This window comes from Camelus ferus, chromosome 6, assembly GCF_009834535.1.
Source record: "Camelus ferus isolate YT-003-E chromosome 6, BCGSAC_Cfer_1.0, whole genome shotgun sequence".
NCBI classification, from domain to species: Eukaryota; Metazoa; Chordata; class Mammalia; order Artiodactyla; family Camelidae; genus Camelus; species Camelus ferus.
This window is the reverse complement of record NC_045701.1, coordinates 91,805,914-91,945,100: the sequence shown is the minus strand read 5'-3', so window position 1 is coordinate 91,945,100 and position 139,187 is coordinate 91,805,914. Positions and strand designations below refer to the sequence as shown.

General features: G+C 52.0%; 3 protein-coding genes across 10 annotated transcripts; 1 reads left to right on the top strand and 2 right to left on the bottom strand.

The window, feature by feature from the left end:
- Nucleotides 1-4,558: 4,558 nt before the first annotated feature.
- Nucleotides 4,559-12,756, bottom strand: LBHD2 (LBH domain containing 2). Of its 3 annotated transcripts, none has more exons than XM_032482929.1 (4): nt 12,679-12,756; nt 8,202-8,288; nt 6,441-6,597; nt 4,559-4,878 (listed from the first exon to the last, which is right to left on the bottom strand). In XM_032482929.1, the coding sequence occupies exons 2-4, from the start codon at nt 8,268-8,270 to the stop codon at nt 4,796-4,798; spliced, it is 309 nt and encodes a 102-aa protein (XP_032338820.1). In that variant the 5' UTR covers nt 8,271-8,288; nt 12,679-12,756; the 3' UTR covers nt 4,559-4,795. The 3 variants fall into 3 exon arrangements, with proteins under 3 accessions (XP_032338820.1, XP_032338819.1, XP_032338821.1); XM_032482928.1 differs by lacking the exon at nt 12,679-12,756 and adding an exon at nt 9,925-10,060; XM_032482930.1 differs by lacking the exon at nt 12,679-12,756 and adding an exon at nt 9,705-9,824.
- Nucleotides 12,757-30,755: 17,999 nt separating this feature from the next.
- CDC42BPB (CDC42 binding protein kinase beta) lies at nt 30,756-123,092 on the top strand. Of its 3 annotated transcripts, none has more exons than XR_004320954.1 (37): nt 30,767-31,270; nt 67,197-67,288; nt 72,966-73,049; nt 76,309-76,404; nt 78,240-78,388; nt 84,462-84,555; nt 86,305-86,505; nt 88,375-88,623; nt 89,983-90,062; nt 91,536-91,702; nt 91,785-91,904; nt 92,733-92,866; nt 94,174-94,416; nt 95,881-95,991; nt 96,647-96,891; nt 96,964-97,069; nt 97,455-97,579; nt 97,938-98,043; nt 99,918-100,066; nt 101,355-101,449; nt 103,211-103,290; nt 106,647-106,736; nt 107,062-107,139; nt 108,395-108,500; nt 109,270-109,406; nt 110,005-110,144; nt 111,358-111,439; nt 112,477-112,693; nt 112,840-112,902; nt 113,944-114,540; nt 117,217-117,314; nt 117,397-117,481; nt 117,596-117,713; nt 117,803-117,920; nt 118,321-118,426; nt 118,528-118,688; nt 121,692-121,824. XR_004320954.1 is itself a non-coding variant. In XM_032482725.1 (37 exons), exons 1-37 carry the CDS (start codon nt 31,096-31,098, stop codon nt 121,821-121,823), a joined length of 5,139 nt encoding a protein of 1,712 aa, XP_032338616.1. In that variant the 5' UTR covers nt 30,772-31,095; the 3' UTR covers nt 121,824-123,092. The 3 variants fall into 3 exon arrangements, 1 of the variants encoding a protein (XP_032338616.1); XM_032482725.1 differs by having other exon boundaries at nt 30,772-31,270; nt 118,528-118,598; nt 121,692-123,092; XR_004320955.1 differs by lacking the exons at nt 117,803-117,920; nt 118,321-118,426; nt 118,528-118,688; nt 121,692-121,824 and having other exon boundaries at nt 30,756-31,270; nt 113,944-114,356.
- A 2,109-nt stretch (nt 123,093-125,201) lies between these two features.
- AMN (amnion associated transmembrane protein) lies at nt 125,202-133,361 on the bottom strand. 4 transcript variants are annotated; one of them, XM_032482727.1, is made up of 12 exons: nt 133,272-133,361; nt 132,291-132,409; nt 132,154-132,198; nt 127,476-127,563; nt 127,110-127,327; nt 126,808-126,945; nt 126,497-126,605; nt 126,302-126,384; nt 125,914-126,091; nt 125,657-125,831; nt 125,491-125,581; nt 125,202-125,412 (listed from the first exon to the last, which is right to left on the bottom strand). In XM_032482727.1, the coding sequence occupies exons 1-12, from the start codon at nt 133,312-133,314 to the stop codon at nt 125,326-125,328; spliced, it is 1,374 nt and encodes a 457-aa protein (XP_032338618.1). In that variant the 5' UTR covers nt 133,315-133,361; the 3' UTR covers nt 125,202-125,325. The 4 variants fall into 4 exon arrangements, with proteins under 4 accessions (XP_032338618.1, XP_032338617.1, XP_032338620.1 ...); XM_032482726.1 differs by having other exon boundaries at nt 125,202-125,581; XM_032482729.1 differs by lacking the exon at nt 126,302-126,384.
- Between the last annotated feature and the right edge of the window lie 5,826 nt (nt 133,362-139,187).

The following is a 139,187-nucleotide window of genomic DNA, read 5'->3' as shown; positions in this document are numbered from 1 at the left end:
TCCAGGGGCTGCACGGTCCCAGATCCGGGGGCTGGCGGGGCTGGTTTCTCCTGAAGCCTCTCTCCTTGGCTTGTGGATGGCCGTCTTCTCCCTGTGTCCTCTCACGGCTGTCCCTCTGCAGGTCTGTGTCCTGATCTCCCCTTCCTATGAGGCTATACGGGATTAGAACCCACCAAAATGGGCTCGTTTTAACGTGATCACTCTCTAAAGTCCCCCATCTCCAGATATAGTCACATGCTGAGGTACTGGGACCTAGGACTCCAACGTAAGAGTTTTCTGAGGACACAATCCAACCCGTAACGGGTTGGGAGGCACTGAGGCGTGCAGCGCCTTGCTGACACCTGCAGATGGACAGGCTGTACCCGGCGACGCCAGCACCTGCTCCAGGGGGGCCCTGTGGTTTATCACTTGAATCACTAGCCCCTGGAGCCCTGGGTTCCCCTCTGAGAAGTGGGACCATAAGAGCCCCAGCTCAAGCCTGTGAGGCACCCAGGTGGCTGGGTGGGCCTTCCCCCGACTCAGGCTGCCCTGCCCACTGGCCTTCTGTCCTGTGTGTCTCTAACAGTCAGAGACTAAGAGATGAGGGGGGCAGGCACAGCTCAAGAGACAGAAGGGGGTCCCCGAGGCGACTGCCCAGGGCTCTTCCATGGGAGTCCTGACGCAACCCGGGAGCACCGGGGCCCCGAGGGGTAGATGGTCCCACTCTTGTTGCACTGGGACACCAGCTCAGAGAGGTGCAGGAACCTGCTCATGGTCACACAGCTGGCAAGAAAGAGGCCAGGATTCCAGCCTAGGTGTCTGCTTCTGAGGACTGGGTCCTCCCTTGGGTCAGGCCCTGGTGGGCAGAGGGGGCTCCTTAGTCTGACCCTCCTGTTCTCCTGCTTACAGGGCACATCTGGGTCCTGGGTCTTCCCACTGTGGGTCACCTGCATTCAAGAGACACGTCCCTGAAAAGCTGGTGGGGCTCAGGTCGGGGGGGGGCGTTGCTCCCAGACCTCTTCCCAGCTCCCAGCTCCATCCCACACCTGCCCAAGCCTGTGCCCACTTTTCAGCATGAGGCTGTGATGTTTCTTTTATTCTACTTCCATTGTTGTTTTTCCCCAACATTCTCAGTAAGATCCCTTTGGAACAGTCCCAGCCTTGTCTCCAAGGAGCCTTGGATACAGGGCTGGCCTGGCCCAGGTCAGGAGAAGGCAGAGCAGAGGGGGCCATTTAGAAGGGTTGGCACAGCTGGGGACCCAAGAAGAGAGCAATTCCAGCTGCCCCATGTTGGACTGCCCAACCGTAGGAGAGGCATTTCTGACTCTGTGCCTCAGTTTACTCCTCCAAAGAATGGGGTTGTTGTTGGAATCAAATGGGTTCAGCTCAGCAGAGCACCTGGCTCCCAGGTCAGGAAGGGCAAGGAGAAGGACCACACCACCAGATGCTTGCCTGTCCTAGAGTTTCCTGGGAAGCCAGGCTCTCCCACCCTGAATGTAGAGGCCAAAAGCAGCAAATTCTACCTACATGGCTGCTGGGTCCAGGGCAGAGACCAGCCTAAGAACAGGACACCAAGGCTCCAGCCTCTGCCCCTAACCGGCTGTGGGCCTGAGCAGGGGACAGCGCCATTCTTGGAGCTTCCATCTCTCCGTGGCTGATGTTGCAAAATTTACGTGGTCCAGCTCCTGCGTGCTGGGGTCGGGGCTTTGGGAGACAAGGGCGGGGCTGCCAGCAGACGGGGCATGTCTGTGGCACAGCCCCCTTCAGTTACTGCGCAAGCTCGCATTCCCACAGCTGTGTGTGTGTGTGTGTGTGTGTTTGTGTGATTTTACTAAGCCTGCTAGGCTTCAAGGGTGAGGGTCCTGTGGGTTGGGGGCCCACCAGTGCTCACAGACCCGCTGTGTGTGTGTGTGTGTGTGTGTGTTTACTAAGCCTGCTAGGCTTCAAGGGTGAGGGTCCTGTGGGTTGGGGGCCCACCAGTGCTCACAGACCCGCAGGGTCGAGCAGTTCTGCCCCTTCCCCACTGGCCTGCCTCCCTGGCCCTGACTTTCTGCCCCCATTCCTCCATTCTCACGGGACAAGACAGGGTCCTGGGACCTCCAGTATGGGTGGCCTCCACCCAAGACCTGCCCTGTTAGGTGGTGCACTCCAGAGTGGCCTTGTGGGCACTGCTCACGCTTCAGTCTCAGGTGCACCTGGGATTCTGTCCCAACCCAGCTCTTTGTCAGCTGTGGGACTCTGGGAAAGCTGTGTTTAAATGGCTGTAAGACTCTGCCTGGGAAGGGAGAAGATGAAGTCTCCGTAAATGGTACTATTGCTCCCTGCCTCCCACATTCCACTCCAGGAACCCGGAAATGACACCTGCTTGCTCAGGCCCTCAACTTAAATCCCACGTGTCAGCGAGTCCTGGCAAGGCTTCCCGTGAAATGTCTGCCCTCTGCCCCCTTGTGGAGTGGACAGGAAGGGCCAGAGGAGGACAGGAAGGACCTTGAAGGGCAGCCCAACTCCCCACTAAGCTTCAGACCAGGGGAGTACCCACGGAGACATCCTGAGCCTGTGTACTGGCCATGGGCCTAAGGAAAGCAGGCTGCTAGGCAAACTTCTGCACCTCCACCCCCACCTCTCCTGCATTTGGAGGGTTGGCTATTTTTAGAAGGAAGGCTGGTTGGGGAAAGTGCCTTATTCATCCTGGAGGTAGCAAGGTCTCCAGGAAAGAACAGAGGGGCCTGTGTCTCCTGCCTCCTCCTCGCTCACCTGTGGCCTTGTACCACCCCACCCGGGCCTGTGGACTCTGTTGAGCTAAATTTATGCAGGGCTCCCCATTGCCGGGCCCTGAGTTTCCTCAGGCCTGGGTCAGGCTGGCCAAGGGCAAGGGGCCATGTTGGGATAATGGGAGGCGGGGTGGTACACCTGGGGTGTGGGCCCAGGCGGTGATCAGCTTTCTGCCCTTAGTGCCAACCCCGACCTGCCAGCAGGGCTCCCCTCCTGCAGTGGGTCAGAGCCAAGAAATGATGTTGCTGGACGCCGTGGAGGGACAGGACCCTCCCGTGGCTCAGGAAGAAGTGCTACCCAACCTCCCACGAGGACGCTATGGCTGGCTGGGTGGGATCCTGTCATAGCCAGAGCCAGCACTAGCCCTGGGCAGCTCTCTTTGAGACAGGAGGGAAGAGGGCAGGGCACAGCCATTAAAGGAATGACACAGCAATTGAAGATTTGACTTCCAGTGACCTTGAGCTTCATTACACGCTCATTATACTGTATTGCTATGGCAAGTGACACACCCACCGGGGCCATGACTGTTCCCAGGCTGACCAGGAAAGTTGAAAAGTAGGCGGCGGCCCAAGTCCTGACAATCCCCGCCCCTTCCCCAAAGTAGCCAGAATAACCCTCCCACTTGTCAGCATAGGAAATTACAGCCCATAAACACTAAGCCCACGCCTGGCGCCTATCCTGCTTTCCTAGGTGACCCCGGGCTCTGCGGCCGCCTCTGGCCTCTCGAGATGGCCTGTGTTCTGCCTATAGAACGTGTCTCTCCCAAGCCTCTTCTCTCTCGCCTTTGGAGATGGCCTGCACTCGATCTGCAGAGTGTGTAGCTTTTACTCTAAACACCTCCCTCTCCCACGCCTCGTGGCCTCTCTGGCCTTCTGAGACGGCCCACACTCTGCCTATGGAGTGTGTATCTCTTAAATAAATTTACTTTTACTCAATTGTGGCCTGGTCTTGAATTCTTTCCTGTGCGAAGCCAAGGACCCTCTCCTGGCGGGTGCATCCCAGTGAGACAGGAAGGAAGGGGGCAGGGCACGGCCATTCAAGGAATGACACAGCAATTAACACCAAGATGGTGGAAAATCTAACTCCTGGTAGGCCTTGAAGCCCAAGATGGCAGGAGATTAGACTTCTAGGAGACCTTGAACTTCACTATGCACTAATACATTAGCCTGGCTAATGGCACCATGACACTTCTGAGGCTGACCGTAAAAGGTCAAAAAGTGGGCAGTGGCCCAATTTCTGGGAATCTCAGCTCCTTTTCCTGTATCATCAGGGGCTCAACAGAGACCTGGGACTCACCCCATTTTCCTGTATTAACTTCTCACCTCAGTTTCCTCATCTATACAATGGGACTTACGCAGGAATTTAATGAGATTCAGGCTGGAATAGTCACTCCACCCACATACCATCCCTCCCACATCCTGGGTGGGTAACAGGCGACAGAAAGGAGTCTTGCCCTCCGGATGCAGCCAGGCCTGGAGGCCCCAGGGAGAGGTGGGGAGGCTGCACTGGAGGCAGCTGGTCTTGCCTGGGGCAGCCTTGGCTGAGGAAGAGCGGAGCAGAGGACCCCAGGCAGGGCGCCAGAGGAGCACATAAACAGTCCCACCAGCTGCCCCCACCCTCACGGTGGACCACCCAAAGGGGTCACGCACTTGGCATTCTGGTCGGGTCAGCCTGGGCTCTGAGCAGAGGCCCTTGCTTGGAAGACAACTGGCAGAACCAAAATTGTCCTTAGCCCCTGGAGTCCCCACCAAGTGTGCCCACTGACCACCAGGAGGAGCCTTTATTTCTGCTTCAAACCAGAGAACAAGGAGGGTCGTGATCCAGACCCTGGGCCATGGATGGGGGCAGGCAGGGGCCGTGGTGCTGGCCAGACCTGGCGAGGCAAGAGGTGGTGGCTCGGCTCCACAAACCGTGACAGGCCCAGCCCTCTCGAAGCATCAGCCTGGCCACTTGGGCTCTCTCTGTCAGGCGCTTTCAGTTGCTGGAGACGGGGCAAGGCCTGCAGGGCCCAGGGAGAGCAGAACCTGGCCACGTCCTCCTCCTGTCACTGGAGGCAAGAGGTCTGGTCCTCGGGGCCGGCGTCACCCGGAGCCTCCCCCGGTGCTCCTGGCAGGCTCCGTGAAGAGGCTGCAGAAACACAGAGGCCTCCATGTCAGCGGGGCTGCACTTTGGAGAGGTGTGCAAGGAAGCCGGAGGGGGTGGGCTGCGGCCTCGGGAGGCCAGCCATGGGCTCCCGCCTGGCTGAAGGAGGAGGTGCTGGGTGCGAGGTTCCAGGCAAGGGAGGGAAGGAGGATGCGGCACCCTCTCTGGCACACCTACCAGAGGAGGGGAGTAGCTGACAGGACAGGAGTGCGGAAGCTTCTGAGTGACCGGGATCTCCCAGCATCCAGATCTCAGTGGTTACCCAAGGGCTGATCTGGGTCCTGGACAGAACCTGACAAAGGTTGAAGGGACTCTGGGGAGGGGAGGGGGTTACTTCTGGGCCCTCACTGCAGGGAGGGCTGACCCATATGGGCTGAGGGGCAGGGGCAGTGGAGGGGATCCGGGCAGGGGTGCAGAGCCAACATCTGAGGAAGAGAAGGGGCAGGCAGCTGCTAAGCAGCTCCAGCTGGGGCCAGATTCACTTCCCCCCCAGGGGGGACAGACTCCCGTGGGGTCTTCAGAGCACAAAGCTGCCCAGGGCCCAGCTCACACACCCCCACGCACCCCCCCCCCCCACAGAGGCCCCCATTGCCCAGCCTGCTGTTTCTCCTGTGCCTCAGCCCTGGCTGCTGGCTGACCCCTCTCCTACCCACACGTCCTCCACCCAGAAGCTTTCCTGGCTCTGTCCGCAGCCGCTCCCCCCCCCCCGCCTTTAACCAGGGCACCTAGGCCAGGACAGCAGCCTGCCACCAGGCTGGCCCGTCTCCCCATCTTGTGGGTGCCTGGGCTGCTCAACACCCACACCCTCACCCCTTCCAGGCCCTAGTGGACAAGGCGCACTTGCTCCAAAGGGCATGGATACTCAGGGTGTGAAGGAAAAGCTGGGCTGGTCTAACAAGGTAACTCACAAATCTAAGTATTGGAATACTGATCTGAGTTCTGCTGGACTAACTTGTAAATCTAAGTTAATTAGTGTTGGTTTGCTGTTTATGTTTTTTGCTAGCCAGCTGGATTTTCAAAGATACATATCTGGCTTTGGAATGTTGGTTTGCTGCCTCCCTGCCTCCACTTTTGTGATGATAATGCTGCTAAAGCTGTTCCATGCCTATTGGCCAAATACCCCAAGCTTGTACTTTACCCTATAAAACCTCATGTGCACATCTTGAAGGTGCTCAGAGCTTTGGAGCAGAAGCCCCTCTGAGCCCGCCGGCGTAATACATCTGAGTACTCCAACCCTCCGAATGGTGCTTGTTTCTTGACTGGCCTGTCGTTTCCGTAGCAAGGGAGAGGAGAGGGGAGGTGGGGCTGGAAAGTGGTGGTGGGAACAAATGCATACTGTATGCCAAGCCTGGGGCCACAACAGGGGATGATGGGACCGGGACCATGTGCAGGTGGGAGGGGGGATGGTGACAGGCAACACGGAGAGGGTCAGGCCAAGCAGTAGCTCAGAGGGCTGGCACACTGGTGAGGAGTGAGCAGACTGGTGGGGTGGAGGACCCTGCTTCTGACTCCTCTCTCGGGACCCCTGCAGGTAGCCCCTCACTCACCAGCAGCAGCCTGGCTCTGGATGGACCCCCTCTGGGTGCCCTCCGGGGGCCAGCGCAGCTCCCCACTCTCCATGGCACCCACCTCACTGGGCTCTACCACGATTGAAGGCAGCCGCTGGCCCAGCCGAGGGCCCTTCTCCCAGGCACCCATCATAGCCTGCAGGGAGGGTGGACAGCAGTCAGGGCAGCGCCAGGCCTGGGCTCCCGACTCCCTCCCACGCCTATCCTGCACCCCGTCTACTGGGAGAGTCTGGGGCCTATCCTGCCCAGTCTCCAGGGCCAGGGTGAGCAGATGAGCGTGTGTGTGTGTGTGTGTGTGTGTGTGTGTGTGTGTGTGTGTATACATCCCCCAAGGGGTCCCAGCTCCTCTCTTATCCCACCAGCTGGGAAACTCCACACCTACGGTTGCAGCTGGGGCAACATAGGACCCATTTCACAGACAGGAGCATGAGGCTGGAAAGGCCAAGGTCACAGAGTGAGTGAGCTCAGGGCTTCTGTGCATTCCCAGCTGCCTCCCGTACCCACACAGCCCCTTTCTGGGGTCTTTCCTACTGGGCCCTTGGAGGTGCTGGGAAGCTGTTGCCAAGGCAACCTGGGCAGCTTGCTCTGGCTCATTGTTCAGTGCCCATAAGAGCCACGTGGGGGCCGCCTCCCCAAGCCCTGCTGGTGCCCTCAGTACTTCTGCCTCCCATTCAAGGCCTCCCAAAGATGAGGCCTGAGCTGCCAGTGCTACCATACAGACCTCTGGCCCCATGCCACAGCAGCCCTGACCCCTGCACCATCCCGCCTCCGTGCCTTCGCTCTGGCTGGTTCCCTTCCTGGTGCTCCCCAGCCCCATCTCTTTTACCTAGAAGGATAGTTGCTTGGTGCATGTCTGCCTTCCCCCCAAATGTGCCTCGAGGAAGGGAAGGTGTACATCTGGCAAGACTTTGCTAATTGGCCCTTGAACCCCGGAGGCAGAACCCTCTGGACATGTGCATAAATGCAGTATCTGGGTGGGGGCCCAGGAATCAACATTTTAACAAAGCACCACTGGTGACCCATAAGTGTGAAAACAGGTGTCACCAGGCTGGGATGTCTGTGGAATCAGTGACAACGGAGCAGGGACCCTGGCATGTCCCAATGACTGGACCTTCCTGAGGCCCCCTGCTGGCCTTGCTGGTTCAGGGGCTCCTTCCCCTTCTTGGAACCCCTCCCCCCCCCACCCTGCCATCCTCCTTTCTGCCCTCCTCCAGAAGCCAGGGGCGCTCCTCTGCCCAGAGTGTGCCACTAGAGAGTGAGATCCAGGCCAGTAGATCTTGGAGTTCCAAGGCCTGTGGTTCACCGTCCCCATCCGCCCTGCTAGGAAGGCTGTGTCTGCAACCCTGGGCTCCAGACTGGTCCTTGAGTGACTCTAAACTTGTCCCCTGTCTGGCCCCGCTGCCTCCAACCATGAGAAGAGCCCAGCTCCAGAGCTCAGCATATCAGGACTGCACCCCTTGTGTAGGGACCTCACTTTTCAAAAAGCAGAGCTGAGGGCAGGGAAACCTGGCATTGCCTTACCCAAAAGAGGGCAGACCGCTTTGGGGCGCAAGCTCTGGGGTTCCCAGGGCCTGGAAGGGCGCCAAGTAAGCCAGGGAGCTGGGCTTTCCACTGCTTCGTGCCTCAGGCTTCTGCAGTGGAGCCACCACCCCCACCCAGATCTGTAAACTGAGGCATGGGCCAAGTCACAGGCCAGGGCTTGAGGCTGACTCCACGGACCCCAGGGCCCCAACTACATACTTTTCCTGTTGGGCCTCCAGCTTCCTCGGCTGGGCTCTGCTCTGGCATGGCAGGCTGAGGGCCACTCATGTAGCCGCCACTGTCGCGCTGCAGGAAGGAGCAGAGATGAGGCATCTGCTACGGGCCAGATGCTGGGTCCCATCCTTCTCCCGGAAGCTCAGCTGACTCCAGCCCACGGCCACTGCACCCCAGGCCCAGGCCCAGGCCGACCACGCTAGCTGGACCTCTTTTGCCCCTGCTCCCTGCCTGAGCCCATCAGAGGGGGCGCTGGACAGGCACCTCGTGGGGTGCCCAGGCTGCAGAGGGGCAGCAGCAGGAGGAGGAGAGGCTGGCCCGGCCTGAAGACCCATGGAGGCTTCAGAGAGGAGGCCTGAGGGATGGCAGGGAGCAGCCAGGCCAGCAGGGAGGGGACAGCTTCTGAGGCAGGGAGCAGCAAGGGGAGGGTGCAGAGTGCTGGGGAACCCAAGTGGGTTTCTGAGACAGGGGGCTGGGAGCAGCGCCGACTGACTGACTTCCAGTCGGCCAGAGGCAGAGGTACACAGTTCCTCCCTGAGAACAGACACTGCACACACACCCACGGCCAGACCCTCCACACCTATAGCAGAAGGGAAACTGACCTCCCTCGTGCATTTGGCCACGCCTGCTCAGGCCGGGCTCAAGGGCGAGGGAGCCCCACCAGAGACCACACAGCAAGGGCTCTGGGAAGAGCGGCCCTGACACCAGCCTCAGACTCTCCACCTGCACGAGGCAGAGGCAGAAACAGCGGTGGTGTCTGGCAGGCAGACACCTAACTTGGGCACTGGTAGGAGGCAGCAGGAGGCCACGGGCAAGGGGCTGGGAGGGGACTGGCAGGGGGACAGCACTGACCAGCAGGATGGAATGCTTATGACGCCCTGCTGGTTGTGGGGAAGGGGGTCCTGTGCACACCTGGTAAAGGAGGAGGCTGCCCTGGGAAATGAGGTTTCTTTCACCAGAGAACAGCTCTCAACAGCTCAGGTCAGCTCAAGTCCCACTGGGACCCAGAGAAGGCTGGGAGGGGGCCACGCACGGCAGTGGGCATCCCAGGGCAGTGGGCAGCCGGGTTGTATCCACCCAGGCCTCCACCCAATCCCAGAGCAGCTGAAAGCCCCTCCTCCTAGGCCTGTTGCTCCCAGGTCAGTCTCTCCCATAGGAACCCTTCATGGGATCCCACCCTGGGACCCCGGAACCTCGGCTAGAGCCCAGGGCGGCCAGGATAGAAGCCAGCAGAGCAGACCTACATCCAGACAGAGGAGAGAAAAAGCCAGGAAAAACCTGCTGGCCACAGAGACACGGCAGAGATGACCGAAGTGGAGAAAGATGCAGAGAGGACAGAGGCGAGAGGAGTGGTGATAGAGACAGAGGACAGAGCCAAGGGGACGGGCAGGAGGTCAGAGAGCGAGAGCCTGAGGCCTCCCAGGAGCTCTGAGCGAGGGTCCAGGGCCAAGCGGCGCGCTCGCACATCCCAGGCCCCGCCACGCGCACCTTCGCCGCTTCCCAGGTGTGCAGGGCCAGGTGTCGCTGTGGGCAGCCCCCAGAGGCACTGCTCTTCCCAAAGCCCGGCGGCGCCCAGCGGCCAAGGGCTGACCTTGGTCCCCACTCCCTCCCCTTCTCCTGGGAGCTCCGACTCAAGCCCCGCCCCCACGCGCCCCTTCCTCCTGTCCTGCCCGCGCCGCGCCGCGCCGCGCCGGGCGCCCGGGCTCACCCTGGGGCTCAGGTCGGGACGCGGCTGGCAGGGGGCGCCCGCTGTGCCTCACTCGCAGTCACCGGCCCGCGCTGGGTGCTCCCGCCAGGGCTGCCACGCTCGGCGCGGGGCTGCTCGCCCTGGTGCGCCCTCCCCGGCTCGCTCCCTTCCTTCCTCCCCCGCGCTCTCCGCCCACAGGCGCTCCCTCGCCCTGCGCCTCATTCACACTCGCGCCTCTCGGCTCCCCGCCTCGCAGCTCTCCTTCCCAGGTCGCAAGCACCCCGGCCTCATCCACCCTTTGACAAAACCACTTCTCCCAGAATGTGATCCTGGTCACTTGAGACCCAGCCTCAAGTTTGAGGTTTAGGAATTCAGGGGGGCAGATACATAGAAAGAGGACACCCTCCACCTGAGGGATCATTGAAGAGGACAAGGACAACACCCAAGTGTGAGGGCCAATGCGCGTGAGGGGGTGGCGACACCACAATGCTCCTCTTTAGTCTTCAACCCCGATTCCATTCCCAAAAAGGAACAAAAGAGCCTTGGGACAGTCTCATTCAGCCTGGTGTCTACACCTGAGGCCAAGGTGAATAACCTCTGACCCGCACAACTGCCCATCCTTCCACCATCCAGCATCTAACATCCACCATCAGTTATCCAACATCTAAGACCATCCACCCAACATCCACAACCCACCATTCAGCGTCCAGGTACCCAGTCACCACCATCTAGCATGCATCTTCCTTTCATGGCTCTCCCACCATTGAATCACCGTCCAACCACCACCCAACGTCAGCCGTCCACCATCCATCCACCATCAATAAACCAACACCTGCCCCATCCACAATCCACCACCTAACTTCCACCATCTAATTACCATCCATTCAGTCTCCATCATTCAACCACCATCCATCCATCACGCAGCCATCCATTCACCACCCACACCCCCCATTTTACCAAGCATCAATACACCATAAAATTACCCATTAGTCCAATACTGATTCACCATCCATCCATCCACCACCTATGCATCCATCATTCACTATCTAACAGCTTTCTATCAATATTTAACAACTATTTATCCATCTACCGATCATTTATCCGTTCACCACATATCTGGTTGTCAATCACCAAACTACTATCTACTGTCCATGTATTTGAATTTATCCACCACCCACCCATTAGTCTCCAGCCAGCCAACCACAATTCCTCCATCTACAATTCAGTCACCAGCCATTCCCCATACCTAATCCATTCTTGTTTCTATGAACCATAACCCACCATTCATCCACCTCTTATTCCTATCCACCATGTATTTATCCATTCATCGCCCATCTCACAATATACTCTTTCCATCCACCCATCATCTGGCCATAATTCATTATTCATCCAAAAACCATTCAGATATCATCTACCATCCATCCATATTCATCTATTCCAGAAAAATTTATTGAGTGCCTTGCTGTGTACCAATGCTTGTTTTAGGTGCTGGGGATAGAGTAGAGAGACAGCAGTGAGCGTTCATCCACCACAATCCATCTGCCATTACAACCCATCTACCATTAGAACCCATCCATTCATTATCTGTGCATCATCCGTCATCCATTTTTTACCATCCATTCAATACCCATCTTCATTCATCATCCATTCCCCATCCACTTGCCATCTATCCGTCTTCCTCCATTTATACATTAAACCATCCATTTGCAATACACATTCACTACCTACCATCCATCCACCATCTTCCCATCCACCATTTATCTTTTATGCAACCATATTCCAAGATGTAGCCATTTATCATTTAGCCATCAACCATTCATCACCTAATCACCATCTATCCATCCAGAACCCATCTATTCATTATCTATCCTCCATCCACCTTCCATCTACATTTCCCCAGTACATAAAACATTACCCACTGACCTAGCAATCACCCATTTATTTGCCATTTGTGCACCATCCAGCCACCATGTACTTGTCCACCATTCATGATCCATCCATCGATCATATATCTGTTCACATTTATCTACTGTCTAGCCATCCGTTCTTTATGGACATATTCTTCACAAGCATCTACTTACTATTTGCCCACCATCCCTCCATACTTCCATGATTCATTCACCCAGTATGCATCCACCATCTACCACCTATTACCTGCAATGCACCCAGTATCTACAGATTATTTCAGTATCCATCAATCTTTCAATTTAGTGTCCACATCCACCTAACCTTTATCTATCAATCTACAGTCTGTTTATCTGTTTATCATCACTTAATCAACTACCATTACATAGATGCATTCACCATCCACCATCTTCCATTCGTCCACCATGTAGCACCACCGTCTACCACGCTTCCAGTACCTGTTTACCATTATCTATACACCATCCATCCACACACACATCCTGCCATTGCATCCATCATTCATCCATTAATCCACCTCCTGATCCATTCATCTCCCACCAACCATCTGTCCACTTAGTAATTTACCCATCCATCATTCTGCATTCCTCATTCATCATGCATTCATCTTATATTATATTTTCATGTTATCCACATACATAAACATCAAGTAATCATTCTCACTTCTTTTCCATTACCCATCTCCCTCAGTCACCCATCCACCTATCTTATCACAATTCTTCCACTCGTTCATTCATAAACTAAGCATTTCTTTATCAATAAATATCAATATTATACACAAATAATAACCATGTATTACTCAGTGTGAGTGCTGGGTTCTGAGGTCATTGGTGAATAAGAGTCCATACTCACTGTCTGATGGATTCACAGTCAGATGGTTCGAAAACCAGACAGAGACATATCAGCGTAAACATGTATATTGTGTCTAAACCCCAGCGCCCCATCCTCTGGCCATGGGGTGGCTCTAGCTCTTAGCACAAGTTTCTGAGGAGGACCGGGGAGGAGGCATCCGTCAGGATCAGCAGAGGCCTGATCTGAGCAGGGCAGCTGCAGCGTGGGAGACCTGATGACGTGGGTGAAAAGAGAGGTGAGAGTGGACAAGGAGGTCGGCAGGGATCACACAAGGCTGGGGACACCCAGCTAAGGGATGGGTCCCTGATGACAAACAGGGAGTTCTGGGAGGGTTTTAGGTAGGCAAGCACCCCAGTCAGCTAAGTTCAGAGAAAGGAGACCCCGCCCACCCGTCCATACACATACACTTCTTCACAGGAGCGTACCTGAACCAGAAGGACAGAGGCCTGCCTTAAGTTCACACAGCAAGGCGAGGGTGGTCACGGTGGCTGCAACTGCACCAGCTCAGCACTTAGGCACCCTTGTGTCAGGAAAGCATGTGCCACCTCCCACCATCCCATCCCCCCAAAGGCCATCCCACCTCCTTTGCGCTTGGTCAGGATTTTCTCTCTTTACTTGCTAATGACGGTGCTAGCTGTCACCTAAGGTGCTGCCTTTTAGCCAAGGTGTTAGCTACAAGGGCCTCACCTCTCCTGCGGATGGCCCCTAAGAGGGCTCTCAGGCAGTGCTCAAGGCCCTGGAGCAGCAGGCTGGGGACAGGGAGTATCTTTAAGCACAGGCCTGGAGGCCCATATCTGAGCCCACAGAGTTCCTCTCAGGGCCCATCTTTGCCTCCAGCCTTCGATTCTGCTTCTAGCCCTCCCTTCTGCCCTCCACCATGGACCCTTCTCCACAAGAGACAGACAGATCTGGAGGCAGGAGCTGTGTGTCCCGGCCATGCCCAGTGTTTGCTGTGTGTCCTTGGGAGGCCCTGCACCTCTCTGGTGTTCCTGCCAATGCAGTAAGAGAATGGAGTACCAAATGAAGAGGAAGGACCAACCATCTCTGATGTTCCCTGGCCTTAGTGAGGCTGGAGTTATCCCCTTCCCTTCTCAGCCGCCTCAGGTACACGGGCCCTCCAAAGCTTGAATGGACGAGGGTAACGGCTGGAAGTCCTCAGGGTGGGTGGACTCCTGGCTCTGGGCCAGGAAGGTTTGCTTTTGGCGCCCTCTTGTGGCTATCTCGGAGGCAAACACGCCGGACTTCCGCGGTGGCCACAGCAGGGCATCCCGCATAAATTTTTTAAATGTAATTTTTTAAATAGATGAATAGTCGGCTTACAATGTTGTATTAATTTCTGCTGTAAAGCATAGTGACTCAGTTATACACATATATGTTCCTTTTCATTATAGGCTATTAAAAGGTATTCAATACAGTTCTCTGTTCTATACAGTAGGACCTTGCTGTTTATCTATTTTATATACAGTGGTTAGTATCTGCAAATCTCGAACTCCCAACTCTGCCCCGCCCACCGACCACCCGCCTTTCTTCCGTGTCTATTTGAATGTGAGCACCTTGGTCCTATAACTTTGTCCTCAAGTGTTGATCCTCTGTGAGAGGCAGGTGCAGGACAGGGTCCCTCTGCCCTCGGTGGGCCAGTGGGTCCGAGGTAAATGGCCCTAGGGGAGGAGCGGACGGGCCCAGGGGATGGATTGAAAGCCAGGGAAGAGGGAGGTCCGGGTGCAGAAAATACCCCATTACCGGCTAGAATGAAAGGCCCCGAGACAGAGATTTTCAGCAGTCTTGTTCCAGCACTAAATTCCCAGCCCTTAAAGATGGTTGACTGAACATTTCTCTTTAATGTAAATAGTCAGATTTCGGAGTTTTTAAAATAAGAGAATCACACCAACAGCTGTAGCCCCAGGGAGCGTGGGCGACTGAGCAGGCGGGCAGGGCGCCCTTCACAGGGTCTGCAGGACCCAATGGCCGCCGGCGCTGCCATCAGCCTCCACCACAGCATCCCTTGAGGCCTGCGATGTGCTCCGCCTATGCTGAGCGCCGGAACAACTAGGGGGAGGGCAGGTCCCAGGGGTCGGGGGAGAGTGTCCTCCCAGTGAGGCTGGAGTGGGACGAAGAGGACACAGGCTTGCCCCCAGCCCCGAACCGCCCTCCCTTGACCTGCACTGCCGCTGCCCTGAGCCTGACTGAGGGGACCGGGTTGAATGCGGTTCTGAGACAAGGCGTCAACTGGGGTGGGCAGGTCGCGGAGCTCCAGGAGTCCCGCCAGGACGTTCAGGGTGGGGCGCGGAGCTTCTCTCGAGCGCCCCCTCCCGGCGCGCGCGACAAACGCCGGCTCACCTTCCCTAGGACCCCGGCGCGGGAGGGCGAGGGGGGCGGCCCCGCGCAGGTGGAGAGCTGGGGAAGCTGGGGCGCCCGCGTCCTCCGCCCCGCTCCTCCCGCCCACGAACCCCGACCAAGGAAAGGCAGATCGCGGGCAGCGGGCCTGGGGCCTGGGGCCTCGCCCCTCCTCCGACGGGGGCGGGCGGTGAAGGCAGCGCCGAGCGCTGCCCGAGCGACACCCGCCCTCCCCTTGGCCGCGGGTGGCTCGGAGTCTGTCTCTTGGTCTGTTTCCCTGAGTCTCCGGACCTCCCTCCTTCTCCCCTCGGGGGCGGGTAGGGATTCCGGTCGCACCAGCCGGCGAGGGAGGGTGCGGTTGACCTTCCTTCCTCGCTCGGTGCCGCTGCCCTCACCCTCTACCCCTGGCACAGCCGGGGAAACTGAGGCATGGAGAAAGAGTCGGCCCGAGAATCGGAGGCGAAGCTGGACAGGATCCAGGGCCCAGGACATCCTGCTCTCCAGGGGAGGAAGGGGCTCGCTCCCTATTCCAGAGGCTCGGAGCGCTCGCTTGGCGCCTCCGCGCGCAGGGAGCTCAACTCGGGCGGAGAAGGGAGGATGCGGGTCTGGCTCAGCCGGGATGGCCTAGGGGACTCGGGGGGCCCATCAGAAGACTGTAGCCAGGGGTCCGGGAGGAGGAAGCGGTGCTTGATACCCGGCTTGGAGGACAGGGACAGGTGGGGACGGAAGCGGGAGAGGCATCCAGATGTGGGGACGACGGCGCGGGCAAGCGAGCTTGGGGCTGCTGCTGGGATCCGAGGCTGGTCCCACCGCGGAGTTGACCGAAGCTGCAGGAGAGGAAGGGAGCCGTCCAAGGCCACGCCCACGGAGGCCATCCGGCCATCCGGGCCATCCTGGCCAGAGTGCTCTGCCTACCATAGGGGACAGTGTTGTCGCCTATCCTTCCCTCTGCCTCACCCCAGTCCTTCCGCTGGGTGCAGGGAGGGCAGGGCAGGGTTCATGGTCCTGGGTTTAATCTCCAGAGCCTCCTGAGGACTCGCCCACTGCCAGGACCTCGCTGGCCAATCTTGGGGATACCCCAGGTCTTGGCTACATGTGGCCACTCCACCCTCACTCCCCTGAGCTGCAGCTCCTATTCACAGACGTGGGGACAAATCGTGCTCCAGGATGTGCTGGTAAATTAGCAATGACTAAAGTTTAAAATATGTGCCCTTTTATGCCTACTTACCTTTGTATAGCATTGAATGTTCTGGAAGTACAGCAGAATTCTAGCAGAGACTGCATCACACTTCCCACGTACACGGCACTGGCTGGTGCTTTGCCTAGCTCATTTAATCACGGAACCCCTGTGAGGACGGTATATTGTCATTTCATTCTATGGAGGAGACCAGGCACAGAGAGGCTAAGGAAACTGCCCAGGGTCACAGAGCTGAGAGACAGGGCTCGGATTTGAGTGGGCCCAAGAGAATTGCTGCTAACCACTGGGCCGGGCTGCATCTCTGGGGTAAGGGGCACAAAGGGGTCGGGAGACACACCCCTCACTGCACCTTCATTTAACACTGTCCAGCCACACCCCAGCTGGGGCTCAGCCAATCTGGTGGGTCCTCCAGACTTCACAGTAGCTCTGGAGACTGGGGTTAACCTCTGTTCCTGGGTACAGGCTCAGACACAGGCTCAGAGAGGGAAGTGGCTCCCCGGGCTCATAGCACAGAACTGAAGCTGGGATTCAGTCTTCTGAGCCCCTCCTGCCCCCCAAGACCAGCTGCCTACAGGGGAGTCTGGAATCAGCCCTCCTCTGCAGCCACCGGCCCCAGGGGCGTCGAGTCCCTGCAGACAGACAGGATGGGTGTTAGGCCCGCGGACAGATGGCGCAGAAACTGCGCACTCCCCGCACCCTCCTGCTTGATTCTTGGGGGCTGGGCTCCAGAAGCCCCCACTTCAACCTCCTGCGTGCCTGGTGGCAGAGGCCTGATGTGAGCAAAACTGGTGAGGGAAGGCAGTCCTCAGGGAAGGAGGGTAGGCAGGAGTCCTCCCCACCCAGCTGGGCCTGTGGGTGGGGGCTGGGCTGGGTTCCAGGCCTGGAGGCTTAGTGGATGGTGGCTCCACCAAGAGGTGGGGCCTGGCACCCCTGGTCCTGCCCGGCCTGTGTGCCTGGGAACAGCCAGCAGAACGCACGCCCCCCCCCACCCTACCCCATCCCAGCAGCCCCAGTCTTCCTCTGCCCCAGTCCCCACCTCTGGCTGGTCATTCAGCCTCTCATCCACCGTTTCCTCCTGCGTCCATTCACCAAGCGTGCAGTGCGACATCTGCTGTGCCAGGTGCACCTCACGAGTGGGGACAACACCGCAAACGCCCGCGCCCCAAGGCCATGCACTGTGGGCCCCTCCCTAGTTGGGTGGGATGGTGGGGAAAGGCCGGAAGAGCTGCTGAGAGGGGCGACTCGGGCAGCAGGCCCTGCGGGTCCTGAAGGTCAATTTAGGGAGATTATCCTGAGCTCTGTGAGGGGCCAGTTAGACCCATGATGATAATAGCGATTCTAACGGTGCTGAAGACAGGGTCCGAGTGCCCTCTGTGCCTGCCGGCCCACGGCCACTTTGTCGGAGGTGGGGATCCGTATTCTCGCTTAGCAGATGAAGGGTAATTTGCTGACAGGTGTCAGCATCCCCCCAGGCTCAGTCAGGTGTATCAGAGGCCGGAGGCCGGCCAGGCAGTGTCCACACTAGCTGTCTCCGCGATGGTCATCAGGGCTCCCTCCCTCCCACCCTCACTCAGACCTGGGGACTGAAGGGAGTAGGTGGGAGGTGAGTGCCCACCATGGCCCAGAGCAGAGGCCCCGAGGTGGTGGTTCCTAGTCCCAAGCTGCAGCAGACCAGCGTGGAGGCCCCTCCCCAGTGCTTCTGGGTCAGTGGGTCTAGGGTGCACCTGTAACAAGTTCCCAAGGGTTATGCTGCTGGTTGGGTCAGGGGAGGAGTGTCATCATTCTGCCTCTTTCAGGCCTCTTCTGTCCACATAGCAAGCGAGACGTGTTGGCCTTGCAGCCTGGGGACGACCCTGCACTCAGAGTCGATGCCCAGACCTCTGCTGGCCACGCAAGCCTGGACGAAGCCCTGGGTCCTCCATTAACTCCCTGGGTGCCCCAGGACAGGTTTCTCACCCACCCTGAGCCTCAGTTTCCTTATCTGCACGATGGGAAGGCGGACAAGGTTGCATGCAGGTAAGTAAGAAGCTGTGTGAAAAGTGCTAGGCACATAGAGGTCACAGGGGTTAGTGTGCCTTAGCAAGTTGTTCTTCCTTCCTGGGAAGGTGACACCAGTCTCGGTGAGGAGGCACTGTTCTTACCGCATTGAGGAAAGTTTGCACAAGGCGGTAGGCCAGGCTGCCTGGGCTCAGAAGCTGGCCCTGCTGTTCACCAGCAGTTACTTTGCTTCACCGAGCCTCAGCTTGCTTTTCTGTAAAAGGGGGCGATTCCTGTCCCTGCCTCCTTGGGGGTCTCAGCAGGTTGGTCTGTCAAGAGCTGTGCACAGGGCACTTACAGTGTTTGCAATGTTTGCTGTGAATCCTTGGTGTCCTCCCTGAACCCCATCCCATGCCTCCTCCCTGACTTCCTTGTCCAACCGCCACACCAGGCCATGAGTAATTCCCTCCCTTAGCAATAGTGCTGTAGGTTCTGGGAGGGGAAATCCTAGATCAAAGGCTCGAAGGGCCCCCTTTGTCCCTGAGGCAGTGGGGAGCCATGGAAGGCTTTTGAGCAAGAGAGGGATGTGATCAGAGCCAGCCTTTGGGAAATGCCTCTGGCAGCCAGTGGAGGATGAGTGAGACTCCCAGGTAGCAGAGGACAGTGGGGCAGGGACGCGGCTGCACAGGCTGTGCTGATGGCCGCCTCCAGTCTCTCATCTTCCACTGTCATCACCATCAACAGCTACTACCTATTAGTGTGACTCAGACTTCCTGCACTTAACATGACCAGTGTGCCTGCAGGCTGCACCCGTGACCCTGCTGCAGTCTCTCCATGACTCTGCGGGGAAGAGTCTCCATCTCCCTTTCAGATGAAGAGCTGAGGGTCACAGAGTCACGCTGGCTGGTCTAGTCTTCTCACCCAGCCCACGGAGCACCCCGAGCGGGCAGATGCTGGGTACTGCTGGGCTCAGTGCTTCTGAATGCAGGGAACGTTCCTGGTGGCACTGGGTGTTTCCCGCAAGGACACGCATGGGGTATCAGGAGGGAAGGACCTGCAAACCCGCAGCCACGGCTACACCCAGGTGCCACGGTGACAAGAGGCAGCACACTCAAGTGAGGACTGTCTGACCTTCCCTCTCTCCGCCCTTGCTGCCCTACGTGGGGCCCCTGCCTCCTTCCTCCCGGCCCACACATCCTGGGGGCACTCTCTTTGTGTCTGACCCTGGCAGAGCCCTGGCTCATGCCCGACCTTCAAAGTCCTCCAAAGTCAGCTGGGAGGTTGAGGAGGAGGAAGAGAAACACCCTTCAGGAAGAGAGTGGCGGGCGGCAGGAAACCTCAGGAACCACCAACGGGGTCACAGCGCCTGGACCCAGGCAGCGGGTGGGGGGGGGGCGGAGCCGCTGGACCCCCCAGCCGGAGCTGCCCGCCCTCGGCCATTCCGCCCTGGCCGCCTCCTCCTCTCGTCCTGTGCTGGTGTTTTCTCTATCTGGAAAGCCTCATGCAGCTTCCTTTTGGTTCACTTCTCAGCTACAGTGTTACTGCTGTAGGGGCCTCCCTGCGTCCCCCACCTACAAGGCGGCCACCGCATTCCCTCTCAATCTCATTACCAGGTTCACTCTCTTCCAAGCCCTCGCTATTCTCCAAAATTCTCTTCTTTAACTCTTCTGTGCAACGGTCTGTAATCTGTCCCTGGACTAGTGTGGACACTTAGGCTACTGTCTGGGCTGCTCCTATATCTTTGGCACCTGGAACAGCGTGGAATCTCCATCATTATTTTTCCTTCATCATTTTTTAAACGGCTAATGGAATGCCGTATTTTGGAGGTACCATTATTTATCTGTTTGTCTACTGCTGGACATTTAGGTTTTCATTATTTGAGTTGCAAAGAACCGGGTAATGAATATTGTTGCCCCAGGACTGCATTGGTCAGAGTCCCAGCAGGGGGCCCCGCAGGCTGGCACAGTGAGGACAGCATTAAAACTGGCCTATTTCCTGAGGTGCGAGCAGGATCTGCGGCACTTAGGAAGGGATGGGGGAGCCCTCGCGGCGGGCAGTTGGGGGACTGTTACACCTCTGGGCGGAGGACCACGGGAGGGAGGGATGGCCAGAACCTGGGGACAGCTGCTTCTTCAAGGAGGGGGTCTGAGGCACGCCGTGGCTGCACAGGAAAGGGGAAGCTGGGGACGAGATGCCCATCTCACTCTTCCAGTCTTCCCATCCTGTGGGCACAGCCCATCAGGGACACAAAGCAGGCGGAGAAGGGCAGAGAGCAGTGGAGGGGCAGGCGCATACTGCCCGCCCACCCTGTGGCCTTCAGCATCCACCCTCGTGCTGTGCGGGAAGCGGGTCCTCAACACCCAGAAGGCACAATGATGCAGCAGCCCCTGATTTTCCTGGGTGATGGCGACTGGGGAGTGTGCCAGCTTGAAGCCAGAGATGTTGAGCATCACAGAACTTTTCATATGAGGTGGGGGCGGAGACAGGCATGGACAGGCAGGCGTGAAGGAAGCAGTCCCGGGGGGCCTTGCTGGGACAGCGCCTGCTTCCCATACGTTCTCCACCCACCCACCCACTCCCCTTCCCCCTCAGTCAGACCCTCAGTGGAACTTCTTTTTTAGCCTTGATGGGATGGCCCAAACTTTTGTTCCTCCAGGAACTGAGTGCCTTAGGGGCCTGCCATTAATGAGCTGCTGTCCCTTTTCCCAATAAGAAAAACCATCAAGCACCACAGTGAAACCTCCGGGCTCCATGCGTAGTCCTCCCGGCCCCCATGTGTAGAATCGATTCAGATTCCCCCTGGTGCCTGAGATCAATATCCCCTGCTCAGCCTGCTGGTTCGGTGACAGGAGGAACCAAGAGTAGCCAGTGGGGGGGAGGGACAGCCTCAACTTCAATTCATTGGAAGTGTGACTGTGTTTCCTGATGGAGACGTTCCTTCCTTGGACACTAGCCCAAGGTCACAGGAAGGAAAGCAAAAATTCCGCCAGTGTGCTATTTGATGTAATAGTGGAAGGGGCCACTCGTACCCCATTGCTTGGTTCCTGGACCCATGCTTTTGGGCTGTAGGGGGATGACTCCATAGAATGCCTACTGAGTCGAGACATATGCCACACCCTGTGGGCTGGCACTTGAACCTTGCAGGGTGTTGGCTCTGATTCAGCACCAGAACTAGTCTTCTGCAGACTGTTCCACCATTCTCCCAAGCCAGCTGCTTCTGGGCGATGGGGCACAGGATAAGTCCAGGGAATTTTATGGGCTCAAGCTCTCTGCCATTCTTTCTTCATTGAAAAATGAGTCCCTCAGTCCAAGGTGATGTTGCTTGGGTTGCCATGGTGATGGATAAATAAAGCACCCCCCAAGATCACAAATGGTGGCGCCAGTGGAAGCAATGTGGCTAGAAAGGCAAGTCCTGACCTGAAATACGTAAGGGCGAATGGCTGTACTTTCCATGATGAAAGGGGTCCAACGCCATCATGCTGGCCACCAGGCAGCTGCCTGGTTCCTCTGGGGAATGGCACCATGTTAGGAGCTCAGTGTGTGTCTCTGCTGTTGACGAGGTGGGCACTCGGCCATAAGGAAAGCCAAGGCAACCTGGGTGAGGGAGGCTTGTGTGGCTGAGGCCCGCGTCCTCAGAAGAGGTCGTCCTGTTTGACACGCAAGGGCTTCCTCCACAGTGGATGTCCTTTGGTGAGTATTCATTCCCACCCTGTGCCCATTCTGGGAGCTCTGCTTGCGTTTCCCCCAAATATTCTAGAAACTATTTATTCTTTCCAAGTCTCTGATCACTTGGCCAATCCGCTAGCAGCTGCCCACGAAGCAGCACAGTCCGGCCCTCTGGGAGAACTTCTCCTGACCGTGGTCTTTCAGGGCTTCTCCCGAGTGTGTCTGCAAAGCAGTAGGCATCTGTCTCTGGCTGGAACCAGCACCCCAGGCAGGCCAGTCTTTAAATCAGGCACATGCTTTTTCCTCCTCTGTTGACTGATCACAGCACTTCCCTGAGGGCATAGCTGTGGGTTGAAGAGAGCTGGTAAAAGTAGGAGCAGATACCCTGGAGTCTAAGCCACCTACTCATGAAGTCTCCTTGTTCTTTCCAGGTCTGCTGGGGCCCAGCTTCGCTTCACAGTGGAGCACTGGGTGCACATCCAGGTTTCAGATTTGGTGGATAAGACACATCTGCTTCATGATGGACAGCTTGGGCTGCATAGTTTCTTGGTATCCACAGCCAGGCAGTAAGACTCTACTAAGACCCAGCAGCAGGCCAGGAGCTGCCTTTGAAATGGAGAAGAGTTGTTGGCAGAAGAGCCAACATGGCCTTACTCCAAAACTCTGGGTGGATGCACAGTGATTTTCCTATGGGGACTAGCTCCCCAGAGCATCTCTGTCTGCCACACACTCAAAACCATGGGGTCTGCTGGATCATGAGGCTGGATCATGGCAGGGCAGCTAGCACTGTAGCCTGGACCTGTTGAAGCACCATTTGTTCTCTAGGCTCCATTCAAAATTGGCAGTCTTTGTGGGTACCCAGTAAATGAATCAGGGAAGCTTACCCAAGTAGTAAATGTGTCTATAAAATCCAAAGAAGCCAACCAGGCACTCACAAGAAACATCAGGAAAAAAAAAACTATATTAAGACACATCATAATCAAATTGTCTTCATTGTGGACCTCCATATGTCTGAAAATGTCTGTATTTCTACCTTCATTTTTAATTTATTTTGGGGGGGGTGGAGGGAGAAGATAATTAGTTTTATTTATTTATTTTTAATGGAGGCACTGGTGATGTCATCTTTACCTTTGTTTTCTGCACATAATTTGTATTTTGTCCCCTCTGGCTGTTTATTTTTTTCTATGTCACTGGTTTTGAGCAATTTGATTATGAGGTGTCTTAATACAGTTTTTGTTTTCCTGATGTTTCTTGTGCTTGGGATTCACTGATCTTCTTGGATTTGTGAGTTTATGGTTTTCATTGAGTTTGGAAATTTTTCTCCCATTATTTCATTATTTCTTCAAATATTTTTTTCTGTCTCTTTCGTTCACTTGGGACCCCAATTATCCATATATTGGACCACCTGATATTGTCCCACAGGTCACTGCTATTCTGAGTTTTTTTATTCTTTTTCTTCTTACTGTTTTATTTTAGATAAGTTCTATTGTTATGCCTTCAAATTCACTAGTCTTTTCTCATGTAATATCTAATCTGCCATTAATTCAATACAGTATGTTTTTCATCTCAGAAAGGGTAGTTTTCATCTCTAAAAGTTCTATTAGGGTTTTTTTTTTTTTAAGTCTTTATAATTCCATTAACATTTTGAACTTATGGAATACAGTTATGGTCACTGCTTTAATGTTTTTCTCTGTTAATTCTAACATTTGTGTAAGCTCTGGGTTGGGTTCAATTAATTGATTATTCTCTTCATTATGAGTTGTGTTTTCTCACCTGTTTCAATGCCTAGTAACCTTTGACTAGGTGCCTGGCATTCTGATTTTACTTTTTTGGGCACTGGATATTTTTATGTTCTTATACATTTTCTTGAGCTTTGTTCTGGGATGTAGTTAAATTACATGGAAACAGCTTGATACTTTTGGATCTTGTTTTTATGGTTTGTTATTTGGCTGCTTGGAGCAGTGCTCGGTCCCAGTATAGTTCCCACTCCCAAGGCACAACCTTCTTGAGAATCCTACCCAATGCTGGTGAATTATGAATTTTTCTAGTCTGGCTGGTGGAAAACAACACTATTATCAATGACTGTGAGTAGCACACACTCTTTCCTCTAACCCTTTTGAATGGTTTGCTCCTCAGCCTTGGGTGGTTTCCTCCTACACACGTGCTGGTCAGAAGGCTGCTGGATACTCGGGGGACCCTCTGCAGATCTCTGAGGTTCTCGCTCCTTTGTGGTACTCTGTCCTGAGCACTCTAGCTGCTTTGCTCTCCCCAGACTCTCAGCTCTGCTTCCTCACCTCAAGCAACCCACTGGGCTGCCCACCAGTCCCCCTCCCTGGCTGGGCAGTCATAGGGATCCCTTTTGTCTAGTCGCAGGGATCACTGTCCTTCGTCACCTGGCTTCTAGCATCACGAAAACTGTTGTTTCAGGTACTCTGCTTATTTTCTTCATTGTTTCAGGTAGGAGGGTAAATCTGGTCCTCATTGCCCCCATCTTGATTGAAAGCAGAAGTTAATTTGCATTTTCATGTCAGTGAGACTGAGTGTGTTCTCATATGTCTATTGATCCTTTGTATTTCTTCTTCCATCTATTTCCTTGTTCATATTATTTGCTCATTTTCCTTCTGGATTATTATGTTTTAAACTTTTTTTATTGCGTTATAGTCATTTTACAATGTTGTGTCAAATTCCAGTGTAGAGCACAATTTTTCAGTTATACATGAACATACATATATTCATTGTCACATTTTTTTCGCTGTGAGCTACCATAAGATCTTGTATATATTTCCTTGTGCTATACAGTATAATCTTATTTATCTATTCTATATATATATTGGTCAGTATCTACAAATTTCAAACTCCCAGTCTGTTCCTTCCCACCCTCCTCCCGCTGGCAACCACAAGTTTGTATTCTATGTCTATGAGTCTGTTTCTGTTTTGTATTTATGTTCACTTGTCTTTTTCTTTCTTTCTTTCTTTCTTTCTTTCTTTCTTTCTTTCTTTCTTCCTTCCTTCCTTCCTTCCTTCCTTCCTTCCTTCCTTCCTTCCTTCCTTCCTTTCTTTCTTTCTTTCTTTCTTTCTTTCTTTCTTTCTTCTTTCTTTCTTTCTTTCTTTCTTTCTTTCTTTCTTTCTTTCTTTCTCAGATTCCACATATGAGTGATCTCATGTAATATTTTTCTTTCTCTTTCTGGCTTACTTCACTTAGAATGACATTCTCCAGGGACATCCATGTTGCTGCAAATGGTGTTATGTTGTCATTTTTATGGCTGAATAGTATTCCATTGTATAAATATACCACATCTTCTTTATCCAGTCATCTGTCGATGGACATATAGGCTGTTTCCATGTCTTGGCTATTGTAAATAGTGCTGCTATGAATGTTAGGGTGCAGGTGTCTTTTTGAAGTAGGGGTCCTTTTGGATGTATGCCCAGGAGTGGGATTCCTGGGTCACATGGTAAGTCTGTTCCTAGTCTTTTGAGCAATCTCCATACTGTTTTCCACAGTGGCTGCACCAACCTGTATTCCCACCAGCAGTGTAGGAGGGTTCCCTTTTCTCCACAGCCTCTCCAGCATTTGTCATTTGTGGACTTTTGAATGATGGCCATTCTGACTGGTGTGAGGTGATACCTCATTGTAGTTTTGATTTGCATTTCTCTGATAATTAGTGATATTGAGCATTTTTTCATGTGCCTTTTGATCATTTGTATTTCTTCCTCGGAGAATTGCTTGTTTAGGTATTCTGCCCATTTTTGGATGGGGTTGTTTGTTTCTTTCTTATTAAGTCGTATGAGCTGCTTGTATATTCTGGAGATCAAGCCTTTGTTGGTTTCATTTGCAAAAATTTTCTCCCATTCCATAGGTTGTCGTTTTGTTTTACTTATGGTTTCCTTTGCTGTGCAGAAGCTTGTAAGTTTCATTAGGCCCCATCTGTTTATTCTTGCTTTTATTTCTGTTGCTTGGGTAGACTGCCCTAGAAGAACATTTTTGAGATGTATGTCAGATAATGTTTTGCCTATATTTTCTTCTAGGAGGTTTAATGTATCTTGTCTTATGTTTAAGTCTTTGATCCATTTTGAGTTTATTTTTGTGTGTGGTGTAAGGGAGTGTTCTAGCTTCACTGATTTACATACTGCTGTCCAGATTCCCCAACACCATTTGCTGAAGACACTGTCTTTATTCCATTGTATATTCTTGCCTCCTTTGTCGAAGATGAGTTGACCACAAGTCTGTGGGTTCATTTCTGGGCTCTCTATTCTGTTCCATTGGTCCATATGTCTGTTTTGGTACCAACACCACGCTGTCTTGATGACTGTAGCTCTGTAGTAGTGTCTGAAGCCTGGGAGAGTTACTCCTCCCCTTCTGGAGTACTTCCATTTGTTCTTAATGAGTTGAAAGAGCACTGGCTTAAAGAAAAAGGGAAATTTTATTGTTTCATGGGACAAAATACCCCTTGCCCTTTCTCTTTTCTTCTAACAGGGACTGTGGCTGTTGGTCTCAAGTCCCACCTTTACAACTTGCGCTAAAAAGCAAAGATCAGCAAACGACAGCCTGCTGGCCAAGTCCAGTCGCCACTTGATTTCTGGTGCACATGCTCATTTGTTTACATATGGCCTATGGCTGTTTCCATGCTGTACCAGTAGAAGCAGAGACCACACGGCATGTTCAAAACCTAAAATATTTACTATCTGGCCTTTTGTGGAAAAAGCTCACTTGCCCCTGGTCTAAAGTAAAAGACAAGAAGTCCTGTCTCCCAGTTGTATTGTGAACTCCTCCAGGAGTTCTCTGGTTGGTATGGAGTGAATCGTATGGTGATCCTTGATCAGGCTGACAGAGAGCTGACCAGCCATCCTAGGGTGACACGTCCACCCCCTGCGGCAGCCCCTCTAGGGTTCTGTGAGCTGAGTGGAGCCAGAGCAGAGATGGGGGATGCAGTTGAGGGGACAGGGAGTGGCAGGCAGACAAACACAAAAGTGTTCAGCAAAAGGTCAATGACTTTTGTCTGGTGTACATGTTGTGAACGTGTCAGAACACGAAATTGAAATTCTGGGGAGCATCCAGAGATAACAGGTGTGAAATTATCAAAGGAGGTGTCAGATCACCATAGGTAGACTATCAAGGCAAATGCTTGGGAACCTGTCCCACACCTGGAATAAAAGGTGAGCACAAAAGAGAGAGGATCTGGGAACTTGGTCCTGCTGGGGCACAGATCATGGGAGCATCTTCCTTCACCTAAAGCCTAGTAAGGGTGGCTTCCAAGGGATTGTCCACAGAGCTTAAAAAGTGGCCCTCCTTTGGGGGCACAGGGGACTGAGGACAGTGGATGGGGGATGGACACCCAGCCACAGAAGAAGGCTCACGAGCTGCTTCAGAGGCAGAGCCGGGAGTGTATTGCTGTGTTGAGACCTGCCTGCTTCAGAACACCTGTCAGGGTGAGGGGTGAGAGAAAGCTTCCTGTGGACAGACATGAGCTGTGCAGACAGGTCTTCGTCACATGGATGGGTCATCTTAGGTTCTGTCCTATAGCCCCTAGGGAAGGGCATAGGGTCCCCTCCAGCCGCCAGGTAAATACCCACCTGGTGACACATCTGCCCAGGAGAGAGAATATCAGGGAACTGCTAGGGAGCCTGTGAATGTCCCCAGGAGGGAGGGGTCAGCTTACACTTTGCCAGACCGAAGATGAGACCACAGTCCCCCCCCCCCCCCCCGCCCCCAACACCTTACCCTTGCTCCTCTCTGGCAGCAGCCCCAGCAGGTGGAAGCAGGGCTGGGCTAGCTGAGCTGGTTGGGGAAGGAAGGAAAAGGGAAGCCACTGAGCATAGCCCCAGTGCACATCTCAGGAGCTAAAGGGCCCAAGGGTAAGATTCAAAGTTAAATCAAGTTCAACGGTTTGACTCTGCAGACCGGGACATTCTAACTTCTAAACTGAGACAGTGTGTGGTTTGGTTACCACATGTCGCACACGTTTCAGGATCTAGGGATAAGGCGAGGTTTAGTCTTGCTTGCGTTGTTGCAAAGACCGGAAACCCACTGTAGCCTGAGTAGGAGGAGTGTACTGTGAGGACACTGCTATGGCCTGAATGTCTGTGCCCCCAACATTCATATGCTGAAATCCTAACCCCCAATGTGATGTATCAGGAGGTGGGGCCTTTGGGAGGTGATCAGGTAATGAGGTTAAGCCCTCATGAATGGATTAGAGCCTATTTGGAAGAGGCCAGAGAGCTACCCCTTGCCACCATGTGAGAATACTGCAAGACAGCCCTCAGCTACCAGGAATAGGGACCGCGCTGGCACCCTGACCTTGGACTTTCAGTCTCCAGAACTGTGAGGACTGTGAGAAACAGATTTCTGTTGCTTGTAAGGCACCCAGTCTATGATACTTTGTTATAGCAGCCCAAAGTGATCAAGACAGAGACAGAGGAACCTCACGGGTGTTTGAGGACACTGAGATTCCCTGGTTTGGGGGACCCAAGTGGTCACACAGCCCCTAGTTTCTGAAATAACAATTCCTACGCATAATGCCAGCTACCAACGTGTGAGCATGTACGTGAGCCAGGCACTGTTCAAAGTATTCTCCGGGTATTAACTCATTTAATCTTTCCAGAAACTCAAATGAAATACTGGGGTAGGTCCTATTATCATTCCCTTTTTCCCCCTGAAGAAACTGAGGCACAGGAAGATTTCTAGTATCCACACTAGTGGGCAAGACCCACAGGTATGCACTATGCCAAGTGCTAAGAAAAACTCCAGGGTGAGCTGGGGCCTGTTCCAGCCCAGGGAGTTAGGCAAGACTGCCCTGAAGGGACAATGTTGAAGCAGATTTGGGTTGAGCAGACAAAGTGAAGGTGGTCAGGGAAGGGCATCCAAGGTGAAGGGATTGGCAAGTGCAAAGGCCCTGAGGCAGAAGCCTGCAGGAACAGTTGAGAAGCAGCAAGGAGGCCAGTGAGACTGGAGTCAGACTGTGCAAATGGGGACACTATAGGAATGAATGGCATTGTTATATCTACACTGGGACAAAGGCAAAAAAATGGGGACCATCCCAGACAAATTCAGATGTTTAATCACATTACTTAAAAGCTAAGGTGCAGGGGGGTGGAGGGTGGGAAGGGATAGACTGGGATTTCAAAATTGTAGAATAGATAAACAAGATTACACTGTATAGCACAGGGAAATATACACAAAATGTTATGATAACTCACAGAGAAAAAAATGTGACAATGAGTGTGTATATGTCCATGAATTACTGAAAAATTGTGCTGCACACTGGAATTTGACACAACATTGTAAAGTGATTACAAATCAATAAAAAATGTTAAAAAAAAAAAAGCTAAGGTGAAGAATTTGATCTTTATCTAACAACTGGGAAATCATTGGTTTTGGGCCATGTAATCTACTCAGCCTTTTTTTTCATTTTATAAAATTGAGATATCGCACACATAAAGTGCATAAATATTTTTAGTACAGTTTAATTTTCATGTATGTACCAACCCATGTAGCAAGATGGGTCTGGTCAAGATACAGAATATTCCTTGCCCCTCAGTTCATCATCCCTCCAAAGTTCCCACTACTGTCACCTCTAACACCAAAGACTGTTTTTGCTTGCTTTCTAGAAAATTAAGGTGCAATATATATAGTGATATGCACTACTCTTTAAGTTTGAATGTTACTTACATGTACTTCTTCATAACCACCACCCAAGTCAAATTATAGAACATTTCTAGTGGCACAGAAGGTTCCCTCCTACCCTTTCCAGTCAATACCTCCTTCACAGAGGTATTTTTATCTCCATAGATTAAGTTTTGCCACAGGCTCCTTTGCTGCTTCTTCAAACCTTTATCTGCCCCATCATCTGCTCTACCTGGCTGCCCTGCTCCTACTGACGCTCCCTCCCTCCTTTCCATCCCAGATTAGGGTTCCCTTGCTCCCCAGCCCTCACCCACCCATGGCCTCAGTGACCTCCCACAAGTTCTGGGCGGCCCCTCCTCTCCCGATGCCAAGGATTCCTTTGGGCGGGAGGTACTCTCCATCACCCTCCTTCCCCTGGCCACACAAATAAACCAGCAATCTTAGTACAAGCAGTGACTCGCTAGGCAAACTCAGCCTGGAGACAAACAGCAGGCTGCTTCCTGCCAAACTGCCACACTAAGGCATCTGTTTGCGGGGAGGGGTACAGTCTGAAGTGGCCACTGCGGGTGCACCATGAATTCACGGGGCGCCGCTCTACAGCAGCCCCCGCCCTGTCCCGGTTCAGCTTCAGCCTCCCGTGCATCAAGCCAGAGGTGGGCCGCGTTTCCCAAAATGCCTCTCGCAGCGCAGGCGAGCCTTGGTTTTAAAGCAGCTAGTCATGCCGCCGAGGCCACCAGAGCTGCGTCTGCGGAGAGGCTCTCGACGCCCATGTCAGCCCACGGGCCACGAAGCCCCCGGCATCCCAGGGCTCGCGGGAGCTGCTCCGAGCCGCCAGGTCCCCTTCGGGAGCCGGACGTGTGCGTTCGGGAGCGCGGGCCCGCACACAGAGGATGGTCCGCGACGCGCTCGCGCACGCCGCCCGGGCGCCCTCTGCGCACGCGCCGGCGCCGCAATCTCGGCGGCGCACTGGCCCCTCGCGCGCCCCGCCCCCGCCGGGCGCCGATCCCCTTCCGACCGCCCCAGCATCCCGGCCCCTACGGCAAGCGGCGAGGTCCGATCCCGTCGGGAGCCGGGAGCCGGGAGCGCAGGGGCGGGGCGGCGCACTGAGGTCAGCGCGGCGGCGGCCGGCCCAGCCGTGGTTGGCTGCGCCCGCGCTGGCCGCGCCCTGGTTGGCTACGGGCCGCGGGGCTGGGCCGCCGGGTCGGGGCTGGGGTCGGGACTCGGGCGCCGGCCGGGCTTGCGCAGCGCTCGGCTCCGCGCCGCTCTAGGTCGGCGGCGGGCGGCGGGCGGCGGACGGCGGGGAGGGCGCGGCCGCGGGCGGGGCTGAGGGGCGCGCGGCGGGGGCGAGGAGAGGGCGGGCCGCGTCGGGCGGGGAGGGCGGCGGCGCCGAGGGGAGGAGACCGGCCCATGGACCCGCGGGGCCCGGCGCCCCAGACGCTGCGCCGCCGGGACCGAGCCCAAGATGTCGGCCTAGGCCGGGGCGCGACGACGCGGACTGGGCGGCGACGAAGCGCCTCCGCTGCCGGAGCTCGCGGCCGCCGGGCTCCCGAGGGCTCGCCCTGACGGACTGGCCGAGCGGGCGGCGAGAGGCCGGCGCGTTGGGAGCGGGCCGCGCGGCACCATGTCGGCCAAAGTGCGGCTCAAGAAGCTGGAGCAGCTGCTCCTGGACGGGCCCTGGCGCAACGAGAGCTCCCTGAGCGTGGAGACGCTGCTCGACGTGCTCGTCTGCCTGTACACCGAGTGCAGCCACTCGGCCCTGCGCCGCGACAAGTATGTGGCCGAGTTCCTCGAGTGGGGTAAGTGCGCGGGCGCGGGCCTGACCCTCAGCCCCTCCGACCCCCGCCCGCTCACCCTCCTCCCCACCCTCCTCCTTTCCGTCCTCCGGCTTCCGCTCATCCCGCCTCGTCACCGCTCCCAGACTCGCCGCCCCATCCCTCTCGGCCGCTCTTTGCGCTCTCATCCCTTCGTGGCTCTCCGTCCCGCCCTGCCCTCCTCCTTGGCCTTCACACATCCGCATTAGGTCGTCCCGCCCCCTCATCCTCGGAGGAGCCACATCCTCGGTTCCCACCCCCGCCTCCCGACCCCCCTCCCCGACCGCCGGCCGTCGCCCCGGCCGCTTCCTAGATCCACCCTCCGAGTCTGGATGTCGCTTCCTGCAGCACTCCCTGGGATATCCGCCCCCGCCCCCGCACCGCGCCTTTGGGGTCCGGAGGCAGCGTCGAGTTCTTCCCCCCACATGCCCTGCTGGCCTGTAGAGGCAGCGGCGTGTGCTTTTTTCATCTGCCTCCCCCACCCCCGTATATCTCCTGGAGCGCCCCCCCCTCAGGTGACAGCCTGTCTACATCCCTTTGGTGTCCAGGGCCTGTACACCCCTTTTTACTGTACCACCTCTAAGGGAATTTTAAGGTTAAAAGCCTTATTTTGAATACGTTATGCAAGAGCAAATTGATTTTTTTCATTGTAATTGTGCCAGACCCTTGTTTAATTTTGGGGCAAACTGAAACTGTTAGTGTATGGAAGTCACCTAAAATTTTTCTTCGTCCGATCTTTGCATGCCTTCTCTAATTTGAGCAAGGTTCTATAATGCTGTAATCATTGGTCCACTAACCGGTTATGCTTTATTAGGACAAAAATTTGATTAAGCTATTTTACAGTTACTAGAATGAGAAGGACAGTTACAAGTGTAAAGTGAAATTCTTTTACTTTATCTCTCCCTAACTTAGGCATCCTGTCAAGATCCTCAGACTCACCTAAAAGCACTGAGAAGGAAGATGCAATACTTCTGTTCAGGGTTCAGGTCAAACCTATGAAAATGTTATCCTTGGATCATTTGCGTCACTGGGTTAGGATTGTGTGGTTTGAACCAGTAATTTCTAATCTTTGGGGCTGATAAAGTTGACATTTATGTGAAGAAACAAATGTATTCCATAGTGAGGCCACCTACTCTGCCAAAATGATAGTTGGAATTTGGAGTTTTGTTTACAAATTGAAACTTAAGTTGCGATGTTCTTTAGAGGGCTTCTGTTTTTTCTCTTGGGAGAAATACTGACACAATGGCTTGTGAGAGCAGTAGTAGATGGAGGTCCAGGGCCCCAGGATATAGCCTGCTATGCTTTATTTTGGTGGGGACCATCATTCTTGGTTACATACAATATCGATAGAGTAAGAGTACTATTCATTTTCTGGAATCATTTATCAATGACATGATTTCCAACTGATTAATTAACTGGCTTCACAGTTGTTTTGACAGTGAAGTCTTTGGTGTTTGTTACATTCGAACCTTCTGAATGTTGTATTTGCCCGTTCCTGGCTGAGCATTTGATCTTGAAATCCAGACAGTTTCACAATCAGGTTCAACTCAGTGCTTGGTGTGTGAGTAAATGTGTGACTGAAAGGAGGAAGCAGAGGAAGGCTGAGTTAACAGGTAAGGTGTGGTCCAGCCGGCCTCTGGTCTGGGGACGGCGGCGCCTTGGAGGGGCTCATCCAGAAGGCCAGACGCCCTGTGGACCAGTGGTCCTTGTGCGGCCCCATCACCACCAGATGGTACCAGCCACTCTGAACTGGTGGGCTTCACAGGAGGAAGCTCTTTTCAGCCTGTGTGGAGGTCTTACTTTATGAGATTTGGCTTTTCTAAGTTTAAACAGAAGCTGTGTGCTGTAATACAGAAAGATTTTGAAAATTGTATTCTCACTCTTTGGAAATTATGGTTACAGATAAATCACATTATCCTGAGAACTCAATTTGCCTGGAAGTGTAAACTTCAGATTACAGGGAAAAAGAATGGACTTAAATTTAAGGTGGCATTTTAATGGACTAGTAATACATTTTAGAAGTAGTGTTTAATCTGATCTATCTAAGCACATGCACCATTGTAATCCTAAGTGTGTGTTGCTAGTTAGAGTGTGTGTCTCCTCATTATTTAGTGTTCCTTGGGACGCCCAGTTACTGCGATTGGAAGGCAGCAGCCTTTCAAATGGAATTGTTTGTGGATCATTCTGACTTTCAAGTAGAATTACTTCTGCTCAAGAAGCGTATGTATATGTAAGCTGTCAACCTGTGGGTTGTTGAGTTTTTGGATTTGCACTCTGCGTGGTGTTTGAGACCTCTGATGTGTTGAGTCCTGTTATGCAGAGGGCCAGCCTTGCTAGGTGTCTCATGACAGTTATGTAGAATTCTTGAAACTCAATGAAGAAAACCAGCCGATTCAGCCCAGATTTTAAGACTTATTGGGGAGTCTTTGAAGAAATTTGGAAAGTACAAGTAATGAAGTTTTAAGAGAAGATCATTTCTGGCTCCTTTTTTCTTATTTCCACAGTGGTTGCATGGGACAAGACTCATCCAAGCTGTCATTGTAGGTTTTGTCTTTAATTTTCCCTTGATTATGTTTATAGTTTGATTAGCTTCCTCTATGAAATCCTGGACCTTAATTAAAAGTTGGAAATACACTGCTTTGCATGTGTATTTCTTTAAGCTATTTTTTAATGCAAATTTGATGCTGTTTGAACCACAGCATACGAAACACTTTGAAATTTATACAAGTAAACAGCAACAAATACGGACAACGAAATGAGCTGAATTTATTGTCTTTTATCTTTGTTATATAAAAATACTTTCACGTGCATTACATATTTTTTTCATGGCTTAAAAATAATGGCTAGTGTTGTATTTGGATGGAGCTGATGTCTGAAGCCCCAGTCCATTGGCATTGGAAGGACCACAGTGGCCCTCGTCTCTGGCCCCCCAAATGACCTGCAGACCAGGTGGGAGGCCTTGGGCTCGCTGATAGAGGCAGATCTGACTCCTAGTCCGGGGCATCTTCTCTCACGAAGCCACTGTGGCTCCTCTGTAAGGAATAGAGTTAATCTTTGTAGCCTTCTGTTTAATTCCGTCATTTGTGGTTTTTCTTTCTGTGAATGGGACAGTACCTTCTCAGAGGTCTCCATCTGTGTGAATTCCTGTAGCTGCTAGTGTAGGGATGCTAAGCCCCAGGTGTGAATGGGATGACTCTATGGAATTTCATGCCTTCAGGCTTAACTGATGGTGCTAAACATCTCAAGATACATTTTAATCTTCATGGTTTCTTCAGAGAGAAGTTTTGCATAACATGGGAACACCCTTTTTAAAGAACAGATTTAAGAAACAGGTCTTTTGGATAAGATCTGACTTGTAGGGAAATACTGGGATTTCATAGTAAAAATTAGGTTTAGAGTAAATAGCTATTTGAAGTGCATAGTGATATCGAATATGGCATGCAATATATAACCACTGAACATTAACCGTCCAGCCTTATTACCCTTTCTCTCTTAAAACCTCCTCCGTTGACAGTTGGGCTTTGAAGTGAGCAGCAGTTGTCTGTGTTAAATCTAGACTTGGAATAAGTAAAACTGGAGCTGGAGTGGGTTGTTCTCACCTGGAAATACCACTGTGTGGGCTCCCTGAAAAAGCTTACAATGTACAGTGAATTGTTCTTCAGGAGAAACGCTCAAATGCGTGTAAGGTCAAAACTCAGGACTCTGCGATGTGGACAGGAGCCCCTCCGCCTGCCTTTGTCCTCCTCTTGTCGCAGCAGCTGATGCCTGTGTGAGCTGACGTCTGTGATGCTGGATAAACACGCCAGCAGACTGTTAATTCCAAACTACGTTAAGTGCGACAAAACCATTGACTGCTTTCCTTTCCTTTTTCTTTTTTTTTTCTTTGCAAGCTGAAGAGGAGTTTATTCTGTAAAAAGGCCATTTTTTGTCCCTTTTTTTTTGGGAGGTACTGGGGATTGATCCTAGGACCATGTACATGCTGAGCATGCACTCTACCAGCGCCTTAACTTTTTTTTGGTTGAAGTATAGTCGGTTTACAATGTTGAGTTAATTTCTGGTGTACAGCGTAGTGATTCATATATGTCTATATCTGTATATTCCTTTTCATTTTCTTTTTCATTATAGGGTGTTATGAGGTATTCAGTATAGTTCCCTGTGCTGTACAGTAGGGCCTTGTTGTTTGAGTGCTTTTCTTGGTAAAGAGGCAAAAAGTATTTTTGAGCCTAATAGAGTAAAAGGATCATGCTGGAAGAGACTAAATGCAGATTTTTACTTTTTTTTTTTAAAATAAAAAAGATGATAAGATAAAATTAAAGAAAAATTTGAAGCAATTAAAAACATAGAAGACCCTGTAATCCCATCACTCTGAGTCCCAAAACATAACACCTTTTATTCCCTGTCCCAAGTTTGATTCTTAGGATGTTCCAGAATGATGGTGTGTTAGGGTTGTCTTAAATTTGTGTGAGCTTCTCACATAAATGCTGTCTTACTGAGAGGAAAATATGAGAGGAAAATACTTTCCTTACATTTAAAATTATAAGTTGTTTGACAGTATAAACTATGTATGGTAATTTTTGAAGGCTTAATTTAGATTTAAAATCTAAGAGAAAATTCATTTTTTTAGACAAATAAAACAGCTGTTACCTATGAGATGGAGGCTGCACTTTACAGTGTGATTTTAAATAATCTGTGTTGCATGTTAGGTTTTTGGTCAGTTTTACTGACTGGTAGGTAACTGGCAACAACATTGTTTTCAGATTAAAACTTTGCAAAAAGCGTCAATTATATACTAAGAGACTGGGTTTTTGTTAGCTGTAGGAAAGAATTGGGAATTCAAAGAGAAATTTGAATTGAATCTCATAATAGCTTGTTTCGTGTTAAAGCTTCTTTGGAGGCATGGAACTTACTCTTCTAAAGGGACTCCTGACCTTACTGGCATGGCAGTGATTCCTGTAGCCTCCAAAATCAGTCATGGGTTTGAAAACTGTTAGGAATTTGAGAGATCAAGTGATCTGTCCTCCCTCCCATTCCCCGCCCCCTTTTTGGTTCAACCAGGCTCTGGACATTTTCCATATTCATTTCTGAGCAAGCAGCCCTCAAACCAGGCTTTCTCTCCTCCACCGGACCACGGTCAACCCCGGGCCTCCTCGCTGACACCTGCTTTGTTATATCTCAGCCTGATTTTAGCCTTTCCTTTCCATTTCCGTTGTCACTGGCCTAGCTGAAGCTCTCAAGCCCCCCCCGAGCTCAGTGATAGCCTTTCTCACTTGAAGGTTTAAATACCTCTGCTAAATCAGTCTTAAACACTGCACGTGATTTTATCACTCCCCCTTTCAAAACTTCTACAATGACTTTATATTCTGTTGGCCTTGAAAAACTCAGGTCTGAAATCCGTGGTCCAGGGTTAGAATTTAATATTGACCTAAAAAGACACAACCAATCCTAGTTTTAGAAGTTGAGGTTAATGGCACTTTTAACCATAACCTGTGGACTGATTTTCTTTAAATATGATTTTACTTTTATTAAAGTAATGCATTTCCTTAGTTTTAAAAGTCAAATCGTTCCACGGAGTTATAATGCAAAACAGTGGTTCCTCTACCAGCCTGTCCACTCTGGGATCTGACTTCTCCTAAGCAGCCACTTTTAACCCTTTTGTTTCTGCTTATAATCAGCTGTCTTAGCATCCCATTCAGCTGCCAGTAACAGAGGACCCGATAACTGTGACTGAAACAAAATCAAGGTTAATTTCTATTTTCATGTGAAATTGGGATGTTTGCAGTCTAGGGCTAGTAAGACAGCCTCATTCCAAGACGTCTTCGGGACCTGGGCCCATTCCTGCTCTCAGTGCACTGTCTGGTCTGCTGCTGGCCATACCGTCCACCTTTTAGGCAGCAGGGTGCGGGTGTTATGTTACTGTGGGGGAGAGTCTTGGATATTAATGGCTATTTATTTAGCGATTTCTGCCTCAAGCTCCGTGTTCCCACACAGCGTGCTTGCACTGCGGGCTTCTGGGTTTCCATTTGAGACGTGCTCTGTTAGCTTCCTCCTGTGGAAGAGAAGGCTGCAGAACTTTACATCTCCTCCCCCGCATTGCCCGAACACACACTCCCCTTGCTCTTTCTGTTTTTTCCAAATATGGCTATATAGTAATTGTTGTTTAATTGATATTCAGCGTGTGTTATCATCATTGGGTAAATATCGTATCAGCTAAGCCACATAGGATACAGTTAATTCCCTGTCTTGCTAAGATAAGAATCCATTCTTGTGTTTATTGGAATGAGTTATTTTTTCTCTCATTTAGCTTGGATGCCAGTGTGCAGTCATGAATGTCATCCGGGTTTTTAAACAGAATTCCCCAGGACAGTCAGACACCTCGAGTAGTCTGTCACTTTTCATCCCTCGCAGAACCCTTGTCTTCCTGTTCCCGTCTCGGCTGCTTGTTCTCTAGGCCCTCGCAGTCATCCTGGGATTTCTCTTCTTTCCCTATGGAATTCTTTTTGTGCCTCTCATCTGTTGAATGGGAATTCCTGGGTCCCGTGTCTTTCTCCTTCAGGTGGATTGTATGTCCTAGTGGCTTCCTGAGAAAGAGTTCATCAGAGAGAGATTGTTTTGAGACCTGGCCTGTCTGAAAATGCCTTTTCTTTCCTCACACTTGAATGACAGTCTGCCTGGGTACTACATTCTAGTTAGAAATCATTTTTCCTCTGAGGTTTGAAAAGCGTTACCCCATTGCTGTCTACCTGCCATTGTTATGGGACACCTGAGGCCGCTGTGATCCCCAAGCCTTTGTGAGACTTGTTTTCAAGGTCTTCTGTTTACCCCTCAGGTCCCTTGGTAGTAGGTCTTTTTGGTGGGGACACTTGGGTCCTTCAGCTCTCCGTAGCTTTTCTTTGTTACTTCTCGATGATCTCTGATTTCTCCATTCGAGCCTTTTCGATTGCCTGTTATTCAGAGGTTGGGCCTTCTAGAGTACTGCGCTAACTTCCTTTCTCCTACTTTTTTCCATTCTTTGATCTTTTTGTTCTGATTTTTCTATGAGAGATCCTCAGCTTTATCTTCCAGTCCTTATGTTGAATTTGTATTTCTGCCATCATATCTTTCACTTGTTCTCAGTATTCCTTTTTGTAACATCTTGTTTTTGTTTCATGAGGGCAATACTTTTAAAAAATATTTCTCTTCCTTTTTAAATTGATTATATACACTCACTTATGTTATATAGACATTTCCTTTTGTTTTATGTGTTATCTCTGTTTCTTCTGAGTCTTTTTTTATCCTGTTTCCTACTCTGGTCTTTGTCTTTGATGTCAGAAGCTCTTCTCCAAATGTCTAGTGATTCTTAGCTGTCTTACCATAGTTACGAGTGGGCTGATTGAAACTCCATGTGCACGAACTTTAGATGGTGAGTCTTTCACCATTAGGAAATAGAGTGGGGACCTTGCCAATTTGAGGGGCACTACCAGTTGCTGAAGTAAGTCCTCCTCTGGGCCTGTCAGTTTCCCCAGAGAGGGGTTTCCTGTCTCCTGCCTGGATGGTGGGGAGTGTGGTCTGTGGCCAGCTGCCAGTTTTCTGGGAAGGCGGGCGAGGTGGAGGAGGGCTGATGGGCTGGGGGAGATTGGGGTGTCACCGCTCCTCCTCAGACTCAAAGCCAGCCCTCTTTTCTGTCCATTATTGTGTCGCCCTGCAGATCCTGGTGTCGCTCCTAATTCCCGAGCGGCATCGCCGACCTCACACACAGTGAACATCTAGTTCTCTAGCTTTGCAACGCGAGATGCCTCTTGTTCGTTTGCCTTCTTGTTTGTTTGCCTTCCCCGCTGTGCAAAATTGTGTTGAGTATTTCTAGTCTGCTGTCAGCTCTGTCATCTGTTCAGCGAGTATTCTTTAAGGATCCAAGAAGTGTCAGGCGCTGCAGTTGAACAAAGCAGAATTCCTGTTGTCTGGAGCCCCTGGTAACGGGAGGCTGGGCCCCAGTGTAGGGTACACTCTAGGGGACCGGCAGGTACCCCAGTTTTCATCTCCATGTGAAGTCAGGATGTATAGTTACTATTTTATTTTTTTGGATTTATTGCCTTTCTGTTATATTTACTCATTTATTAGAAAGCTTTCCCCATAAGTAGAAGAAATGGGAATAAGGGAGGGCAGGTGTTTGTCTAGTAATTGCCCAACATTGGAAGAAAGGGAGGGAGAAAGGGTAACAGGATGTGAGGAAGGGGGATTCCATGATGGGTGTGCTGAAACCAGAAAATCGGGGGCTCCTGAAAAGTGGCTGGGAAGAGGGCTGGGGCTGCACCCGGGTGGGCGTGGGGCGAAGCGGGAGTGCGTCTGCAGAGATAGGTAACATGGCCGTGTTGGCGACTGGGTGTTTGTGATGCAGGGGTCCTGTGTATAAGCTGCTTTTCTCGAAGTGACACAGAGCTGATTCTAACTCCAAAGCGTTTGGTATGTAGGAAGAAATCACCAATTTAAAATAAAGAGCAAAATAAGAAATGTTCTTGCCAGTCATAATTTTTTAAAAGCATAAATAACAGAAACAAATTCCAAGGGTAAATAGACCTCCCTTACCATGACACGCAAACTATATTTTAAGGCTGTTGCTCTGTTGAGCTTTACCCCTGTTCGTGTGAAATAAGTGAGTTGAAATAATTGAATTTCTTTCATTTTGTTTAAAAATTTTAACTCAGGAGGGTAAACTTATTTTTTAAACTTATATTATTTTTAACTTGAAATAGCATTTGTATTGATTCTTCATTATTGGGGAAGATGTTGATTTCATGACTGGGTATATACATAAATGGATATGCAGCAGTCTTTAAAAAATAATTTTGCAGCTTGGTCACAAAAGGATTTGTTTTCTTTTTTTAACCCTGAGTATTTGAAATCAGATTGTTGAAAAGTCTAATAAGTATATTGACAAGTCACCTTTCTGATGTGCCCTTGAAATGAATCTGGGAAAATTGTGATGAAGCACTGCTTTCGAACATGTGGGATATGTTGTCTAGCAGCAAGTTGTGGGTTATTGGGAATGCTCTGTTTCCAGTTCCACCGGTTAATTATGGAGTCATGGATAGCATTTATATTAGACTGTATTAGGACAAAAAATGTTTCTCAAAATATCAGGCATCATTATGGTTTTATGTAACCCAAGTGATAAGCCTAGATATATTTTCTCGTACAAATATTTGATTTTTTTAAAGCAGGATTTATGTTTATGAGGTTTTGATAATCCTTGTGAAATGATATGTTAAGAGGGTTATTGAACAAAAACCAAATGTCTATCAGCAATATGAGAGAAACTTGAGTGACACAGCTAACTGGTTAAGTTTGTTTTAAGTGAAAAAGGAAGTTTTCTCTGCTGTTTACAGTTACTAGACACTTTTGTTTCTCCCCTTCTCTGCCCTTCACTCCCCTTTTCGTAACAGCTTTATTGTGATATATTCCACATACAATTTACCTATTTTAATTGTATAGTTCAGTAACTTCAGTATTTCATAGAGTTGTGCAACCATCTCTACTGTTTGTTTCTGTCTTAGCTCTTTTCTTTTAGTTCTTTTTTTATTGATTTTTTATTTTTGTTAATGGAGGTATTGGGGATAGAACCTAGGACCTCCTGGATGCTAAGTATATGCTCTACCACTGAGCTATACCCACCCCTCTACTGTTTATTTCTGAACATTTTCATCACCACAAGAAGAAATCCTGTACCCTTTAGCTGTGACTCCCAATTCGTCACTTCCCCCCTTCTCCCACCCACCAGCCCCAGGCAACCATTAATCTAGTTTCACTGTATATTTGCCTCTTCTAGACATTTCCTATAAATGGAATCATATAATATATGGTCTTCTGTAATTGGATTCTTTTCACTTAGCATGGTGTTTTCAAGGGTATATCTGTATTTCATTCCTTTTCGTTGCTGAATAATACTCCATTTAATGGATAGTCCATATTTTGTTTATCCAGTATTCCGTTCATGGGCAGTTGGGTTGTTTCTACCTTCAGGCTACTATGGATGATGCTTTCATGTACAGGTTTTTGTGTGGACCTATGTTTTCATTTCTCTTGATTGAATCCCTGGGAGTGGAACTGCTGGGTCATTTGGTAACTCTATGCTTAGCGTTTTGAGGAACTGCCAGATTGTTTTCCATAACGACAGTACCAGTTTACATTTCCCCTAGTGGCTTATAGGGTTCCAGTCTGTCCTCATTCTCACCAGCGCTTGTAATTACTCATCTTTTTTATTGTAGCCATCCTGGTGTGTGTGAACTGGTATCTCATTGTGGTTTTGATTTGTTTTTGCCTGAAGGCTAATGATGTTGAGCATCTTTTCTTATTAATTTATTGTTTTGTTTATTGACCATTTGTATATCTTCTTTGGAGAAATGTCTCGTCAAGTCCTTTGTTTATTAATTGTGTTGTCTTTTTGTTGTTGATTTGTAAGAGCTAGTTATATATTCTGGATACAAATCCTTTGTCAGACATTATTTCCAGATATTTTCTCCTATGCTGTAAGTTGTCGTTTGACTTTCTTGATGGTTTCCTTTGAAGCCCCAACGTTCTTTTTTTAAATTGAAGTACAGTTACAGTGTGTCAATTTCTGGTGTACAGCACAATGTCCCAGTCATGCATATACGTACATACATTCATTTTCCTTTTTTCCCCATAAAAGGTTATTACACGATATTGAGCATAGTTCCCTGGCTATACAAAAGAAACTTTTTAAAATCTATTTTTATATATAGTGGCTAACATTTATAAATCTCAAACTCCTAGATTTATCCCTTCCCAGCCCCTTTTCTCACCATAAGATTGTTCACTAAGTCTGTGAGTCTGTTTCTGTTTTGTAGATGAGTTCATAGTATCCTTTTTTTTTTTTAAGATTCCACATATGAGTGATATCATATGGTATTTTTCTTTCTCTTTCTGGCTTACTTAGAATGATGATCTCTAGGTCCATCCATGTTGCTGCAAATGGAAGCCCTTAAGTTTTTAATTTTGGTGAAATCCAATTTAACTTTTTGTTTGTTGCTTTGCTATCATATCTTAAGAATCCATTGCTAAATCCAGGGTCACAAAGATTTACACCTGTGTTTTCTTCCAAGAGTTTTATAGTTTTGCTTTTATATTTAGGTCTTTGATCCATTTTGAATCAATTTTCATGTAAGGTGTGAGACGGGGTCCAAATTCATTCTTTTGCATGTGGCTATCCTGTTTTTCCAGCACCATTTGTTGAAGAGATTGTCCTTTTCCCACTGAATAGTCTTGACATTCTTGTCAAAATCAGCTGACCATAAATGTATGGTCTTATTTCTGGGCTCCCAGCTTTGTTCTGTTGATACCTATGCCTGTCCTTATGCCCCGAGCACACTCTCTTGATTACTTTTGCTTTGGTAGTAAGTTTTGAATCCAAGAAGTTTGAGTTCTCCAACTTTATTCTTTTTCATGATTGTTTTGGCTATTCTGGGTTCCTTGAATTTCCATATAAATTATAGGATCAGTTTGTCAGTTTCTATAAAGAAGCCATCTGGGATTCAGATGGGGATTGTGTTGAATCTGTAGATCAATTTGGGGACTATTGCCATCTTAACGTTGTTAAGTCTTCCTTTCCCTGAATACAGTATGTCTTTCCATTTATTTAGATCTTTAAATTGTTTTTTCAACAAATATTTTGTTGTTGGGGAGGGTATAGCTCAGTGGTAGACTTTGCACTTAGAATGAGTAAGGTCCTGGGTTCAGTCTCCAGTACCTCCATTAAAAAAATATATTTTGTTGTTTTCAGATTTTAACTTGTTTTTACCTTTTTATTGTGGTAAAATATATATGACATAAAATTTTCCATTTTTAATTTTTAAGTGTTCATTTAGCTGCATTGATTCCTTTCACAAAGCAGAATGTAAGATTTGTAATTATTTTGTTAAATTATTCCCAAGATTTTTTATTTAATACTATTGCAAGTGGAATTGTTTTCTTCATCTCATTTTTGGATTTTCATTGCAAATTTATACAAATACAATTGACTTTTTGTAGTGATTCTGTATCCTGCAAAATTGCTAAACTCATTTATCAGTTCTAATGGCTTTTTAGTGGATTTCTTAGGACTTTTATATATAAAATCATGTTACCTGTGAATAGAAGTAGTTCTGCTCCTTCTTTTTCCACTTCAGATGCCTTTTATTTCTTTTAGTTGCCTAACTAACTGTCCTGGCCAGAGCCTCCAGTAGTGTGGAGTGGAAGTGGCAAGCATGGACTCTTCTGTGTTGTTCCTGACCTCAGGGAGGAAGCATCTGAGTCTTCACCATTACGTGTGCTGCTGGCTGTGAGTTTTCATGGATGCTCTTTATCAGGTTGAGGAATTTCCCTTCTGTTCCTAGTTTGTTGAGTGTTTTTTCATGAAAAGGTGTTGGATTTTGTCAGCTGCTTTTTTGCATCCATTGAGATAATCATGTGGCTTTTGTTTCTTATTCTATTGATGTGGTGTATTACCTTTAATTGATTTTTGTATGTTGAATCAACCTTATATTCCTGGGATAAATCTCACTGGGTCACAGTGTACAATGCTTTTTATATGCTACTGGATTTGGTTTGCTAGTATTTTGTTGAAGATTTTTGTATCTATATTCACAGATACTGGTCTGTGGTTTAGTTTTGGTATTTGATAATACTGGCCATATAGAATGAGTTAGGAAAAGTTCTCATATATATATATATTTTTTTTTTTTGATAATGCCGGCCATATTATATAGAATGAGTTAAGAAAGGTTCTGTTTTGTATATTTTTTGATAATACTGGCCACATTATATAGAATGAGTTAGGAAAGTTTCTCTTTTGTATATTTTTTTGAGAGTGAAAAGCTAGTATTCATTCTTTCAGTGTTCAGTACAATTCACCTGTGAAGCCATCAGGGCTTCGTGGTTAGGTTTTCTGTTATTAGTTCAATCTCTGTACTTAGTGTAGATCTATTCTTACTTTCTGTTTCTTCTTGAATCAGTTTTGTAGTTTTTGTCTTTTCAGAAATTTGTCCATTTCATTTAGGTAAATTTGTTGGCATACAGTTGCTCGTAGTAGTTCTTAATCCTTTTATTTCTGTAACATCTATAGTAATGCCCCCTCTTTCATTTCAGTCTAGCAATTTGAGTCTCCTTTTTTCCCCCCTTGGCCAACTTTAAAAATGGTTAAAATGGCAAATTTTATGTTACATATATTTGATCACATCAAAAAAGTAATTGCAAGTAAAAGTAATTGAAGCCCATCCATATTGTTGAAGGTAAGTAACTACAGTTAGTTCTTTCTGCTTGTGGTAGAGTATTCCACTGAATTCACATATTACAGTTTATCCATTCACTCCAGATGGACATCTGGGTTGTCCAGTTTGGGACTATTAATGAAGAGTGATGCTGCCAGAAATTGTTTTGGTTTTTAAAATTCTCCAGAGAGAATTAATGAGTTTTCTGAATTCAGTGTGTCTGCCGTATCATTAGTCAGTTTTTCTTTTTAAAAAATTCCTCTCCATTTCTTGAGTTGCTCTTTAACATTGAATTCTGTAGTAGTTTGTGGATTGTATTGCAAGTTGAATGATACTTAAAATATTAATTTCTTATCTGAGAAAAATATTCTCCAGTAAAATGAACTTTAAATGTTTTTAAAAATAAGATTTGGTGTAGAGAAGTTTAGCTGTTGTTTTCCATTTTCCCCATAGTTCTCCAGTACTGCATTTGAAAGGGAGTCTTTAGGTAAACATTTAGCAATGAGCGTATCACTGTAGACCTTTTGACAGTGGAGTCCAACGTGTGTGCTGCTGTACTGGTATTCATCAGGTGCAGGATATGTATCTATCATGCTGAATACTGAAAGCGTTCCTCATGTCAGCCTTGCAGAGTTTGTACAGAATTTTTACCAGCTCATAAAACTGTTTTATGACCCGGAAGGAATGCCAGAAATAAAACAAACGAACTCATAACAAATAAACTAGACATGTAGCTGACTTTCATGCTCAGATATGCTTCCAGTGAGAACTGCCGTGTGGTTTGTGACAGGAGCTTGTGGCGATTTGGATTCAGTCTGTTTGGGTTTCAGTTGGTTTGAGGGTTTGTAAAAGGAAACTCCTTTTTCAAAACTATCTAGCCTAGAATTCCATGTCATGCCTTCAACTGTCCTCCATTTAGAAGGTGAAATAGTAGACGACCCCATATTTGAAAATGTCATCGTTCCTATTTTGGAGTGGCTTGAATTTTTCATATGTTGATATTCTTTGTCTTTGTAATCAGTGTTAGTAAAAGTGATAGCAATTGGTATTATTTCCTAATTTCATTTTAAAACTTTTTATTGTAGGAATTTCAAACACATTAAAAAGTAGGAGAGTGGAATAATGAACCCCTTGTTTCAGTCACCCAGCTTCCATCACCCAGCTTCAACAGTTGTTAAATCATGGTCTGAATAAAAATTACTTCATTTTTATCCCCCTTTCCCTAAAAAGAGTGATTTTGAAGCAAACCGTAGACATCTGTCATCTTACTGGTAAATGTTTCCACGTATACCTCAAGGGCTGTCTTGAAAAACACAGCCGTAATAACATTGCAACATTGAAAAACGTAACAGTGATTCCTCCCTGTGATGAAATACTCAGTGTTCAGGGTTCTCCTTTTTTGTTGTTTGCGGCTGATTTGTTCTCCAGGAGACAGAACAAAATCTGCCTCTGGCGTCTGGACCGGACACCTCCTCGCCCTCCTCTGACTGAGGCTCCGCTCCCTCTTTCTCTCAGGCAGTTTATCTGTGGAAGGAACCAAACTGCTTGTCCTGTCTGCTTGTACCGTTTGAACTTACTCGTAGTGTTTTCCTAGCTGGACAGATTTGGCTTTTGACAAATCATTCCTGTACTGTTGGCCCAGTATGTTTTGTGGGAACCAGAACTATTGAGGACTAAATTGATGTAAGAAATTAGATATTGCTTATTTCCTTTGAAATCCCCCCTTCTTCCTGTGAGGTATGTTCTCATCAGTACCTGATTTGGCCTACAAGCCTGGGTGTGGACACGGTGCCCAGTGGTTGATGTGTTCTGGGTGACGCTGCAGGGGCTTGGGCGGGGCAGGGGTCAGTTATTGCCTCCTTTCCCTCAGCCCCTGTGGAGGGGCTGGGGACCCTCCTTTCTCCCCCAGCCCCGGTCTCTGATTTGCTTCCCCCAGTTCCTGGCTTGGGCATCTTAATGAGCGCTATGAAGATTTTAAGAGTTGATTAATGTTTAGCTAATGTCCTTCCTTTCCCCTCATACTTCTGTATTGGCTTGTTCAGCTTTTTCCTAAAAATTCCTTAGAACTCTTTGTATTAGGGAAATCAGTCCTTTTTCTGTATTCTGCTTGATGGTTTTTCTTAGATTGTCTTTTGTTAGCTCTTGCTGGTGTTTTGTTCTGTCATTACTGCAGTTTGAAATGGAGGGTGCTGGGGCCTGAAGTCTCCAGTGCCGTCCCCCTTCCTGTGCCGGATGCCCCTTCCCAGTGTCTGATGCCCTGCTTCCTGTGTGGGCTGGCAGCTAGGCTGGGCTCTCACCTGCTCCCTTAGACGCCGGTGAGCACTGCCTGCCCTGAGGTTGCAGAGAATGCCTGATGGCCCGAGTCCAAGGCAGCGTCCTCTGTCTCGGGAAATGAAAAAGGAAGTCAGAGGAGGGTGCAGGGTGGGAGTCCGGGGACCTGCAGCTGGGAGCGGAGGTCAGGGCCACGTGAAGGGGGAGAGCAATTCTCAAAGGGTAGAAGCCACCCAGGAGGTGGAAGGAAGTGTAGACAACCTTGTAGCCCGAGAGCCACTGACCTTCTCTCGCCCTGCCTTGTCCCCCACGCCGCCCCCAGCCCGGGCTTTGCTGGGTGACCCTGGGGTCCTGGGGGGAGGTTGCATCCACAGCACTGCGCAGAACCTCGCACCAGCTGCCCCGCAGCCGGTCCAGTCTCCTCAAGGGCGCATTCAGGGAGCTTCCCAAGTATACCCCGCCCGGCCGCCCCGCCCTGCCTTGTGGAGCCTCCCCCCCGCCCCCGACAGGCTCCTGGGGAGAAGTCCTGGATCCCGGAGGACTGCGGGGTGGAGGGCGGCCCGGGCTCTGGGGCTCGGACAGGAGTAGGGGGTCGGGGTCTGCCCGCCGCAGCCCTGAGACACCATCCTCGCCTCGCGGCGGTGGCGGTGTCCGGAGGCTGTGGTGTGAGTGTGAGGGCCACCCGGGAGGGGAGCTGCGGGGCGGGGGACTGGGGGGCCGTGTCCTCTGGGCCGGCTGCACCCTCCAGCCACCTAGGGAGCCCCTCAGGTGCTGTTGGGCTCGGTGGCTTGTAGCTCCATCCTGGAAATGTTAGTGGGAGGCGGCTCCTACCTGGGACGTCATGGCTGTTCTTTGGGGACACGGGAATCGATGTCAGTGAGGATGCGCTTTTTTTTTTTAAATTAAACTAAATTAAATTTATTTATATTGAAGTACCGTCAGTTACAGTGTGTCAATTTCTGGTGTACAGCACAATGTCCCAGTCATGTGTATACCATACATATATTTGTTTCAGTATTCTTTTTCATTTAAAGTTATTACAAGATATTGAACATAGTTCCCTGTGCTCTACAGAAGAACTTTAAAAAAAATCTATTTTTATATATAATGGCTAACAAGGTCTCACTTTTTAAAACATGATCTTAAGCTGTTAGGTTTTTCAGTTGAGCTAAAGAGAAACTGATTCCCACTTGTCTGCGTGTGACGCTATCGCTGTGGCTGGGTGTCTTCCCTGGTTCTACCGAGGAGTCAGCCTGCAGGGGACCTGGGGGCCAGTGTGGTGTGGGGGGCCTGGGGGGCCTGTGTGTGATGTGGGGGCCTGGGAGCCCTGGTTTGGTGGGGAGGCCGGGGCCGGGTGCAGTGGGAGGGGACTGGGGGCTTAGGTGCAGTGTAGGAGCCCTGGGGCCTGGGTGCAATGGGGGGCCCTGGGGGATGGTGCAGGAGCCATCACTCGGACCGCGGGGCCTTCCGTCATCAGGTAACACTTGGAGTAGAATCTTCTGTCTTTACTGAAGAGGTACGCCATTTGTGGAATGGCTCTTAGCCTACACATGCAGGCTAAATATGGTAAAAGCTCAAATGAATTTTGGGTAAGAGAGGATTACCCATGAAGATTTAACCTTTTTTTTTTTTTTTTAAAAAACACTGTAATGTTCTTGGTATATCAACCATCCAATTCAGAGACATTGCCAGATCAGACTTGGGTCATTCAGTGTTTGGCTCTGGACGGTTACTGTGAGCATTGATGAAAATGGTTTGTATACGGAGATTTAGGAACTTAAATAGGACTCTACTTGGTCTCAGGATGTATGCTAGAATTTTTTTTTAACCCTGACATAAATTTGTTTTTCTACTGTTTTTAAGTTGAATGCGTTTTTTTTTAAATTAAGTTGAATGAGTTTAAAACTAAGTAACAGTCCTGTTGAACAAGAGCGCCCTGTTCTTATACTCAGACAGGAGAGTACACTCCATCCCCACTGGGGCAGGAGCTCAGAATGTAATGAAGGGCTTAAATGATGTTGGAAATCCCTCTTGGAAGCAGTAGATTTTGTGTTATTCAAACTAGGTCAGTGTTGGAGTGTTCTCGGAGGCCGGGCCTGTGAGGTCAGGGGCTCTTACTGAGCATCCTTAGGGCCGGACGGGGAGTGGCCTTTTCGCAAAGTGCTGGTGAAAGAAAGTGATGAGAGAAGGGACCAGGGAGGAGCAGGGCCAGGAGCAAGGCGGGGGAAGGCCTGTGTCCCAGAAGAGGGCCGTGTCCTTGCACCTACCTGAGCGCGAGCGGACACCGGGAAAAGGAATTGAGGTGGAGGGAGCACAGCGAGTCTTCTGTGATGCGTGTATGACCACAGCGCGATGACCTTGGCTCTGTGTATGGACACAGCGAGCCCTGTGCTCGTGGCAGGCATCCGTGTCTCAGCTAATCCTCCCCACAACCCTCAATTCTGGGATTACCCCTGATTTACCCATGAGGAGACCAGAGCTCAGATCAAGTATCTTGCGACACCAGTAGGGCAGTCAAGTCTAAGTCAGGTGCCTGCTTTCAGCCAGAGTCTGTGGCTTAATTTCAGTTATTTCTTTAAATATATTTAATACTTTTTGAATAAGTGAATGAATGAATCATGGGCCCAAGCAGGCTTTGTTGTAACACATTTTTTTAAGGTTTATTATTGTTTTACATATATATAATTCGGTGACTTTTTAGTATATTAACAGAGTTGTGCAACTATTACCACTAATTCTAGAACATTTTCATCACCCCTAAAAGAAACCCCACTCCCGTTAGTAGTCACTCCCCTTTCCCCCTTACCCCAGCCCCTGGCAACCGCTGATCTTTTTGTCTCTATGGATTTGCCTGTTCTGGACATTTCGTGTAAGTGAAGTCATAAAACACGTGGTCTTTGTGACTGGCTTCTTTGGTTTAGCGTCGTGCTTACAGGATTCATCCATGTTGTAGCGTGTGTCAGCGTTTTCTTTTCATGGCTTGCTAATACTCTGCTGTATGGATAGGGCACATTTTGTTTATCCATGCATCAGTGGATAGACCTTTAGGTTGTTTCCAGAAAGGTTTTGGGTACTATGAATAATGCTGCTGTGAACATCTGAGTACAAGGTTTTGTGTAGACGTATGTTTTCATTTCTGTTGGGTACATAGCTAGGAGTGGAATTGGTGAGTTATGTGGTAATGCCATGTTTAAGCATTTTGAGGAACTACTAGACCGTTTTCCCAAATGACTGTGTCATTTTATAGTCCCGCTGGCAGTGTGGGAGGGTTCCTATTTCTCCCCCTCCTCATGGACACTTGCTGTCATTGTTACTGTTTTATGTTCCGCCATCCTACTGGGTGTGAAGTGGTAACTCGCTGTGGTTTTGATTTGCTTTTCTCCCTGATGGCTAACGATATTGAGCATCTTCTCATGTGTTTATTAGCCATTTACGTATCTTCTTTGGAGAAATGTCTGCTCAGATCCTTTGCCCGTGTTTTAATTGGGTTATCTATCTTTTTATTAGTGAGTTTCAAGAGTTTTTTGTATATTGTAGATGCAAGGCCCTCATCAGATATGTGAATTTGCATGTATTTGCACGTTTGCTTACATATTCTCCATTTTGAGGCTTGTCATTTTACTTTCTTAGTGGTGTCCTTTGAAGCACAAACATTTTTAGGTTTTTTTATGTATTTATTTTTTCTTCTAGTTTTATTGAGATATAATTGACATAGCACTTCATACGTTTAAGGTGCACAGCATAATGATTTGACTTAAGTGCATCATGAGCATCCATCATCTCGTGTTGATATAAGATTAAAGAATAGAAAAGTTTTTGGGTTTTTTTGTGATGAGATAAAGAGATGCAAACTTTCGGTTACAAAATAAATGAGTTACAGGTATGAAATGTACAGTATGGGGAATATAGTCAGAAATTATGTAATACCTTTGTGACAAGTGACAGTGAGTCTTACGTTGATCATTTTGAAATGTACAGAAATAGTAAATTGCTGTGTTGTGTACCAGGAAATAACATAGTGTTGGTCAGTTATACTTCAAAAATAAGCAATTAAACAAGCAAACTCATAAAAAAAGATCAAATTGGTAGCCATCAGAGAGTAAATCCTCATCAGTAGAAGAGTTCTTATCACAAGAAAAAGATATTTTTTCACAAGTTCTCTGAGCCCACTGTGGTAATCATTTCATGATGAAAGTATGTCAAATCATTATGCTGTACATCTTAAATGTATACAATACTTATGTCAATTATATCTCAATAAAACTGGCACAGGTGTTTTTTAAAAAGGATTTACTCTTAATTTACATCCCTGGTACTTATAACTGGAAGCAAACATTTTTAGTTTTGATGAAGTCCCAAATAGTTTTTAAAAATGTTCTCACTTGTGCTTTTGGTTTCATAGTTAAGAATTCATTGCCTAATCCAGGATCACAAAGATTTGTACCTGTGTTTAAGAATTTTAGCTCTTACTTTTAGGTCTTTGATCCATTTTGAGTTAATTTTCATGTATGGTATGAGGTGGGAGTCCTTGTTTATTCTTTTCTGTGTGTTTGTCCACTTGTCCTAGCACCGTTTGTGGAGAGACTGTTCTTTCCTCCTTGACTTTTCTTGGAGTTGTGTCTGTTTCTTACAATGAAATCACGAATAGTTTGTGTCTGATTTCTTAAGCTTTGTGGTCTGTTCTTAAGATTCATCAGTGTTGTATGTAGCAGTGGATCATCCTTTTTTGTTGGTGAGTAATATTCCATTGCATGAACACATATTATGTATCTGTTTGCTTGTTAGTGTACATCTGAGTTGCTGTCAGTTTTTGAGGGTTATAAATAAAGTTGCTATGAACATTTTTATACCTCTTTGGTAGATGTAACTGGGTCATAGGATGCATTATGTTATGTGCGCTTAAGACATAAAACACAAATAGGGGAATGGAATGGCAATAAATCAGATATTCTGTTTAGAGGAGAGTGAAAGAATTGTTTACTTGGATTACCAGTTTTCAAAGAATTGGAATGATACAATTCACCTTTAACTAAAATGATACTGGCTACCATTGACTGTTGGTTCCTCAGAAGATATACTGATTGTGAAATTAGAAGTGGCTGTTATTTTACTGTGCAGACAGAAAACCATACTTTTCTAAATTCGCAGCAATGGCACACAAAATTTTGATAAAAATACTGCCTATTGTAAGACAGTTAAGAACAGCAAGAAAAATAAATGGAGTTAATTTTTTCCTTTAGTTTTTAAAACAAATTTTTAATGTTATAGGAAAAATAAAGAGTCATATATGTGGGAAATAAAGATAAATAACAAGGAAATTGGACTCAGACACAGTAAACAGTCTTATGGTTACCAGGAGAAAAGGGGTGGGAAGGGATAAATTGGGAGTTTCAGATTTGTGAATATTAAGTAGTATTTATAAAATGGATAAATAACAAGTTTTTCTGTATAGCACAGGGAACTATATTCAGTATCTTATAGTAACCTATAATGAAAAAGAATATGAAAACAAATGTGTATATATATGTATGACTGAAACATTATGCTGTACACCAGAAATAATTGATGTATTATAAACTGACTATACTTCAACAAAAAAATAACAAGGGAGTTGAAATACCAAGCATATATATGAACTTGGGCTTTGTGTTTTCTGTTTGCTTATTTATTAAGAGCAGGTGATAGCTGTCCTTTAGGTTTTAGAGATTGTTATATATTATACAGCCCTGACACATATGTAGCTGTTCAGAAAGTGGTGATATTTTATCAAATATTTGGGGTGGAAGAAAGAGTAGAAGACAAATTTAAAGTGTTAAGTCAAGATCCTATCTTCCCATGTCTCTTAAATTGAACCACAACTTTGAGTTAATCGTAACAGAATATTGGTGGATATTACTTGGTTGCTAAAAGTTCCTCCAGTTACTGAAATTAAGTTGCCCTCCTTTGAATGTGTTAATTTAGTGATGATTTGCAAACTTCTTACTTTCTTATTTTACTCTTTCCGCTCCCTTCTTAGGCCATTTTCTTTCTAGAACCGTTTTTATCAGTGTCTTCTGTTATATGTCCTGGGACTAGTGTCCTCTAGAAATGTGCCAGCAAGGCTCAGACTCAGGGAGAGAGTCAGGGACCCAGGGAGAGTGAATTAGGACCTGCTCTGTTACAGGATTCCAGGGGCAGAGCTTTGGGGCTCCTTGTGGTCCTTGAGTTGCGGTCAAACAGAGGTGCTGTGCATCCCAGGCAGTCGGGAAGAGTGGAGGCGGCCCCTTCCTTGCCGCCCTCGCAGCCTCCTCCCTGCCCCGGTTGTGTGGGAGGGCGCCTCTGTCTATTTAGGACGCCGTGGCTTTGTGCTGGGAGGTGTGAGGAGTTAGGGGTTTCCCCTCTGGCTCTGCACTGAAGCTCAGCTCATTTCCCGCATCCCTGCTCCTGGTGATGACCTCGCCCTCCAGGGGCGTCCCGTCCTGGTGCCCTGTCCCAGTGCTGCGTGTGTGCCAAGTCCTGTCCCCCCACAGAGTGCCCGGCACTGTATAGTGCTTTTTGTCTTTAAAGTCACTAAATAGAATGCTGAGGGTAAAGTTGGTCAGTTACTAAGATTCCTAGACACCTAGTTAGCAAGTAAGATTTGGAATTACAAAACCATGTCTAGAGTGGCCATGTGCTGTGTTGCTGAGTTAGCAAAAGGCCAGACTCTTGTCACAGATGGTCTTAAATACCTCAGTTTATCAAGCTGTGAAATCTGTTTCATCAAAATATATATGTATATAATCCCAGTAGTTGATAAAGCAGTTTGTGTGTTTATAAATATATTTTCTTTATCAAAGTTTTTACTCAAAATTTAGTAGAGAAAGATCAGGAAAAACTGAGGAAAAACCATTGAGTAAAATCATTAATTTCTATTAAAAAAGTAGTCATAAAGTCATAAAGCGCTAGTGAGGGTACACGGAGTGGGAGCTGGTGCTGGTGAGCAGCCCTCTAGGAGAGGCATCGCCAGCTACTGGGCACAGCCATAGAATTCCTGGGTGCCATTAATGTTCATTTCAAAGAAGCAGCTGCATTCTGTGGATTGCTTGTTGAAGCTTGAGACATGTATTTTGTAGCCCTAGAATTGTGGCGCATCATAGCATCTAAGCCGGCAAAAACAAACCTGTGTTCGTCACCTCTGAGGTGTTCGGAAATGTCCATCCTGTCCCTGTGCTCCGTTGGGCTAGTCCACCAGTGCAGTCAGGCTCGTCCCCCCCCAGCCCCCGACTGCCGCGCTTGTCAGGGCCACTCCAGTCCCCGCGTGCCAGCCCCGGTTAATTCTCAGCCTCCAGCGTGGGAGTCCTGGCTTACGGCACACAAGCTCTCCTCTTCTCCCCATCCTCCCGGCGTCGAAGCTCCCCGGGGCTCGGTCCTTGGTCCCCTCCTGCCCCTCATCCAGGCCCAGGACCCTAATGTCAGCTGTATACTGGGCCCCAGAGTCACAGCTGCAGCGCAGGCCCCTCTCTGGAGTGCAAGTCACAAATCCAGCTGCCTCCTGAGTGTCTGCTAGACGTGTGCAGCTCACCCCACGGTCCGCTCCGTCCCTGCCTGCCTTCCCCACCTCACCTGGCACTTCCCTCCACCCAGCTGCTAAGGCCAAGGCCGTGGATGATTCTCTCACTGCACGTCCAGTCCAGCAGGAGTCCTCTTGGCTCCACCTTAAAAATACAGTCAGAATCTGACTGTTCAGACCACCATCACGATGTAAACTGTAACTCTCTTCCTGCCCCATCACATTCCCAGTTTCCCTGGTTTTTTCCTTTTGTTCAAAGAATTTGCTGTTGTCTACATAACCCACTTGTCCTTTTATATGTGTGTATATGTACGACTTTGTCCGTGTCTCGCCCCGTTGAAGCGTGAGCACAGTGACCTCAGGGGTCTCTGCTTGCTCACAGGTACGTTCCTGTCGCCTAGAGCAGCCCTGCAGAGTGGGCGCTTGATAAGTGCTTGCCTGGTTGACTCTGAGGTTGAGGCCCGTGAACAAAGCCCCGGGTCCTCTCTGACTAGGGGGCAGCTGGGGCAGCTGGGGCAGCGGCTGTGCCGTGGGCGGCACTCTCACTCGGTGCTGCGGTTCACAGAACGCTCTCACACATTTTCTCCTCAGTCGCTACTCAGCCAGCACAGATGCGCAGCAGCGTTTCATCCCCCTGTGCAAAACCCGCGGCCGCTCTGGGTCCCTCCTCCCCGCCTTTCCTTGCTCCCGCTGCTCTTGCCTAAGCCGCCCGCTGACGATGTAGGCGCGCACACGCCCTCCCCGTCCAGCACAGTCGCAGGACTTCAGGGTTGATTTTAAAACCTGTGTCTTGACAAAGCTTTTACTTGTTTTTCCCTCTACCGCTCCTCCACATCCTATTTCCAAAAAAAGAGAAAAGATTGTAGGTTCCCTCCCTGTACCCTCATAGCTGGTTTCTTTTCTCTTTTTAACAACTTTATTAGGATAAAATTCATAGACCATAAAGCCCACCCAATATAGGTTGTTTCTTAAAACTCTTTATGGTTCTTACCTTGCTCGTCCACGTGCTGTATTCTGTGTTTCAGTCCCTGTTCTCTGCCAAGCCAGGAGGACTCTGAACGGCAGGTAGGTGGCCTGTGCAGGGGTTCCCAGTCGGACTTTCCTCAGTAAATGAGGTTTGAATTGAATTTGGACTGGAGGCCTGCATCACTTAGGCCTTGCAGGGCGTGTTAGAGGTGGGGAAGAAAGTGGTGCCTTCCCGCAGGACTGAGGAGCACTCCAGGACAGGGCCAGAGGGTCACCATCAGCTGACACTGTCTACAGCAAGAGGAGCCCTGCCAGCAAGTGGGAGCTGCGCCCGCGGTGGTCCAGGAGGACCGGCCAGCTCAACTTCTACCTGCCCATGGAGCCGGGCCTTTTTGAATTCACCCTCCTGATTCCAGATGTTAAAGTGAAATTTCTTCGGAACTGTCGCATTTGAAGAGCGGTGTAGTGAAGAGGGTGTGGAAGGCTTATGGTTTGAAGAAAAACTACAAAGATGGTTGAAAGAGAACTGAACAATGTTGAGAGGAATGAGAAATTGTGATTGTCCCAGGTGCAGAACAGAAGCATCAACCAGGTCTTTTTATTCCAAGACCGAGTTGTTCTTTATTGGTAAAAAAATCAAGTGAAAGAAACAGACAAGTTGCTGAATTAAATTACGACTTTTTTTTTTTTGAGTTAAATTCTGGAATGGGTGCATTAGAGGGTAAGAAAAACCTGAAACTATCCTCCCCCCCCCCCATATCTGTCTTGGCTACTGTAATCCCCAAAGCAAGAAAGTAGCGTAGGTGACCTGTTAGGGGAGGCGACTAGAGCTGGCCCTCTGACAGGCCGCAGCGCTTTCTAAGCCATTAGCTGCACCTGGTTTTCCCCGTTCCATTGCTGGAGACCACGGAAAGGCAACACGGCCCACCCCCCAACCCCCAAGACCTGACTCCCCTGCCCTGAGACACTGCCACAGCTTTGGGTTCAGGAAGCCGTATGGTCGGAGCACGGATCCCTGGTTTTCTTACTGATGGGATGGAGGTGTTGCTGGGTCGGTGGAGGCAGTCACTTGTGTCCAGTGTGAACCTCTGGCCTGTCATTCCGTGGCCACTCAGATGCTGTGGGTAGTCTTGGGAGCAGGTGCCCTAGGAAGTGCGCTAAAGGAGTGAGTTCCTGGCTCACGTTCATACTCTGTGTAGACTTGGCCCTGTACCTGTCTTATTAAAATGAGGTCAGACAAAACAGAAAGAGAATGAAAACTCTTACATCAAACATTCTACTTACTACAGAATCTTTCGAAAGGTTTTTGTCCCATTTTCCCCCGAAGCAGTGGGGTAACACACCTGACTGTCTCTTTCAAGCGTGTCTTCAGCTCTTGGGTTTTGCCAGTCACTGTACTGCAGTTGCTGACGATCCTTTGAGCAAATTCTCCAAGCAGACCGGCTTAAAGGCCCGACCCAAAGGTGCCTGTCACGGCCTCTGCCTGAGGCAGAAATTTCACTTTAGTTGACCCTTGATGTTTTACATTTATCAAGAAATTCTTAAACTGGGCCTCACTGAAGAAAAGTAGCCATGCGTGCTGAATTGTGAAGGCCACTAGGACAATCAGAACGCTCTCCCCCGCTCCCGCAGTCACAGCTGCTCTGTGGCGTGTGGTGGGGAGTCAGTAGAAACATGGGTCTAAGTGGAGGATCGGCGATGGCTCGTCTCTGGCGGGGGGAGGGGGGGTGGAATGGAGACTGTCTGGGGTGGTTGGACCTTGCCGGTGAAATTTCCCTCCCTCTGCCAGTCTGGCAGGTCCAGCAGCCTCTGCTTAGGGCGGCCTCGCTGCTTAGGGCGGCCTCGCTGCTTAGGGCGTGCTCTGGGGCTGTGGGGACCCTTTCCTGGGTGCTTGGTTTTCAGGGCTATTGGATGGCAGTTACTCAGTGCTGCCGAGGTGCCATCTGTGTGTGAGCTGCCCGGCAGAGCTTGTCTGTAACAAGCATACCTTCTTGGCTGGTAGTTTAGCTGAATTATGGGGTAATTTTGGTGGTACCACTTGCTTATTTATTATTAAATACGACACATAAATAATGCTGATACAGCTGATTAGACGGCGGTGTCACCCAGCAGTCATGGCAGGAGCTACTGCTTGGTGAGAACTTACTGTGTACTGGGCACAGCGCTGAAAGCTCTCTGGGGATTATCTCATACTCCAGTGACTTCTTGGATGAGTGCTGTTACTCAGCCAGCAGGTGAGGAGACGCCTTGGAGAAGCCAGGTGCAGCTGCCGGGCTCGCGCAGCGGCCCAGTAGTGTGGGTTCAGCACCCGGACCCACGGCAGTTGTGCTTGGCCTGGCCCCTGGGGCGTGCCGTCTGCTTAGTGGTGGGATGGCGCTCTGAAGGAGCTTTACCCCGCCCCGCCCACTGATAACCGATGTTCGTTCTGGACCTCTGATTTTCCTTCTTCTTAAATTGAGAATATATACAGTATGCTTCTTATGACTCACAGAAGAAATGGCCTGGAAACTGGCTGTCTCACTGGTGTAAACATCAAAGCATCATGCAGTCACCTGTTTGTACTTGCGTTGTGTTTTTGTGACTTGTATACAAGTATCCCCCACTCATCAAAAAGTAGGTTTTGGCTACTTAGTTTTTACGAAAGACCTACGTTAGCACCTATTTTGATACCAAAAGAAATCCTAGGTTGGTTTTTGCTTTTAGGAAAAAAAAGCAAAAGGTGAAAAAAGCAGACAGCGTTTATTTTGCATGCAGAGCACCTTTGTAGAGGCCTTACCCTCTGAGCAGTGAGAAGGCCCCGCCAAGCTCCCTCCCAGGAACCACCCTCTGCATCTCCGCATTGAGCCACCGCAGCTCTAAAATGTGTCTGTGAGCATGTCTGCTTTACCTCCGTGCGTGCGTTAGCACGATGTGTCCTAGGGTCGTGGCTCTTCTGCTTCACCCTGCTTCGGCTTAGGGAAGGTTTCCTAGGTGCACTCTACTTTCAGTGGTGGGGGGACCTGTGTGTGACTTGGTTGGCTCTGTCCTTGGTGTCGTGCTGTTGTGTGCTGGGTTTTTTTTCTTTTAACAAAACATATTTGTATTCACATCAGCCAGGGAGTTGGCTTTAGAAAAGAGATGTGTGCCGTGAAGGTCACTCACTTTAACGCCGGTTCTTCACTTTGACAGAGGGATCCTGAAGGGCAGTGCCCCGTGGCTTGTGGGGGAGACCCGCTGTCTCGGGTCGCTGCCTCCATGATTGGGGGCTTCACATGGGACGTGTGGCTTGGGCAGGAAGGCAGCAGATTCTAAGTGATACACAGCAGTGAGGCAGAGGGTTTATTTCATTAATGGCAGAGCAGAATGGACCAAATGGAGAGGACCTGAGAAAAGCAATTGATCAACTGTGGAGTGGAGGCAAAGATGATGGACCACGTGACTGACCTTGGGCTGGCCCCCACACTAGGTCTGGGCAGGGTTAGCCACCTTCACATGACAGCAGGCTGTTGGAATGCGATTTTTCCTGGTGTACGGTTGACTCAGTGCGGCCTCCCCACCCATTCCCCACCCCTGCTTCTCAGATTTTCACTGACTCAGTCTGAACCCTGCTTGTCTTCTGAGTCAGTATTGAAGGGCTTCCTTTTCAGTCCTTTAAAATCTTTATTTGGATCAGGGTGAAATTTAGTGTTTGTTCACTCACAGCGTCACGGTTCCTGATCGTCAGCCTTTGTAGGGAGTTTGCATTTGGGGGACTTCGGGAGTTGATGGCCTTGGAAGATTCAGCTTTCTCAAACTAGTGATTGGTAGGATTTGTGACTGACTCCCTGTGGAGGATGGTGTTCTGTCATGCAGCAAAAGATCTTGGTTATTAAAACAAATAAAACTCATGTAATGTTTATATTGTTTTAAAAAACCTCATGTAATGTAATTTAAGCACATTTTGCAAAAACTTTTATGATGGGTGTTAACCTTCCATAGGTGTATCAGCGATCGGAAGTGTGAGAATGCACTTCCAGCTGCTTTGTGACTGTCCGCGCCTTCACAGCTGGTGCTGGCAGAAGAGCTCTTGCCGGTTCTCCACTCCCTGGGGGGAGTTTATGCTGAGGGTGCTCAGCGGGGGTTCAGTTTGCACCTCATCTGCTTTTTTGTTCTGCCTGTGGCCACACTTGGGGGTGGTATTCTGGCCTCCTCTCCCCTCCGGGAGGAAGGTGGGACACGTGCTCCTGGCCGCCTGGCCTCCAGCCATGGGACTTCTGTACCATCTGCAGGTGCCTCCCAGCGCGCTGTGGCAGTGGCAGGTCTCTGTCCCGTTGTCTCCACAGGACCAGGGAAGGACTTCCTAGGAGCAGAGCGCCTGCTGTGGAGCGGACTGTTCACTCGGCGGGGGCTGGGGGACTGCCCCTCGTGTCCTCTGTGTGTCACTTGGCCTTTGGGCTTCTGTGTCTTCATTAGGAAATGTACTGTTTGGACTGGGTCATCTGAAAGACTTTCCAGTTCCCAGCGTGTGGCGGCGGAGAGGCCGAGGCTGAGTCCGGAAAGATGGCCAACGGGTCCAGTCCAGAGCAGGGAGGCCACGGGCCAGGCTGGAGAGGGTGGAGTGGGACTTCCCGGCCGCCCCCGTGGGCCACTGCCCTGTGACACAGCCCTGTTTCCTCAGACTGCCCCTCCCTGGACACTCCTTCCCTCCAGTCTGATCTTATTTCCACTCTTGATAAACAGACCAAAGGAGGGGGACGCATCAGTCTCTCATTTCTCAACGCTTTTCACTCAGCCAGAGATCACCCCTCTACCCCCAGTGCTTCCTGACAGAGCCTTTTCCTGTTTAAAGGGAATGCTGGACTCCCTGTTTCCCCTGACAGTTGGGATCTCATATTTGCCTGTGGTTACCCGAGACTGACTGATTTCGTTGCCTTTTAGGGCATCAAGAGAAGTTCTGTAGGGGACAATCTTGGGCTGTAGAAGGATGAAGAGATTAGGAGAGAAAGTTTCTCTAGTCAGAATACAGCTGTCTGAGGGCTAAGTTATATTCAGTTTCTTTTTTTGGTAGAAAAAGGAAAATGTCCCAAGTCGTTGAGTATCTTCTTACCTTATAAAAAAGTGCAAACCCCCCCCCCCCCGCCCGTGGAGAAGGGAACCTTCACTGGTGACTGGTTGTTCAGTCAGCTGTGTTCGCTGTGTCCCCTTTGTCTTCGCTGTTTGCACTAGGGACTTGGGGAGCAGGGCTTGACCAGGTGGAGGTAGACCCGGCTTTGCTGGGCCCTCTGGTGCAGCGGGGAAGACGGCACTGAGCAGGTACAGGTGCGGGGCTTATTTATTGGAGGACCAGCAGGCCCCTGACCTGGTCACTTGGCTGGAGTCAGGGACCCCAGGGGTGAGTAGGAGCTGGTGGGGAGGTATCCCACCCAGGGCTCTGCTTTGAAAGACCCAGGATTGAGTGAGGGCCTGAGTAGCTGAAAGACAGGTATGATGGGATCGAGGGGTGGAGTTGGGGTCGGAGGCAGGGCCCAGATGTGCAGCATGCTCTGTGAGCGTTTAGACTCCACCCGGGAGCTACTGAGGAAAAGCTAGGGAGGAACCCTAAGCAGGGAGTCTATGGGATTATGTTGGGTTTGGAGAAGATAGTGCTGTGGGGCCAAAGGGCTGGAGGGGCGGGGGAATGGGTGCAGAGACCCATTGCAGGAGCACAGGTGAGCCGTGATGGCCTGCTCAGAGGGACGGGGCTGGATGTCTCTGTGACTGATGGAGGGGATGGGGACTGGGGAGTGGTCTGAGACGGTGCCCAGGTGCTGTGGCTGCAGCTGCAGGTAAAGGTGTGTGTGGGGCTCCGCGTGGAACTCAGAGCCCTTCGGGGGCATCTAGGCAGCCTGGGCCAGTGTCTCTGAGTGGAGGGTGGCCATGCCTGTCATCCTTAGCCTGGTGTCAGGGGGCTGGAGCATCATCCGTGTCCAGCGAATATTTGCCGACCCAGCAGCTTTTAGTTTTGTTGATGGAATGGGAAGGAGAGAGAATTTTACTCTTTCTAAAATTTATAATAGTTGTTGTGTTTGTCTTACTTAGAAATCTACCAGTTCATTGTCACCATGAAAATCAAACATTATCTTCAGCATTGCAGCTGACCCGCTTTCTTTAGGCTATCTGTAATGTCTGTCTTCTAAGAGAATCTTAATGTAAGTGATGCTTACAGTGAACCCCTCATGGTGTTTTGGTTGTTGTGATTTTGCTTTGCATCCTGAATGTTTTAAGTGTATATGAACTGTGTTGCACCCCAGTGGATATAACTCATGAAATGTTGCCTGTGACATTTTGCATTCTGCAGAGCATCCCAAGCTCCAGAGCGGTCAGTGAAGGAACGTTGGCCAACTGAAAAAGGGTTAAAAACGCTGATCCTTGCCTCCTCTCAGTAACCTCCACCTCCAGTTTCCTGGCAGTAGACTGGTTCTCCCCTCCCTTCCACCCTCATGTCAGCTGGCTATTCTGAAGCAATAATTTCCTGAAAATATGAAACAGCAGTAGAATCTTGTAAGAAAAATCAGTTTAATCCTTCACTGTCTCAGGCTCTGTAGCATGACTGAAGTCCTTGGATTCCAGTGCTGCACTCCCCACCGCATCCTGCTCCCTCTGGCCTTACCCACACGGGTTCTTGGCACCCTTATGTTCATCAAGTTACTGAGGCTAAAAACCCAGCAGTCATCACCGAGCCTTGTCTTGCTTCGCCCACATGGCAGGGACTGCTTGTCCAAAGCAGAACCCGGGTGCAGCCTCTTCCTCACTGTCTCTAGGCCTGTCACTGTCATTCCCTGAGCCACCCTCACTGCTTCCCGAGGGGTGGCATCCCCCAGCTCTGCCTCCATGCTACCCCCACAGCCTGCTTTCCTGATGGCAACAGATGACCTTGAAAAAGTGGTTAAAAATTTTTGGAAGCAGTTTTGGACTTACAGAAAAGTTGCAGATAGCAGTATAAAGAACTTCCTCAAAGATTTGAGAGTAAGTTGCTTACATGATACCCCATCCCCCTTGAATAGTTGAGAATGTATTCCGTGCCAACAAGGGTAGTGTGTGTAACCACTTTTTGGCACAGTGCTGCCGTCTGATTCTCCAACCCCACTGAAGTGTCACGGATTCTGGTCTCCTGGATTCTGTCCTCCTTCGCAGCAAAGGAGCCTGCAGGGCCACACGCTGCACTTCCTTCTGTGCGAACAGTTCTGGCCACTCCTTGACTTTTTTGACTGTGAAACCCTTGCAGGCCAGTCATTTTGTAGAAATTAAGGTTTATCTCCTATTTCCTCATGATTAAATCCGGGTTACGTAACTTCAGCAGGAAAATCACAGAAGTGACACTTTTTCTCGTTGTGTCCTTTGCGGTGACCCAGTTTCATTTTGTCGCATCACTGGTGACGTTCACTCTGATCACAGACTTCACTGTTAAGTCACTTTCCCCCTTTTTGATGAGTATTTTGTTTGGATGTACTTTGAAATTATGTAAATATCCCATTTCTCATCAGATTTTTAAAGTTTATTAATATGTCATTGTGTACTCCTGATCCTGTTTTATTTAAGGGGCTGGATAATCTGTGACTCCCAGTAGTTATTTGGGGTCACTGTCATCCTTGGAGCACCTTTTTCTTTTCGGGCACAACAGGACGTTCCAGGCCCAGCCTGTGCTTTCCCGACCCAGCTTTGGAACTGACCAGGTTGCCCTGGTTTCTCTGCTGGAGAGCAGTAGTTAAAAACCAAGATCCACACTATATGCCTTTTGTCAGGGTGTTGCTGCCTCCAGCCCTCGCAGTAGACGGAGCACTCACCCAGGTGTGTCTGTGGTCCCTTCATCCACATATACTGAAAACCATGAGTTCACACTGATGCCTCCAGTTCTAATCCAGTATTACAGGGTTTATTCTTCTCCCTAATTCGTAACTCCCTTTTCTGACAGTGAGGACTGGCTTGCATTATCCTGAATCTGTGTTGATATGTGACGGATCCTTCTGTATGTAGCAGATCTCCTGTCCCCCTGACCCAGTGTCATTACCCAGTTTGGGCTCTGACCCCAGTCCGTGGGGCTCTGCCTACAGGGGGCGCTGGAGGGAGCCTGGAGGAGGGAGGAGGGACTCGCAGCTTCCTGCCTACTTCCTCTTCCTTTGAGTGACACCCAAGCACCCTCTTCCTCTGGCAGGAAGGGTCTGTGGTAGTGGGCAGCCTGTCCCAATTTGGGCGTTTTTCCACACTTCAGAGACCCGAGCATCAGCTGGCTAGCGCCCCCTCTCAGTTCCCTGGGTCCCCACCCTTAGGGCCTGCCTTTGTGCTTAGAGACCCCAGTAACCAGCAGAGACCCCCTCCCTCCCGGCCCTGAATTTCAGCTGTGCACAGCCCTTTGCCCAGTTTTCAGAGATTCCAGCTTCTTCCTTTGGTTCCCCTAACCCTAAGGGCGGTGGTTGCTTCCTGCATCTGCTGCCTTGTGATAATTCAGTGTTCCCGTTTGCTTTGTTAGTTACCTAGCTGACAGTCATTTATGTTGAATTCCTTCAGATACCTGGTCTGGTTTCTGTCTGTTGACTCCACCTAGTCCGGACGGCAGGTGACACGGATGACACCCCTCTTTGTCCTTTTCTCGGGTTTAAGTCCTCCCGCCTTCCTTTGTCCCCTTGTGTCAGATTGATTTCATGGCTTCTCAGTACTTGTGTGGGTAGCAGGGTGGTCTGCTGCTGTGATTAAATTTTCTGTTCTGGTTTTAGCTGATGTAGTCTTAATGACTTTTACACACCACTGCAGTATTTTTACTATGTCCTTAGAACTGTGTTGAAATATTTAGCATTTTTCAAAACTAATGCTTTTCTCTGGATCCTTTTCAGTGCCCTCTGTTTTTATAAATGAGATTTCATTCACGTAGTTGATTTCCTGTTGCCTGATTTTCTCAGTTTCTTTATCTTAGGACTTGACTCTCCTGAGTGGAAGCTACGGCTTCCCCGGGTCCCACTGCCAAGTAGGGAGGAGTAAGCAGGACTAGGTAACGGATCGCTGGACCACTTAAGTAGGTACAGGCGACTAAAACTAGGAATTAAGATAAACACTTCGTATCATGCTCCACAATACTCTCAACAACAAATAATGGGTTGACTATTTTAAAAAGCCATTTAGCCAAAAATAGGATTGACTATTAGATCTTGAAAGAGTTTATAACTTTCTAAGCCTCAATAACAAAATGACAAAAGAAAAATGAATTTAGTTTTACTAAAAGTGATACTTTTATTAATAAAAGTAATAATTGCTATAAAATAAAAATAACATAATTCAGATAAAAAAGGCAACAGAATGGAGAATGATGTTTACAGCCGTTATGACCAACAGAGCCAAAGTAAAGCACTTAACACAGCCGATTACAGAAGCTCAAGACCTGATCGGTGAGCACATGTTATGAATGGATGATTAACATCATGGGGCTCACAGCCGGGTATAGGAGGACATTACCTCATCAGGCACCAAAGGGCCATCATTTTCAAAGGAAGAGACAACAGCGTGTGGTATTAGGGGGATGCGCGACTCAGGAGATGCAGTTTGGAAGGCCGATTAGGAACCAGAAAAAATGTTAGCACCCTTTGGAGAGTCCTGGAGTTTCATTAAAATTAATTTAAAATAGTAAAAAAAAAAAAAAATCTGTGTGCGTGAAAATGTTCATTGCAGATTTATTCACCATAAGAAAATAATTTTAAAATTTTGAGTGTTTAACCTCTGTATTCAGCAAACACACAATTTTTAATCGTTGTGTGTCAACTTAGTGAAATATGCAACTGTTACAATGATAGTTGAGGAGTACAGAAACATGGAAAGTGCAAGAAGTGAAATAAAAGCAGAAAAAAATAGCTGTGCAAACACCGTGTCTGGTCACGGGCTGGAGTGGGAGCACACGCAGCTACGAGGCTCATAGCACGGTTATGGGTGGGGTTTCTTTGGTTTCCATGAATATTGCCAGTTGATTTGCACATTTAAAACATAGCTAGCAAGTCTTGTGGGTCTTTGGGTTTTGCAGAACAGTCCAGAATGACGTGTGGAGCTGCTGCTGGAGGGGTATTTCCACCTCGGGCGCCCGGTGTGTTCCGTAGTGTGGGTTCATCGCAGCTGACCGTCGGCACTGCTGCTTCCCAGACTCTCTCCGTCAGTGAAACGGAACAAAAGTCAGATTTGTTGGGAGTGTTGTTCTTCACAGTACAATAAAAGGCACCCTTTGGTTCCCCCAAAAGACCCTAAGAAGGGTGGTGGTCTTAGTGGCTGTGTGAGGTACATATTTATCCATTAGGTATTTGGGGGATGGGTATTTTGGGTAATATTTGAAAGAAAGAAAGATGAGTTGTAGGTGATCTTTTAAGTTCTAGCTGAAGTGTTTTCATTAGCCTGGCTTCCCCCCTCCCCATAATTCAGGCCCTGTGTGTTCTGTTCCCCAGCTCTGTGCTGGGAGCGTTTACAGTGACGGTGGTAGCACTCCTCTGTAATAGGCGCCAGGAACTTTCTGGTGCTCTGGCTGTGGTTCCTTGGATCAGTGAATCTCGGTGTCAGACTGTAGTCTTAGGAAGAACTATTGAAGGAGAAAAAATGTAGAATCAAGTTAATAATATGGAGCTCAGTTAGAAGCCCAGGAAATCCAGGTAGCAGGTTTGGGGGAGGTACTTGTAGGTGCACAAGTGGTTGTAAGAAGCAGCGCAGGAAGAGCTCTCGCACGTTCTGCCCAGCTTCCCCCAGTGGGAGTGTTTGCAAAGCTGTGATGGTGGAGGATGTAAAAAAGAGCTGCAGGGAACAGGTGAAGGTTAGCACGAGCATGGTTGTACGTCTGGAGGTGAAACTAAGAACAGGTGTGAGAGACACGAGTGAGCGAACGCTGGGCTGAGGGCGGGATGGACAGTGGTCAGGAGGGCTGCTTCTGGAGTCAAAGCGCGTGGCTTCCACTCCTGGGGCTGCTATGACAAATTACCACAAACTGGGGGGCTTAACAGCAGAGATTTTTTCTTTCCTCTCACAGTTCTTGAGGCCAGAATTCCAAAGTCGAGGTGTCAGCAGGGCCATGCTCCTTCTGAAGCTCCAGCGGCTGGCCTGCCCCGTCTCTTCCCACTTCCGGGGGTGTCGGCCGGTTCCGGTGCTCCTTGCTTGTAGCTGAATCGCTTGAATCTGTGCCTCCATCTTCACGTGACTTTCCCCTCTGTGTCTCTGGTCCAGATTCCTTCCTTTATAAGGACACCAGTCCTGCTGGATTTAGGGTCCATCTCATTCCCGTGTGTGCCTTCATCTTAACTTGATTATATCTGCAGAGACCCCACTTCCAGATGAGGGTACATCCACAGGTTCCGGGTGGACATGACTTGGGGGGGCACCATCCAGCACAGGACACTTTCCACTGAAAACTGGCTCGGTTTCCTCCCTGAGGATGCACGTGCGGACCACGGAGAGCATTGTGGAGTGCTGCTCCCAGCCCTGAGTGAGGTTACTGTTAGGGGCTCTGTGTGATTATCAAGGACGGTTTCCGCGCTTTGGAGACACCATTGTCCTGGAGAATGTCTTGTGTCCCAGTTGCCCTGTGGCTCGGGGAGCTCGATGGTACCCAGGGCTGGTGCTTGTGTCTCAGTGGTGGCTGTGGACCAGCGGAGTGCCCTGGTCAGTCGCTTGCTCAGTGGGACAGCTTAGCTGTAGTGATTTTTACCAGGGGATCTTTGTTGTGATGGCATTTGTCATAACAGATATATTGAAGCACAGGTGCCAGTGTAAATGTCCATGTTAATTTACCCTAAGTACCAACTTACCCAAACTTCACATTTTAAAAAATATTCATTTAAAAAGTAAACTTTTTCAAAAAAAAATAGTATAACTTAATGGAATGCCCCAGTCAATTAAAATTTTATATATTATCAACTTACTGAATGGTTAATTTTACTTTTTTTTTAATCTGTAGCTAAACCATTTACCCAGCTGGTGAAGGAAATGCAGCTTCATCGAGAAGACTTTGAAATAATTAAAGTGATTGGAAGAGGTGCTTTTGGTGAGGTAAGAGAAACTTCATTTTGTTACCTTTGCCTAGACCGCGAGCACCGCAGCAGCCCCCACCAGCGTTGTTCAGGTCCTATACGTTGATTTGGGGATGAGATAATTATCGGTATCATTTGGAGATTTCTTGGTGGATGGAATCTGAAAGATAGAATTAAGAAGAGAAAAATTAAAACGAAAGCTGGTGACTGGTGAATTACCCTGAATATTGTCTGGACCAAAATAGTTCTTACAGACAAACAAGTTCCTAAAAGTTCCATTTGTCAATTGAAAACCGTCTTGGCAGCCATCTCCTAAAAAAAGATGCAAGGGGTGGCATCGCAGTGGTCCTCATCGTTCGCAGCTTCCTCACCACGCATCAGTCCTGGTCCCGGGTGTGCGTCCGGTGCCTGCATTAGGAGGAGAGCAGCTTGTCCCCCAGGTCCCTCACCAGCCACGGCGCGCTGCCTCCGTGTGGCCTTGGGCGTGTTGTCCCCCCTGCCCTGGCTGGACAGCCAGGTGGGGAGGCCGCAGGCTCTGTGTGCAGCACCTGCCTCGGCGGAGGGGCTGTTCTGCCCCAGCTTAGACTGCCAGTTCCCCCCGCGGACTAGGGTCTCAGGATCGGGTGGCTTTGCAGTTAGTCATTTAATTGGAAGACACAACTCCTCTCTGAGGTTTTAGCCTTAGCGTGCTGTGCCTGGGGGCTGTGCGTGGTCCTGGCAGGGGAGTCCAGCGGTGAAACGCTCTGGGTCACGTCACGGCCGCGTGTGCGCTCTGCCCAGCCCTGTAAAGGGCTCCCGCTGTGAGACGGCGTTCGTTGTGCAGGGCACACGCTGTATGCTGTGCAAACCACGCATGAACGGGAGCAAAGCAGCAGTTTCACGAGGTGGCTGCTGGGCTCTGAAGTGTCTCAGAAGACGTCTCAGCATTTTGATGATCCTTCAGCTGCCAGCACCTGATGACGGCGCGGCTTTATCTGCGGGGCTTCAGTAGGGAGCACAAGAAGTCTCCTCCAAAACGCTTCCAGTGTCTGGATGAGGGAGCTCTGGCCTGCTGAGCAGATGTAGGCAGCTGTGTCCTTGTTTCTTCCTCGGAAACTCCCTGGCCTCACATCAGACCCCAGCCCCAAGTTCTTTGGCGAGCCCCTGCCCCATCCTCATGCCTCCCTCCCCCAACACAGCCTCGTCTTCGTACTCCCTGCTTCCCCAAGCAGTGGGTGGAGGGAGCGGTGCCCCTGGGGGGCCACTTTGGTGGCCGCCTTGTCCCCTGGGATGGCAGCTCCTCCCAGGCCAAGCTCAGAATGTCCCTGGGTCTGGGACTCCCCAGCCAGACTCGGCTCTGGGCTGCCGTGGGACAGGGAGGTTGTTGGCTGCTGCTGCTTTTTTTTTTTTAATTGAGATATAATTACATGTAAAATACACAGATTGAAGTGTATGGTCTGAGTTAAGACAGATGTCTACACCTGCGTAACCAGCACCTCAATTGATACAAAGCATTTCTGTTTCCTAGAAAGTTCCTTCCTGTTTCTTTCCAGACCCCCCACCTCCTGTAAGCCCCACCTCCCCAGGTGGCAACTCTCCTGATTTCCACCAATAGGGAACTTAGTTTAAAGGTACACGGGAAAATTGAGTTCTGCAGAGAAATGACACAGCTCTGAGCTCTAGGTGGAAACGTGATGGTGTAGATACGGTTCATGGTGGTGTTTAGTGAGAAGAAGGAGAAAGCCTTTTAACATGAAAACCCCATTCAGTTCAGTGTATGCGTTCGCTGACTGTCTCCCTTGGTCCAGGAGCTGTGTCAGGCTGTGGGCCCACGACCAGCGAGCCCCAGTGTGCGGCGCTCCATGATGACTGCCCGCCCCTGGAGGGTCCAGGAGGGGCGGGAAGAGACTTGGGACCAGAGAGGGAAAATGAGAGGACAGGAGAGAACACTGTCATGCTAAAATAGTTTACAGTTATTTTTAGGGCCTCCTTTGCTGGAGAACTCAATGCAAAACTCGGTTTTCTGAGTTTCAGGAAGATGACGTTGATCACCTTTCAGGTTCCTCTCAGACTGAGAGAAACGTGTCCTTGCGCGGGCCTCTGCGCAGTCCTTGGCTTCTCGCCTTTGCCTTTGCTCCCTCTCCAGGCCTTAGCAGCTTCTTTGTGCCCCACCCCAAGTCATCCCTCCCTGGGCCCCACACACCAGCCCTCCTCGCCCAGCATCCCTGGCCACCTGGCTGCCCTCCCTGCTGTAGCTAGAATTTGGGGTTCTGATCTCATGTTAGTGCCACCACCATTGTTCCCTGGGATATTCTTGTAATCACGTACCTGAAATGTGCCCAGTTCGGCTTCTGCCTCTTACAACACCAGGCAGATCACAGAAATGAGGACACTCTTAGTCATGGTTGGGACCAGACATGTCCTTCACCTGTGGATCTAGTTGAATTATTTTTCCTAGTGACCAGCCCGGGAAGGTACGACCTGTGCCTCTGCCGTGGTGCACAGGTGTGTGTGCCCACAGTGCTGAGCCGTGCGTGGGCTGTTCGAGAGCCCTGCCCTCTAGACTTTGCAGGGTCCGCAACACAGTTGTATGTCACATGTAGTCAGTGCGTGAAGCTCATACCTTAAAGTTGCAACACCCCCCACACACGCAGAGTTTAGAGAAATGCTTCTAGATTATGGTTTAAACAAGGGTGGGAATGTGGGCTGTTGCCCTTCTTCTTCAGCACAGCAGCTTTGGGAACACCCTCTTCCTCCCATCAGTGTCTCGGGGACAGCGGTCCAGGAAGCTCCTTCCACCCGGGTACCCCTCTGGAGGGCTAGTTCCCAGCTGTGTAGTGTGCTTCCCAGGGTTTTGTTTTTGGCGTGACAGAAGCTGGCAGTTGATGGCTGTGCTGGGCGCCCTGCTCAGCACCCCAGGTCTCAGGTACTTTCAAAGATGTGAGCACCTCGAAACCTTCCGGCCACCATCGGCATGGCTGCTCCACCGGGACATGAGAACCTGGGGCCAGGAGTGGTGGGCCCGGTCACGGTGGGCTGGGAGCTCCACTTGAATCCCGCCTGCCTGACCAGAGTCCCCATGTCCAGCGGCTCCGTCCTGCTGTTTCTCTTGTTCCTAGAATGACTTAAAAGGAAGCAGAGCTGTGCAAGCTGTGTTTAGAAACACTTTCAAAGTAACAGAGCTGCTGTATGGAGAGAACGGCTCACAGAACAGTCTGACCCCCTTACCGCACCCCCTTTTGTTGACATTTTATTTCATTTGCTTGATCATGTTATAGCTGAGCTCTGCTGGTGCCCTCCCTCCCTCCGTCTCTCTTTCTCTCTCTCTCTCTCTCTCTCTCTCTCTCTCTCTCTCTCTCTCTCTCTCTCTCTCTCTCTCTCTCTCTCGTGTGTGTGTGTGTGTGTGTGTGTGTGTGTGTGTGACTTTTACAAAACCGCGGGGGCTAATAAAGGCCCTTGACCCCTAATACTTCGGGGCCTGCTTTTTAATAGGGACTGTCTTTTGCATAACCACAGCTCATGAACTTCACTTTGAAGTGGATGGAATACTTTTAATCCAGTCTGCTGTCTTATCCTGGCTTTATGTTGGCCCAGTGATGCCCTGTTTTCCCTTTTGCCTCCTGCACTGGGGGGGGCTGCTCTCATGCTCCAGAATCATTTTTTAATGTTTTGTAAAATTATTTTGATTTTTATTTGTTTATTGAAATGTCTGATTTTGAAGGTATTTTTAGGATCATCATCTCTCTTTGAAGCAATTAAGACTAAGTTTTTTGACCAGGGAGAAATTTATGGCAAACCAAACTAGATTTTTTTTTTTAAGAAATTGTTTCTTTTAAAGTTGTAGAGAAAACTTGTTGGTTTGGGGTTTTTTTTAACATTAAATTTTATTTCTGCATTTCACTTCTACATATTCTTGATTTGCCAAGTGTTTTCCATGGACAGTTACGTTCTTTTTCCTTCTGCGTATTTTATCAGAGCCATCCTGAATGTTTTCTGAAGGTCTGTGCCCTGATAAGCCTCTCCTAAAGATTTAGGCTTCCTTGTGTTCTGAATCTCATCGTCAGCAGGTTCTGGATCACTCATGACACTTGGCATTTTCACAATTTCGTTATTTTCCTCAAATGTATCAGCTCTACCATTCTTGCCAAGTTAGATCATTTCTTTACTAAATACTATGTAGCTTTTTTTAAATACCGATACCTCACCTGTCTAGATGGTAGCTAGTTCCAGGAAGACATAGATGCTTCTGACGTGATGACAGGCATGTGTCCGGAGTTCGGAGACCTCCCAGCGTCTTTATTTAGGTTCTGTTTATTCTTGATTTATTCAGAGTCGTAGGGAGTTTGGTCTGTGGTCTCTCAGACAACAGCCACTAGACGGCAGCTCAGGTGTGGTGTGATGAGGGAGAGGCATGTGGAGTGGCGTCGAGGGGGTGACGGGGGGCGGTGGCAGAGGATGATTTCAGGGCTCACATGGGCAGGGGACCTGGCTGGAAGCTCAGCCCTGTGCAGGCTCTGGGGTCACACCAGAGCACGCCCACGTGAACCCCATCCTTAGGCTCAGGGAGGGTTATATTTGCAGGGGACCATCATTAGCGCAGTCGTTACAAAGCCCGCCCGAGGGGAAGGCCTGTCTAACCTTTCTGAGCCGCAGGTTCCACGTCTGTAAAGTAAAGACACTAAAAATGGCCACAATGCAGGACTGTGGAGAGGGCTCATGAGAGAGTGCGGCCGTACTGCTCGGCACATCCCCAGCACGTGGAAAGTGTGTGTGAGCTCTTGTGGTTACTTTGACGATGTTGTTCTGTGGTGTGTGTTGTTTAGGAAGCAAGGAAGTAAATAATTCACTTTCAGAACTCTTCGTCCCATATCTGCACTGTGGCTGCCTGCCATTTGCAGAGAAAAGGTATAGAAGTTACTGTCACTGCCAATACGGTTTTGTGATGGGGACTTAGGTCAGTGGATGATTGATTTATGTAGTGTAGAACACGCCGTTGGTTGGGGCAGACGTCACATGTGCTGGCAGCAGTGAAAGAGCTTATTTGAGACTTAATGGTGACCAGGGGTCCAAGAGGGCTTCCTGGAAGAGGTGGCATTTGAAATGTACCTTGGAGAACATGGCTGACGGCCAGCACGCTAAGTGCTAACTGTGTGCCTCACACCATTCCCAGCAGGTTAAACGTATCGGCTGATCTGACCCTCACAGCAGTCTTAGGCCGGCCTGCTGCCATTTTCTGGTTGGAGAAACTGAGGCACAAAGAAGTGAATTTGCCCAAGCTACACTCCAGAGCCCACACAGTTACTCAGACCACCGCTGTGAAGAAAAGATCCCAGGGGCAAGGCCTGGCGAATGCAGAGGCTGGCGGCGGGGGAGAGAGGTGGAGTGAGCAGGAAAGAGGGAGGGGACTGGGCCCTTGAGTGCAGGAGGAGAGCTGTCCCCAGACACACAACGTAGAGGGTGGTGAACCCCCATATACACCCACTGTTCAGCGGTGACATGTTTTGAATGAGCAGGTGAGGTCATTCAGGAGGCAATGTGGCTACAGTCAAGTTTTGATGATGAAAAGGTCAAATCTTTATTTACGTAGAGAACTGCTTTCCTTTCCAGGTCATTTTCCAGGATTTCCAGGCAATTAAGATTTCACTGCAGTGATGTGAAACATGCTGACCTTTTGTTCCATTAACTAAGTTTTGGTTAAACTCCGCTTTGTGCTACAGGTTGCTGTTGTCAAAATGAAGAACACGGAACGAATATATGCGATGAAAATCCTCAACAAGTGGGAAATGCTGAAAAGAGCAGAGGTAAGCATGAGCGTTACCATAAATGAACAAGTAGGCGCTGGCTTACATCAGGGGAAGGGGCTGAGGAGGCCGGTTGGGTGAGAACCCAGCGCTCACAGACCTGGGCCCTCCTGCCCTGGCAGGAGTGAGCTGCTGCTGGTCTCCAGGACCGCAGCCTTCCCTGGTGCCTGTCCCTGCAGTGGCCTTGACTCCTCCTCCCTCCCCGCGCTCTCCTGAGCATCCCCCTCGGGTGTCTCTGCCAGGGCCCAGGGAACCTTCATGGAAACTTGAGGCATTTATCTCAGTTCTGCCCCACGTGCAGAGGAATTATTGAATTCGGAAATGTTTATGTCGTCCCTCCTTGAGGGGAGTGAAGATTATAAATAGATGGCTGCCGCCCGACAGCCTTTAATCCACTGTTTTCTTTCTTCTTCGTCCACCTCTGTGGCGGCCCTTTCGTGCCCTCAACCCTGTTCCCCAGCCCCTCTCCCAGCCCTGACTGTGACACCGGTGGTCTGCATCGTCCCCAGACTCCCTCTTGGCATCTGTCTTCACCGCCCACCCTGTGTTCCTCTATTTCTCATTCACCTCAGAGCCATGGGTCCCTCCTTTCCAAGGACACGTTGCCGGTCCACTTCCCGACCACGCCCTTTCTGTCTGCACGCCCCACCCCCCACCCCCGGTCCTTTGTCCTCTCCTTCACGCTCCCCTGCCCCCAGCACCTGCCCTCTGCCCAGGCTGCCCTGCAGCCATGGTCTACCCTGTCTCCTCCGCACACCGGCTTCCAGAACCTGCCACCTCCTCTCTTGGAAATTCCTTCTTGGGTTTCTGGCCTCTCTCATGCTGTCACTCTAAACCGTCCTAGGAATTCTAGGTGCCCCTTTGTTCTGAGAATTCTTCCTGCCGGTGCTAGCCGCTGCCGCGGGCAGACAACACACACTGCTCGTCTGGGCTGGTCACTGCCCTGAGCCTCAGGCCCCCCGACGCGGCGGGTGCTCTCACTCCTGTGTCCCCGGCATCTCCGGTTTGTCGTGTCCGAACCACCTGTGGTCGTTCTCCTTCCCGGTTGCACCTGCGTCCGCTTTCCGGCTGTGGCACCGGCACGGGGTCTCACACCCACTTAGTGCTCAGCAGGTGCTGGTGGGCTGAGTCATCACCGCCCTGCAGCCACCTGGGCTCGAGAGGTGGGTGGCCTATGGCTTAGCCTCCACGTGGCCCCACTGCCTTCCTCCCCACCGGCTCCGCTGGTCCCCTCCCCGCCCTCACCCCCAGCCCCCCCTTTTCATGTTGTCACTGGCTCGTTGGCCGACACGGGAGACTCACTGAAGCAGTTCTCCTGTGGGAAAATAGGTAGCTGCTGCCCCAGGAAATTTGAGGGAGGAATAAGGTGTTTGAGGAAAGAAATACCGACAGCAAATTCTGTTCAGGTTTATATTCATATAGAAGTGACTTATGAAAGAAGGTAACTGAGCCATAATTAACATGACTTGTTGTGTTAACCTCCGGAGTGAAGTGTGTGTGTGTGAATTTGTTAAATTATAAAAATTCTACGGTTAGGGAGAAGTGATTCTCACCTTACCATATTGGTTAGTACCTACCCAGTTGTCGCGGTGAGTGAGCGCATTTTGAGAGTCAGTATTGTTTACTCTCAGTCTAGGTAACACAGATCCTGTTTAATTGGCATGCTCAGCACTAAGTCCAAGAATGTTTACTAATCGTGATGGTTATCCTAGAATGTGTGTGGGTACGTGTGTGTGTGTTCGCACGTGTGTGTGCATATGTGAAAGAGATAAAAAGTGTAATGTAGATACATAGATACAATACTGGTTGGGGTAATTTTTAAATTTGTATTTAATAGGCTATTTTAAACATTTAATTTCAAGATAATTGATTTCTAAAAATCAGCTTTAAAAGCACAAAGTCAGCAAGAGGTGGCCATGGAAAAGTCACTAGGCAGCGTTAAGTTCATAGCTTGTAGACCAGACTAGGCTTTTAGTTCATTTTATTGGGTCAGTGAAAAAACACTGAAAGCTTGCTCTTAAAGCAGAACTGCCGAGTGTGTGTGCTGCCTGTGGGCACTGCGCTGGCGACCCTGGGTCAGGAGCGGGCTTCACCCTGAGCTTTGAGTAGGCGGGTGCTGGGAACACGGGCCGCCTGGTGGCAGCAGTGTTGCAGGCGCTCAGGGTTCGGCCGCCCTCACCAGGCCTGGTTTGGGGTCACAGTGGTTCCAGAACCACTGATCTCCTCACACCTGGATGTTGTGAGCTGATGGGAGGCCCATGTAAATCCTCTCGTCTGCTTTAGTTCATAGAATGGGACACCTACCTCAATCACATTTTTGAAAGAAAAAACATTTTTAAAAATTTTAGAAAAAAAACATGTGGAAAACAAGCTCTGACTGTCAGCACGAGACTGCATGTGAGACGGGGCTCAAGGCCTGCGCGCTGGCGCTCCACTGGGCCTGCTGTTGTTTCTGTTCAGCTTTGCAAGTTGCAGATATAAGGAGTTGAAATTTTACGTGCTCATGAAAGAGGAAGTCTTACAATAATTATGCCAAAGACCTGGTTGCTTTCAAATACAGATTCCACCCGTGTACTAAAGCTCTTTTTAAAAAAACCTTAGCCTACAAGATGGCCTTTTACCTATGTGCTACAGGCCACACGTCTTCATAGCAGAATCCTGTTCCAGTTATGTGCATCAAATAAATCATGTACTGCAAATAGTCATGTTTCTTGGAAATAATCGACCCAGATCAGTAGTTCACATCAGTGAGCAGGTGTGTGCCTACCCTGCCAGCTGTGTGGCTCCTGAACTGTAGATTTGTGACAGGGGCTCCCGTGTGGGGCCGCCACACCACCGGCCACCCCCAGGGGGCCCTGGACACGAGGGCCCAGCTAGGAAGCTGTAGCTGAAGTGTGCACATCAGCCAGGTGGGATCTCAGGTGTTGGCCATGGAGGTGGCATGTGTGGAAGGGACAGTGGGAGCCAACAGTAGGGAAGTGAGTTCTGAGCAGCGCTGGGCGCAGTGGTTGGCGTAGGGGGTGGGAGGGGCTGGAGCAGGAAAGAGCTGAGGAGAGCAGATTGGAGCCGCCTGGGGGGAGATGAGGGTGCATCTGGTTCCCAGTGAGTCTGCGAGGCCAGGCTTCCCGCATCCTGGAAGGCGGGGATACTGTCTCCAGCGCGTCTGTCCCAGCGGGGCCCCTCTGCTCAGGACTGTGCTCTGCAGGGCACTGTTCCAGATGGACGGACACAGCCCGACTCTCTCCCTGATTCTTTACAGACGGCTTGCTTCCGGGAGGAGCGGGACGTGCTGGTGAACGGTGACTGTCAGTGGATCACCACGCTGCACTATGCCTTTCAGGACGAAAATTACCTGGTATGTGTGGGCACCAACAGCTTCAGGGCTCCATCATAGGGCATTTCACTGACATTTTTGACTCCTTTGTGCTGCCACTAAAAGATGAGCAAGACGCTTTGAAATTGAGGTGCTTAAATATATATTTGACAGATAAAACCATTGAACTACATTAAAACAAACCCCGTCGTGTTCCTCACAGTCTCTCTGCACACGTGCCTTGGTCGGGAACGCCACCGTTGGCCCAGCGGCTTCTGCCCGTCATTCCCGGGTCTGGGTCTACGTGATGGTCCAGGCACAGGAGTGCCCTCCCTGGAGGGCGGCTCCGCTCTCTTTCTGCGCCCGTTACTCTGACGTCACTGTGTTCGTCTCTGGGCTTGCTTATGGTCCCTGTCCCTCCACCTGATGGCAGCTCCGTAGAGGAGGGGCCTGTTACCTGGAGGGAGCCGACAAGGTTGTTACTGAGAGTGAGTGAGTGAATGAGAGTCCTGTGTGCAAGCAGAGCTGTGCCAGGTGTGGGAGAGACAGCCGACGGCTGACACGGGGCTCTGGCCCTCCCAGCTCGCTGTGGGTTGCGGGGTGGGTGACAGAGCAGGGAAGCCTGGCTGAGGTGCCCGTGGGTGGGGAGGGGCAGGGAGATCCGGGAGGCCTCTGAGGAGGGGTCCATTGAGGTGGGTCTTGAAAGCTGAGTCTGAGGCAAGGTGAGAGGGTTGCGGGTAAAAACTGTTTGAGGGCAGGAGTCTAAAGTGAGGGCGTCTCCCCCTTCCTCAGGTGGATGAGTTTCCTTTCCTGGGAGACCCTGCAGCCTCCTTTTAAGGTCATGGCTCAGAGTCCAGTGGCTCGGACTCACCTCGCAGCTCTGCCACTGGCCTTTCCTCACCTATAGACCGCGAGCGTGACTGCCTGGACGGGGCTGCTCTGAGGACTCAGGGACCCGACGGGCGTGGGGTGTAGAACCAGGGCACCGCACGTCGTGGCTGCACACTGAGCAGCAGCTGTCAGTATGAGGATCTCAGAGCAAACGAGGCAGTGCTGTTTCTTCTCTCTTCCATCAGCTGAAAGCTAACTGCTCAGACCCGAGCATCCCTCTCTTAAAAGGAAACTGGAGTCAGAGAAGGCAGTTCCTGCTGGACAGCGTCTCCAGCGGGCTCTGTGCTCAGTGGCCCAGCAGCGGGGTGTTGGCTGCCCCTGACTCTGGCTGTGCCCCTTTGGCCTGCAGGTGTCCCGCTGGGTCTCCACAGCCCCAGGCTTCCTCCATCACAGCCTTCAGAGCCAGCCAGAGCCGCTGTCCTTCCAGGGAAGGCTGCCCAGCGCCTCGGGCAGTGCCCCTCCTGTCACTGGTTTCTGCTCCAGCAGAAAGGTTCTCTGAGCCTTCCCTGGGGGCGAGCCCGGGAGCACTTACCTTTCAGTTGGTACCGGTTTTCTGGTGAGAGTTGCCAGTTCTGTGTGATTTTAGATCATTCACTTCCCTTCTGTGGTCCTGCGTCCTCTTCCTGTGACAGCGGAGGCTGGAGAGATTCTCAAGCCCTGTAGACCTTGACGGACTCTTTCTTGTGCTTCCAATTCGGGTCACCAGCATTCAGGGTGCCTTCTCCAGTGTCAGATGCTTCAGGTGCCTTTTCCACTGATGGCGTGTACGTTATTCATTGAAATCTGTTCTCTGCCAGATACATCCCCTGAAGCATAGCAGTGTCCTGGCGCGTCTTGGGGGAGCCTGGGCGGCAGGCGCGGTGGGAAGCAAGCCGTTGGTCCAGACTTGAGTTACAAAGCCTCCACGGTGGAAGCTGGCCCTTTAGTCGTTAGGTTTGGCTGTGACTAAATATTGTGTTCTCTGCCCTTCCCTTCCCCGTTTGTAGTACTTAGTCATGGACTACTATGTGGGTGGCGATTTACTGACCCTGCTCAGTAAATTTGAAGACAAGCTTCCAGAAGATATGGCAAGATTCTACATTGGTGAGATGGTGTTGGCCATCGATTCCATCCATCAGCTTCATTACGTGCACAGGTAAGCTCCTTTTTATGTATTTTATGGAAGCCACATTTACTGTGTTAAAATATTCCTTTCAGAATTCCTGAGTCGTAGAGCCCGGGCTGCGGGCTCTCCTGAAAAGTCGGCAGCTAGTGGGCTCTCACTTTGGCTGTGGCCACAGTGCAGGATGCCTGACCGGGTCACTGCCTTCAGACCCCAGCGCCTGGCGCCCAGGACATTCCAGCTCCATGTGACCGTCGTGATGCTCTCTCTGTCAGCTGAAGTCACCTGCCTCTTGATATTTACCTGACACTGGCTCGTGCCCTCCCCTGCCTCAGGCACGCACAGAACACTCATGGAGGGATGGTTGGGTTGAGGAGAGGGGCTCACATCACAGCAATGGAGAGGACTTAAATAGAGTGTAACTGCCTCTTGAGTGTGCAGGGCGGGGTGGAGACTGGGGCAGGCCCCCCGCTCTCCTGGCCCTCTGCTGCCGGGCACCGGCCTGGGTGCTCGCCCAGCCTGCACCTCCGCATCCGTTTCACTCTGCTCTTAAAGATGGCAGTGCAGGCCTGTAGGGCTGGAGCGGGGGTTGGTTTTGATTTGTTTTACTTTTATGAGAGTAATTTCATAGTAATAGCAAAAATCAGATAGTTGTATAGGACTTACAACAAAACCTGGGTCTCCAGCCCTGCCCCACCCTTGCCACAGTAACGGTTGACAACTTTTTCAGTTGTCTCTTCAACTTTTCGTTGCTACCTTCATAGTTCTAAATAACAGGCTTCAGTTGCTATTTTATTTTTTGTGGGGAGGGGGTTTAGATCACACCTGTTAAAGCAGATTTAACTCTTTTACTAAGTGCATGTCTCTCCCTCACCCCTCTCTTCTGCACACACTCTCAGACTTCCCTCTTCTGGTCCCAGCTGGTAAAATGCAGCTGACCCCCGAGCAACACAGGTTTGAGCTGCTCGGGTCCACTTATACACGGTTTCTTTCAAGCATGCACACTGTCGTGCTACGTGGTCTGCAGGTGCGGGTTGCGGGGACGGAGGCCGACTACAGAGTCGTACTCAGATTACACTGCGCAGAGGGTTGGCGCCCCAACTCCGGTGTTGCTCAAGGGTCAGCTGTAGTAACTATTGGTTAAATCAGAGTTTGGCGTTGTAATATAACGTGTAAATATTACAGATGAGCTTTGTACTATAAATGGTTATACTTCTTATAAAAGTTTTCGTTTCCTCTGGAGTTGATAATTTCCCTGTTTTTTCATTAGCTACTTTTCTATGCAGCTGTCACTAATTATCACCAAATGTCGTGACCAGATTCTAAAGCTGTGTGCATTCAGGCCCACCGGGTATCCTTGGTCTGCTGTCTTCCTGGCTCTGTCCTGTCTGTCTCCCCCGTTCCTCCCTGCCCTGGTGGTTCTCAATTCAGAGCTTTCTTTTCAAGTGGAGAGATCCCTTCCCATCTCCCTGGGGCTGGATCCCTTGTTTTCTGAGTCATGCGCCTTCCTTTCTTGGTTTGTTCTTTTGACTCGGGAGCACATACCCTCCAGTACTTGCTGGAGGAGTTGTGTGAGATCTTTTTTTTAAGATCAGCATCTTAGTTCCACTGCCTGACTGATAGGTTGCCCAGTGATGGAATTCTTGATGGGGAGTCCTCCTCTTGGGACTGGGATGGTGTCGTGCCTTCCGTGTTGCCGAGCCCTCACGGGTCCCCTGAGCGGACGTCATGGTCGGGCCGAGCCTTGAAGCCTGTCAAGGATTTTCCGAAGCAGCGCAGGTCCTGTTCCGAGGGGAGCGATGGCGCCCGGTGTCGGAGTGCCAGCCCTTCAGGTCCCGCCCCAAGTGTGACCTCGTTGCTCAGGGAGGAAGTGGAGGCCCTGGGAGGTGGGACACTCGCCTCGGCGCACGGCCCTGCTCAGGGTGCTGTGCGGCAGGTCCCCACGTCACAGGGAGCTGCCCAGTAGCAGTGCGGCTTCTAGGGTGATGCTGCTGGGGACAACGTGTCTTCTTTTTTCCTGTGTTCATTTCTGTCTCTGTGCCTGCTTTTGTGACAGTTATTATGGTTGTTTTTAATATTAGATTTTGTGCTCTTCTTGATAGAACTTTGCCTAATTCACAACAGAGAGGTGAATGTCTTTGTATTTGTCACAGATCTCCAAGGAAATTCATTTGACCAGCTCTTAAGTAGTTTATTCTTTCCTGTTTTCCCCTAATTAGAAAGCTTTCTCGTTTTCTTAATTGGTTCTGGAGAAGCTTTGCTCTGTCATTTAACCTCCGGACATAGTAGGAAACATTAAAATATGCAACTCAAAAACTTTGTCTCTCAGAGTCAACTCAGTGTTCAGGCTAAGTGCTTGAACGACTTAGTGTAAAACCAGAAAGCTGCATTGTTGCAGAGTTCACCACGTGGATTTTATAGGAAGTCGGTCCTTCCCCAGTCTCAGAGGGGCATTCTGTGAGCAAGCTCAGGCTACGTTAGGGGCCGGAGGCGAGCGGCCTCGTCGGCACAAGTGTCGCCACGGGTGGGCGTAACAAACGCAGTTCAGACTGCAGCCTTGGGCCCTTCTCCGAGGAAGGACGGGTACCATGGCGGCTGTGGGCAGTGCCCTCTGCCCCACTGGCTGGACTGGCGCATCGGTAGCTGGACCCCGGAGAGGCTCGCTGGGTGCAGGGAGCAGGCCACGCAGGTGGGTGCGGCTGGAAATGCCACATCCCCGGGAGAGCAGAGGGTGCGTCCACTGTGAACGAAGCAAGAACAGGTACAGTTTTAAGAGAAGGAATATTCAGAGAACAAAAAAAGTCTTGGAAAAGAAAAAACTAGGAAGTTGAGTAGAAGAGTGTGGAGTAGAATTAGAGGAACCAGGATGAAGACAGAAAACTGGGTGGGGGGCTTGGGGCCCCCCAGAGGGAGGGCCTGGAGTGGAAGGAAGCCTATCCCACCCCTGCACACACCCCCCACCCCCCGAACCTGGGGTGGGCTTTGTCGAGGGAGCCTCACAGGGGCAAGGGTGGAGGCTGGCACTGACGTGTCGCTCAGATGTGGGACGGTGGTGGACGGGCTGGGCCCCCCTCTCCTGCGTCACAGGAACAACAGGAGAGGAAGGTCAGGCTGCAGTCTGTCCACCACTGTGAACGGCCCCCACCCCCAGCCGGTTCCACCGTTTCAGTCAGCAGCACAGCAGCCGACAGAGAAGCGGCCTTCCAGGGTGACGGGACTGCTCCCCAGTGTGTGCCCTGCTGGGGCCTGACAGCACTGCCCTGCTGGTTTCCGAGGGAGCGCAGCTGGGTCATCCCGAGCAGGATGCGGCCCGCGGGGCTGTCAGCTCCTGGCCTGGCTGTTTCTTTCCAAGTGGAGAGGTCCCTGCTCACCTCCCTGGGGCTGCGTCCCTTGCTTTCTGAGTCACGTGTCTTCCTCTTTCTTGGTTCATTCCTGTGACTTCGGTGTGCGGGAGGTCGTGGTCGGCCCCCGGCGTGCCTCCTTCTTTTCCACACGCATGCCGAGCCCCGCGTGTGGGCCCCCGAGTGGCTCTTCTGCGGGTGGCCGGTTCCGTAGTTTCTAACATCTTGCAAATGTAAATGACGTGGTGATGAATAACCTTGTGTGTGTACCTTTCCATAGTGCCGGTGTGTCTCCAGGGTGAACTCCTGGAAGGGGGATCCCTGGATCAACAGAGGAGTAAGGTGTATATTAATTATATGCTGGCATTTTTAATTAGCTGTATTAGATGTTGCCAGTTTCCTTCCATAGAGAGTGTGCCTTTTTGTGTTCCCACCAGCACTGTGTGAAAGTTTCTTTTCAGCCTTGCCAACATGGTGTGTTTTTAAACTTTTGCCGTCTGATGGATGAGAGATGGTATATAGTTGGGTGTATTTTGTTTGGGTTTTTTTTTTGCCATTCTTGTGAACTTGAATGTCATTTTTCTGTCTTTCTGTGTGCGCCTTTGTGAGTTGTTTATTTCCTGCCATTTGCCCATTTCTCTAGATGATTTTTGGCTTTTTCCTTCAATTGTTAAATATTTGCCTTTTACCAGTAATTAATGTTGCAAATATTCTTTCCCAGTTTGCCATTTGTCTTTTGGCTTTGTTTGTTGTAGTCTTTTGCTGTGCAGATTTTTTTTTATGTATTAAATTTATTGGCCTTTTATTACATTACGATTTTGAGTCATAGTTAGAAGTCCTTTTTTTTAACCCCCAGAGAAGAAGAAAACCAATGTTCTCTTCTAGCAGTTTCAGGTTTCAGTGTAGATCGTGAGCCCTCTGGAGCTGTCCTGGTGCGAACAGTAGGTCTGGCTTTGTCTTGAGGCACGAGGCGCTCCAGTTGCCCCAGCGCCAGCTCATTGGTCTCTGCCCGCTGACTGGAGGTAACGTCTGTATTGGGAATATACTGAGTTTCCTCAGGTGGTCTGTTTCCGGACGGTCTGCTCCGTCCCCCCGTGGTCTTTCTCTGCCCCAGGACCACACTGTTCAGCTGTGGAGGCTCCAGATCAGGTGGGGCCAGTGTCCCCATCATCCCTCTTTCTCTGCAGTGTTTTTCTGGCTGCTCTTTGATGTTGATTGTTTCATGTGCACTTCAGTGTCAACTTGTCTGGCTCCAAAAAACAGGACGATGATTTTTGATGGGCCCTTTCATCTATAGATTCAGGCTTTTTTTTTTTTTTTAACTTCTGGAAAGTTCTCTTGGTTGATAGTCTCAGGTTGTTTTATTGCTTTGATTTTGGAACACCTGCTGTGTGTGTTGCACCTTCTTTGCTGTTGTCCATTTCAGTGTCCAGCTACTTTCTCTCTGACCCTTTTCAGTCCTTTCTTTGTCTCATTTTTATTCTTCCAGGTCTTTCCCTCCCTTTCTTTGACGCCTTTCATTAGATTTTTATTTGAATTTATTCTCTTTTGGCATCTTATAATTTAGTCCTTATTTCTGTTAAAATTGTGTCTTTTTTTTCATTTCTTTCCTGAATTAAATCAGTTCTTTTCATTTCTCTCTTTTTGTCTAGTTCTGTTCTTAGTTTTTATTTTCCTGACTTACTGAGAGATTATTTTGTTCTTTCATACTCCTGTTTATTTAAGGATATTTGTTTCAGTTTGGAGTGCTGGGCTAGAGTTTTCTTCTGCTTTGTTCGTGTTTTTTTGAGTAAGAGTTGTCATCATCTTTTGCTCACTTGTTTGTGAAGCCCACTCCTGTTGTTGAGTTGGTGCTCCCGTGTGTGTCTGCTGAGGGTGGTGGTCTGCCCAGTTCTTTATCCGTCCTCCTGCAGGTGGACGTTAGAGGATTCCACTTCGCAGCCGTTACAAGTTGTGCTGCTGAGAGTATCTCTGCACTCTTCTTGGTGAACATCTTCCTTTGCTTTTAATGTTTACGTTCCTGTTCACACTGTCCAGTCATATAAGCTTATTCTACCAGGAAAGAGGGCTGGTGCCTTAAAGTCAACCCTCCCGCCATGTTGGCAGGTGCACAGAAGAGCAGGTAGGACCCCAGAACCTCAAGTTCGCTTTCCTGTCTCCCTTTGCTGCTCTGTGATTGGACAGCCCCTGTCCTTGAGCTCCGGTGACTTCACCTGCAGGGCACAGCGTGGGGTCCACCCCTGGCCTGACTCCTTGACTCCTCACGTCTCCGTTCAGGTGTCTTCCTCCGTGGTCACTCCCGCCACACGGCGCTCTCTGTCCCTCCTCCTCCTTTTACGTTTCCTCATTATCTTCACAGCACTTACTGTGTGGGTTGCAGTCGGTGATGCTGAGACCACGTGCGTGTCTGTATTTGCATGCTTGTGTTCAGACACCTCAGCCAGTGTGAGGCTTTCTGATGGCGGGGCTGTGCGGGCTGGAGAGCAGCTCCTGGCCCAGGGAGATGCTCAGGAAGCACTGGTTAGCGGGGTGGCCGGGCAGGGACAGCACTGGCGTCTTGACCGCCGCACAGGCCCGCGCAGTGGGGTGGGGGTAGGGGGCTGCCGCCCTGCCCTCGGAATCATCGCCAGGCCGACCTCCCAGGCCGTGACAGCTGTCATGACTGAGGCTGGCGTTCCTTCTGCTGACCACTGCTAGTTAAGGGCTTTGACCTACCTGATGTGCTGCATGGAAATGGTTAATCTATGTGTTTATTTTACTAACAGAGACATTAAGCCTGACAATGTCCTTTTGGATGTGAATGGTCATATCCGCCTGGCCGACTTTGGATCGTGTTTGAAGATGAACGATGATGGAACTGTAGGTATTTTTGTTGGAGATTCTCCATGTGGTTTTGGGTCTTCCCTGAAATTAGAAGGGGCTCATTCACATTTTCAGTTTGAGATACAGTTAAGAAACCAAGTTTATAAACGTATATTAAGATAAGTCTATTTAAGAGCCAGTTAAAATTTTCTATTTTGAGTTTAAATATCTTTATTGCTTTTTATGTTTCCAAAAGTAATACATATGCCTTGTAAGAAGAGAGGCTGTCAGCTGGAAGCATGCCCACATGGCAGTGAGAGGCACTCTTGGGTCCTTTCTTAAAATGCTCTCAGGTGACAGACCTCAACTGTATAACAGGACCTCCTCATTTCTGTCTGGGGTGCGCAACTTCCTGTTGGTCAGGGGGTTCGCAGGTCCAGAATCGGGTCACTGGCACACAGGGTCCACGGGCCGGCGGGCACGCCCACTAGGGCAGGGGACACCCCTGGAATGGCTGTCACCTGGAGCCCGGGTGTGGGCCCTGGTCAGCTCAGCGCTTTGGCCGGCCGCTCCAGTGGGGCTGCCTGGCCTTAGGGCTTTGGCAGCATCTCTCCTGGGGCCCTTGTCAGGTTTAGTCTTGGATGTTTGGGAGTCTTCTCCTTCAAAGCCAACACCACCACAGAGTCTAAGGTAACTGCTTCTCCAGAGGAGACGGTCCCTTCTCTTCTATGAGCTTTCAAGCAGCAGTAAGGGAACCCGTAAAACTGGCGTCACTTAACGGTGTTTTTTAAAGGAGCGCAGCCATTTACTCGCTTTCTCTCCACAAAGCCAGTCTCTCTTATTTCTAAAGGTCTCGGCAAAGTGCTGATTGACGTATTGGTGCTATTCCCAGACGCAGCCTTCTAACGAGGGGATGTGGCCGGAGCGTTGTTGCCTTCCCCACCGGCCTGGTACCCCTCATGGTGGACACTCACCTGGGTTATTTGTCACCCGGCAGCCGGCTCCCTGCTGGTTCGCTCAACCGGGCTCGGGGGTGCGCGGCCTGAGGGAGAGTCTGGCCCTTCCTGGGACCGAATTCTTGACTGTTGTTTGTGTCCTGCTCGACCTTCAGTCTCACAGGCCCCGCACTCTCCCTGTGCTCTGAGACCAGTCTGGCTTCCCAGCTTCCCCAGCCCCCTTGCTTTCTCCATGGTGGTGGCTGCTGTCACTGACTGCACCTCTGCTTAGAAATGTCTCTGTGTCCAGGTCCGTGCCTGCTCGTGGCGACAGCTGAGGAACTGATCTTTCCCTTTAGGGGCCTTAGCCTCCCAGTTCCTTGTCTCGGGAGTACCTCGGCTCCCGGCTGGTACTTCCAGGTGCTCCTTTTGGGAGGCCAGAGGGTAGGCCATAGGTGAGCAGCCTTAGCTTCCCCTGGGAGCATGTTAGCCCAGGTGGTCTCCATGCACGTGAAAGTCTGGGAAGGGCTGGCCTGGATGCCAGTGGTCCCTGGACCGCACTTTGAGTAGCGATGGAGAAGGTGGGACTGTAGCACCATTTGGGGGCTGTGGTGAGCATCTGAGCATCTGAAGACCCAGCGTGCTGCAGGAGAGCCTTGTGCAATCTGGAGACTGCCCCGTGTTTAGCGCTGCAAAAAGAACATTTATTTGCATCAAATTTTGAATTACTTGGTTTTTTAATCTTGGTCATGTGCCAGTTTTATTCCATGATTATTTCATCATCTGTAGTCCCTGTTTTAGAGAAAGTAGCTAGAAATGTAAAATTAGAGATGTCACCGGGTTTCCCTTCAGCAGCACCCTCTACCCAAAGGTCCAGTCCTCCGTGGCCGTGGGCACACCTGACTACATCTCGCCGGAGATCCTGCAGGCAATGGAGGACGGCATGGGCAAGTACGGCCCTGAGTGCGACTGGTGGTCCCTGGGCGTCTGCATGTACGAGATGCTTTATGGAGAGACACCCTTTTACGCAGAGTCCCTCGTGGAGACCTATGGCAAGATCATGAACCACGAAGTAAGACATCGCATTTCCACGCCCTGTTCTGTACTGGTCCCGAGGTGCAGGCCCAGAAACAGGGAGAGCAGTGAGAGGGGGCAGCACTGGGGGAGAGACGGTGGGGTTGGAGCAGGCTGGTGGCAGCCAGACAGGAATCGGGGGATTCAGGAGGTTTGGAAGGTAGACTCCGTGCAGGCTGAGAGGCGGGTGTGCAGGAGGGCAGTTCAAGGGTGACCCCTCTCTGGCTGAGGGTGATGGGGCCCACTGGTCAGAATCCCTACAGGGGAAGTGGCTTCAGTAGGAAGGTGCGGGTGCCCGTGTGACCGTGTGGAGTGGGACTTGGTGCTTGGGGGGCCAGCTGGGCACCTTGACCTTCAGGTCTGGATTCCTCAGTTAGAGGCCAGCTCCGACTCTCCGCCCTGTTCGCCTGGACGTCAGCTGTCACAGACAGATCACACATGTCAGTGTAGTAGTTGTCTTAATCCTTTCTTGATCCTGTTTCTTTTCCTCTTATTTTTTACTTTTCTCAGTTGTTCATTTTTGTCTTCAGTGTTGCTTTCTTCTGTCTTCCGTTTTCTTTTAATTATTTCCTCTTCCATCTCATATTTTTCTCTTTTTTTTCCTTTATACTACACATCAGATGTGTTCCTAGTGCAGTTCCATCCTCTCTGCTGTAGTGTTGTGTCCCCGCCTGCTCTGGGACGCGCTCTCAGCCCGGAGGCCCCCCCTTGTGTGCTGCTTGTCCTCCCCCGCTCGAGCAGAGAGTGTGTTAATACTAAAGTGGTAAATGGTCTTCCACTCAACTCTGTGTCAGAGCAAGTCATACTCTACAAAAACAAAACCACTTTTCCCAAAGTAGAAATAAATTTTTTCATTTATAAGTGAATACATACTTACCATAAAACCTTCAGACAGTGCAAAAATGTGTACAGTAGGTGGTGACAATCAGCCCGTCTTCCCAGGGATACGCGTGGTTAAGGCAACAAATAGGACTTGTTTAATTCTCAGAGCCTGTAATTACTGCGTGCTTCCACCCACGAGGCCGGTCCAGCAGCCTTCGTGTGGTCGTTCATTTACTCTTCACAGCAGCCCCATGAAGCAGTGCAGAGATCACAGAGGTCAGGCCCACTGTGCCTGCATGTGTGGCCTTGGCCTTGTGGACTTAAGCTACCGGGTTGGGGGTGGGGTGTATTTAAAGAAGTGGCATCACACCACATGCGGCCAGATTTCTTGGTCATCCTTCTACTCAGTGCTCGGAGCTGGACCTATGTGTGTGTGTATGTGTGTCTGTGTGTGTGTATGTGGGTCTGTGTGTGTGGGTGTGTCTGGGTGTGTGGGTGGGTGTGTGTATGTGCGCGTGTGTGTGGGTGTGTGTGTGTCTGTGGGTGTGCCGTATCTTTTTAACAAGTCCCTTTCTGATGAGCATGTAGGCAGTTTTCAGTTTTCTTGGTCAGGATGCAATGGCATCGTGAACACGTTACATCTTCTCTTTGTGACGGCCTCTCTAGAGGTAAGTTTTAGAAGTGGAGCTGCTACAGCTGTTGGCAGAAATGCCTTCTGGAAGGCGGTGCCAGCTTCTGTTCCCGCCCACAACCTGTCCTCAGCGTTCTTTGCCACCTTGACAGGTGAAAAAACGTATCACCGCTTTAACTTACGTGGGTTGTGGTAACACGTCTGCTGTGAGTGCAACCAGCAAGTCTAACGATTTTCATGGTCGCCTTTCCAGAACTTCCGTTTCATTAGCTTTGGTTGCATTTGGCTACCATGAAGTAAGAAGTGATCGTTGCTTTGGAACTGTTTCTGTTTTGTCTCTGGTGATGTCTGTGCACCTTAGATATTCCTGAATGTTTTAATCGCGTGTCCCCTGATTGCTCCCATCCCTTGCAGGAGCGGTTTCAGTTCCCCTCCCATGTCACCGATGTGTCTGAGGAAGCGAAGGACCTCATCCAGAGGCTGATCTGCAGCCGGGAGCGCCGACTGGGCCAGAACGGGATCGAGGACTTCAAGAAGCACGCGTTCTTTGAAGGACTGAACTGGGAAAACATACGGAACCTGGAAGCACCTTACATCCCGGACGTGAGCAGCCCTTCCGACACATCCAACTTCGACGTGGACGACGACGTGCTGAGGAACGTTGTAAGTGGGGCCGCGGCGTCCCGGGAGGGCTGCGTGTCGGCGGTGCCACGCTGGGGGCCGCCCGTCCCGATGAGGAGTCAGAGAGCTGTGTGCCCTGAGAGACCTGTCAGCTGTCTCGAGAAAGGCACCTTCTTTTCCAGCCTTCGGCCTGGTCCTTAATGTCCCTTTTTAAAAATGATGAATTACTCAATTTGAGTAAAATCAAGTCAAGTAGCTATCTTGTTTTAGAATTCATCAGATATACTTCCACTTTTATTTTCATGGCACTTTGTACGTTTGCAAGGCGGTGTTGTGTATGTTACCCTGTTAGGGCTTCACTGCTGCCCTGTTAGCACTGTCAGGACCCGGGCTGCAGCCCCCCAGGTGCTGTGTGGGCCTCTGAGTTCCCAGCCCTTCTCAGGGTCGCTGTGCGCAAGACCATGTTCTGTCCTCCCACCATGTCGTGTCTTCACGTGTGCATGAGCGGAGGTCAGGAGCCACTGTGTACATGTAGATTTTGTCTTTTACTGGCTAAGATCACGGGTTTCTCAGGTTGGGTCCTGGCCTGGGGCCCGTCTGGTGTCTGACCTGGTCTGACGGGCCTCTGATTGGCCCTGGGGAGCTCTTCTCCTACGCTGCAAATCTACTTTGGTCTCATCACCCAGCCTTATTTGTCTGTAAGTGTGTCTTTGCTGGGGGATAGAGAAACTGAGGTTTGACCAAGTAAGAGAAAAATCTGATTACTCCTCAGTTGAGAGACTTTTTCTTAATAAAATAAGAGCTGAACTTTAGACAACGTGGAGAAAAGACTGAGATGAGTGTTATCGTTGTTGAAAGGATTTTTCCTGGACTTCAAGGAAACTACTTACACACTGCAGTTTCCCAGATAAGTAAGTTTAGTTTTGCTTTTAATAAAGAAGGACCTTCAAATTAAAAAACAAGGTTGTAAGAAAGTTACCTGAAGTAGTCTCCCCTGGGGTTCCAGACCTCTTGTCTGCCTTTGGCCCCTGTTTCAGGCCAAGAACCGCGAGCCCCAGCCTCTGCCCCACATCTCCCCAGGGTCGCAGTGAGCAGTGGGTCCTGCCGCGGGGAAACTGGTGGTCACCAGCCTGATCCAGGTTCGGCCTGGGCCATTGTCATCCTCATAGGCGGCGCATGTGTCCCCTCGGCTGCGCTGCCCGCTGGCCAGAGTCAGGAACGAGCAGTGGCTGCGCCAGTGCTCGGCTCCCGTGCGGGCCGTGCCGCAGAGCCGGCCTTCCGGAAGGCTGCGAGAGTCTCCCTGGTTCACACTTGCTTTCACTGTCACAGTGACAGTCTTTCTTCTTTGTTTCTGGTTTGTTTGAACGTAATTTCCTTTATGCTGTGTGTGCTTTTATGCAGGAAATACTGCCTCCTGGCTCTCACACAGGCTTCTCTGGGTTACATTTGCCGTTCATCGGTTTCACGTTCACAACAGAAAGGTATGTCTAGGTTTACCGTTCCCCAGGCCCAGCCTTCCCCTGGGGAGACAGCGAGGGCGTGCTGGCAGTCTGAGGTGGGGATGGCCTGAGGGAGCATCCAGTGGGCTTTGTCCTTTGAAAGTGCACACCTGCCTTTGCACACGGTGACATTTGGCAGGGTCGCAGGCTTTGTCCATACAGGGCCTAAGTAGAAACAGTTTAGGCTTTGTGGTTTCTGTTGTGTATTCTTTTTTAAACAACCCACTAAAAATGTGGAAACCATTCTTAGCTCATAGGAGGTTCAGGAGCAGACTTGGGGGGACTTGGCCGCTGGCTGATCCCTGACCTCTAGGCCGCAGAACATTGGTGGCCACAGCCAGCAGCGCGGTGCCGCCGTGCTCAGCTGGGCCGTCCCCATACACTGAACGCTCCGAGAGCCCCAGCCCCATGTGCTGTCTGCATCTGCAGGCCTGTCTTGAGTGGCCCTTATGGGGCCGTGTTGCCTGAGGAGCTCTGACTTGCTTTTCAAAGGAAACCGGCCAAGCGGAGAGGTCTTGAGAAGAAAGGCAGGAGAAATACAACAAATGGAACTGCCACGGCTCCTGAAACCAGGGCACCGAACTGGACTCAGGGCTGCTCTGGCTACTGGTGCCTGAGCTAATGGAAAGTCCTTCAAAAGAGGGTTACTTCTGCTCAAGTGCATAGAAACTCTCTTTGGGTGTGAGAGGCCAGAGCTAAACAGCACTTAAGCCAAAGTGACGGCTGATGCCTGCTAGCCCAGAGGCAGCGTCCGGGATGTAGTGGGCTCCTGAGTTGTGAATTCCTCCTGCAGAGGCTCTCGACCTTTCTGCTGCATTGCAGCTCACTAGGTGTTTATCCCACCTGTGGGTCCCACCTGGTGGGTTGGGCCCTGGGATCTCCGCCCTGAGTGGCCCGGCAGGGGCAGTGCACACACTCTCAGGCCGCCCCTGAGAGTAACTAGTCCCAGGGTTAAGCCCTGTCGTGGCTGCGATCTGTGCGTCAGTGTGCACCTGCGCGCCAGAGAGCAGCTCAGCTCTGCCGGGCCAGGTGCCGGTTCTGAGGGGGCCGTACAGGCGGTTCAGTCTCCCGGGGACGATAGGCTCCAGGAGTTGGACACATTGTCCCCAGCCGGTGCAGAACCAGTGAGGCCCCACAAGCCCGGCTCCTCGCATGGAACTCCTCTCTGCGTGTGTCGTTAAGTGTAGGCGATGGTTCGGACGTCACACTCCCCTCCCTGGTGGAGGTGCCTTCTTTGACTCGCTCTGGGGGCATGTCCCTCTCCGCTGCCCGCTGTCACCCCATCCCGTGCACTAAGGGCGACTCTAGTGTTGGTTCCATAGACAGTGGCCTTTTCACAGGCATTTTTGTTTGCCAATTTTAAAAGACTTATCTTTTACCTCAGGAAATTTTTAAGTGGTAACGAAATCACTGTAAATTCTCAGTAGATCAGCAACCATGTTGCTGTATTTGCAGCTGTTTTTCTGACCGAGGCTCTCTGAAGAGCATAATGCAGTCCAGCACGTTAACCAAAGACGAGGGTGTGCAGCGGGACTTGGAGAACAGCTTGCAGGTTGAAGCCTATGAAAGACGGATCCGGAGACTGGAGCAGGAGAGACTGGAGCTGAGCAGGAAGCTGCAAGGTGAGTGCCAGCCTCAGCCCCCGCGCCTCGGGCTGTCTGCAGGCGCTGAGCACCTGCACTCACACCCTGTCTCCACCCCCAGAGTCCACCCAGACTGTGCAGTCCCTCCATGGCTCCGCCCGGGCCCTGGGCAGCTCAGCCCGTGATAAAGAAATCAAAAAGCTAAATGAAGAAATCGAACGTTTGAAGAATAAAATTGCAGGTAAGTAAAACTTCTTAGTCTCTGTTCTTGGGCATTAATCTCTGCAAAGAAAATCTTCAGAGTTGTTTTCATCAAAAAGGAAAGCAGGAGAAAGAGCTTAAACCTTAGCAAACTTGTTTAGAGTTCTCGTATTTTGCCAGTTTGTAAAAATTGTTTCTCCAACTTGCTTAACTCTAATAATGTAATTTTATAGTTATAGCTAGAATCAGTTCCTAGTATTATTATCCTTAAACTCTCATTCCTTTGTCTTAATTCTCCTGTTTGTGGCTCCGAGACGGAATTGCCGTAACTCATTTCTTTCTGGCATTTCTGTCGGTGGCTGTGCTTACTTTTCAGTCTCTTGGGTGCCAGGTCTGTTGTCACCGTCCATCTCTCTTGGTTCCTAGGTTATGAAAGCTTCCAAAGGGCATCCGTTAGGTCTTAATCCTTAACCTGACTTGTGGGGTGGCGCTGCAGTTGACGCTGACTCATCAGACCTGGCTCAGCTGCCTGCTCTGTGTCTGGAATCCCAGCTCCCTGATCCAGAAAAATGCTTTGGCTGAGTCCTTTAATCACTCATACCTCGTCACATACTGTGGGTACACCGTGCTGGCTTACGTGGCTCAGCAGGGACGAACAGACAGGCTCCCGGTCCCGGGGAGAGCGCACGGCAGCAGTCCAAGCAAAGTCAGTGCTCACGGGTGCAGGTGGCCGCACGGGTGTGAGGGAGAAAGTCAGAAAGTCTCTAAGCAACAGAGTGTTAGGAGCCATTAAATAATTCACTGTCAGTGAGTGGGATAACAAAGTTTTGCATCTAAAGGAACACAATTTATTTTCACTTTTGCTCAGATTCAAATAGGCTCGAACGACAACTCGAGGACACAGTGACTCTTCGCCAAGAGCATGAGGACTCCACGCTTCGGCTGAAAGGCCTGGAAAAGCAGTACCGTGTGGTGCGGCAGGAAAAGGAGGAGTTTCACAAGGTGGCCGAGGCTTGGTTTGTGTGAGAAGCGTTTGCGTGGGTGTGCAGAATGTGTGAGGCTGGGTTTGGCAGACATTTGAAGACCCCCTAGGACCCTGGCCAGCGCTGCCTGCAGCTCCTAAGGAGCAAGGCTGGGCCTGGTTCCCACGCAGCTGCTTCCAGGCTGCGGGTGGCCCATAAGTGGCTTGGCTGCAGGGGGCACACACTTTCCAGTCGTCATCTTTAATCTCCTCCACACCCCTCCTGAGTTGGCGGTGTCTCCCCTCGTGACAGTAAGGACCTGGTGATTCGGAGGACTTGCCTGCGTCCTAGGCCAGGGTAGCTGACCCATCTGGCTGAGGGTGCTTGTCCTCACCCAAGCCAGGGTCCTCGCCCTTCCTGCTCAGCCAGGCTGCCCTCAGCCACCTGCAGTTTTGATAGCTGGACCTTGTAAAAGAGACCATAAAAATGAGGGTGACGCCCCCATAACTCCTTTATAAATTTGGTTTTCAGTAAAATACGTCAGACTACGTGCTCAGGTGCCAGTATGTTCACCCCACAGTTAGGATCAAGTTTCCTGAAGTACGTCCATGTGTGACACTTAGTCGGTGACTCTGTAGTTTGTGATCTGTTTTCTAAAATGTTCCCGTGGCGTCCCAGCCCCTGCAGTGCTCTGTCTGGGACGTGCAGTGTGGGTGGAGAACCTGGCACTGAGTGGGCCCGGGAGGCCTCTCCTCCCCTGGGGGAGCTGCTCATCAGCCTGCTCAGATCCTGGGCTTCCAACCGCAGTGGCTGGGCAGTCCGGTTGTTGAGGGGTGGTCAGCGCAGCCAGCACTGAGGTGGGGAGGTCAGCGCACCCAGAGGGACAGCCAGCAGCTGGAGCTCAGGCTCTAGTTAACTGTTTCTGCACAATTCTGTCCTTTGATTGAAACCTTAGGCATTTTCACATATATTGTGTTCTTTTCTGATCCTGCCATGTGTAAGTAACTGTAGAGTGGCGACCACATTCATGCTTTATCTACTTGTGTGATTGTGGGTAACACAGGGGAGAGGTCAGAATTCCTGAGCCAGACTTGCCTCTGTGAGCAGGCTGCTCCTCTCGTGGGGGGGCCTCACCTGAGCACAGGTGGGCTGCTTCAGGCTGCACGTGGCTGTGCTTGAGCAGAGCGAGGGGCTTCTCCCCAGAAGGTCAGTTCTTGGCCTGTGGCAGCAGTCTGTAACCAGCGTTTGCTGTCACTTTTAACCCCTTAGTGCAGTGGGCGATGGTGCCTCTACCCGTCCAGGTCTCTGTCAGGCAAACCTGAAACATCTGTAACTCTTTGTGTTCAGCAACTGATCGAAGCTTCAGAGCGACTGAAGTCCCAGGCCAGAGAACTCAAAGATGCCCACCAGCAGCGAAAGCTGGCCCTGCAGGAGTTCTCGGAGCTCAATGAGCGCATGGCCGAGCTCCGCTCCCAGAAGCAGAAGCTGTCCCGGCAGCTGCGGGACAAGGAAGAGGAGGTGGAGGTGGCCATGCAGAAGATCGACTCCCTGCGGCAGGAGGCCCGCAGGTCCGACAAGTGCAGGAAGGAGGTAGCTTCTCAGGGGCTTTGGGGCTGCACTGATGGGACTTCGGGCGACCTTAGTGAACTGTCTGCGTGCTGGGCTGCATTACATAAATCCCTGTAAAACATCTTAAATTTCACATGAAGCCAAGTGAGTCTCTCTGCCAAGCATTTGTTTTGTAGTTCTCAGCCCTTGATACCTATTTGTGAAATTATTGAAAGAGGTTGCTATAGTATTAAACTTCTAAAAGTTCCTTTTTAAAGCAAAATGGAGGGTATCCACGTTGTGTGCTGTGGCATGGCTTCAGCAGACGTGAAGACTAGAAGCAAGTGGACGACACACACGTCTCAGCCTAGAGACTTCACGTCAGCTGCCTTAGAGCAGCGGGTCTGAGGCTTGGGTTTCGGGGCGTCTTTACATTTAAGAAGTCACTGAAGCCCCAAAGAGCTTTTGTCTGCGTGGGTTATAGATCTTAATGGTTACCATATAAGGAATTAGAACTGAAGAAGTTTTCAATGTAACAGACTATTTACATGTTCAGATAAGTAACATTTTTTGAGTTTTTTTTTTAATGTGGTGAGTGGCAGTTTTAACATTTTTGTGCTTTTCTTTAATATCTGATTGAACAGAAAGCAGCTGGGTTCTTGTGTGTGTTTTTGCATTGTCTGTAGTGACACATTTTTGGGGGAAGAAAGCCCAGCTCCTAAGATAGGTAATTAGAAGAAGAAGGACCTTGCAGACCTCCTAATAGGGTCTCAGGACCCCACTCGAGAACTGTTGCCTTACGTAATTCCCAGTGTTCAGCTGTTAACAGGCACGTATTTTCAGCAGGCCTTCCTTGAAGGTGCTGTTAGGATCTGCCTGGTATGCTGGGTGGGGCAGCCCAGAGGTACACACTGTTGTTCCTTTCATGTTCGGGGCTATTTGTCCTTTGGCCTCAAAATGCCAGTTTGTTTTCTTCTTAGTTTGTTTTGTAGCCCAAATACATCTGTAGTTGTAGCCAGCTGTAAGTCAACTTAGTGAAGGCCCTAACTGAGCGCTACCGTTCCAGTTGTGGACGAAGTGATGAGATGTCTGGGCGTTGCTTTAAAATAATTAGGGAGTGGATGTACGGCCTAGGAGTTGGGCTGGGTTGCTACCTGTCGATGCTGGGTGATGGTCCGTGGGGTTCCTGCACTCCTCTCTACTTTTGTGTATGTTTGCAATTTTACATTTAAAAAGAACTAGAATCTGTGTTCTGTAGATTTCAGAAGTACTTGTTTTCACAAAACCAGTATACTTTCTTGAAATTTAATCTCAAAGTATCCATTTAAACTGGAATGTAAACTTACTTTGTTACTAACCAGCCATTCCAGGGAAGCCCTGAAGTGTGTTTCTCAGCCTTTAGCTTGTGATAAACTCTGATGGAGAGTGAGGAACTGCATCTTAGGGTGAAGAGCTGAGTGCCGCTGGGGCTCGCGGCGTGTGGGTAAAGCCATGCTCTCTCTCTAGCTGGAAGCCCAGCTCGAGGACGCCGTCGCCGAGGCCTCCAAGGAGCGCACGCTGCGTGAGCACAGCGAGAACTTCTCCAAGCAAATAGAAAGTGAGCTCGAGGCCCTCAAGGTAGTGCCTCTTACTGAGAGGACAAACCGTTACCCATAGTGACTCCTGCAGGGAAATCATCACGCTCCTCAGGGCAGAACCACACCCAGGACGGTCCCAGACGACAGCCAGGAGAGGGTGGGGGGCGGCGGGATGTGAACCTGATGGGAAAGCTTTTCGGTAGCGTTTTGCTTTTACAAGCCAGACTCCTTGATTTTGTTCCTTGTGCACGTGTTCCCAGCAGTATTCAGTAGGCCCTGGAGAACTAGCACCTGACACTTTGTATGTGTCGTGGGTGTGTGGATTCAATGGCGTCCATTCCTGGAAAAGTTCCTTACAGACTGGTCGTCTGTGGCCAAAGGGGGCAGGGGGAGATGGCAGAGACCGCCGTCTAGCCCTGTTACCAGTAGGGAGCCTGACACAGAGTCAAAAGAATACTGCTGTGTAAACAAACAGTGCGAGTAGATCTTGAGGAGTGTTCATGTCCAAGCAGGAGGCAGCTTCTGGGGTCCCCGGCAGCTCTGGGCTCACCTTGCTCAGGGCAGACCCCTCCCCCCAGAGCCTGTCCTGGCTCTGCTGTCAGGAGGGCAGAGGAAGCTGCCTGTGGCGGAGGGGTGTGACCCTGGGCGGCAGGCGAGGCCCGAGCTCTGTCATGTGTTTCAACCTTCACCCTCAGATGAAGCAAGGAGGCCGGGGACCAGGTGCCACCCTAGAGCATCAGCAGGAGATTTCCAAGATAAAATCTGAGCTTGAGAAGAAAGTCTTGTTTTATGAAGAGGAACTGGTCCGACGTGAGGCCTCGCACGTGCTGGAGGTGAAGAATGTAAAGAAGGAGGTGCACGATTCCGAGAGCCACCAGCTGGCCCTGCAGAAGGAGGTCCTCGTGCTCAGGGACAAGCTAGAGAAGTCCAAGCGAGAGCGGTAGGTGCACGCAAGCCCCACGGGTGGCGGGCCCGGGGCAGGAGGCTGACCGCCCTCTCCCCCGGCTGCCAGGCTCAGCGAGGTGGAGGAGGCCGTGGGCACCCTCAGAGACAAGCACGAACGTGAGAGAGCCATGCTGTTTGAGGAAAACAAGAAGGTAACTGCTGAGAATGAAAAGGTAATTTGAAGTGTCTGGTTTATCCCTTGGCGGAAGTGTAATTTTTTTTCACGCTTGAGTCTTAGAAGTTTGGTATTTTACATATTTTAATTTTCGAATGAAATAATGTTTGATCTTTTAATTGGGATGTTGTCATTTGGTTACAAGCTCTAAGTACTTGAAACCACTAGCTCTTACCACTTCTACATTCAGATTTGTATTGAAGCATGATTTAAGTTAGATACGATTAGAAAGTCTATCTTGGAAACCGAGTTTGGAAAAAAATCTCCTAATGATTAAAGAAAACTTGCAAAACCATCAGAAGAACTTGTAGTTTTCATTGTGCTAATGTCCCACTTGAAGGACGCCGAGTTATGAGCTGTGTGGCACACTTGTTTAATTTCAGCTTTGTTCCTTTGTGGATAAGCTCACGGCTCAAAATAGACAGCTGGAGGACGAGCTGCAGGATCTGGCAGCCAAGAAGGAGTCAGTTGCCCACTGGGAAGCCCAGATCGCAGAAATCATTCAGTGGTACTTGCACCCCGCCCCATGCTCGCCCACGCTCGCCCCAACCCTCGCCGCCTCTTCCATGCCTCACGGTGTTTGTCTGAAGTCTCAGCGCGGACCTCACCTTGTTTCCCCAGAATCGTTGGTGTCTGGGGGGCAACAGTTCTGTCCAGTGGTCATCACGTTGGACTGAAGGGGAGAAACAGCACCTCCAAGTCTCAGAGGGTGTGGGCCGGGCTGGAGGCCCGCGTGTCCCGGGTGACACGGAGGCTGAGGGCCCCGAGCCCAGAGAGCGAGCTGGGTCCAGCCTTCCCTGACGAGGTGGCGGCTTGTCCCGGGCCACCGGGCACCTCTGGCTCACAGGTTGCCTCTTCCCTCTCAGGGTCAGCGACGAGAAGGATGCCCGGGGCTACCTGCAGGCCCTCGCTTCTAAGATGACTGAAGAGCTAGAGACGCTGAGGAGTTCCAGTCTGGGGTCAAGAACACTGGTAGGTCTGGTTCTGAAGCCCGAGTCTGTGTTGCTATGGGGTTGTCTGTGGCTCCACTCGGTGTGAATGTGGCAGGTGATTGCAGTGACACGAGAGGCTTCGGTGAACATGAACTCAGTTTGAGGACCCTTGTCAGTCATCAGGAGATCACAGATTATTTTGATACCGTTCATTTATTTAACAAATAGTTACTGAGGACTGGGCTGTGTGGAGAAGTCTCAAATTTCAGGACTGGCTTCTGCCCTCAAGGTGCTTGGATTTATCGATGTGACCAGCTGCCCACCATCCGCCCAGTGATCTGTGATTTTGACACCCTGAGTGTGGCTGGGTTGGGAGGCTGTTCCCAGGCAGCAGCCGCGTGTGCCCCCCCTACTTTGTCCGGTCCAGTTTACCCTCCTTAAAGTAGAGACGTGCAAGCTATTTTGAGAAAGAATAAAGGCATAGAAAGTCAGCTTTATTAGAAGACTAGTTAGAACTTAAACTCAGCGACCCCACGTTTTCTTCCCATGTTTTCCTGATGTGAAGGTATATTTACGGGATGGGGCGGGGCAGGGCAGGACCTTTGAGTGGCTTTGGCTAGTGATCCTGTCGGCAGGATCTGGAGCCCAGCGTCCTGTGATTGCTGGGTCCTGTGACTTCATCTCTCGTGGGCTCTCCTGCCCTCGCCCCTCTTTCTTCCTACATGTCCGTCCTCAACGCCAGTGCTCTTAAAAATGCAAACAGCTCATAACTTTATTGAAGGAAAAAGTACGGCCCTGTTCTTTGCTCCGTAATTGGAAAACATTTTTTTCTTTACATTTATGAACACCAATTCGAATGAGCAATAAATTTTTTTCATTTCTGCTTTTTTCTTCCAGTCGTGTCTACATGTACACTGGCACTTATAAACTGCATTGAATGAGTTTTGTGCACAAACTTCATCAAAGATGAAAGAACACTGTCGTAGGTTCTTTTAGCAAAATGGGATTGTTGAGATCGTTGTCACAGAGCCCTTTGTGAACAGTCCTTCCTGTTGAAGGTCTGACTGGACACGAACATACTCCCTCTTCATCCTTAGAAGTGTGGTGCTTGTTTGCTTACCATTCCTGAGAAAGCTCACACAGGACACGGTCCCCGAAGACCCGCGGAGGCCTCCTTTGTCTGATGGGCCTCACGTGGTCGTGAGGGCCCCGCTGCCCCTGCACCCCCCTCCTCTCATTGCCCACTTCTCATGAGACGCGCCCTCCGTCGGTTTTCTCCTCTTTCCTGTTACGGAGGAAAGATGAAGCGTTCTCAGCTGTATGCAGTGAAAGCCTAAAGCACGGCGTGCCAGGACAGTCTCTCCAGGGATCTTCCATCGTCTTGAAAGCGGGGGGAACACATCAGGGAACTCAGTAAGAACATGAAGAACGCTGTAATCGGCTGGGCTGTTCCCCTGTGGCTTTATTCTTCTAAGTCATTCCATCGTTCTTCCTTTTTTGTTTAGTGTTTTGTCACAGGAGGGGATAAGTAGTGAGTGATGACGTAATTACTGGCAAGTTGAAATAGCAGAAGGCTTCAAGGTGTAGGAAAAATAAGGCGCCTGTGACCCTGTAACACACCTTAAACCTGCAGACGGTCTAGTGGAGCCGCGTAGGACTTGCTCTGCGGGTCAGGTTCTTCTTTAGCAACAGCAGCAACAAAAGAGTAAATTTTATTGCTTAGAAGACCTCGAAGAAAGAACAAAGTCACAAAATATCAAAACTAAAATTGAGTCTGATGGACTTTAATAACATCTTTAATATTTAAATATAGTAAAAGTTTAAGATTCGAAGAAGATAGTTCTTTGTTAGCATTAATTTTGTTAAGCAAATAGCTCAAGAATGTGTTTTTAATATTTGAACCAATATCCACAGGATCCCCTTTGGAAAGTTCGCCGTAGTCAGAAGCTGGACATGTCGGCTCGGCTAGAATTGCAGTCTGCTCTTGAGGCGGAAATCCGGGCCAAACAGCTCGTTCAGGAGGAGCTGAGGAAGGTCAAGGACTCGAATCTCGCCTTTGAAAGGTGCCTAAGGACCGGGGACCTGTTCCGAGCAGTGTGCCGTCTCTGGCACTCAGTGGGCAGTGGAGCTGGGTGGACAACTGTGCGAGTGGACTTCACCTCCTGGTGGCTGTCTGCAGGTTCTGAGTGCCAGTGTCTCTGAGTGTGTATGTCGGGGAGGGGTGTGCCCCCCATGCTGGGTGACAGGACTCACAGCCACATGTCCATGGACCCCTCTCGGGCCTTCAGTTCATCAACTTAGAGCTTTTTCTTTTAAGCTAAAACGAATATTTTAAAATGTAGGTTGAAGATAGTATGCCTGTTTGAAAGTTTCCCCCACCTTCAGACAGTGGTAAGAGCACACTTCCTCACAGGAGGAGGTTCAGCAGGTGCTGGGCGAGAGCCCGTGTCTGCAGACCCTGCCTTGCGCTCGGGCTGTGAGGATGAGCTGTGGTTTCAGGAGGACCGGCCGCCCGCCTGTCGTCACGCCTGCTGATGCGGATGCTGCTGGGACAGGCTCTGACCTGCCTTCTGAGGGGGAGGGTCTTGGGAGTGATGGTGCTGCTGACAGGGTTACCGAGTCCCAGATCCTGTTAGTTTGGGCTAGAAAACTAATAGTAGTAACAGCTGCCATTTAAATAGACTCCTTTGTACTAGGAGCTGCTGTAAGGGCTTCATTCCATTAAGTCACATGACTTTACAACTGACCGCCCCCATTATACAGACGGTGAGACCAAGGGCGGAAAGATGAGCTGGCTGACCCAGCCTCGCCCATGAGTGTGGAGCTAGGACTTGATTGCAGGCCCCCCACTCTTGGCGCTGGACTCTGCTGCTTGCCTCCTGGCCAGATGTTAAGCATAGCCGCTGACTCCGCTCCACCCCCCACAGGCACAGGGAGCACAGGAGCCCCTCTGCTCGGGCCGGGGCACCGCCCTCTGGTGCAGGCCACCATCTTGCCCGTTGCGAGAAAGACATTCGGTCTGACAGCTGAGTCATCCAGGCTGTGTGTCCTCAGAGGACGCATCTAGAGATAGATAAGGAAGGTCAGAAACTTGGTTAGAGCTTCACGGGACTGTCAAGTTCACGTTTGCTCACAGTCTGAAGCACGTGCTCTTTGTGTACCTGGGGGAGCGGAGAGGCTGATGGCGGGGAGTGGGTCCACGTTCCGTCCAGCCGTGGTGTCGAGCTCCTGCCCTGCCTGGCACTTCCCCAGACACCAGGGTGACCCTGCCCTCACAGCTTGACACTCTCTCGACCAGCCCATAGATGACGTGGGCTCTGTGCATTGAAAGCCATTTATTTTTTATTTTAGCAAACTGAAGGATTCCGAAGCCAAAAATAGAGAATTGTTAGAAGAAATGGAAATTTTGAAGAAGAAGATGGAAGAAAAATTTAGAGCAGATACTGGTAAAATAAAATCATACACTTCTGAATCATTTGTTTATTTTCCTCCCATGTGAGCTTTAAAAAATTATTTTACTTTATTTTTTTAATTTATGAGGGGAGGCAATCAGCTTTATTTATTTATTTTTAACGGAGGTGCTGGGGCTCGAACCCAGGACCTTGTGCATGCGGAACAGGCACTCCACCACTGAGCTGTCCCCTCCCCCCAAGTTATTTACATACAAACCTTTTTTTAATGGTTTTATTTTAGATTTAATTTCTTTCAGGTTTAGTAACTTTTAGTTGTATAAAGAAAGCACTCACCATAACTCCAAAGCCCAAACTCTGAAATAGAGCAGGTTCAAAGACACCCTCCCCAAAGGTAACCACAGTTTTGGGTTTATTCTTCCTTTGTTTCTTCTTGAAAACATAAAGCGAACGCCTACATCTGTATAGTTAGACGTCCATGTTCCCCGGATTTCACGAAGGCCTGCTCTGCTCATTGTTCAGGCGGGCGAGGCCACCGCCTGCAGTGGGCCTGGGCCCTTCGCAGCTGCACACGCACTGCTGTGGGCTGCAGCAGCCCTGGCGGTGGGCGTCGGGCTGTTCTGGCCTCTTGCATAGTATGTTCCCTTTCTGTCCGTGTACTTCGGGGACAGTTGTCTTGCAGACATGGCCGATTCTGCTCCGAGGCTTGTACAGCTGTGTCCCCACCTCAGTGCAGGCAAGGGTCCTGCCCTGCAGCCTCACCCACAAAGAAGGGTTTCCCTGTAAACAGGTTGGGGAAGTGGCATCCCGTTCGTGTTTCCTTACGAGCAAGATGTGCATCTTTTTGTGTGTTTGTATTTTTCGGTCTATGATTTATATACTTGTATCTTCTGCCCATATTTTAAAATTCAGATGATGATTTTTTTAATTTTTAGGAGTTTTTAATATACTGAGGATTAGATCCTTTTGTTTGTATTACAAATATTTTTCCTAGTCTGTCTTTTTACTTTGCTTATGATTTTTTTCTTTTTAGAGGGGATACTGAGGATTGAACCTAAGACCTCATGTGTGCTAAGCACACGCTCTGCCTCTAAGCTGTACCCACTGCCGTCCCCACCCCGCTTAAGATTTTTTTTACCAAGCGTAAGATGTGGGGTGGTTTGTTTTTTGGGCTTGTATGTGTGTGCGCCACAGCTACCGGTTTTCCTTTTTGAGTCGTGGGGGCTACGCCCCAGTCCCCAGTTGTTCACGTTCGCCCGTGTTTTCTTTGAGTATTTATGTTTCATTTTAAAATTTCAAATTACTAGTGCATTTGGAATTTACTGTGCGGTGCAGGTTGAGGAGTGGGCCCCGTTTTGTCTCTTCCCCACGGCTGGGTCGCTGTCCAGCACCAGTTGTTAGAACATCCCCCTCACTGCTGATTTCAGACATGACTGTCCCCACACGTGAGGTCGCCTTGGGCGCTGGGAGTGTTTCTGGATTTCCCTCCATGTTTATTGTTCAGGGGCAGGAACCACCTGAATCTAATTAGAGTCTCTAGTGAGTCTGTTTTACTGTCTGCTGGGTCTCCCCCCCCCCGCCGGCCCCTCATTTTTCAAGCTTCCTGAGAGAGGCTGCATTGGTTACTCTCCCAAGTGTCCAGCTTTGGGGAAAAGTCCGACAATTGATTGCTGGAATCACGTTAACTGTATCAGTTCACTTATGGAGAACACTGTCTTGGTAACACGGAGTCTTCCCACCTGAGCATGAGACAGTCTTTCATCTTTCACCCGGACTAGTCTTGTTTCCTTCCTGCAGGGCTCAAACTTCCAGATTTTCAGGATTCCATTTTTGAGTACTTCAACGCTGCACCTCTAGCGCACGACCTGACATTTAGGGTAAGTGCTTTTGAAAGTGACAAGTGAACTTATGATAAAAGTAGTGTAATGTGGTTTGACTACCTGTGGGGCCACAGACGCACCAGTGACATCGGACAGTTTAGTCTCAGTTGTGCTGACCCTGTAATTGACCGGGGTGTACAGTGTGTGATAAGGTTAGAGACAGTGCAAAGTGTTGAAATGTTCCCAGACTAGCTTCCTCAAATTAAGTGGGAATTAAAGTGCTTGGCACCTCCGGACGAAACCTACGCTGGTGTCTGCCTGTATAGTGACTATTTCAGGCAACTTTTAAATACAAAATACAAATTCTTACAGTGTAGCAAATGAAGAATGAGTGGTTGTGTTACTGTTTCGGTGATGTGTGTCTGGCTGTCCAGTTCCATCTTGCTGATGGGCGGGGAAAGGAGGTTTGGAAGAACAGTCCGGCCCCAGGTCCATTGTTGCAGTCCTGGTGTTGGAGTTCAGTGCTTCTGGTCAGGAAGTGAGTGACCAGAGCAGGCGCTCCAGCCCAGGAAGCAGCTGCTGAGTGCTCAGTGCCTCCCACTTCCTGCCTTTGGACATTACGAGTTCTTGAAGTCACTTGTTGGGGCAGGACAGTCTCTCCCTCTTTTTCCGAAACTATAGGGTAGACCCTTACCAGCAACCCCCTGAAGCAAGCCAGAAAGTAAAATGATGAAAGCAGATCTCATTAATGGGGCTTCCCGTGTTTGTCATTGCTTTTGTTGGTTTTCTAACCTTTTATTAGAGAATCTTAAACCTGCAGGAAAGTTGAAAGAATAATACAGTGAACATCGTGCATCTCGCCTGGCGTGGTGCTGTACACTCTCTCCTTCCCTACTTGCACACACAGGCTTCCCCCCTGAACTGTCTGGACGTGAGTTGCAGGTATCAGTGGCCCCTAATACACTGAATTCTCAGTGCTTATTTCCTGAGACCAAGGACGTCCTCCTCCACTACCAGTGGCGTTGTTGCGTGGAGGACGTTTGTGCTGTCACCTTAGCGCCGTCCACAGCTGCTTTCCCTCCAGTTCAGCAGCCAGAGCTCGTGAGCTGCATTAGTTGTCCTGTTTCTTTGGTCTCCTTTAATCTGGAGCTACACCCTCATCTCCCCCCCCCCCTTTTGTGACTGACATTTTTGTGGTGTCCGGCCAGTGGTCTTGTAGACCATCCTTCACTCTCCCTCTTGATTAGATGTGGGCTGGGTGTTTTGATGTGAAGCCTGCGGAGGAGATGGTGGTGTGCTCTCCCTGAGAGCAGAGGTCAGCTTGCTCAGCATCGGGGATGCTGAGCTTGATCGTTAGGTGGAAGTGGCATCTGCCAGACCTTGTCAGCCGTGACCTTGGGTGTCTGCACCAAGCAGCCTCTGCCAGTGGGTTAGCGTCCGTCAGCAATCTTCGCCTAGATCAGTTATGACAGAATCCAAATAGATTTGTATTGCTCACTCCCATTTGGGTACATCCGTTTACGTCAGCCTGTCAGGGTGGTTTTTTATCAGATTTGTGAGGCTTGTCTTTTTCCTGAAGTGCCCGGTTTTTAAGAAGCAAATCCACGTAACCGTTCGTGCACACCGTTCTTTCACAAGCCTGGTGCTGCTCGAGCCTCCTGCCTTTCTCTGGCACTGCAGTGAGACGCCATTGTGCTGGGGCTGAGCCAGAGACACTCAGTTGTTAACAGGATGGAAGTGGCTAGGAAAGCAGTGACTTTCCTGTAAAATTGGTGGACAGAGTAGCATCTGTAGCAGCTCAGACCTTCCGTCACCCTGGACCCTGCCAGCAGAGCAGTTTCAGCAAAGAGGTGACAGTCTTTGTAGCCAGCACTCCTGCTGTCTTGATGCTTGATTTAAATCCCTCTTGACCCTGAGATGTAAGTTGGAAGGGCATTTACTGACAGAAAAAACCCTGGGTCAGAGTCTGAGTGTGTTAGGAGGATTTCTAGCCTCGAGAATCACCTTACAGAAGTTCTGCTCTGCTTTCCCTGTGGTAAGCATGTTGTCTATACTAGGAGTGTTTGCCAGATCGACTGGAACAGTGTATTTTCATGCAGGTTTTTATTGGGTGGGAAGTGATCACTTTTGTCCCTCCTGTCTGTCACACCCGAGGGAGGACTCCGTCTCCTCTCCACATCCTCTCTGCCAGCCCCTCGGGGAGCAGTGGGTCACTGCCGGCGCCGGGGCCCCATGCCTCTCACTCACGCCAGTGGAGCAGTTTCCTCCTCCTTAACTTGCAGCCTTTTGATTAATTCACCAACTCAGTGAAACTGGTGGGGCTGTTGCGTGGCTTACGTTAAATTACTTAATACCCTTTTGCCCTTCGTTTATCTGAAGGTGGAGCTCCAACTCATGTAACTGCCTTATCTGTGGGGCAAGTTGCTTACATTTGCAGCCTTGGTAATTAGCAACTTGGTCTGGCTCCCCCCCGGCGAGCTTGCTCCCACATCCAAATAGTGCGGGACACAGCTGTGCGTGCGTCTCCGCCTGTGCGCTGCCTGCCCGTCCGGATCTGGCTCCTTACACAGCAACTTCATTAATTCCAACCGTTGAAAAGTGTTTCTCTGATTTGGCCCATTGGGATTTCGATGTGGTACACAAGATACAGCTATAAACTGCGGCTATAGGCACCCACCCAGCTCCTCCGTGTCCCAGGGCGCTGTTCCCTCATGGTCTTGTTTACAAAGCGTACGTGAATCTGTGTAAATAGCGGCTGCTGGTGATAAGATACTAGATTCAGGAACACTCGTGAAAATGAGGTCATTTTTAGGTGGCTTTTGAATGTAGCTTTAGCTTCCGTTTCAAATCGAGACGTTAACTTGAGAATCTTGAGTTATTGGAACAAAGCATTGCTCCCATTTGTCATAAAACTTACAGAGAAATCCCTGCTTCTGGCCACAGATCCACAGACCTTTTCGATGTTAGAATTTCTTTCTGACGCTGAAATGAGGCCTAGGAGCACGTGGCTGTTTTATCTTAGAGACCCAGGTATAGAGAAAATCACTTCTGAGTGACGTCAGGGGGCCAGCAGTTTGCAGTACCTGCCCTGTAAGTGGAAGGATGGTACGGGCTGCAGTTGGGGGTGGGGACAAATGGTCTCTGGCCTTTGGTGATAACTGTGACCTGTCAGAGCCAGCCCTCCCACGCGGTCACCAGCCCAGCCTCAGAATCCCACGGGCAGTGGTCTCGGGGAAGGGAGGACAGCTGAGTGAGGTGGGGTCCGCAGTGGGATGCCACTGGACTAATAACCCACGCTGGGACCCCAGGGCCCCAGTAGAATGCACTTTTGAAGTAAAAACATGTAGATAGGGTCTAAGTTCTGCAGAATAAGCTCTTTCATACCCACCATTTTTCTGCCTTTGTTTTTACAGACCAGCTCAACCAGTGAGCAGGAAACGCAGGCTCCAAAGCCAGAGGCGTCCCCTCCGGTCTCTGGGGCCGCGAGCATGGACCAGCAGGAGGTAAGAGTCCTGCCCCGCCTACACCCCGGAGCCTGGGTCTGCACCTGCCACCCCCACCGTCCACGGGCCCCTCAGGTCCCCGAACAGAAGCTGCTCTGCTGCCACACAGCTTGTCACTCTGAGCCCAACCCCTGTGTCAGAATTACTGTCGGTGTGTCGGCCGGACGAGGGCTGCTCTGACGGCCGTCTGGACGGTGCAGCAGATTAAAGACGCAGAACTGTTCGCTGTTCATAGTCCCAGAGGGAAGGGACTCCCAAGCAGGGTCTGACATGTAGCAGCTGTGCTGAGCCGGGGCAGCACTCATCTGTCCCTGCTTGTCCCCAGGACACGGCGCGGGCCCCTCAGAGGCCACCCCCCGTGCCGCTGCCCGCCACGCAGGCCCTCGCTCTGGCTGGACCGAAGGTAGGAACCATGGGGCCTTCTCAGATTAGACAACTTTTGTGTAAATGAGACGGACTTGGTAATGTTTTGTTCTGAATAGTGTGTGATCCAGAAAGTGTCAGGGCCTTGTGTTCTCTTAATTAAGCCACTGACACATGAATGCATTTTAATTGGAAAATTTCAGAGTTTAACCTCCCTGCCCCCCTTTCTCCATTCCCCAGACTGTACTTGCTTCTCCAGGGGTAACCACCCTGTGTTAAGTGTCTAAGTCCCTTCTCCAAATTTATCTCCGTCTATCTGGCTGTACTTTGAGCCTGAGAGAACCACGTGGTTTATGGGAGGCACTTCTTCCTCAGCGTAAATGGAGCCCTGCTGATTGTGCAGCTTCGTACCTTTTCCCGTACATGTGTCTTGGCGAGTTGTGCCCGTCAGTACATGCAGGTCACCATAGGTGTCTGGCTGTGGCGGGGCACTAGGCCTCACACTTAGCAGGCACTGGGCCTTATGTACCAGGTGCTTCCTCTCCTGTGATGTAGATGTGGCCTCTTACGGTTGCAGCTGCAGACAGCCGTACCACCTAGAGATGAGAGACCTGATTTTGCTTGAGACCAACTAATGACTTGGCTTTCGGGCTCAAGGATTAGACCGCTGTCTGTCTGGATTTCGTGTTGGTCACTCCCTTGTTTCTTACACATGGTTCCTCCATCTTTGTGTGTCCCTGAAAGGAATCCTTCCATTTGCTACGTTGAGCTTTGCGGGTGCTGTGCTGTGTAGCCCTCAGCTCACTTCTCCGTTCAGCTTTACGTGTTCCGCTGCCTACAGCGTCCTGCGTCCGTTCTCCCGACAAGGGGCGGCGGGCCTTTCCAGGTTTTCGCCATGAAGAACAAACAGCCTGTGGCTCACGTCTGTCTCCTGGTCTCCTGGGCAAGGGCTGCTGTGGCTGGCAGCCTATCCCAAAACGTGCCTCCCGCCGGCCCCCAGGGCCTCTAGCAGGCGGGCCAGGGGTGGGGGGCGTTGGGCCGTCCTGGGCTCCACCCCCGAGCCAAGCTTGCTGATTCCAGTAGCCCGACTTGTCACTGAAGGAGGCATGCGTGTCTCACTTTCCGGCCCTGGCTCCGTGGGTGTCACCACTGCTCTTTGGTTCGAGCTGCTGGGAGCACATGAGCCTCACAGTGAGAGCACAGGTTTCCAGCTTTCCAGGGTCGGGCTCAAGGTGTTCATACCGCCGATCACATTCTCCGAGCCCACGCCTCACCTCCTTGTGTTCTTCCTGCAGCCGAAAGCACACCAGTTCAGCATCAAGTCCTTCTCCAGCCCCACTCAGTGCAGCCACTGCACGTCCCTGATGGTGGGGCTCATCCGACAGGGCTACGCCTGCGAGGGTGAGTGCCCACCTGCCAGCCAAGGGAGGGCCCCATCACCCTGGGCACCCGCTGCCTCGGGGAGAACGGTCACTGGGGAGGCCAGTGAAGCCGAAGGCAGCCTGGCCGCGAGGGAGCTGCGGGCAGATTCTCCTTGTCTAGCTTTATAAGCGCACAGTAAAGGTTTGTGAGTTGGAATCCTGAATCCTTGCTTCAGGGACAGTGCACAGCCATGGGGCAGCCAGTTACCTTTTGATACTTGTTTGTTACAAAGTGTAATGTCCACAGTCGTTCTCCAGAATTAGGGAGAGCAGAGTAAGAAGGACTGTCAGATCCTGTGTTATCTAGTCATCTGGAGAGAAGCACCACTGTTTGCATCATGTTCCGTCATTATCAGCACTTCAGACCTCCGTGTGGTGCTCTCTCCCTGTGCGGGGCACTGCAGTCACGTTGGGTGACATGTCCCGTGCAGTTGTGACAGCTCTGTTTCATAGATGAGCAGCCAGCCGAGGTCACGCGATGGGAGGTGACGGGTCTGGGGCTGGTGCCGACCTGAGCACATACCCTGATTGCTGGTCAGCAGGTCCTATAAGCCTGTAGAAAAGTTATTCAGTGCCAGAATCCCTGGGCGTTTGTGGGAACGGAGTTCTGCAAACTGTTATCTGTTGGGTGTCAGGACTGTTCCGTGATGTGGAGTCCTGAGTGGCCTCCTCTGTGGCACACACGTTGGAAGCCCCCACTGCTTGGCAGGGGGAGGCAGGTTCTGATGGCGTGTTCTGCACTTTGCCAGTGTGCTCGTTTGCTTGCCACGTGTCCTGCAAAGACAGCGCTCCCCAGGTGTGCCCCATACCCCCCGAGCAATCCAAGCGACCTCTTGGTGTGGACGTGCAGAGAGGCATAGGAACGGCCTACAAGGGCTACGTGAAGGTAGGGCGTGTGAGGAGGTGCAGCCCCACTGCCGCTGGTCTCAGCCTGGTGACCACGGCCACTCCCAGCCATTCTTGAAATTGGTGCCTTTGCTGCGTGAAGTGACCCTGGACCCCTCTTCTCCTGGGAACGAAGCCAGGCCCAGGGGTCTTGAGGATCCCACAGAAACACACTCAGAATCACCCAAGGCCTCTCATCCCCACCCCTGGGCTGATGAACTTAAAGACAAGGTTTCAGAGCCAAGTGCTGTTTGAAGGCTCTGCACCAGGCTGCCTCTGAGCCTGGCCAGAGCGTCCCACCATGCTCCCTGTCCCCTGTGACCACACCGACCGTCTGCTGCCTCATCTCTGTCACGGCAGCACCCCTGACGCAGTGCCCTGAGCCTTCTTGGGCCAGGCACGGCTCTGGTCGCCAGCCTGGGGGACATGAGGGAGCCGTTCCTGGAGAAGTGGGCCATCCGTGTAGCCGTTGTGGGGAGACCGGGTGCAGTGGCCACCTCCAAGAAGTCTCCCAGGGCTGCAGCCTCCACTTCCCGCTGCCTGCACGTGCTGCAGCCTGCCTGCCTGGCCTGGTGAAATGTGGTCACTTTGATCTGCAGGTCCCCAAGCCGACCGGAGTGAAGAAAGGGTGGCAGCGGGCCTACGCGGTGGTCTGTGACTGCAAGCTCTTTCTGTACGACTTGCCCGAGGGCAAGTCCACCCAGCCTGGCGTCGTTGCCAGCCAGGTCTTGGATCTCAGGTGGGTGTCTCGTGCCGTCTGCCCTTGCTCCAGGAGTTTTACTCGACTTGTTTGTCTTTAGTCAGCATGAGAATTCCTCGCTTGGTCGTCTTTACCCCACATGCACCATCACGTCCGTGACTGCTGCGCCTGCCGGGAATGTTCCTGCTGTGAATGTTTTTGTCCGGAAAGATTTGCCAAATAGGCATCAACATAAGAAAACTACCCAGGAACAAGCAGGAGATGCCGAGACACACTGCGCGGCCCATGTGGCCCAGGCTTCTCAGTACCAGACAGGTGCTGTCTCCGTGACGCAGGTCTCGGGCCGTGTGTGTGCGGCCACTGCATTTGTGGAGTGACAGTGTCTCTTAGCACCTCATCTCTGATCTAGGGCCGTCCTTCCACCAACACAAAGACGCAGAGCACCTCCCCCTCCCGCCTCCTCCCTGGCTGACCTCTCACCCTCTGAAAGGGGCGTGGTAGTAACGTCATTAGGTCAGAGGGTTGTTGGGAAGATTACACAGGCCGTGGACAGGGCGTGCTTAGCACAGAGCCTCCTTGTCCTCCCCTGTACGGGCATGCCCCTCCCTCTGTCACCCACCCCTGGTGTCACACGGTATGGCACCTGCCCAGGGCTGGGACCCAGCCTGAGCCTCATTCTCCAGCACTGGTGCCCAGGGGACACTGAGGGCCACTGTAGGAATGGAGGTGTAGCAGCGTCGCCTCCGGGTGGTTTGCACGGGCCAGGGGTGAACAGCTGGGCTGTGATTGGAAGAGTACCCCGGTGACCCTGCTCACCCCTCACTGCGCACAGGTGTGTCCCTGGCCCAGCGGTGCGGGCGCCCTGGGGCATAGCTACGTTACTCGTCAAGCTCAGGTTTTAGAGCGAATTGGAGATGATTCTGTGATTGTCTCAGCACATTTTATCCCCATTTATAGCCAAGTACAGGCCAGATCACTGACGTGTGTGTTTATAGCTGTGGAACGGTGTGACGTGGGGAGCGGACGTCCACTCTCAGACGTCTAGTCGTGGACACACGGGATTTGCGTCTTGGGTGTGTTGGCTTTGTCAGTGGGAGCGTTTTCTCGTCCAGGTGGAGGCAAGGAGCCTCCCCTGCATTCTAGAAAATAGCCACGAGAGTGTCCTTGTCGCCAGGTTTGCACAGGACAGTGGGGGACAGCGTCCCAGGCGCCGGCCTTTTCCCAGTGTTCTCCATGTTTTCTTTCTTACCAGAGACGACGAGTTCTCTGTGAGCTCGGTGCTGGCTTCAGACGTCATACACGCTTCACGCCGAGATATTCCGTGTATATTCAGGGTATGTTTTTTCCCCATTTCTAAGAAACTTTTCATTACTCATTAAAAAAAAAATCCATGTGACTAAAGTAAGATGACTGTTCTGAGCATTTCCTTGTGTTGTACAAGGGGCTGGCACACATCCCGAAGGGCCTCCTACTGCCCCACCTTCCTGCTTGCTGCAGGCCACCCCGCCCCACACCCCTCACCCAGGAGCAGACCCTCTCCGCACGCCGCAGTACCCCTCTTGGCGCGTCCCCACCAGCTCCTTCCCAGGGCCCTGCCTCCCTTTGCACCCTCTGACCTCCTCCGTCTGTGTCTCGGGGGCTCCAGCACCGCGTGCTTGGTGCTGGAAGCTGCCTCGGGGCGGTTACGATGGAATGAACCCCACGTCTGCTTCCCTAGGATTTGCTGTATTAACTAGAGCAAAAGAGGAGAAAACAGACACTGCTTGTGCGCAGTTCTGTCAGCGGAGGTGCGAGCCCGCCGTGTCAGTCGTACACACTGTGGCATTAGGGGGCTTCTAGAAGATCGAGGACCCCCCCTCCACTGGGAATTTTCATTAAATACCATGAAATTTTGGTTGACCACAAAACTAAGTCTATGAGCCACTTTTTGTTAACTCTCATCTCTACTGAGAAACTGCTTCTGTATATAATACAGAAAAGTGTGCCATTTCACGCCTACAAGATGGTTTTGTAGCAGCGGGAGCCGCCCGCGTATCCTGGTAAGTGTTCAGGGGCGGCTCGCAGGAAGCGCACGTGGGCAGTGTCTAGTCCCGCCGTGCCTGGACACGTTCCGGCTACAATGAGAGCATCCAGGAGAACAGTATTAAAGTGAACAGTCACACCGCGGCTTTGTGAGGAGCAGGGCTAACTGAAGTCTGACAAGGAAGTGTCACCTTGGGACCAGGCCCCGCCTGCTCCCGGCCTCTGCGGAAGCTCGGACTAGGGCCCCGGTCCCCTGGATCCCAGTGCCCAGCTCTCCAGGCCGGTGCGGCCATCGGTTTGGTGTGGTGTAGTGGTCTGACGGCTCCTCTTTGTTTTTTCTGTCGTGAAGGTGACGGCCTCTCTCTTAGATACTCCTTCCAGGACCAGCTCACTGCTCATTCTGACCGAAAATGAGAACGAAAAGAGGAAGTGGGTGGGGATCCTGGAGGGCCTGCAGTCCATCCTTCACAAGAACCGCCTGAGGAGTCAGGTGGTGCACATTCCGCAGGAGGCCTACGACAGCTCGCTGCCGCTCATCAAGGCCGTCCTGACAGCCGCCATCGTGGGTACGTCTCCGGGGTGCGGCGGTGCGAGAGCCGCCTCGGGCGGCCCTGCAGCGCGCTGGGGCCACTGCTCTGCTGTCCGTTTGCACTTACGGTTTCTCCACGTGTTGAAGAAGCAGATGATCTGTTTCCCTTTGTGTCGTCCGCAGATGGGGAGAGGGTCGCTGTCGGCCTGGAAGAAGGACTCTACACCATCGAGGTGACCCGTGACGGTGAGTGCACAGGGGCCTCAGGCCTGCCGGCGCTGCAGATGAGCCCAGGGTCCTTGGCGGGGACTGTCAGGGTCGAGGCCAATTCACTGGACGAGTCGGCTAAGTCACCATGTCAGGGATATTTACAAAGAAAGGGAAAGGCAGGGGTCCGAGAAAACGACTCTGTAGCAGATAAGACAGACATGAAGGGGGTCTGTTCATAGCACGTCCACCGGTCCCTCCAACTGCGGTCACAGCCCCACCCAGTGGGTCTAGGGCAGCGTGAAGCCCCAGGGCTGAGGGAGGCGGCTGCTGTGTCTGTTAAGTTCTTCAAGGAGAGGACTGAGCAGGCAGTCGGGCAGGGAGAGCTCCCCAGCACGGTCCCTGGATGCACCGAGGCCTTACCGAAACTTTACTTCCTTTGCTTCAAATTTGGGCTTTTCATTTTTCCCAGCAAGGAAAACCAAACGTCTCCCCGAGTCTCCCCGTTTCAGCACCCTGTCGGGGGCTGAAACTGGCCCTGGGAGCCCTCCCAAGGACCTGTGGTGGCTGTGTCCCTTCCCGATGAGCCTGGGGTCTCAGCACACTGGTGACGTGGGAGGAGGGTAGCTCATGTGGCCTCAGGGTGGCCGCTGCTGATTCAGGGCTAGTCTTCCTCAGGACCCAGACCCAGGTCTCTACTTCAGAGCCCCGGGCAAAGGGCCTGCCCCAGTTAGGGTACCAAGGTTATTGGGTGAGTCTGGGAGCCCGGTGAGGGGTGGGTGCTCTCAGTGCATTTATTTAAGGATCCAGTGAGGTTGGAGACAGCCCTTTGTTTCCAAAATGCAACCTGCAGGTTCTTGGGTTCAGGGATGAGCTGGAACGGGGTGCAGACCCACCCCCCCACCCAGGGCATCGCTGTACTCAGCATCTCCCAGCCAGGGCCCTGGTGTTGGGGTTAGGGGCAGCGCAGGGAGGCGGAGGTGGAGACGGGTGTTGGAACAAGGAGGAGGTTCCTGGTGGGGCGTTAACGGGTGCCCTGGGCCTCACTCTCAGCCTCACGCCCCTGCCCGCTTCCTGCAGTGATTGTCCGCGTTGCTGACTACAAGAAAGTGTACCAGATCGAGCTTGCTCCCAAAGAGAAAGTTGCTGTCCTCCTCTGCGGCCGGAACCACCACGTCCATCTCTGTCCGTGGTCCGCCTTTGATGGGGTGGAAAGCAACATTGACGTCAAGCTTCCGGAGACCAAGGGCTGCCAGCTCATAGCGACCGGGACACTGAAGAAGGGCTCCCCCACCTGCCTGTTTGTGGCGGTGAAGCGGCTGGTCCTTTGCTATGAGGTCCAGAGAACTAAGCCTTTCCACAGGAAGCTCAGTGAGGCTGTGGCCCCGGGCACTGTGCAGTGGATGGCCGTGCTCAAGGACAAGCTCTGTGTTGGCTACCCTTCCGGGTTCTCTCTGTTGAGCGCCCAGGGAGATGGGCAGGCTCTAAACCTGGTAAATCCCAATGACCCCTCGCTTACGTTCCTCTCACAACAGTCTTTTGATGCCCTTTGTGCTGTGGAGCTCAAAAGTGAGGAGTACCTGCTTTGCTTCAGCCACATGGGACTGTACGTGGACCCACAAGGCCGGAGGTCACGCACGCAGGAGCTCATGTGGCCTGCGGCGCCTGTTGCCTGTAGTATGTATATGTTTTCTGTTGCCATATCCCTGCTGCCGCTTTCACATCCACAGTCAGCATGTGTTCTATTCTGCTTTGGTTCGTCTTCCAGTTCCCTCAGCTAAGTGGACAGAGAGGCATCAGGAGAGGCGGGTGCCGCGGCTTCTGCAGTTGAGAGGGTGGTCCCAGTGCCACTCCCCGGGCCAGCTCGGGGTGGGCTCGCCCGGGACCACCCGCCTGCTTCCCTCCTGAGCCGCCCGCCGCACCCTTGTCTCCCCACGGGCTCTGCGGGGCCCTCGGCGCCAGGGGGCCTCCCTGGGCAGGGGGTGAGGTGGGTGGAAGCGAGGACCTGCGCTTTGTTGATTTTTTAAGACGTTCCTTGTGACAAGGTATAAACTTACATGGTAATGAAAACAAGCTGAAGGTTTTCAGCGGCCAGAAAAATTTCAACTCTGACTTCCAGGTTAGAGTTCCTCTCAGGACAGATGTTTTTCTGAGCGGTAGGAGCTGTTGTGGAAGACAGTTTGGTTCAGTTTAACTGTCTTCTCTGTGAAAGGTGGTGCTGGGTGGAAGGTGTGAAGCCCCTCGGGCTTGGCGAGCAAGGGCCCTAGAGGCCGGGCTCCGGGGGGGCACTTAAAGACTCTGAGCCTCTCATTCTGCTGCTTGGTACAGCGAGGTGGCCTGCGTCGCCACACCAGCAGGTCGGAGGGGAGCAGGGGACGAGGCCGGCCACGGGACACGTGGGTTTCCAGCTGGCTGGGGATGGGGTTGGCAGGGAGCTGGGTGTCAGATTTTTTCTTAATTCCCCGAAAGTGCAAGCTTGTGTCTGCTCCGGCAGGCCGGCCGAGTCCCCAGGGCGCAGGGACCGGGAGCCCAGGCCTGTGAGGGGAGCTGCCGGCCTCCAGCTCTCAGAGGCTGCTGGGCGTTCCCGCCTCGCTGGCCCTCGGCCAGGGCCCGCAGGAAGGCCGCGGGCCTCTCCCAGCTTCGCCTCCTCGCCTCACCCCCTTGTCTTTGGGGGCAGTGGTACAGGAGTGGCTTCAGAGCCACACGAGCTCTCTTCATCAGCGCCTTTTTCTCCAGAAATGTAATTTTTTTGAGGAGTTTAGTGTCGAACAGGATGCAGGCCCCAGAGTCCGATGCTCTACGCCTTGGCCGTGAGTGACCTGACGTGGACACCCGAGGGTCTTGTGTTCTCCTCTGATTCCAGTTTTTGCTCCACCTTTGTGCTTTTTTTTCTCCTCCGTGCACAGTACGGGCGGTTTTAGGGTTGGCAAAAAGTAATTCAGTAACTCTCAGGAAGGAGAACTAAACCTGTTGCCTCCTTGCCCCGAGCCCGGTGCTGGGCACTTGTGTGTCCTCACCCCTCCTGTCCCACGGGGAAGGTCGATCAGCCCCACCTTACCAGGGAGGACACTGAGGCCCACGCGGTGAGGTCCTGCATAAGCCACGCAGCAGGGGTGGGCGTGGGCTCAGGCCTGTCAGAACTCACGCGTGTGGACATTTTAGTTTACTTTTTCTTTAGAGCTGACATCTCTGTTTATCACTTTATCAGCAGATGGGCCGTACATGTCCCTTCCTGGCACCCACGTACTCCCCAGTGAGAGGTGGTGCCTCCCAGCCCCCCATGTGGAGGAAGGGCCCCTGGACGTTTCTTCAGGCCTGCTGATTGCTCTGACCACCTTCCTGTGGGTGGCTATCAGAAAGAAGGCCTCGTGGCATGGCTGAAATGTCGCTTCTGGGACAGTTTGCTGACTAGTTCCAGCGCCTGTGTCTGTTTCCTAAGCCCGCTTGTATTTTCTGTTTTGTATTCAGAAGAACAGGTACAGCCGGGCAGCCCAGCCGGGATCTGTAATAGCAGCAGAGCAGAAGCTCTTGAGAAACCGCTTTCCGTTAGTCAAGTGTGGCAGGGTAAAGGGTAACTTCTGGCTCCGAAAGGTAGAAGGCGGGGAACCAGGGCAGGGCTCACGCCGTCGCCAGCCCGGGTGACCAGCAGGCTGAGGCACCGCTGGTAGTTCAGGTGTCCCTCCCGCTGTCCTGCACGGGGAGGGTCCTCGGTCTCATGTCTCTGGCACACTGGGTGGCTTTCCGTCCCCGCCTGAAACACAGCACCACTTAGAGGAGGGGGAGATGGCTCTGGCCACAGAGCCACCATGGGGAACAGCTGCCGCCACTGACCTGTCATGCTCAGACCGGACCACCAAGGGGACACCTGCAGACACCCCTGTGGGCCCCGTGATCGCCCAGAGCTTGGCAGTAGTTTCTGAGTGGAGATCTGAAATACTTACCCAGGAATCTGACTTCTTGGCATCTCTTAGAAAAAACGTTGGGCCCGCCTGAGTTTCAGATGTGTAACTTCAGCCTGAGGTAATAAGCGTCTGCAGTGATCGTAAAGCTGAATGGGAAGGCTGAGGTTTTAAACGAGTCATCATCGGCATCTCTGCAGTGGTGGCAGATGCTGTTAGCTGCAGAGCTGACGGGGATGCCCCAAACGCTGGTGTGTCTGCACTTGGAAGTCGAGGCTCCTTATCTAGAGTGTGGGATGTGAAGGCACCTCCGGTCTGAGCCGTGTAGCCACCTGGGGGGGCGGCCCTCCCGCCCTCAGGAAGCTCCAGGGTGCGGGGTTGGGCCGCGGCCCTCCCGGTGGACGGCAGGTGGGGCCGGCCTGGCTGCTCACCCGCTTTGCTTCGTCTGCACCAGGTTGCAGCTCTTCACACGTCACGGTGTACAGCGAGTACGGCGTGGACGTCTTCGACGTGCGCACCATGGAGTGGGTGCAGACCATCGGCCTGCGCAGGGTGAGCACCGGCGGTGTGGGCGCCCCACCCTCGCCTGTGTCCCGTGCCCCCAGCTACCGCCCCTCTCTGGTTTCCGCCGCAGATCCGCCCGCTGAACTCGGAGGGCAGCCTCAACCTCCTCAACTGCGAGCCTCCCCGCCTGATCTACTTCAAGAGCAAGTCTGCGGGTGAGCCCTCCTCACAGGGGCAGGGCGGGCGGGAGGGAGGGTCCTGCCCCAAGTCAGGCCCCGCACCGGGAGCACAAGGTCCCGAGCAGCCACAGGACCTGCTCCTCCCTGCAGGAGCGATTCTCAGCGTGCCCGACACCTCTGACAACAGCAAGAAGCAGATGCTCCGGACCAGAAGCAAGAGGCGGTTTGTCTTCAAGGTGCCAGAGGAGGAGAGACTGCAGCAGCGGCGGTAGGGCCTCCCCGAGGCACAGCCGGGGCCATGGTGGAGCCCAGAGGACCTTGCCATGTTCCTGAGTCACTCGTGTGTTCTTTCCCCAGGGAGATGCTTAGAGACCCAGAATTGAGATCCAAAATGATATCCAACCCCACCAACTTCAACCACGTGGCCCACATGGGCCCGGGTGACGGGATGCAGGTGCTCATGGACCTGCCTCTGGTGAGCTCGGCGCCTCCCTCCCTGTCGCACCTGGGTGGGGGCCGTTGCATCCCAGGCCCTGCTAGGGTGTCAGAAGGAAGTAACTGTCAAAACGATGGCTAAATAGCATCTTACTGTGGGCAGGTAGCATACTTTGTTTTCTTTTTCACTTTAAAATCTATAGGATTTCTATAGGATTTCACTTGGCCTTAAACTGCTAGTGCCATTTCTTAGTTCAGAACTGGTGAGATACCACTGTCCAGAAAGCCTTCCCGGCCCGTTTTGCTGGTTGGGTCTTGGGGCCCCGGCCTGGTCGTGCCGCAGATTTGGCGGTTGTCCAGTGGGCTGGACTCAGACGTGCTCTACCCTGGGCCCCGTCGTTGCCCCCTGGCAGTACTGACGTGCTGCTCTCTCTGCCCAGAGCGCCGTGCCCCCATCCCAGGAGGAGAGGCCCGGCCCTGCGCCTGCCAGCCTGCCCCGCCAGCCTCCGCCCAGGAACAAGCCCTACATCTCGTGGCCCTCATCAGGTACCCAGGCCGCCGCGGCCCGGGGCTGGGGTGCAGGGGCTCGGGGCTTCCATTCAGCTTTTACCTTCTTTCCCTAAGATGACGGCTGCCTCTGTCCATAGGTGGATCCGAGTCTGGAGTGGCCGTGCCCCTAAGAAGTATGTCCGATCCCGACCAGGACTTTGACAAAGAGGTACGGCTTGCCGGGTGACTGGGGATGAGGCCTGGGCGTCCGCAGCTCCACACGTGGAAGAGACTCGAAGCAGCTATTCTTTGGAGAAAGGTGCTCCATCTCCCGGGGCAGCCGTGTGGGCCCTGGCAGTCACCAGCGCCCGGAAGCCTCCGCTCATGCTGCCCAGGCTGTGCCGGGGGACGGGGCCCCACGGGCTCTCTCGCTGTGAGCCTGTGAGGAGAATGGTGCAGGTGCTTGGCTCCCGAGCCACCCGGCTCCCTGCCCACACCTGCCGGCCTGCGCCAGGAGAGCGCGGCGAGGTCTGAGCTCGGTGTGGGCTGCGGGCAGGCACGGCCCACTGCCCTGGGGCGCCGCCCGGAGGGGCCGTCGCCTGCACAGCTGAGGAGCACACGCCTTCCTGTGAGAAGTGCGGGGGCTCCTCCCACCTGGGCTCATCCGTGTGGTTTTGTCCACTTAGCTGTGACAGCAGGGGCTGCGTTCCTTTTAAAGCACAGGGGGCCTGGTGCGTCTGGGAGCCTTTTCTCTCTCCTGACTGCAGCCACCAGAGGCAGAGCGTGGGGACTGAGGTGGGATACCCTGCTCAGGCTTCCCTGGGGCGTTCCTGCCACGGCGGCGGCAGTATTCCCGGGCACCTTGAGGTGTGCCTCCTGCACCCCAGCTTCCCCGTGAGCCGTGCGTGAGGGTGGGTGGCGGAGGGACAGCACTGAGGGCCTCCCGCCCGCGGGAGCGCTTCTGTGGGAGGGAGGCGCAGGGCCGGGCGCTGTGGTCTGTCCTCCTAAAACCAGCCCCGGCCCGGACAGTGCACACTCACGGGGGTTGCTGGACTGTTTCACAGATTTCTGGCTCTTACTGAGGTTGGCCGTCTTCAAACGTGAATTGGCCACTTCTCCTCCGAGGTCCGTGCACCCTTCACCTGTCTCTCTGCTTTTCTTACTGGTTTATAGAAACTCTTTACAAATGGTGCATGTTATCTGCTGCAAATACTTTTCCCGTTATCACTGATGTTTTAATTTTATCTCTAATTTTAAGGGTGTTTTATTGTATGGAAACTTTAAATTTTTATGCAGTCTCATCTACTTGTCTTTTTCAATTAAGGTAACATTCTCTTGTAGTCTCTTTGAGAGCTTGGCAGGGTTTTCTTTTCTGTTTGTCATTGTGACGTGTAGTTCTGTACACGTAGGTGTGACACACCACAGCTAAGTGTGTAGAACTACACCTTGGGTGTATACCTAGAAGTGGAATTGCTGGGTAATATGGTAACTCTGTTTAAGTTTTTGAGGAACCACCAAATTGTTTTTCACAGCAGCTGCACCATTTTACATTACCACCAGCAATATACGAAGATTAAGGTTTCTCCACATCTTTGCCAACACTTTTTTCTTTTTCTTTTTTTAATTTAATAGCTGTCCTAGCAGGCATGAAGTTGTATCATCGTGGTTTTGATTTGCATTTCCTTGATGATTAGAGATGTCACGCCCCCTTTCATGTGCTTACTGGCCAGCTGTGTACCTTCTCTGGAGAAAAGGCTGTTCAGATCTTTTGCTCAGTTTTTAATTGGATTGTCTTTTTGTTGTTGGGTTGTAAGAAATTTTTTATATAATACGGATACCAGACCCTTATCAGATATGATTTGCAAAAATTTTCTCCTGTCCTTTGAGTTGTCTTTTCACGTTCTTAATAATGTCTTTTGATTTACAAAAGTTCCTAATTTTGATGAAGTCCAGTTCATGTGTTTTCCTTTTGTCACTCATGCTTTTGGTGTTGTATCTAAGAATCCATCGCCAAATCCCAGGTTATGAAGATTTAGTCCTTTTTTCTTCTTAAGAGTTTTGTGGTTTCAGCTTTTGTATTTAAGTCTTTGATCCATTTTGAGCCAGTTTTGTACGTGGTGTGAGGTAGGGGTCTGGTTTAACTTTTTCCGCATGTGGATGTCCATCACCGCCTGCTGAAGAAACTGCTCTTTCCCCCATTGAACAGTGTAGGCACCCTCATCAGAAGTCAGTTGGCCATGGTTTACAGACACATCTCTGGACTCTGTCCTCTTCCATTGGTCTGTGTACTAGTATTACTACACTGTCCTAGATGACTGCTGGTTTTTGTAGTACATTTTGAAGCAGTAAGTTTGGGAAGTGTGAGTTCTCCAGCTTTTTCTTATTCAGCATTATTTTGACTATTCTGTCATTTGCAGTTCTATATGAATTTGAATATTGGCTTTTCAAATTCTACCAAAAAAAAACTTGGAATTTCAATAGGGATTGCATTGAATCTGTAGATCACTTTGGAGAATGTTGCCGTCTTAACAATAAGTAGTCTTCCAGTGCGTGAAAACGGGGTATCTAATTATTTAGGTGGTCTTTAATTTCTTTCAGCAATGTTTTCTAGTCTCAGTATACAAATCTTTCACCTCCAAATGTAACTAATTTATTCTCCACTGTATTTTATCCTCTAATTTTCTTTTCAGGCTGTTCCTTGCTGGTGTGTAGAAATACAACTGATTTCTGTGTGTTGATCTTGTACCCTGCAGCTTTACTGGGTTCGCTACATTCTTGTGTATGAGTTCTTTAATATTTTCTGTGTATGTAGAATTGTGTCATCTATGAGCAGAGATGGTTGTATTTCTTTTCCAAACTTGGTTTTTCTGAGTGCTTGGCTGGAACAGCAGTGTCGAGTAGTGGCAGTGAAAGCAGGCAGCTTTGTCTCATTCCTCCCCTGAGGGGAGCCTCGGTCTCTCACCGCTGAGTTAGGAAGTCAGCTGTGGGTTTCTCAGGGACACCCTTTGTCACGTTGAGAAAGTCCCAGCTTCCAGTGCTCTTATCATGACAGTGTCGGGTACGTGACCTCTGACCACTTTGGTGTGTGGTTTTCTCCTTTTGTAGTTACTGAGTCATTTGTGGGGTTGGGCCGAGGGTTATGCTCTCTCCCCGGCATGGTTAATGACCACGTGAAAAGTTCATAGAGAGTGTGTTCTCGTAACAAGAGAGGAGCAGCAGTGGCCACCCCGTCCCCCACAGATGTGCACATCTGGCTGGGCAGCACCCCCTCCATGGGCCCAGGGTGACTGGTTCTCATCTGTCCCCTACTTTGTCTTAACAGCCTGATTCGGATTCCACCAAACACTCGACCCCATCGAACAGCTCCAACCCCAGCGGCCCACCGAGCCCCAACTCCCCCCACAGGAGCCAGCTCCCCCTCGAAGGCCTGGAGCAGCCGGCCTACGACGCCTGAAGCCACTGGCTCACCGCCACAGGGCTGGGGGGCTTCTCATGTCAGTGCCAAGACTGAGCTGACCCTCCAGTTTTGTCCAAGGAAATGTAGAATCGATTTGTAGATACGGAGATGAAAATTCTTTATTATAATAATGATCAGTTTTATGCCGCATTGTTTGTGGCGGTAGACCAGATCCCCTCATCTGCACAGCTGTGAGGCCACGCTGTTCCGTTTGCACATGAAGGACCGCCACACCGCCTCTCCTGCCCAGGACAGCTGAGGGGGCGCGTGGGGCCAGCCTCCTCTGCAGGAACCCGGTGGCCCAGCACCGCTCTGCTCAGGAAGCAGACAGCTCGGGACATGGCCTCGGTAACAAGTCTGCTCCCTGTTTCTGGAAACTGTTTCCTAGGCCCTTAGGAGAATAGTAGGAACCTGTATACCATTCCCTGTGTCACTAGAATTTTGAAGACAGAGGAAAGTGGAGGTTAGTTTGTGGCCTTTCTGTTCATTTAGCCATTACATAGTCAGATGCAGAAGCCCTTCTGCCAACCTTGTAGCCACGGACTGAGGCCCTTTTCGAGTGATGCCTGCCCTGCCCTGGGTCCCTCGTGTGTGTCAGTCCAGTCCTGGTCATAACCATGAAGTGTCACCAGTACTACTACTGTGAAGTCAGCTGTGCTGTTTCCCGCTCGCTTCTGCAGCTCTGCCTCCTGCCCTAAAACCAGTGAGCGCCGGGGTGCAGCTCGGCCCCGAGGCCTGCGGGCTGAGCAGCCAGGGCCCCGGGAGCCCAGCAGCGGGTGCCAGGACCCCCAGCCCTGCATGGAGCCCCAGGACTAGTGCCGTCTGGGTGGTGTAGACTCAGCGCCACACTCCCGCACAGCGGCCCTGCTCTGCCCTGCCCTGCCCACAGCTTGTGTGAGTCGTCAGGTGGTGGCCTGTCCCTGTAAAGGCTTGTGATTTACTGGCCAACAGACACAGTTTGTCCTCGGCCCTGGAATAGGCTTCTCCCTGCTCTCCCACTGGCCACCGTTCTTGGCGACGCTGTTAAAGACATGCACTTGCCTTGAGCTGGCACTGAGTGATATGGGTGCCAGGCCTGCCTGTGCGTGTCATGCACCCAGCACCTGCCCGCCCTTGCCCCCGGGCCTTCTGCTGGGGCTGGCACCTGCTGGGGGTTCTGGTTTTTACTTTTTTAATGTAAGTCTGAGTCTTTGTAATTATTGAATCGTGAGAACATTTTTGAACAATTTACCTGTCAATAAAGCAGAAGACAGCAGTTTTAAAGTGCTCAGTGGTTTGGCTGTACATGACCACCTGTCACTCTATGTCTGTGCTCCCCCACCCCCCACCCCAGTGCCCTATGCTGGGAGCCCCTCCCTAAAAGGCAGTGAAGGAACCATCTTGCCTGTGGAAGCCATTCTTGATCCTTGCTTGGGGAGGGCAGCGGGTCAAGGTTAAGAGTGCCTGTGTCCACGTGACAGGATGTGACCTCCGGAGCCTGGACCTCTTACCTGTCTGCCGATGTCACAGTGGGGGCCTCCTGGAGACGCCCTGCCCCATGGTAGGCAGGGTCAGGTGTGGGCTCTTGACTGGAGAGAGGGGCCCCCAGGTGGCAGTAGCAGCCTGGCCAGGGGGTTGGGAGCTCAGCCCGAGGGCAGTGGGAGCCCTTGAGGACCAAGGATTAGGGCCGGCTGCCAGGCAGGGGATGCACCTGGGGTCCCAGTGCTGGGAGGGGGTGATGCGCCCATGAGCCCCGAGAGGCCCCATGAGGGAAGCTGTGCTGGAGGGACGTACACTGGCCCCTCAGTAGCCCCTGGGGGATAGGGTAAAGCTGGCCACCCCCAGGGAGGCTGGGCTGAGTGGATGGGGTGGCTACCCTGGGGGCTCTGGCCCCCATGGGAGGGAGCAGCCTGTGGTGGGCTACGCTACATTGTTTGCTCTGCCCCACCAGTAAGTTCTTGGTGAGATGAGGGCAGTGACAGCACCTGCCAAAGAGGTGGCATGAGGACACGCTAAGTGCAGAGAGCAGCCAGCGAGCGTCTGGCAGATGAGGCTGGTTCCGAGGCCAAAACAGCCCACGCCAGCGCCCAGCGTGCCCCAGCCCATCTCACTGTGGGCCTGTGGTCACAGCCGGGGGAGGAATGTAGCAAACTTTAGGTGCAGACACAATCCCCCACCTGTCCCTGGAAGGGGACCACACAAGGCACAGGCACAGCCTTTCAGGGACACTTGAGTGAAATCATGGCAGCTGGAAAACAAACGCGATTGGGCGAGTGCTGAGCGGCCATGTGGGGCAGTGGGCAGCCGGGCCTCAGGGTCAGAGGTGGGGTTGGTTCTTGCCCTCCCGCCCTGGGCTCCCACTTGATGTCTGCCCTGCCGTGAGGGGAGCACCTGTCAGGTCTGAAGCAGGTGCTCCAGGGTCAGCCGTCTTTTCAGTGAAACACTAGCTGTTGAAGCAGAATGAATGGTGGCCTTCACTCCATAGAAGGCTACACAGCACCAGGAGTAACATGGCAACACCCGCAACCGCATGCAGGATGCCGGCCCCAGAGCACGGCTTCCAGTGTCGAGAGCTTAAAAACCAGTAAACTAATCCACTACGCTAGAAGCCGGTAGAGTGGTTACCCTTGGGAGGGGGTGATGTTTCCAGGTGCTGGTTACACAGAAGTGTCCCTCCCTGACAGTTCAGGCTGGGCACCTGTCAGCACAGTTTTACGCACACAAGTGTGGTTCACCATCCCTCTCCTGCCCCATCACATACCTACCTACCGAGTGTCCCACTCAGGGCTGCACAGCCCTGATGCCCACACCTAGATGGGAGCCATCCTCAGAAGCAGGAGGGCAAGGCCCAGCCTTGGAGTGATGGACACCTCCCCACCCCCCACCCAGCCCAGCAGGACACACCTGCCAGCGCTCTGACCAGCTCCACCACTGCGTGAGGGCAGCTCTCCCCTGCCCCCAGCCGAGGGGATAGACCTACTGTGTCCCTGGGACACCTCCCTGGGCAGTCCACACTACCCAGTCTGGTGGAAGTCCAGGTCCACCTGTCTGGCCCTGGCCAAGCCCCACACGGCCTGGCCTGAGCAGCTTTACAAGAGGTAGGGGAGCAGCCACCTCTCCACCCTCAGCTGGTGTCTCACCCGGCTATGCCTCTCCACACCACTCCTGCTGCAGTACCCCCCTTGCCTGCCAGGCTCCTCCAGCACAGGGGCAGGCCCCTCCTAGTTCCGGCCAGAAGCCTCTGGCTGCCCCACCCTACAGGTAGTCTCCAAGATCGCCGTCGGCAGGTGGCCAGGGGCCAGTGGGCAGGGGCTCTGAGGACCACCCCTCACCATCCGACCTGACCCTCCAGCTCCCACCAGGCAGGAGCAAAAGAGTAGCTAGTGTGTCCAGGGCTGACACAGGTGCAGGAAAGCCCTTTATTGGGCAAGGCCACCCTATCATTGGCCAGCGGAGGAGGCGGGGGGAGCGGAGGGGGTGGGGATCCCGCAAGGCCCGCGGGACGGGCCGGTTACGCAGCTCAGGCCTCGGCCTCTGCTTCGTCGAACAGCGGATTAACGAAGTAGCTGCGGCTGGAGCTCCTGACGTCCGGCTGCGGGGCCGGGAGCTGCGGGGACGTAGTCAGGGAGCCCGGCCGCAGGGGAGCCACGAGCCACACGCCCCCGCCCCCCGTGCGCCTCCTCACCGCCTCCGCTGAGTCCATGTAGAACACCGGGTTGTGGAAGCCCAGGGGCGCCCCAGACGCCGCGGGAGCCGCCTCGCCGCGCCTCCTCCACCTGGGGGCAGGGACGCGCGTGAACCCTGCGTACCTGAGTCCCAGCCCCGCCCCCCCCGCGACCCGCCCCGCGCACCTGAGCCTCCCGGTGCGTTGCAGCAACAGCGCCCCCGCGAGCAGCGCCAGCAGCAATAGGAGCAGCGCGGCCACGCCGCCTGCCAGCCCCGGCGCGTACAGCACCGCCACCGGGCCGCCTCCGACGGACGCGCCCGACTCCCGGACAATTGCCGACAGAACCCCGAGAGCCTCGCCTGCAACGGAGGGTGTCGGCTCAGTCCCCTCGGGACGGGGTGGGACAGAGGTGGGGGGCTAGGGAGGGGGCGCCGCGGTTACCGTGCTCCGCGATGTCCGCTAAAAGGACCCGGGCCAGCCGCCCCGCGCCTCCCGTCACGGGCCCGGTCTCCACCAGCACCACCTGGATGTCCGTGTCCGACTTCTCGCCTGCGCCCTCGCGGAGCCGGGGCTGGCGTGGCACCTTGGACACGGCCATTTGCAGCCCCTGGTACTGGGGCTAGAGAGGGGGACAGTTGGTCCGAGGACTCCAACCCTCGGACCAGCGAGGGTGAGGGGAGCGTTGGGGGCAGGGGAAAACGGTGGGCAGACGGAGAGTGGGCGCATCAATGAGAGGCGGAGTGGGGCCCCCGGGGTCCCTGCGGAGGAGAACGTCCCAGAAACGGGTTGCGGAGGCGATGGGGCCGGGGTGGGGACAAGGCCCCATTACCAGGGCCAGGAATGTGTGCAGTAGCCGCGCCCGGTACCGCTCTAGGTCAAAGGTGGGGCCATGGGTCAGCGACACGATGGCTCCTGCAGCAGGATGGCAGGGGTCAGCGCCTTGGTCGGCCCGACAGAGTAACAGGCTGAAGGCGAGCCAGCCTAGCCAGGCCTTCCACTAGCAGGGGCCGGGCGGGGCGCTCACCACAGAGGTCGCAGCACTGCCCTTCAGGCCGGAGGGCGTCTTGGCAAGCGGCCTGGGGGCAGCGGCCGCCCAGGGGCTGGAGCAGTGCCGCGCAGATCCACGGCAGCACCTGGAAGCAGGGAAGCGAGGATGAGCGCGGAGGGCAAGTAGGCAGACAGCACCGAGACGACCATGCGCCCCAGGAGGCGAGCGGGCCAGAGACGGCGGGGCGGGGCGGGGCGGGGCGGTCCCAGGCACAGTCCCGACCTCCGGCACAGAGCGGGGCCCAGCCCGCGTGGTCTCTCCGCCACCCCGCAGCCGACTGCTCTCACCTCGGCGTTGCCACAGACGCAGCCCGACGGATCGTCGCAGGCATCTGGGCCCACGCTCAGCGCGCCGAACCCGTGGAAGCGCAGGCGGCCGGCGCGAGACGCCAGGAAAGCAGCCAGGTCCTCGTCGCGGGTGAATGTCTGCAGATAGCCAGGTCACCGCGGGAGCCAGCCGAAGACGAGACAATATCTGAACGCCCGGAACCCACCAGGCCGCTCCGGGGAGCAGCACTGCCAGGCGAAGGCGCGGAGACGAGACCCATGCCCCGGCCCCGCCCCGCCCCGCCTAGGCGCGCCGGGCTCACCTGGCCCAGAGCCCGCACGCTGTAGACCCTCACGGTGCCGACTCCCGGGCCGAGGCCCACCCGGAAGGAGGCGTTGGACGGGAAGACGACGTCATCGTGGCGGCAGGGCACGCGCTCGGCGTCCACAGAGAAGAGACCACGCGCCGCGTCCCCCGTGCGCCACAGGTGAGGGTCGTGCCACGAGAAGCGGTCCGGGTCGAGGAAGAGCGCGGAGGCGCCTGAGCGAGCGCGGGACCCTGAGCTCCGCCCGGGACACGCCCTCCGACTAGGCCCCGCCCCCGCCCCAACCTGGACCTCGCCCTTCCCTCCAGGCCCCACCCACGAACGCGCCCCCTCTAAGCCCCGCCCCCGGCCCGGCCCCTTCACCTGTGCTACAGTCCAAGTTCGAGCTGGGGTCCTTGGCGCTGAATCCTGCTCCTGAGGCCAGGACGAGTTCCCCGTCCAGCGGCAGGAGCTGCGGGAAGCTCAAGCTTTGGCGGCGCCACGGGGGATCTGGGGCATCAGAGGGTCCCATCTGCACCACCCCCCACTCCCCTGTCCCTGGGGAGAAGAAACTAGACAGTGACCAGGGAGCAGGCGGCTGATGTCAGGGCTTGGGGGCACCTCTCCCTGGCTGAGGGCCAAATACGTCGGAGGGAGTGGAACCACAGGCCAGGAGCAAGAGCTAGCCCCGAGTTGGCAGCATGAGGAGTTTGGGGCAGGGTGACACTTGTCAGGGCCATTGCCCTCTCCCATCACCCCTGAAAAACTACAAGCCCAGGGTTCATGGTTTCCAGGAAGCCAGGCTGCTGGGGAGTCTGGAAACAGCCCTGAACCTGTGGAGGGGGGGCTACAACTGGGGAGAAGGGTGACACAGGTGGCAGGGAGGGCGATGGGGCCTTGAAATCACCCATCTCCCCTCCAGCTCAGGCAGCCCCTTCACCACAGAAGTGGGGCCACAGCCCAGGTCTCAAGTGTCAAAGGAAACAGGGCAGCAGAAGGCCAGGAGAGGGAGGACTGATGGGCCCCACTCTCCCCTCCCCTCTAAGCCCCAGGACCCCAGCCCTCTGCCTTTCCCCCTCAGGGGTTGGGGTTGGGAAGGAGGGCTGGGCCAGGGGAGTGACTCAGTGCTGGGGTCACAAGGGGTTCAAGAACTCCAGGGACATCTGTCTACCCAGGGCCCAGCCTTGTGTCCCAGCGTGCTCTTCAGTCTGTCCCCCAAGCATGGGGCCTGACCAAGAGGCCAACACTGGGAGGATTCAAGGTCACCAGCCAAGTGCCTCCACAGCTGAGAGTGCAACACTGTGACAGCGAGGCAAACTCATGGGCAGGTGCTGGGGGTATCCATGGGACAGACGGACATGACATGTCTCAGGAAGGGCTGAGAAGGTATTAGCAGTGGGAGGCACGAACAAGAATTCAGTTTCCAAAGGCATCAAAGGGGGAAATATAAATATATACGATAAGTGTAATCGTTGAAAGGAAGTTGACGTAAACACAAGGATTGAGCCGGCTGAAGAACAGCTGGTGGCCTGGGCGTTCCTGTGAAGGGATTCTCCTGAAGACAGCAGGAAAGGAATGAGAAGGAGAGAAGCCAGGAGAGATGGGAGCCTTGACACCCAAGCACCAGCATTCAGGTAAGGGATTGGGGAGAAAACATCTGAAAAAACTATGAAGATGAATTCTCCAGTTTGAAGAAAGCTGAGAAACCTCAGCCTGAAGGCACTGGGAGCCAAATGAGAAATAAGGAAAATCTCTGTTTATTGGCATCAAAGACAAAGAGGACGTTCTCAAAGCATCAGAGGGAAAGGACAGATCACCCAGGAAGAAGGAAAAAAATCAGGTTTCTCAGCCACAACAATGCATACAAATAGACAACAAAATAAGATAAAATATCTTTAAGCCTAAAAGACATCAGAATGATTGTCACACAAAGACCTACCCTGAAAACATGCTGGGAGAAAGTATGGAAAGAAATCTAGAAGCTAGGACGAGATATGGGAAGTGGTGTAATAAAATACTTTGGTGAAACGTATTGTGGTCTTTTAGTAAATGTTTAAAGTGAGGACTAAAATGTGGTGGGGGCAGGGGAGATGAACAGGGTACGGGCATATACTAAGCAACTTCCTTGTTCAAGGGAAGACCAAGATACTGACAAGTTTAAGAAATCAGTAGGACTGCTTAACTTGAAAACCTGGATGAAATATATCCATTTCTAGAAAATTTTTAAATATCAACATTGACACAGGAAGCAATGGAGAATTTGAATTGACCAATAAATATGGAAGAAGTTTGAAGGTTAGTCCAAGACCTCCAGTTACTCAAATCCCCAGTCCAAGTGTTTTTACAGGTGAGGTATATCAAACTCTCAAGGAAACACTAATTTCTTCTTATAGAAGTTGTTCTGGAAAACAAAAAAGAGTGAACATTGCCAGTCCATTTTTTGAGACCTGTGTAAACTTGATTCCAAACCCAAATGAAGGCCAGCACAAAAGAAGAAAGATTCTAGGCTCAATTAACTTATAAATGCAGATGCAAAAATCCTAGAAAAATACTAGCTGACTGAATTCAATGATGTATTTTAAAGATACATGGTGTTCATTAGGTTCATGTCCCAAGAATGCAGGAGAGAAGGGATGAAGAATGCGTGCGTCTCGGCTTCCTTGTAGCATATATGATGGTGTCCCAGTAGATGGCAGTGGAGAGAGTCTTGTATGACAGGGAAGTCAAGTGTCTTGAAGAAGTGGCACACTTTGACCTGTACCTGCAGGAAGGTGCCAGGAGGACATCAATCTTACAGGGACAGCTCAACCTAAAAAAACCTCATAAACAGGCTAAAGGAGGGAAAGGGAAATTATATCTCAATCGATGTAGAAAAAAACTGAAAGTTTCAACAGTCTATTTATGATTTGTTTAAGCTGCTAGCAAACTAGCAATAGATTAGAATGTCCACAATTAAATAAAGTTTATGTACCAAAACCCTACAGCAAACATTACACTTGATGGAGAAACTGACATGCCTTCTCTTTCATACTGGGAAAAAACAAGGACGCTTACTCTTGTCACTTTCGTTTAACATAGGGGTAGAGGGCTTGGACAATACTATAAAGAAAGAAAAAGAAATAGAAGGAGGACTGGAAGGGAAGAGAAACAACGGTCATTATTTACAAAAACAACCAACTAGAGAATATAATTCTTAAAAATAGAGCACTATTCACAATAGAAACCAAGCTATAAAATATTTATACATTAACCTATACTACAGAAGACCTCAACACGGACTGTTTTAAACCTCCAGTGTAAAGGGTTTTATGATCAATGACCTGAAGTATTTGGAGAGAACATCCATGTTCTTGAACGGATGACTTGATTATACAAATCTGTCCAGGGTTTTGGTGGTGGTGGTGGTGGTGGTGGTGTTGCCTGATAAACTTACTCTATAATTCTCTGCAACAATCAGATCCACAAAGAACTAGTCAACCTTGTAAGAGAAGAATGAAGAGAAAGAGTTACCCCCAGGAGATACTAAAACATCCCACAGAGCCACAAAGTGAGAATGGTGTAGTGATGGCAGAACAGGCAAAAAGATCAAAAGAGCTGAAGGAGCGCTCAGAGAGCCCGCCTACACCCAGGGCAGCTAATGAACGGTGACCACAGCGCCACAAAGCCAAGGGGCAGGGCTGGCAGTTTGCAGACGAACATTGGAAACTGGGCTCGTTTCCCAAAAGTAAGCTGGTTCCCTAGCTAGTGCCCCACTCAGGCGTGTGCACCTGATGGCAAAACTGACTTAATAGACATAATATATAGTTAATTATGGTTGTGACTAAGAAGCAGGGAAGAGATGCTTAAACAAAACACCAAAAACACAGCTCTAAGGCAACAGATTTTGCATTTGATAGATTAATAATAAGGATTTCTGTTCAGCAAAAGGCAATGCAGGGAAGTTCCACGGTGAGAAGACACTTGCAGTATCTCAACAATCATTGATAGGTAAAAAAACAGGAGATTCTCCCCAAACTAGCAAACTGGGCTAAGTGTGGAAATGGAAGGGGAGAGGGGATTCGGGAAGAGAAAAATCCCAGGGAGAGAAGTTCCAAACCTGAGGAATGCAAAATGAAGCACTGATGTCGCTGTGCCTGTTACTAGGGCGACATCTCAGCAGCCGGACAAGGCTGAGCGCGGGGACCCGCGTGCAGCAGGGATGGGAGGGGCTTCAAGCAGCCCTGGGTCCATTCGGCCTCTGTCAGCCAGGACTGGGCCATCGCCCTCCTGTCCCTGGGCCCCTGGGCCTTTACCACGAGAGTCGTCTAGGGGCTGACCCCGCAGCGCCGAGGAGAGGATGGGGAGGTGAGGAGGGCGCCCGAGCGGGGTCGTGCGCAGGGGCACAGGTGGGCGGAGGCGCTGGGACAGCGAAGAGGGCTCTGGTCTGGGCGGCTGGGCATGGGAAGAAAGGGGCAGAAGGAGGGACCCGATGAATGTGTGCACAATTAATTGGTTAATGTCTCTTTAAAGATCCCCAAGCTCTTCCAAAGGAGATCATCAAAGTAACGAAGTCGACCAGGAGGGACCCCCAAGTCCCAGCACCCCACCCCTAACTGACTCCTCTGCCCGCGGGTCGCCCCCAGCTCCGGGCTCCCGCTCCCTGCTCGCTCCGGGTCGCCGCCTGGTTGCTATGGTTACCAGGGCTGTGGGGGCGGGGCCACGGGATCCAGCTGCTGCGCCCCCACTCCCCGGCTCTGCCTCCTCCTCCTCCTTGCTCCCCACTCTGCACCTTAGTCTTTGGGTTGAACAAATGTGGGAAACGCGTCCCGAGTTCGGATCTGTGGGGACTGGGGATACCTTGCCCCACGCCCCCTTCCCAGGAAGGGCAGCTCGGACCGCGGGTGAGGGCTCGGGTCTCCTGCGCGGAACAGCTCTGCCCTACGCCCCGCCAAGCTCCCGAAACTAATGCTACTTTTGAAAACCATCAATTCTGAGCCAAGAGTCAAGAAAGGGGCTTCAGGCCGACCCCAGCGGGACCCACCAGCCCCACTCCGACAGGGTCGCGGCCACAGCCCCGCCTCACCATGTCCGAGATGCTGTGACCTTCTCGCACCAGGACTGACACCATCTGCAGGAAGAAGCGGCATCAGCGGGTGGACCCCCATTGGGCTCCGACCCCCTCTCCGGACCACCCGAGCCCCAGTAGGGGGCGCCAGGCACCTTGTCCGCGGGGAACTGGACGGCGGCGCCTGCGCACGGGGTTCGGTTCTGGCTCCAGTTGGCGGCGTCGTCGAAGTCAGTGTTGGGGACCCAGAGTTTGTAGGAGGCCCGTGTCAGCGCTGGGGAGGGGACGATTGCGTGCTCCCGGGCCTGGGGCATCCGCGATCCCACCCAGATGCCCCAGTGGCCCAGGGAGGACGACCTCCCCCAGATAGGCGCGGATGGGTTCCTCGCCGCCGCCTAGGCCCAGGCCCTCAGTGCTTCCTGCGTCGGACCAGAACCTGCGGGAGCCCGGCCCTGGCACTCTCTGAGGAACTCCTATTGGATCAGCAGAGCCCGCTCAAACGTGCCCTCTTCGCAGACGCCAGCCATGATCGACTTCTCGCCCGCCCCCATTTTGCCCCGCGCTGGAGCAGAGCACTCGGCTAGGCAAGGACGATGACAACCGAGGGACGGAGGTGAATGGGCAGCGGAGGCCTCGGCCCAGTAGAAGGGGCTGGGGGACGGCGGAGCCCGGCCAGACGGGCTCTGAATGGGCGCTGTGTCCTGAGGGAGCCGCGTGGGGCTTAAGAGAGAGGAACAGAGACGGGGCTGCAGTTTCTAAAGCTCGCGATCGAGCGTTGGGGGCGGGCCCCGAGGACACGCACCGGCCCCGGGTGCGACCAGCAGGGTCAGCGACTCCCTTCTCGGCGGGGAAACTGAGGCAGGCAGCCGGGCCCCGCAGCCTCCCGTGCGCAGTCGCTGCTGCGGGCGGGACTGCGGACGGTGCCCATTTCGCAGACAGACCAAGCGCCCAAGGGCAGGAGCTCGGCCCAGCGATCGGTCTGGCCCAGGCTCCTCGCCTCTCGCACCGAGGGTGGGACCTGGCGGCGTGCTCGGCCATTCGGGAGGCCAGGCCGGCTTTCGCACCCCCTCAAGCTCTCGCGGAGGGACCTTGGCCTCCTGGTGTGTCGGGCCCCAACAGTGCGCCCCGCCACTTACCGCAGAGCTGTAGCCACAGCAGGAGCAGGCCCAGCACGCCCATCTCGCCTGGGGTTAGGCGTCTTGGACCAGGAGACTTTGCCCCGCGGGGCCCACGTGATCGGGTGGGGCGGGGGTGGGGTAGGGGCCACCAAGGATGGTTACACATTTACCTCCAGACCCGCCTGCAATGACTCTTCGGCCCCTCCAGACGCCTGCTGTGCCACCATCCCTCTCACACTCTCAGCCTTCCAGGGTGCTCAGAGAAAGGGGCTTGTGGAGATGGAGCTGCCCAAAGAAACGGGGATGTTGGGGGCAGGCAGTAAACAACCTTTGGGCTCCTCCTGGCTTGGTCCCAGATGCGGCTGGGAATACACCCAGTGGGTCCACCTACTGGGGCTGGGAGTTCACTCTTCCAAGCAGGCCCTCCTGCCTCCTGGGCTGGAGGGTGTGGATAGTAATGGCTGAGGGTGCCTGGTGTAGCGTGTATGGAGGAATGGTGAATGGTTGACAGTGGGTGCATGGTGAGTGGGGGAGTGTATCTGTGCTGGTTAGTGGATGAATGAGGAATGGGAGATGGGAAGAGAATAAATGAATGGACGGGAATTAAGGGACAGTGGATGGAAAATGAGTGGTGGGTGATGGGATGACTGTTGGATGATGGATGGATGGATGTGTGGTGGCTGGATAGTGGATGCCAGATGGATTGAGGAGCGACGGTTGATGATGAGTAGACAGATGATGGGTGACAGGTGAATGGAGATAGTTGTTAGTGGGTAGTGGATGGATAAATGGACGGGTGGTGGATCATGGATGGTGGATAGATGGATAAAGAAGGGTAGACTGGAAGGATGGTTGATGGATGGATGGATAAAGAAGGGTAGACTGGAAGGATGGTTGATGGATGGTAGATGGTAGCTGGATGAAGAAGAATGGTGGAAAGGGTAGTCGGTGGAATGGTGATTGCATAAATGGATGGATGGTGACTGAAAGATAAATTGTAGATGTTAAATGGATGTGTATGATGGATGACTCGTTGAGATGGATGGTGGGTGAAAAAAGGTGGTGGATTTTGGATGGCAGATGGATGGAAATGGATGGGAAATGAGGATGAATGGTGGATGAATGGATTGATGGATAAATGAATGGCAAATGGGGTTTAGATGAACTGTGAATGGATGGTTACTAAGGAGGTGGTGGATAGATGTTTGAGAGTAGACATGATGACTGGATATAAATGGATGGATGGATGGATGGATGGATGGACAGGTGGACAGACTGAATGAGTACAGGACAGGTGAATAGATGGAGAAATGGTGGAGGGATGTGTTTGGGGTGTTTAATCAGAGAGATGGATGCTTGGCTCTGCATGATGCACACCGGGATGGATGGTGGTGAGTGAGTGGAGGATGGATTTGTTGGGGACAGAGTGGCAGAGGCTGAACGGGCAGGTAGATAGGTTGGGCATGGTAAACTGGATGATGGACAGTGGGCTTATGGGTGGTGGGGTGAATGGTGAGCTGATTATTAGGGGATGGGCTGGGAATCAATGGACACATGGATGGGGGAATCTGTGGGTGGTGGGAGACCAACAGATGGTGCATCATTGGTTATGGTTGATGGCAGGGGGAGGCCACTGGGTTCAGGATGACCCGGTGGCTGACAAGTGAATATGGAAGGATGGATGGAAGGGTAGATGATGGGGGAGAATGTTTAGATGGAGGACTGTGGGGGAAGGGGAACTACTCAGCACCTTCCTCCCTCCAGCTCACCCTGTCCTCTCCAGCATCCGCACCCATCCCTCACCTGCAGACCTCCCGTCATTAGCACGCCTCAGTCTGACTGGTCTCTTCTTCTCCCAGATACCAGGTATTTCATCCAAGGAGGATGGGGCCCATCACTGGGGGCACTCTCACTGCCTTACACCCTGGGTGGGAACAGCGACTTCCCTGACTGGGAAAAAGGGAGTGAGCACACCAGCTCGTTCCGCCCTTTAACCTGGGTGGGATCGGGGTACCTGTTCTCAGTGACTCAGCGGTGCCAGAGCTGCCTGGGATGGGGAAGGTGGGTCTGCCTTGTCCTGAGCTTGGCTTTGGCCACATGTAGGGCTGACAGGAAGCGCCATACTCCATAGCAGTCAAGGAAGGCTTCCTGGAAGAGATAGCATTAAAGCAGAGACGGGAAGGATGAGGTCCCAGCTGCAGCCACAGGCTGGGTTGACTGTGGCAGAACAGGAGGAGTAGCGGCTGGTCTGCTGTGGGGTATGGGAGTACCCATATCTCTGAAAGGGGAATCCTTGAACAGAGGAGGGTCCAGCGATCAGAGGGTGGCCCAGAGAGGAGCTCCCCCACCCCTCCTTCCCCACAACTCTCTGGAGACAGAGCCACCCCCCAGGTTAGTCCTCCAGCTCCCTCTCCTGCACTTTTGTCCCTGACTTGGGCAGGTCCCTGCACCTCTCTGGGCCTTAATGTCCCTCTGGAGGGACTGAGGCTCCAACATGCATGGCTCTATTCCTGGACAACATGGGGTGGGGGCAGTGGGAGCATGGAGGGCAGCCCCCCTCAGAATGGCTTCCCTTTACTCAGGTGTCTGCACAGTCACCTCCCCAGAGAAGGCACCTTGGCCACACACAACCTCACCATCAAATCTGCCACCACGTGCCCTGTGGGGCCCATGGGGCTTTTTTCACACTCCATGTACCACCTGGAACATAGGAGATGCTCCAAAAATATTCATGAGAGGAAGGGGTGGCTGACACTCCCCCCAGGCAGGCAGGTCACCTCCCAGGCCCTGCAGCTCACACAGCCTCTGCCAGCCAGGGCTCAGGGACTTGGACCTGGGCCCCACCTTTTGACCTGTGGCTTCCCTACCAACCTCCGGATTTCTCTTTGGGCCTTTCATTCATCCACACACTTGGTGCCAGGCCTGCAGCGGGGCTGGGAGTACAGCCTCCTGGGTTTGAGGTTGGATGGGGAGACGGATGCTGGACACACGATGCTCCCTGGTTCTGGCCGGGCTCTGTAGAAGCATGAAGCATTCAGGGAAGGCTGGAGCGTGCTGGGAGGGTGTGCAGGAGCCCTTAAGGCAAGATGGCCAGGGCAGGCCTCTGGGAGGAGGTGACACTCCACTGAGACCTGGGAAATCTACAGTAAGAGGAAATAGCAGGTGCAAAGGCCCTGAAGCAGGAGCATGAGCAAGGCTTCAAGGAGGGTGAGAAGACCACATGCGTAAGGTGAGGTTGGGGCAGTGCTAAGGCCATGCTGGTGCTGGAGGCTGGGTTTCACGTGTGTGAGAGGGAGCCCAGGAAGATGTGGGCTGGGGGGCTCGTCACCTGGCTTGGCCAGGGCTGAGCGGGCCACCCATCAGCACGGGGGGTCAGGTGGGCACCTCTGGTTGTCCAGCATGGGTGTGGACAGGCTAGGGTGCAGGTTTGGATGCTGTAAGGCTCCACAATTCTCTCAGCCTGTTTCATCCTTCACCTGCAAAGCCAGCTGGCGGTGGCCCTCCCAGGGCAGCAGGACGAGGAAGATGCTCTGCCCCAGAACACTCCACCCCTTTTCCGTCTGCAGACGATGGGACAGGAGGACAGCAGTGGGGTGCTGACCTGGGAGCTGCCCCGAGCAGGTCGCTAAACCCCCCACCTTGGGGAGGCTTCTCGCGAGGGTCTACTCGGGCCTGCACTGTCCCACCTGCCCTCTCCTGCCCTCCCCGGTGGGAGGTTTAATTTGTCGCCTGCCCCTTTGTACCAAGGAGAACTTCGTTGGGGGAACTTCACAGGCCTCTGGGTTTAGAAGAGCCACAGTGGAGTCACGGATGCTGTCTGGTGCTCCAAACCCTTGCTGTCACCCTCGGGACTGGCTGGGCCAGGACCAGCGAGTGGACGAGGCTCAGGCCACATGAGGGCAAAGTTTGAGGGCTGCCCACAGTGGGGCTGGGCCATATGTATCAACAAGGTGCTCAAGCCCCAAACTCCACGGGGGGTGGGAGCCTTCTGGAGCCCAGGGCCTTGGCCACCATGTGGTCCCTCACTCCCAGGGCACCTGTCCCTGGTTGGAGGCCTCTCAGCTGAATGACCTGAAGCCAGGTCCGGGACCCGGCCATCCTGCTAGCTGGCCGAGGTCCCCACAAGGTGTTTACCTCTAGGTGTGTGGCCACCACTGGCTGAGCACATGCCCCCGCCATCCACAGAGCACTTTTCCCCTGGCATCATGCCACCCCAAGACTGCCTGGGCGCACAGGCTGATGTCAAACCCAGGGACCTGGCCGGGGGCTCTGCCTACAGCTTCTGACACCCCACGTGGGGCCAGCCTTCTCCTGGCCCTCAGCTCCAAGCCGCGTCCCCTGGGCCTGGCGGGGACAAGTGGCTCATGGGTTTCCGAGCTCTGCCTCGTCAAGGCCTCACCTAGAGTCCAGGGTCACCTGGGAGCAAGGATAGAGCCTGCGGGCTCGAGGTCACTCAGAGCTTCCCCAACCTCTAACTTCTGCCCTAGTGGCCCAGGCCCAGGACGAGGCCTCGGGGGCTGAAGCGCTCCAGGGACGCAGGCCCGCCGCTCCTCTGCAGGGTCGAGGCGCTTCTCCTGTCCGGCCTGGGTTGTCCTGGTGGTGGTGGTGGTGATGGAGGTCGCTGGTGTGGGATTTAGATTGAATGGATGTGCATCTTCAGGAAGCTGGAAACATGGCCCGTGTGGTCCCAGCACCGCCACATGCGCAGATCCGAGCGCCACCGCAAACGGGCCACGCAGGAGAAAGTAGAGCGCAGGGCGGGCTTCCGGGCCGCGCCCCCTCCTCTCCAGGCCGAGCTTTTCCTACTGAGATCGGCCCCGCAGGGGACGGGTGTCCCTGGCAAGAGCAGGTGGACTGGGATTCCAGGCACACGTCCCGGCTCGGTCCTGGGTGCCTGGGGCAGGGGCGGTTCTGCTTCTGATGCAGCGGGGACACGGCGGTGGCCCTTGTGTGGGCTGGTGGTGGCTCCTGTGGCCCGGCTCGGTCAAGTCCCCAGCTCACCCAGGGGTCTGCTTCACTGCAGGGCTCAGCCCCTGTGCCGAGCGGAGGGAGGCGTGATGGTCACAGTGGGCAGCCTGACCCTCCCAGGCCAGGGTCACGGCCACCCCGGGCCCCAGTGTGGACTCCAGGGACAGAGGCCAAGTCTCCATCCGTCAGAGCACCCCCCTCCTCACCACGCCCGCTCCTGCCGCTGCCCAGAGCCCCGTGTCTCCCTCGGGGTGGGGGGGGGCGCCCTTCTTCCTGGGGGTCATTGACGGTCTCCCGTCCTCTTGGCCTCAGTGACATAAACTCCCGAAGTCTGAAAGGAGAGGACCTGGTTTCTGAAATCCGCTGAGCGGCCCCTCCAGGGGAGCTGGAGACCCCGGCACACAGGGCTCTGAGCGCAGCTGGCTCCGGCCCGGGCCGCCCTCCCGTCAGAGGCGCTGTCCACACTGGGCCGCCCGAGGTCTCGCTTAGTGCCGGGGAGATGGGCGGAGTGCAAGGGGCACGTGCCCTTGGGACACCCAGACACAGGGACTGACCCCGCATTAGTAATCCCTGGAGGCCACAGACCCCTGGTGTGCTCCCCGGCCTAGAGGGGTGGCAGAAACAATGACAGTGAGGAGCCAGGTCCTGGGGCCCTGGCGGGGGAGCGACTCTTGGGGGCTTGTTCCTGGGCTGCCCCTTCCTGCTGCCCAGTGGGCCGCACATGGAGGCCCGGGCCTCTCCCCTGGGTTCTGGCCCGAGGCGGTGACTTGAAGAACGGGTGAGGCTGAGCGGGGCTGCGGTGCTGGCACCTGAAGGAGCAGGGACAGTGGGGGCAGGGCTGAGCGGTTTCCAGGGTCTTTCCCCTGCTTTGCAGTGTGGAAAGCAGCCCCCACGCCTGGTAATTTGGGGGAAACTCGCAGGAGACGCAGGGCTTCCTGCTGCTGGGCCTGACCCACACGACCACCT

What these genes read in the sequence shown, in the direction of transcription:
- LBHD2 (XM_032482929.1), bottom strand. Translation starts at nt 8,270, where the DNA reads ATGAGTGGCCCTCAGCCTGCCATGCCAGAGCAGAGCCCAGCCGAGGAA. An exon ending in CTGGAGGCCCAACAGGAAAA is followed by an intron (nt 6,598 to 8,201) that starts GTATGTAGTTGG and finishes CCCTCCCTGCAG; the next exon opens with GCTATGATGGGTGCCTGGGA. An exon ending in CCAGAGCCAGGCTGCTGCTG is followed by an intron (nt 4,879 to 6,440) that starts GTGAGTGAGGGG and finishes GTGTTTCTGCAG; the next exon opens with CCTCTTCACGGAGCCTGCCA.
- CDC42BPB (XM_032482725.1), top strand. Translation starts at nt 31,096, where the DNA reads ATGTCGGCCAAAGTGCGGCTCAAGAAGCTGGAGCAGCTGCTCCTGGAC. An exon ending in CGCACGACCTGACATTTAGG is followed by an intron (nt 103,291 to 106,646) that starts GTAAGTGCTTTT and finishes TTGTTTTTACAG; the next exon opens with ACCAGCTCAACCAGTGAGCA. An exon ending in ATATTCCGTGTATATTCAGG is followed by an intron (nt 111,440 to 112,476) that starts GTATGTTTTTTC and finishes TCTGTCGTGAAG; the next exon opens with GTGACGGCCTCTCTCTTAGA.
- AMN (XM_032482726.1), bottom strand. Translation starts at nt 133,314, where the DNA reads ATGGGCGTGCTGGGCCTGCTCCTGCTGTGGCTACAGCTCTGCG. An exon ending in GCGTCTGTGGCAACGCCGAG is followed by an intron (nt 126,606 to 126,807) that starts GTGAGAGCAGTC and finishes CCCTGCTTCCAG; the next exon opens with GTGCTGCCGTGGATCTGCGC. An exon ending in CAACGCACCGGGAGGCTCAG is followed by an intron (nt 125,582 to 125,656) that starts GTGCGCGGGGCG and finishes CCCTGCCCCCAG; the next exon opens with GTGGAGGAGGCGCGGCGAGG.